Source organism: Zootoca vivipara, chromosome 2 (genome assembly GCF_963506605.1).
Source record: "Zootoca vivipara chromosome 2, rZooViv1.1, whole genome shotgun sequence".
Classification (NCBI taxonomy): domain Eukaryota; kingdom Metazoa; phylum Chordata; class Lepidosauria; order Squamata; family Lacertidae; genus Zootoca; species Zootoca vivipara.
Genome location: NC_083277.1, coordinates 16,435,580 through 16,576,838, shown reverse-complemented (window position 1 = coordinate 16,576,838; position 141,259 = coordinate 16,435,580). Strand labels below are relative to the sequence as shown.

General features: G+C 46.1%; 5 protein-coding genes across 10 annotated transcripts; 3 read left to right on the top strand and 2 right to left on the bottom strand.

Moving 5' to 3' along the window:
- Positions 1-2,384: 2,384 nt before the first annotated feature.
- Positions 2,385-10,596, bottom strand: MRPS18B (mitochondrial ribosomal protein S18B). 2 transcript variants are annotated; one of them, XM_035107248.2, is made up of 7 exons: positions 10,283-10,596; positions 7,802-7,896; positions 4,974-5,071; positions 4,680-4,748; positions 3,916-3,982; positions 3,002-3,061; positions 2,385-2,753 (listed from the first exon to the last, which is right to left on the bottom strand). In XM_035107248.2, exons 1-7 carry the CDS (start codon positions 10,408-10,410, stop codon positions 2,536-2,538), a joined length of 735 nt encoding a protein of 244 aa, XP_034963139.1. In that variant the 5' UTR covers positions 10,411-10,596; the 3' UTR covers positions 2,385-2,535. The 2 variants fall into 2 exon arrangements, with proteins under 2 accessions (XP_034963139.1, XP_034963138.1); XM_035107247.2 differs by having other exon boundaries at positions 7,802-7,952; positions 10,283-10,584.
- Positions 10,597-11,157: 561 nt separating this feature from the next.
- Positions 11,158-33,236, top strand: PPP1R10 (protein phosphatase 1 regulatory subunit 10). 4 transcript variants are annotated; one of them, XM_035107243.2, is made up of 19 exons: positions 11,158-11,978; positions 22,657-22,774; positions 23,323-23,409; positions 23,872-24,007; positions 24,249-24,300; positions 24,423-24,500; positions 24,793-24,963; positions 25,363-25,468; positions 25,955-26,064; positions 26,372-26,472; positions 26,937-27,084; positions 27,392-27,553; positions 27,967-28,213; positions 28,768-28,843; positions 29,280-29,477; positions 29,884-29,998; positions 30,576-30,683; positions 30,981-31,619; positions 32,034-33,235. In XM_035107243.2, the coding sequence occupies exons 2-19, from the start codon at positions 22,668-22,670 to the stop codon at positions 32,141-32,143; spliced, it is 2,751 nt and encodes a 916-aa protein (XP_034963134.2). In that variant the 5' UTR covers positions 11,158-11,978; positions 22,657-22,667; the 3' UTR covers positions 32,144-33,235. The 4 variants fall into 4 exon arrangements, with proteins under 4 accessions (XP_034963134.2, XP_034963136.2, XP_034963135.2 ...); XM_035107245.2 differs by having other exon boundaries at positions 30,981-31,256; positions 32,034-33,233; XM_035107244.2 differs by lacking the exon at positions 29,280-29,477.
- Positions 33,237-37,807: 4,571 nt separating this feature from the next.
- On the bottom strand, positions 37,808-75,363 carry ABCF1 (ATP binding cassette subfamily F member 1). Its single transcript, XM_035107242.2, has 28 exons — positions 75,100-75,363; positions 70,151-70,197; positions 69,599-69,682; positions 68,892-69,027; positions 67,126-67,163; positions 66,711-66,818; positions 65,359-65,421; positions 62,946-63,008; positions 61,374-61,460; positions 61,084-61,128; positions 59,386-59,502; positions 57,742-57,834; positions 57,361-57,483; positions 56,409-56,509; positions 55,133-55,218; positions 53,965-54,104; positions 52,422-52,570; positions 51,437-51,520; positions 49,177-49,301; positions 46,596-46,708; positions 45,522-45,693; positions 44,545-44,619; positions 44,087-44,157; positions 42,216-42,248; positions 41,183-41,351; positions 40,112-40,176; positions 39,301-39,373; positions 37,808-38,340 (listed from the first exon to the last, which is right to left on the bottom strand). The coding sequence occupies exons 1-28, from the start codon at positions 75,191-75,193 to the stop codon at positions 38,174-38,176; spliced, it is 2,721 nt and encodes a 906-aa protein (XP_034963133.2). The 5' UTR covers positions 75,194-75,363; the 3' UTR covers positions 37,808-38,173.
- A 2,599-nt stretch (positions 75,364-77,962) lies between these two features.
- GNL1 (G protein nucleolar 1 (putative)) lies at positions 77,963-109,304 on the top strand. Its single transcript, XM_060271217.1, has 12 exons — positions 77,963-78,133; positions 87,333-87,501; positions 96,501-96,637; positions 97,744-97,895; positions 100,082-100,153; positions 101,234-101,432; positions 102,573-102,668; positions 103,880-104,077; positions 105,181-105,359; positions 106,440-106,602; positions 107,004-107,144; positions 108,861-109,304. Exons 1-12 carry the CDS (start codon positions 78,058-78,060, stop codon positions 109,160-109,162), a joined length of 1,884 nt encoding a protein of 627 aa, XP_060127200.1. The 5' UTR covers positions 77,963-78,057; the 3' UTR covers positions 109,163-109,304.
- Positions 109,305-119,976: 10,672 nt separating this feature from the next.
- On the top strand, positions 119,977-140,644 carry LOC118081077 (oocyte zinc finger protein XlCOF6). Of its 2 annotated transcripts, XM_060271216.1 has the most exons (3): positions 119,977-120,195; positions 135,264-135,450; positions 136,527-140,644. In XM_060271216.1, exons 2-3 carry the CDS (start codon positions 135,351-135,353, stop codon positions 138,224-138,226), a joined length of 1,800 nt encoding a protein of 599 aa, XP_060127199.1. In that variant the 5' UTR covers positions 119,977-120,195; positions 135,264-135,350; the 3' UTR covers positions 138,227-140,644. The 2 variants fall into 2 exon arrangements, with proteins under 2 accessions (XP_060127199.1, XP_060127198.1); XM_060271215.1 differs by lacking the exon at positions 119,977-120,195 and having other exon boundaries at positions 133,190-135,450.
- Positions 140,645-141,259: the final 615 nt, after the last annotated feature.

Here is a 141,259-nt window from a genome sequence, read left to right as displayed (position 1 = left end):
CAACTCCACATCTTTAAAAAATATGCTCAGTAACAACAGTTTATAAAGTTCAACTCACACAGTCTTTTGCTTCTCTTTCACTCCAAACAAGCCAGGACATCGCGTCTGGGAAGGTACGAAGTAACTCATATGAAGAAAAATAAAACTCCATTCCCTTATCGCTCCGTCCCCATCAATCCTTCTTCCAGATGATATACAGCCTTTAACTCCTCTCCCTCAGCAGCATAGATTTCTCAGCAGTAAACAGCGCTTCTTCCCCTCCTTCTGAAGTATGTCCATAGATTTAAGCCTAATTATCTTCTTTAACCATGGAAATCCCCGCCATGCAGATTAGCGTCCGGGAGTCCTGGCCCTCGTAAGTGCTTTTCAGCCCAAGCTCCCCCCACTCCATAAACAGTCGGAGTGGGTCTGGGGGCATCGCGGGCCAGCGGCCCCTCTCCGTAACCCCCGGAGGGGGTAGGGGGTTGCCATTTACTCCCCTAGCAACCGCCAAATTCCTTACGAAGGTCAGAGGGATGGAAAACAGGTCCGCCATTCCTGCCGGCGGAAACCGGAACCTGCATAATGCAAATGTTATTGATGCGCCCTTCATAGTATTTTTCAAAACCTCTTAGGACTGGTTAGGGCTAAGAAATTTAAACAAGAGTTAAAGCATTTGCATGTTAGATTTTAACAAAACTGCATGTCTTCAAGGCTCTGTTCCTCTTATGTTGCTTTTAAGAAAAGGGTGACACTTGTTCTCCAACAAGACTCATCCCAGTGTCGGGAACAGCATGGCTGTAGCTGAATGTATATTATGCAGTCATAAGTTACGTACTGTTGGCTGTCCTGGACCATTATTACATGATTATTACATGATGCCTTGTAATTCAGGCATTCAAAATTCTTTGCATCTTCTCTGGCAGTTTCTTTAGAGATAATTGCTGGCACGACAGGAAGTGTGATGCACTAATTTACAAGGCCATTTACAGTCATGCTCAAATACAAAGCATCAGCAGAGATCATAAGCAGAAACAAAACACTGCTTTATGTATTTATTCTCACACACAAAGTCACACATCTGAAGTTATTATGCACTATAAGGAATAGAAACAGAAAAAACTAGATTCTCAAAAGGCACAGCCTTCAAATGCTTGTAGGGACGTGCTAGTGGGCTGCAACAGGAGCACTACTATCATGTAAATATATGGTAAAAGGTTAGGGATGCAGGTGGCGCTGTGGTCTAAACCACTGAGCCTCTTGGACTTGCCGATCAGAAAGTCAGTAGTTCAAATCCCTGCAATGGGATGAGCTCCTGTTGTGCTGTCCCAGCTCCTGCCAACCTAGCAGTTTAAAAGCATGCCAGTGCAGGTAAATAGGTACCACTGTGGTGGGAAGGTAAACGGCGTTTCCGTACACTCTGGTTTCCGTCACGATGTCCCGTTGCACCAGAAGTTTATTCATGCTGGCCACATGACCCAGAAAGCTGTCTGTGTACCAATACCGGCTCCCTCTGCCTGAAAGCGAAATGAGCGCTGCAACCCCAGTCGCCTTTCACTGGATTTAACCATCCAGGGGTCCTTTACCTTTACCTATGATAAAAGGTTAAGAAATGGGTCCCCCAGATGTGTGATTGGGTTAAAAGTGGGTCCGAAATTATGAATGGGTTAAAAGTGGGTCACAAAATTAAAAGACGCCTGCTTCTTGGGTGAAAAGCAATGACAAACCTAGACAGCATCTTAAAAAGCAGAGACATCACCTTGCCTACAAAGGTCCGTATAGTTAAAGCTATGGTTTTCCCAGTAGTGATGTATGGAAGTGAGAGTTGGACCATAAAGAAGGCTGATCGCCGAAGAATTGATGCTTTTGAATTATGGTGCTGGAGGAGACTCTTGAGAGTCCCATAGACTGCAAGAAGATCAAACCTATCCATTCTGAAGGAAATCAGCCCTGAGTGCTCACTGGAAGGACAGATCGTGAAGCTGAGGCTCCAATACTTTGGCCACTTCATGAGAAGAGAAGAATCCTTGGAAAAGACCCTGATGTTGGGAAAGATGGAGGGCACTAGGAGAAGGGGACGACAGAGGACGAGATGGTTGGACAGTGTTCTCGAAGCTACGAACATGAGTTTGACCAAACTGCGGGAGGCAGTGCAAGACAGGAGTGCCTGGCGTGCTATGGTCCATGGGGTCACGAAGAGTCGGACACGACTAAACGACTAAACAACAACAACAACAACAACAAACTTCTGCTTGTGTATAAACACAATACCTGCTCACTGGAAGGGTGAATCTGGAGTTAATGGTTGCCCAGTACCCAACCTTTACTTTTCCTTCTCTCCTACCTCACAACAGGGCCAGATATTGACCGGGGGGGGGGGGGGGGAAATAAACCACCAGAGTCACTGATAAAGTATTTGACTTTATTGACACATGAAGCATGGGTAGATGAGCAAACAGAAGGCAGCCAAGATCCATCCATACAAGCTGGATGTTCAGAATATTTTCTAGGACCAATTCCACAACCACCAGGGAGTGTTTCACCAGAGCCACCTTCCTAACTCACGGGGGGGCTGCTCTCCTCTTTCAGGTAGTCCTTGTAAATCCTCCTCATCCGCTGAATCTCCTTCTCCGGGGGCTGCTGCCAGTCGTACCACTCATACCACGCTGCCTTGTTCTGCAGAGCTGGGGACGGAGGGGTCTTGGTGACAGCTGGATGCCGGTTGCTGTAGTCCTCATGGAAAGTGACAAAGGGGACGCTAGAGGATAAAAGGCCTGAGGGAGGGGGCGGAGGAGTAAACATGTCAGAAAGACAACTTCTTGCGATCTCCAAAGATGGAACTACACCCCCTCCCACACTCACAATATCTCCCTGTTGCTGGGCTGCAGCAGAATATCCCCACTGCTGATATGGAGTACGGGTGGGGCTGCATTACCCCACACGCAGCCCTGCAGGTGCCCTCCCTCCCTCCAGCTTCAACCCAACTCTCTTCCCCTCCTTTGCTCAGCTTCATGCCACTCACCATTGTCCCGAGCCATCTGAATAGCTTTGGTCAGTTGCTGATACTTCTTCATACAGATACCTGTGACGGAAGGAGGCAAACGTTTCAAAGTGCAGCAGAAACTGCAGTCGCATGCAAATAAAAACTTGTTTGCACTCAAGGATGGAGAGTCTATCGCGCCTCTTATACCTTGGAAGCCGGACTGGCCAACTTCTCTACTCATGGAGTCGATTCTCCAAATCAAATGGTCTGGTAGTGTATCTTTTCATGAGTAGTCATGAAGCTGATGTCACAAAAGAGCTTGAAAGTTATGGAGTTTAGGCATGAGCAGGCCTTTCCACAGGAAAATGAGAAGGCTCATACACACCCAGGGCCAGCCCTATGGCCAGGCTGGGTGGCGCAGGGCGCCACGGTACCGGCCTGCCAGGGGGGGGGGCGCCGACCGCGCAGCAGCGCCCTCGGCAACAGCACTGCGCGCTAAGCCCGCCCGCCGTGCAGCAGCGCCCTCGGCAGCCGCACTGCGCGCTGACCCAGCAGCCCTCCCGCCCGTCGCGCTGGAAAACGGGGCAGCGGGGGGCGACGAGGGATCCGTCGCACCACAGCACCAGGGCGCCAGAGGTGCTTAAGACAGCCCTGTATACACCTTTTAAAATGGGTCAGGATTCTAGGAAACTGCCTTATTCAGAGTCAAACTACATGACAGTCGTGAAACAGGTTTGTTTTAGGGGGTCTGCCCTGAATCCACTGTTGATCAGTTTTAGTGAGTGACCACAAGTTCTAGTACAATGGGAAAGAATTTGGAGGCTGAGAAGAGCCTCTCTATACCAGAGTTCTCACTTCCTTCCAGTTCCAGAAACCTCAACAAGGTAGAAAACAACAGGGATGTAGAATTAAGTGGAATTGGGGGGGGGGATGACGGGCAAAGGGTGGCTTACCTGTGTGCGTTGGGTGGTAGGTGATGCCTGTGTGGGGGCTGATGAACTGCTCCAGAAGCCTCACATTCTGTGGGAATAATCAGACTTTACATGTTACAATTCAAAAAAGGGATCATGGGCACTAAAGCTATTTCCGCCAGTTCCCTGTGAAGCTGCCTTATATTGTTAGTTAGACCATTGGTCCATCTTAAGCTCAGTCCTGTTGACACTGACTGCCGGCTGCTCCACAGGACATCAGATGTATCCCTACCGGCCCTACCTGGAAATGCTGAGAATTGAACCAAGAACCTTCTAAATGCTAAGTAGATGCTTGACCACAGAGCTCTTCCATTTGGGGCCATCTGACATGGTATGGTGGCGACGTGAGCCAGGGCGTTCTCTGCAGCCACAGAGTGTCCTCTCTAGGGAAGGTCACATCATTCCTCCCTTATTGGCTCTTAAGATGTCAAGGCAAGGAAGGCTGGAGGGCCTTGAAGTTTGTACTTTTACCTCTCTTACCAGTCCCTGCCATAGCTGCCAAGTTATCCCTTTTTTTAAAGGGATTTTCCCTTATGCTGAACAGGCTTCCTCGCGAGAAAAGGGAAAACTTGGCAGCTATGGTCCCTGCTGTTCTGATTAACATGGTGACCAATCCACCACCACCCGCCTTTTCAAAATGTAGCAAATTTGTATACTATTTCTAAGAAGTCTTGTTATCTGCTTTGGAGACCTTAAGTTGAAAAGCAGGTTATTTCAATTCAGAAACAAATTTTGGTTCCTCTTACCCTATAATCCAAGAAGAGGTTTTGGTCTCTGCAGATAGGGCAGGGATTCCCACAGACGTTCTTTCCTCTCTGCAGGAACAAACGTATCAAATGAATGTCATTACATATAAAAAAAGAAGTGGTGCCGGTATTGATAAAAGTATCATGGGTGCCACCACAAAATGGCTACTATAGGCACCCCAAAAAGTAGTGATGGTATTGTCACTCTCACACACAGAGAGATGTAAAGTATCCATTTGGAAGTTAAGTTTTCCTGGCACACATCACAAAAAAGGGGGAAAGAAATGCACTCACAATGCAAGTCTTCCGGGTCTTTTGTGGTGGAATCTGGCCCTTGTGATTACGCCGGTAGCCGAACCAGACAGGATTGCTGCCATATCTTTCTATGTATTCTAAAGGGGAGAGAGAGAAAACGATGCCAGTCAATCACAGCAGCATTTTGTCAAGGCTCTCCAAAAGGACAACACAGCAAAAGCTTTCAGCTTCCTGATCCCAACTATTACAGATTCAAGTACACATCCACTTCACACCGGATGCCCCGGATGAAACAACAGGCTTACTGTCTTGTGAAGGAAAAGGTGGTGGTAGTTTAAGAAACTTGGGCTGCAGCTCTATCGACTTGTGAGTGAGCCCCACTAAGCCACGTGATTTACCCCAGAGAAAGTCATGCCTTCGACTGCACCGTCCATCAAAATCACAGATGGTGGTTAAAGGAATGTTAGTGTTGTGATGAACTGCACCCATTAAAAAAAATATTTAATACACCCTCTCCAAGACTACAAGCATCCCTTTGTCTCTTTCCTTTCGAACACAAGCCCATCCATGGCTACTCAAATGTAGGTCCCACAGGGTTCAATAGATTTTATTCCCATCTTAGTGTGCAACTGCTCTTGGAGCCTCTCTGCAGCTTTGTCTCACCCTATCCTTCAGCCTTTATTTCCCCTGTATTCCTGCCAGTGATATTTGTCCCTCCAACTTGACCACCCCCAGTTGCCCCAAAGTTTCCTGCTCCTCCTCTTCCCTGTGGCTTGAACTCCCCAAGTAGCACTTTCTTCCTTCAAAACCTACCTCTCTCATGAGGATTTTTACTTAACTGCTTAGTTCTCACTCCCAAATCAACTGGAGCTTATGTAGCTGTTAAGCGCATTGACTTCCTCTTCATCCAGTACTGCCCTTGCCTTACTCTTTCTTGCCTTGACCCCATTACCTCCCTCTGCTGTTTAAATTTATACCCTACTCTCTCTCTCACTCTCTCTCTCTCTCTCTCTCTCACACACACACACACACACACACACAGAGAGAGAGAGAGAGAGAACTCTATAAAGCACCATGAACACTGATAGTGCTATATAAATAAAAACAGCACAGAACTGCATGCTGGGAGTTCAGTGAGTTTTAAAATCTAGTAGTTACGCAACTGCTACTGCTACCGTATGTGCCCCAAGCAAACTTTATTGCTTTGCTAATCATTCTTTAATGAGAATCTGGTAAATATTCATAGATGGAAAGGAGAAACTACCGTACTTTATACTGAATCAGGCCAATGGGTCATCTGGTGTCATACTGCCAATGGCTCTCTAGAGCCTCAGGCAGAGAATGTTCCAAACCAAGCAACTGGAGGTGCCAGTGACTGAACTTGACCCAGTGAGCTTAGTGCTCAACTGTAACCGGAAGGAGGCAAACAAGATAGCCGCACGAACCCAAAGCAGAGAGCCAATGCTCACATGTTCCCAACAGATACAAGGGAAATCACACAGAGCAAGCATGCTGGTCTTGCTTTGGAATATGCCTGGAAAAAATACTTCTGAGAACCATTTGTATGCTGTCCCACGGGAGAAAGGAATGGCACACTTAAAAGAACTTCCATGTACGTAATGGTGTATGTGGGGTTAAAGAAAAGAAAATGTAAAGTCTAGCACATGGACAGGCAAACGAATGCCCAGGGGCCGGATGCAGCCCAATCGCCTTCTAAATCCGGCCCGCGGACAGTCCGGGAATCAATGTATTTTTACATGAGTGGGATGTGTGCTTTTATTTAAAATGCATCTCTGGGTTATTTGTGGGGGCATAGGAATTCATTTTCCCCAAAAAATATAGTCTGCCCCCCCCCCAAGGTCTGAGGGACAGTGGACCAGCCCCCTGCTGAAAAAGTTTGCTGACCCCGGGTCTAGCACATTTCTGTAGGAGATTCTTCCAATCCTGATAACCCTCTTGATGTTGTTGTTTGTTTGTTTATTTGATCAACAAACAACAGAAGAATTAACATAATATGTCAGTGCATGGGAGAAGAGGACATTTTTACCTGGTGCCAAAGAAATGTTAATGATGTTGCCAGGCAGACCTCAACTGGGAGAGCATTCCACAAGTGGGGAGCTACAGCTAAAAAGGCCCTTACCCCTTGTTACTAACTCCAAACCGCCATCAGGGCTGCAACGCCCATCAGCCCCAAACAGAGTGGCTAATGGTCAGCTCCTGGATGTAACTGTACTGTTACATACACGCAGGGCTCAACATTCTTGGCCATGGGGATTATCCCAGGAGTAGCCAATATGGCGACCGCAGCACCTGGAGACAGTCAGGTTGTGTATCTGCAGCAGTGACCAGAGGAGGAATAACCACTGGGAGGTGTAGAAAGAGAAGACATGCCATTGTACACCTGCAGCAGCACAACCAGACACCTTCACCTGCCCCAGCTGCAACAAAACATGTCTCCCCAGTATCAGCCCCTATGGCCACAGCAGGTGCTGTAACTCTCCAATGGTTTGACTTCACTCACAAAGGTGCACTCCTCCACTGTCTCCCGAGACAGACAGATGCCAACATGAGCCAATGTGAACCAGATGTTGTGGACTACAATTCCCTAATCCACAGGCCATCAGGCCAAGGCTGGTGGAAGTTGGGAGTCCACAACATCTGGAGAGCGCCACACTGACCAACCCAGCATTATCCACTTGTATCTATGTAAAAAGATCTGCAGTGCATGAATGTCATTGGAGTTCATGCCCACCCCACCTTCAAAGACACCCCACTCCTTTCACTTGCACTCACTCTCTCTCTCTCTCTCTCTCTCTCTCTCACACACACACACACACACTGCCGCTGTCCTTATATTCCCCAGATACCTTCAGACTCAAAGTACTCCCACGGCTTCTCTTTAAAACGTGATTCTGTGTCAGAAGCTGCTTGCTCTGTGGGTTCAGCTTCGCCAGCCTCTGTGCTGTAAATACGGAAAGTTAATTGCTTGGCCTGCAGGACGGAAATGCTGGATACATTCTAAAGGGCAGAAGCAAAGCAAGGCATGTGTAAAAAGGCAGGTATCGATATGAATGGTGATAGTGTTGTTGTTGTTAAAAAAGCAGAAACCATGTATAGGGAAGTTTTTAATATTTGAGGTTTTACAATTTGTTGAAAGCCACCCAGAGTAGCTGGGGCAACCCGGTCAGGTGGGTGGCATAGAAATTAATAATAATAATAATAATAATAATAATAATACAGTAATAATAATTATTATTATTACATCACAGCAAGTTCAAAAAGCTATATTCCTCAAATGAAGTGTTCAGAAATTAAGGGCCCCATTTGCCATCTCCACTGCCAATTCAGCACACAATAGAATACAATAAAACTATTCTCATTCTTTCTCGAAACTATACAAAATAAGTAGCAGTCATATTTTCACTTTTCCTATAGGGAACTTAAGATGCAGCCAGTATGGGGGTAAGGAATTCTGTGGTTATGATGGAATTCAAAGAATTATGAGATCCTGGCTTCACACAATATGCGTTTATGGGACAGCGAAGACATAGTTCTCCTGTCTGTTAACCATAGTTAAAAGAATGAAAGTGAGTTTGCATGCTCTCTCCTCCATCAAGCAGTGTACACAATACCTGAGCTGTACAAATCACCAAGTGTATCACACTTGTATGTGTGCAGCTGATATAGGCAAAAATCTGCCCTTATTCCCTTATTGGGTTCTCCATCGGTTGGAGAATATAACAGAGGCCAACCAGAGAAGTTTGAGAAGCAAAGCCTTTATTTCGCTGTTGCAACAGGGTCCTTCCTCTCACGCAGGAGAACAAGGAAGGAACCCCAAACAAAGGTGTTCTGTCCTTAAATAGAAATTTGAAATTGGTTTCAGCCCACCCATATGTCACAGAAGGGGTGTAGCCCAAGACCGCCCTCCCTAGATTCATCATAGGTACATCATGAAAGGGGAGGTCTGGTGGCAGTAATCTGTACATCCTGGACCCTGCCCCCTGCCCCCAAAACCTAATCAACAAAAGAGAGAGAAATTTACATTTCCCTGTTTCCCAGCCAAGTTAATCACACCCTTTTGTCTGGCACTCAGGTATCAGGATGCCAGGGATTATCACTTTAATTCCTGAGACAATGAGAAGGTTCCCCCCACCCCCCTTCTTCCTTGCAGAGGAACACCTGGTCAGAGAGAGTGAGTCAAAATGGTGTCAGTCAGGCCTGTCTTCCTGTGCTACTTCAGACATGTGCCTGTACTGTACATTCATGTACATGTTTTATGAACAATTATTATTATTATGACCTCAAAATTCTTATAACACAGCGATTGCTTGCAACTGTTTCCACCGTAATGTATGAACAAGAAATAGCTATTGTTACACTTTAAGAATTGGTGTCTTTTGCTTTCTCCCCCACCCTTCTCCTTTTTAGACTGAAAGCCTATGGGAGGGAATGTCTTGTTTTGATTGGCTGTAGGAAGGATGGGGGGGGGGCTTTTCAGATGAAGATCAGCAGGTTAAGCTTTCTCTGTGGAAATAAAATGAAGAAACATGGGAGGGGCTAATATAGATTTAGCTTATTTATCCTCTAATAAATTTAATAAATAATTTGTCCTCTATTAAAGCTATATTAAAAATACTAGAACAGGCTGCAATTCTTACCCTGCCTTACTTGGGAGTAAGCCCCATTGACTTCAGCAAGGCTTTCATTTGAGTAGACATAGATAGGATTGTGCTGTTTGTTATTAACTGGCTCATGCTTTTAGCAAAGGATAAAGGGGAATTAACACACTAACATACGGGAACCACCAATTACCGGTAATTATTTATATACTCAGCACTGGGCATGGTACTTCACACTGTTCCGGTCCCTGCCCGGATGAGATTATAATTTAAAGTAAGCACTACAGCCTGTAATACAGAATTTACACCCAGGCTTCCCAAGTCCAAAAGCGCATTCCATTTCAGTTACTAAACCGTAACGAACATTTAATACAGAAAATGTAGTTTAAGATTTTTTTCCTGAATAGATAAATGGATGGTTTACAATCCCTATTTAAACACAGCGATGTAACCATGGATACAGACATCCCGCTTTCCGCAGCGGGAAGAAGAGGAAGAGCCCCGTCATTTAAAGCCGTAAAAACACGCAAGGTTTCTTGTCAGGTAAAAGAAGCAACGATGCAGAATTAGAGAAGGGCAACAAAGGAGAAGGAAACAGAATTAGCCGAATTTAGTACGAGCACAAAGAGAAACCATTTTGTTTCCGCGGAAGCCTCTAACCCCCGCATAATAAAACGAATACTTCGAGTTGTAGGCGAGCTCCCCGGTGAAACACAAAAGGCTCCTCACCTGCGCCCAAAGAGGCCTCCTAAGCACAGTGCGAGCCACCATGCGGCCCAAGCTCCTGCTGAGCAGCATGGCACAACTGGACAGCGCCATCTTGGAGTCCGGATAAGGTGTCGCTGCGCATGCGCCATAGCGCTCCTTCCTCAAGGTGACCTTGTACGTGGTGCCATTGGGGCATCGACAGGTTTGGGCTCATAGTTAATTTTTTTGTTCCCCACCAGCCGCCGGTATTTATTCACATATAAACGTCTACGACAAAAAAGTTGGAAAATTATTTAAATTCGCGTTTTGCTATGTTACGGCCTTTTCCCCGTTCAGCCCAGTCTCGCGCACGCGCACAGCGCTCCCCACAATAAAACAGTGCGCCACAAGCAGCCGAACGAACGCGGGGCCCCCCGAGAGAGCTTCTTCACTGCGCATGACCATAATGGTTGACCATTGTGCCGAGTTCGGTACTCGCCGTCAACCACCGAATTAGGCGCATGCTCGGTTTGTGACGCCATCTCGCATTCACCTTCCCTGCCCCCCCACGGAAGATAGGGCGGAGGGCGCGCGCGAGCGGGCGCGCACACGTCACCGGTCTGGCAACGGATCGCGCATGCGTACTCGTGTTCTACTAACTGCGCCACAGCCTTCACGGGCGGAATTTTTTATTTCGGCTCAAATAGCCCGATTGGATTTCAAAATGCGATTCAGGTGATGTGCTTTGAAGTAAATTTTGATTCGGATTTGGCCGGGCAACTGTGTCGGCATGGGGCGGCGACGCGCGCTCTGGCCTTTGTTCTTTACTGCAGCGCGCGACGATGGGAGGGGGGAGTTGGGGAGAGGGAGTGGCCTCATATAAAAGCCTCCGCGCGCGCCCTGGTCGGCCATTCTGGGGTCTGTTAAAAGGTAAGTACGGTGTATCTCGGAACGTTATTGTGGGGAACTGCTAGAGTGGGGACAAAGGGGCAGTACGTTAGGGTTATTTTTATTTTTCGCCTTCCCAGAATGCGTCCTAATTGGCGATTTTTAGTAAATTATTTGACTGGCTGTAGTGGAGGTAAATTGTCCTTTCAAGACGGTTCTTAGCTGAATTCTCCCTAAAGGAAATATTACCCATTTTAAACCGAGCAACTTAATTTTAAAGGGACGTCCTCCCTTAAAAAGAAAAGAAAAAAAATACTTTCAAGCCCCCGCCCTGCTGATGATCGTCGCGGCTTACTCTAGTTAACAAAGGCTTGTTATTGCGTAACAGTTCGGTTTTATTGCTTGCTTTTTTCCCCTCTGAGTTTAAATTCTTAAGCTTAACTTTGTGATTTTTTTTCTCTTTTCTTGTTATAGGTTTGGTTTGGCTTGAGATACCACCGTCGAACTTGCTCCGCGAAACAAAGAGAAAAATACCCCCACAATCTTGAGCCTCTGAGACGACACTAAAAAAGCCAGCTACATTTCAGATCGTCTGTATTGGGAAGCTGATAAAATTCTTTGTGACCTTGAAGGAGAACCGCCACTAAAAAACATAAAAAACAAAATTAATATTTAGCAACAACTTTCCCTGATTTTTAATAGGCAACTTTTTGTTATTTATTGACCGCCCAAAAAGTTGCTATTTTTTTTAAAGAAATGAAAACCAAATATATATTTTTCTTTAAAAACACAGCTTAATCCAAAAAAAGCTAAACCTTGAGGCGCTGTCGACGAGAAAATTAATTGGATAGTAAGTGTCGCATTTTCAACCAACTGACCAAAAGAAAATTGGTCCGTGTCGAAGTGAGCTAATGGCACGAAGAAAAGACAAAAAATGGAGGGGAAGTGGGTTTTGTTTGAGGTGTTAACCCTTAAGACTCGGGCATTTTGTCACCTAAAATGCATATTTATAAGGAGCATGATGGTCTCTTAGATAATCCATCATCTCCAGGACTTGTCAAGGGTTAATGAGCTCCCACATAATAGATGGTGGTGACTGAGCCATAAAGTACTACTTCTTTGTGTGGGAGACGTAGAAATGGAGCTAAATAAGCAATCTGTACATAAAGATTGCAGGGTAAGAGGCGAAGGGATGAAGAAAGCAATAACTTGGTTCTAGCCAGTAGTTAGACAGTTTAAAATACAGGGTGATATGTCAGTGTCTTCTATTTCTAAATTTGTCAATGTTAAAATGGGGGTTGTTTTTTATAAAAAAAAAGTAAGCTTGGAAGGTTTTATAATGTATGTGTAAGTATGTAATGCTGCAACAAATAACTAGCAATCTAAAAATAAAGATTGCAACATGATGGGAAAATTGTTCTAAACCACTCAATATTTTTTTATAAAAAAGCCAATTGAGAGTTTTCTCGGACTCAAATGAGGTCTAATGTTTTTAAAATGTTCATCCTATTTATTTCCCCTTGCTGCAATATGGCGGTGCTATTTTATCTTTTGTCCCTGAGAAGCAGCATTGTATATTTCCTTTACAGGACCTTTCCATTCTAATGCCATTTTCTACCTCCCCCCAAGTGGAGGGTAAAAGAAGGGGGGGAGTGGAGTTTACCCTATAGTAGTGAATAATGGGAGGTTCTTTGAATCTCCGGCACTCGCGGACAAATTCCTTTCTCTCCCCCTCCCAACTGTGTATGTTAAATAGGTTCTAGTCTATAGAACTGATATAATATGCTACAAATTGTGTATATGGTGGGGATTGTATTGCTATAGTTTCCTCTTAATAGATTCTAAAGCCTCTTGCTTTTTTTCCTAATTGCCTGTGCTTCTAAAATGGCGTCGCTGCCTCTTTCCTTCCTCATGTACAAGAACCCACAAGGCTTGCTGGGCAGGGAGCTGATGTAAGCAGCTTGTAGTAAACTCCTCCCCCTGAATAGCTTGTGTTTGGCGCCCCAAGCAAGCAGTCATGAAATGGAGGGAAGGAGAGATGATGGGGGAGGGGAGAACGCCTTTACCTTTCTCAAAAAAAGATTAATGAAATTCCACTCCCACTTCATATATAGGAGATCTTTAGATACAGCTTGATAAGTGCAAAGTATTATCATAAATCCACAATCTGTTTTTTTAGGTTTCAACATCACATGAGCTTTGGATTTCAGTTATTTCTCCCGTGTTTGTCTGCTCTACTTGTATTAGGAAATTTTTGTCAAGTGCTTATGTTTAGTATCAGGCAGGCAAACTGTTTTGTTTCTTTTCCTTCTCTTTTCCCCTTCCCTTTTTTCATCTCTAGGTTTCTTTGAGGGCGGGCTTGGTTGGGAAAGCATGTTCAGTCAAATTAATTGCTAAGAGATGAAATGCTACCACTGGACCCCAAATCTTTTGTGAGTGTCAATGACACTTGCTGAAAAAGTTAGAAAAGGGGGGTGTCGGCATTTTCTCTGGCCATATGCACACAGCTGGGGGAGGGGGTAAGTTTTGTCTTAATTTGCCACATTCCACAGTTCCTGTACAATGTACTAGGAAAGAAGTTATCATTAGGAAAAATGGGAATCCAGCACTTGTATTACCTCATCAAAGGGAGGGGAACAGCCACAATTCCACCTGGTAAGCAAAATCTTTCTGGTATTAATTACATTTCACAACCTTCATTTCTGTTCCAAACCACTTTGTTTTATTTTTATTTTTTTGCTGCTGTTCTCTTCCATCGTCAGCGCCATGAAGTGACACCTACTGATGCATGCAGGCGGTTAAGGGTGTTAAATGTTTGCCAATCTGCTTAGGACACTAATGTTTAAGTTGGTTAATTCCTTAAAACAGGAGGAATCTGGATTTTTAAAATTGGTGTGCATGAACATCAAATAGCATTTTAGAGATGCTGCCCTTGTGACTTCCCCAATTAAGCACTGGATCCTTTACAGAATTTAAATGTCTCCATCTACACCTCCGGTGGTAGCATTTCATATTGTAACACTCCTCCCCCCCCCCCAAAAAAAAGAACAAATGACACACTTCTGGCTAGACTTTATAGCACTGAGGCACTTGTCATTTCACATTGAAGAACTTTTCAAAGTGCCTTATTAAGAAAGACACCTATTGTCAGGTTAACTTGTGTTTGGGAGTGGGGAATAGAATGAGGTAAGCTATATAATACAAACTTATTAACAAAAGAAAACTTTGCAGAAGACAGTTTCATCTCAAAATGCAGGTATTGGGTGGTCAGATCGTGCACTGATTAAGTGGGCATTTAAATTTCAAAATTGATATGCTCCATTAGAGGTGAAATGATCTTAGGAGAATAAAACATACTGTCCACAACAGTTATGGGATAACTTGCAGCATTGGTGCATCAAGAATAGTTCCTAATAGGCTTTAGATTCTTAAAGCACAACAGCAAATGTTCATATTGGTTCAGTAAAGACACATCAGAGTGATAATTCTAGTTCAGTGTGAGCTTGAAAGGTATAAATAAAAACTCGCAGTGTCGTTGAATGCTACAATTCTATTTTAAAAGTTAAGGAATTTAATTTTAAGATAAGCAGAGTGTTGGTGTGAGTAGCAGCCTTTCTGGAAGCACAACGGCTTAACTAGGAAGTTACCCAAACTAGTAAAAGTAAGGCAAGTAGTGTGGTGTAAGACTCCCCTTAAATCCATTGTTTGAAAGATTCCCTCTTAAGGAAAAACAATGCTTTGGAATCTTTGTTGGCTTGGTATTCTGAAATTTCAATTCTGGAAGCCTGGCAAAAGAGCTGCAGCCCAGTTAAGCATTATAAAGACTAGTGGTGCCACGGGCTTCAGAAGTCTTGACCTGTTTCCTTATGGCTTAGCTTCTCTGCCAAATGTTATACCTACATTATTAGGTCAGCCAGTGAGCTGGTGAGGCAATGAAATGTCACAAGACTTTGGGACAAGCTGGTTTAGATCCTGTGTGTGCATAGTGTAAAAACAACAGTCTGAAAAGCTGGCTCTTAGTGCCTTTCCCACAAGTCTGGCATTCTTTTTCTTCATCTCTTAACCGCTGCCAAAGGAAACATGGACTAAGTTAGAACCTTGATTTAAATTTGATGGACAATAGTACATGTAGTCTGGCCCCCTGCTTCCTGCACACTTTGTGAGGGAAAAGGTATTCCCTTTTGAGAAAATCAATCTTAACTGGAAATTTCAGTGGGGCCAATTTCCATGTAAGTGTAATTAAGCTTGGTGCAAACTAGAAACCTGAGTGACTAACCTTTCCCGTAGTAGTTTTGGCAATTTGTCCATTTTTAGGAAATTTATTGGCATTTAACATAATGCCGTAAATTTGTCTGAAAGGTGTCGCAGGACTGCTGTCTCTGCAACAGCAGCCATGCAGCTTGAATTTAACAAGACCTATTTGGAAAAAAATCCTCTCAACAGATTTACTTTCAAGTCTATCCGGGATTGCAGCATTTAATGTTCCTCTCAAATCTTGGCTCCATCTAAAAACCTGTGACATTAATTCAGGAGCTAACAAAAAAGAAAGATCAGTTGGATGCCATGAACTCCGTTGCCTAGAAAAGTCAGTATGAGCATCAAGCTAGGTGGTTTTGCTACTTCTAAGTTAAAATGAAAACTGGCTTTTTGAATTTCGCACTTTTGAAATGCTGACCTCAAGTGGAATTGCTTGTCTGCTACAGATCAGTTTCCCCATACTTGCTGGAGTGGAAATTCAGCACACAACCGTAGTGAACAAAGTACCTTTAATAGAAAATGAAGCAGACATACTTGTATGTGGGAGTGGGGGTGATCTGGAAGCTTGCAATAAGCAATTATCACTTCAGTAATTCCCCTGGGAACACATTTATTTAAGACACTTTGCTAACATATATTGATAGAATTGTAGGATATGAAGATGTCTTAATTGGATTAAAATCTCGAGTCCATTCTCTAAAACTGTAAGTATCAAATGACTCTTCCCCATGGAGTCCAATCCTGGAGAACTTATTTTCAGGACAATTGGAGCATTTGGGAGAGGATAATGCTGAATAGATGAGTAGACATGCTTAGCTTGTGGTTCCAGTATCACCTGTATCTTCCTAGTTTGTTCTCCATCCAGTTTCTGACTTTCTATGGTACAGCCTACATGTTACTTAGGCTTCAGCAAGCCCAAATTCTGTAGTGTTTTGTAAAAAGATTGACAAGAGTCTGTGCAAGAAAGCAAATACAATGGGAGCAAGTAGCTGTGAGTGATCTTGCTTGCTTCTGCTTGTATGGCAGCAGTTGACACAAGGCATTCTTACAGGAGTGTCTTGATGGGGAGCTGCTTCAGGTTTCTTGCATAATTTATTTCCCAAATCCATGCTTTTGGTTTATAAGTAGGGTGGAAGTTGATAATTTTTAACTTTACACAATTTATGAACATGGATGAAACATTTAAGTATTGATTCGCAGTTGTCCTAATAAAAATATGTTCTCTTTAGCAAAGGTACAACATGCTACAGTGTTTTTATTGCAAGTTGAGTTTTTGCTGACACCTTAAATTACAGAGGTGTCAGATATTTGTATTTTTAAAAAAGCAAATTACCTTGCAAATTTTTTTGCCGCCCTTGACCTTTGATAAACGCTATGAAAGTGGCATAATGTTTAATTTCATTAAGTTTTGTATATGATCAAGGAAGCAGTACATTTAACTGCCTAGTGTTATATCTGCATCTGGAAGCATTTATAAGAGTGTGAAAAGTAGTTGTGTTGACTTTTAAGGAATGAATGCTGAGACATCCCTTTTTTATGTTCATCTGGCATTTTACTATTTTGCCATTTTTTTGTGTTTTTTAAATAGGAGTGGCATGACTGAGTGCAGATTTATTTAGAATTTGTTCCGAATGGTGTTCTAAGTCTAAAATAAGACAGAGTTTGATTGAATTCCTATGTTTTCAGTCTGCTCTTGAAAAATACTGCTTACCCTTTCAAGGTTTTTTTTAAACCAAATGAAAGCTTTGATCCTAAATGGCCCTTTATTTTATTAATATTTATTTTGGAGGGGGGTATTTTTGTGGTTAGTAGTTGGAATACTGTATGTTTCCTCTAGTTTGGAAGAAAAATACTTAAAATGCCAGCTGTGATTCACACTGGATTTGTTTGCTTTGGTGCTACATAGTAGCTCTTGTGCCAAGTTGTAGTAAAATTGTGTCTCTATTTACAAATACTGGAATTGTATAGACTGGAGACAAACATAATTGCCATTTCTGGTAAGATTACTGAGGGTTGGATTTATATGCATGTTAATAAGTACAGGCCCCAAAATCTTCCCCTGTGTGCCGTATTGGGAAGCATAGCATATATTTGAGGTTTGGTCAGCTACAGGAAGATTATCCGAGTATGCTGTTGTAGACTTGCCAGGATCTCACTTGGCCCTTATTTTTCTGAATTGCATGTCACATTTAAATATGTGAGAAAATATTAGCATGGTCAGTTAACTAGTTTCTCTAATGGAGGATGAATGTTGACCATTTATTGGCTTAATAGCAAAACCAGCTCTGTATAAGTGACACAGTCAAACAGTTAACAGTACTACTACTAATTGGGGGGGGGTGGAGATGCTGTTTCATTTGTGAATGTGGATACAGCAATACCCATTCTTTTCTTAGCACATTAGGATTTTTTAAGCTTTTGTGTGGCTTTGTGCAGCCTGATTGCTTGGGAACAAGTTCTGCAGAGTTGAAGCTACTGTATAGTATAGTTACTGTATAGGAAATGGAAACTTCGTGATGAGCATGGATTTTGAATGTATCTTTACTAATCCTGAATGACTGAGAAACTCTTAACCCTTCAGTTCGTTGATGTTATAGCAATGTCTTGGTCAAATGGTTCTAGTTACATGTAGGTAGCCGTGTTGGTCTGACGTAGTCGAAACAAAATAAAAAAAATTCCGTCCAGTAACACCTTAGAGACCAACTAAGTTTGTCATTGGTGTGAGCTTTCATGTGCATGCACACTTCTTCAGATTTGAAGAAGTATCTGAAGAAGTGTGCATGCACACGAAAGCTCATACCAATGACAAACTTAGTTGGTCTCTAAGGTGCTACTGGACGGAATTTTTTATTTATTTTGTTTGGTCAAATGGGTATATTGTTTTACAGCTATGTAGTAGAGGAGAGGGTCAGAGTTGCAGAGAAAAGCTGACTATGAGATTGAGAGCTGTGAGTCATAATTAGAAATAAGAATTATATCTAGAAATCAAACACATTGCCATTTTCATAGCATTCTTTTTCAGAATCTCATTATGTACCTTGGAGCATATGATGGGTTTCAACTGGTTTCTAAGCTGTTAAAGTAGTTTGCTGCCATCATATTCCCTACTCTAGGTTTTTTAATTTACAGCAAATACACGTACCCTAGCTTTTGGTAAATTGCCTCTCTAAACACCCCTCATTAGTAAATTGCCCATAATCCTTGTAGGATTCTATTACAGGATGTGTTGCTTTGAAAACTTATTTCAAGTCATCATCTAACACTGATTACTTTTCAGGGATTGACTCTTAATCTGTCACCAGTATTTTGTGGGGCAGCTTCTGTACAAAAATAATTACAGTGGTGCCTCGCTAGACGAAATTAATTCTTTCCACGGGTCTTTTCTTATAGTGAAAAATTCGTCTAGCGAATCCCATAGGAATGCACTGAATTTTTTAAAAAATTTCTTTTTGCCCATAGGAACGCATTAATTGAATTTCAATGCATTCCTATGGGAAACTGTGATTCGCTAGACGAATTTTTCATAAAACGCATTCGTCTAGCGAGGCAACCTCCGCTCAAAATCCTTTCGTTAAGCGGAAATTTCGTTAAGCAGGGCATTTGTTAAGTGAGCCACCACTGTAATCCTAATACTGTAGCTTTGTGCATATGCAGGGAAATGGCATCTTTTTTGAAGGGGGAAACTCAGATTAATGTTCTGTATATAGGGAAAAATGTAATTCATAGCAGCTGGAAGCTCAGCAAACAGGTCCTGTGATATCTTCAAAGTGTCATGGCATAAACTTAAGAACCTAGGGTCAAATTTATCAGAAATAAGGAGGTGCTAGCTCATGAAAGCTTGTGCCATAATACATATGTGCTATTTTTTCTGAGGTGTCTCATAAATGTGGCGCTTTATCCTGGAGCCCAGTAAACCCTGATTAAGGTCAGTGTCATACTGCTCCTTAGGGGACTTAAAATTACTTGCATTACTTAAAATATAGAACAGAGTACTTTACTAATATACCTTAATTCATGCATGAAATGGATGTGGGGAACATAGTCACAAACCCATAACTATGGAGCCTGGAAAGTTGAGAATGGACTGTTCTATAGAATTACCAGTCTCACAAGGTTTGTAGTGCACATTGATACTTTAAGAAGATTTTAAACAATGTGGTTTTCTGTTGGGCTGCAACTTTATAGTCCATCTTTGTAGCGGATCGAATGGCAACAAAAGGAGAGACACTCAAACACAGGCATGGAACACCAACTAGTTAAACTTACTACGGTACCTCAGTTCTCCACATCGCAGAAGTAGGTGTTCTCAGGGTGCCATAGTACTGCTTGCAAGGCCAGGGAGGTTGGGCGGGCTGAAGTTGCTGAAATTGTACATAAGTAACATGCATATTTTTTGAATTTCTCCTGGGAATGTAGTGCTGGAAATTGCCAGATTGACAGCTCTGGAGACTGAAGTCCTCTCTCTTCACCGCCACAGCAGGCTGAGCCCAAGCATCATCAGTGCAAGTCTTCGTCACCAGTCTATTGCTGCCTTGCATGTGAAAGGCCATATTGTGGGGTGAAAGGGGGAGTTCAGTCTCCAAAGCCCACTTGGTCATTTGGCCTATCCACTACAGGGTGAATTCACAAACATGGACCTTGAATGCAAATGCTTCAGAACTGGACTGAAGCCACGCAAAAAGATCTTCAAGCAACCACAAGCTGGTAACACCTTCCAATCTCCCGCTCAGTTGCCCAGCTGTCCTTGGATTTAATTTTCCATCATATGAGTGCACAATAGCCTATTGATTATCACTAACAATGGACTCACTTCTTAAAATAACCAAATTCAAGGATTTAGAAGAATCTAGGACCTCTCCTGGACCCTATTGGTTTAGGGGGAAATCTCAGTCATTGGAAAAAAGCAGGGCTATGAGAAGATCTGGGTTTTGTAGTCTAATCCTGTATTTAAAAAAACAAACTTGAAATCACACTTGCTGGGAGATAATGCCTCCACAGAAGGCAACTCAAGTCACCAATTTCACATTAAGAGTGAACACAAAGGTAGTTTTAGTCTTTCAGGCAGCTACATTTATTAATATGCTTCAGACTTCTTGAATTTGTACATTTTTCAACGCAGACAGTTGCTACTGCATCAAACTTGCAAGGATTTAAGGTGCTTCAGAATGCATACCGTATTGCTATGAGGTAACTGACATTTACATAGATGCAACCCTGTTGCTGATTGGCATCTGAGCCTGATCCAGTAGAAAGATGCTTAGCGGGTTGATACAGGCTACCTCTTTGAACAATTTCAATAGCTAGCACACCTCTTGATGCAACTAGCTGTCCTTGCAAAGAAGATAGAAAAACGGGAAGCCCCAAATCTTAACGTGAAATTGGCATCTCACTGCCTCTCAAAGTAAGATTTGTGTTGGTCAAGCGTACATGGTATTCTTTCAGAGACTAATAAACCATGATGTGAAGAAGAGACGGTCTTGACTCGGGCATGATTTTGTACCTGCAAGTTCCTACGTTGGCTACCAGAAGGTAGCTGTTAAAAACATCAGCTGCTCTTGGTTTAATTGCAGGGGGCACAGCTGGTGCCCTGCACAGTCTCAAACCAGCTGCCACCCATAATGTGTGCGCGTGAGAAAGACCGACAACCATGCACTGGATCAGATTTAAATTAAATTGGCATCCCTTGCAACAGTTTAGCTCAATTGTTACCCATGGTCAGGTACTGCCCTATGCTTTGGGGCCTTGACAGTTAGCAGCTATATAGTATAACTTGACTGGCCATGAAAGTTGAGAAGCACATTAAACGTTAGCATGACTCATGAACATCTTCAGGTAGCTTTTACCATAAAGCTTGCACATCCACTGACCGCCCCCTTTGAGTGTTGGCAGCGTAGAAATGCATACGGCCATGGGCTTTTTTAACCACACAGCTTCCGCTCTTGACTTGCACAGAATATACCATTGGAACTCTGCTTTCTGATCATAGCAACTTCAAACCCTTTCCTCAAAAAAGGGCTTGTGCACTTGGCTGTGAAGTAACTGATGACCCCCACTGACCTCCATGGGATGTAGTACCTTTCCAAAAACTTGGAAAAACGCCTATGAGTGCCTGATTTTGCTACTTGTGGCAATATAAGTGCTGTGGGTTAATGAGAGAGTTGAATGTACACCTGAAGGTGCTAGTGTAATAATAAAAGGAGGTTGCTACTCCTTTTCCAATAATGGCAGTGGAGGAACAAAAGAGATGGGCCTTGGATCTTACTTTGCTGTTTCCTGATATGTGAGACAATGGACAATCTAAGCTGCTAGGTCCAAGAAGCCTTTATGTGACCCAGTGAAATAATTGCATCAAAGCAACTGTTGTAAATGCTCATTCAGTGCACTTGCCCATTTTAAATGTGTGCTGTATTCCTGCAAAAGCAGTGAGAGTGGATGTCAGAAATGTTAGCACCTATAAAACTTGATTCTGGTATATTGGCCCTCACACTTCTCGTGAAGTTTTATATTTTAGCCTGGATTATTTACAGTGTTTCTAGAGTCAGGCCTACATATTCCAGTATGAATAATCCTGCCTTTAAGATAGGAGAAACTTGAGTTGTGCTCCTGTGTGCCTGAGAGTATGCCCCACTGAAATGTAAACTTGTGTAGGATTGTGCTGTGAAATTTGTAGAAGTTTTAAAAAATCTTAACTTGAAATTAAATGATATTAGTAGGGAAGAGCACTCAGAACATTAGGTAGAGAGACATTTGTTGTGACTGAAATATATAAGACTTGGACTGCATGTGGCAAAACACTAAATTTTTATTTTAAAAAAAGGCTTGTTCCAGTTTGAAACAAAGTATCTTGTAATGGCCTGCATATTTCACCAACACTCGTTCAAAGGTCATGGTGATCAACAAAAGGGCAAAAAAATTATCAGTGGAGAGGATAGCATTTCTTCACTGTTTCTCATTGTCTTTCACCATCTCTCTGCTTACCGCTCCTTTTTATTTTCCAAAGTTTATATGATTGAGGAAGCTGCTTGTTGGCTCAAAGGACAGGATAACTCTTCAATGCAAATCTTGATCCTTTCTCTGTACTGTACATTGACTTCTGAGAACTTTCTCTAAACAGGAAACATGATAATACTTTGCACTTACTAGAATTGAAAGCTACCCCCTGAAATTTTCTCAACACTTTTTTTTTTTTGCAAAGGAAAGGTGTAGTTTTTAACTGTTTTGAGGAGTTAGAACTAACTGTAGAACGCTCCTTTTCTCATGTATTTTATCAGAATTTCCAACCATGGGTTCCAGACCGATAGACCCAAAGGAACTCCTGAAAGGACTGGACTGTTTCCTTGGCAAAGATGGAGAAGTCAAAACAAACGAAGGAATCACTAAAATTTTCAAGTAGGTTTTTAGTGTAAAGGGTATAATTGAAAGGCTTGTTGTGACTCCAAAAAGTGATGGCTTACTAAAACCTTAGGTTGTACATGCTATGTAAGAACCCTCCAGCATAGTTTATAGCTGTTTATATCCCCAAACTCAGCCCTCCAGATGTTTTGTGACTACAACTCACATCATCCCTAGCTAACAGGACCAGTGGTCAGGGATGATGGGAATTGTAGTTCCAAAACATCTGGAGGGCCAAGTTTGGGGATTCCTGAGCTATGGGATAATTTAATGGCCCATCAAGAGAGGGTTGTTTAAGCTGGCACCCCAGTGGCAATCTTATGTCCTTGCATATAATTCTGAAAACTATGTCAACTTGGTGAGCCAGAGTTGACAGAATTTGAATTCCCTTCTCTCAACAAATGTATCTGCGTGTGTGTCACCCCACCCCACTGAGAAAACTCCCTTTTCCTTACAAATATTAAGCGGTGACTTTATACACAGTCTCATCTTATGGGTGGCCTGCTTGCAGTAGTAGCTAATATTTCCCTTTTCTCCAATTTTAGCTTGATGAAAGATGCACAGAAGATGGTCAGTCGCTGCATCTATCTGAATATCTTGTTGCAGACCAGAACACAAGACATACTCGCAAAGTAAGGGCTTTTGAATGCTTCTAGTGAGTAGAATTTGGTCTGCTAGTTCCAGAGGCAGAGGGAAGTTCTGTGGATTAAGTCTAGGAAAGGGGCTGGGGTGGACTTCTGACTTGTGTCGCCACCTCCAGCAAAATGAATATGGTTTCTATAATTACGGGTGCCACTGAATTGTCCAGGTCACTCACTTTGCTTTGTGTATTTTGCGTTTTATGTTTTAACCCACCTTGTGGTCTCTCAATGATACATAAATAATAACATAAATAAGTAACTAATGTTTAAATAAATAATAATAGTTAGCAGGGTGAGCCTACCTGCATTCAGGATATTCATATCCCTGCTTTGCTCTTGCCTGTCTGTCCGCCTTCCAGTTAGTCTTACAAATCCTAGGCACTCACTGCAACCATCTAGGAGGAACGGTGAGCAAAACACTTATCTCAACAGTGTGTTCCCCTCTTTCTGCAGATTCATCAAGGTTGGTGGCTACAAGCTTCTCAACACATGGCTGACTAGCTCAAAAGCAGCGAATAACGTGCCCCTCCTGCAACAGATCCTGCTCACCCTTCAGCATTTACCCCTTACTGTGGATCATCTGAAACAAGTTAGTCAATGAAACAGCTTTGCTCTTCAGACTTGCCCTTCTGTAGTCTCAGGGCAGCAGAAATGCTCTGCGGCAAGGTGGGTGGGCCAGGAGGGGTTGGCCTTTTTCTCGGGATGACACACGTCTCCCAAAGCCAAGACCCCCTGGGTGCAGTAGTACAGCAACCTGACATGCATTGTTTCTGCCTGGTGTTTTGCTTGATGTGATAACCTATTTTTTCCTCCCACCCTTTCTATTTCAGAACAATACTGCCAAACTGGTCAAGCAGCTCAGCAAGACAAGTGAGGATGAAGGTAAAAACCTGTTCTCTGGACACTTGTAGAATTCTGACACATGCCCTCTTAGGGGCTGCACCCTTACATTGATTATCATTGTATTCCAGCTCATTCAGTGCTTATGTCTCTCTCCTTTCCAGAGCTTCGCAGACTGGCTTCAATACTGGTCAGCGACTGGATGGGTGTCATCCGCTCCCAGAGTAGCTCCCAACCTACAGGTGAGTGAATCTGGCTGTTAACCGGCCTCATCCTCCAGAACTAAGAACAAGGACTACAACTCCCATCATACCTAACTAGCAAGACCAGTGGTCAGGGATGATGGGAATTGTAGTCTGAAAACAGATGGAGATTCAAGTTTGGGAAACACTGGATTAGACCAAAGAGATTGGTATATGCACACATTGTTTAAAGCAGGTACAAACAGTCATGAAAATCTCCCTTAGCTACATCCCGAAAGGGCCAGAAAGTATTCCGACTTGTAACCCTTCTAACCTTCATTCTTCCTTGCAGAGCGAGAGAAGAAAAAGCGGAAGGAGGAGAATAAAGGCAAAACACCCGTTCAGGAGAAGCCTCAGGAGGCCAAATCAGAAACCAAGCCTGAAGAGACCCCTGAGAAGAAGAAAGAAAAGCCAAAATCTCTCCGCACTACAGCGCCCAGCCATGCAAAGTTCCGTTCCACTGGTAAGTGCAGGCATAGTCATGCTTAATGAGCCAGTATGGTGTAGCATTTAAGAGTGTTGGACTAGGACCCTGGGAGAGCAGAGTTCGAATCCCAACTCAACTGTGGAGCTCACGAGGTCACCTTGGACCAGTCACAGCCTCTCAGCTTAGCCCCACCCCACAGAGTTGTTGTGAGGGTAAAATGAGGGTGGTAGTGGGGAGAACTGTGTCTGCCACTCTGAGCTCCTTGGAAGGAAAGGTGGGATATAAATGTAGTGAACAAAATATGACTTTTTTGAGCAAAAATACATTCTGGAAACAGCTGGCTTACAGTCTTGGATAGGTGGGCAGTCTATTCTGGGATTATTGCAGTTGTTGTTGGAAACAGTTATGACACTGAATGTTGCCGTTAACTTGCAGGGCTGGAAATGGAGACTCCATCCCTCCTTCCCGTAAAGAAAACTGTCAGTGCTGCAGTAACCTCAGATAAATACAACTTGAAGCCAATACCACTGAAGAGACAGAAGTAAGTCTTTGGATCCTAATGATGACTTCATCTCACTTCATCTCATTGCTCTTAACTACTTGTCAATTGGAGGGTCTCAACCCAGCGTTGGGAAAGCTTCAGTTATTATTCCAGTTGAGCCAGCACTTTCCTAAGTTGTAACACCAACTCTTTCAGGAGGCAGGAGTTGATGGTGACAGGAGGCCTCTTGTTTGTTATCTGTAGTGAATGAGGTGTAATAGTTGGAGAAAGTGGCTCAAGCCGTTCTGTTCACCAGTTTTTTAGATATGCTGGAGCAAGGAGGTTTGGAATAGTGATAGGGCAGAATCTGGGTTCACACCACCCTGGGTTCTTCTGATAAAAGGGCGGGCTATAAATTGGATAAATAACAACAAGTATGCAATTTGTGTCGAGTGAACTACAAGAGATATAAACTCCTGAAACTGTTCGGGACCTTCCTAGTGCCCCCTCCTCTTTTAACTGACTGTGTCCCTTTTCCTCCTGCAGCACATCTACTCCCATTGCAGAAAACCCACCTGCTGAGAAGAAATACAAGCCCCTCAATACCACCCCTAACACTACCAAAGAGATTAAAGTCAAGATCATCCCCGCACAACGTAAGCTTCTCTAAAAAATTTTTTGATGGCTGTTCACACCATTGTGTCTTACCCAGAAGGCTTGTCCCAGGTAGAATATGACCTATGGAGTAACATGCACTATAGAGGCAGCTAGAATGCCAGCGCTCTGACCTTTCTCATGAGTGAGGCTGTTGTGGCTGCTGAATGTTTCCGAGGCTGCAGACTTTGCTGTAGCTCCCACTGAGCACAGTGGGGCATTTTATGACTAAATACGCTCAGGATTGCACTGATGAGGGACTTTGATTACAGAATTGCTTTCAACTTGTTTTTCTCCATTCATCCCCAGCTATGGAAGGCTTAGGCTTTTTGGATGCCCTAAACTCTGCCCCTGTCCCAGGGATCAAGATCAAGAAGAAAAAGAAAGTTTTGTCTCCAACTGCAGCAAAGGTGAGAGGATCCTGTTAATAATAATAATAATAATAATAATAATAATAATAATAATAATAATAATAATAATAAATTTATACTTTGCCCCTCCGACTGGGTTTCCCCAGCCACTCTGGGCAGCTCCCAACAGAATGTTAAAAACGTGATCAAACATTAAAAACTTCTCTAAACAGGGCTAACTTCAGATGTCTTCTAAAAGTCAGATAGTTGTTTATCTCCTTGACATCTAATGGGAGGGCGTTCCATAGGCCAGGTGCCACTACCGAGAAGGCCCTCTGCCTGGTTCCCTGTAACCTCACTTCTTGCAGTGAGGGAACCGCCAGAAGGCCCTCGGTGTTAGACCTGAGTGTCCGGGCATGGGGGTGGATGTATATTGATGGCCAAAGCCCCAGCTTCCCCTACTGTTAACACCGTATCTGCCAATTAACTAAATAGAGGTTTGGGTTGTGTTTCTCAATCTTCAGTCGAGCCCCTTTGAAGGGAAGCCAGTGCAAGAAATGAGTACCACCAAGCCAGCTTCACCAGAGCTTACCCCTGCATCAGAGCCAATGGATGTGGATAGACCTGGCACCCCTGTACCAGCTGTGGAGGTTCCTGAGCCAATGGAGACAAGTAAGGAATAGCAGGGGGGAAGGCACATCCAGTGTATCTCTGTGGGTGGGTGTGTGTATGGAGCAGAGCTTTTTACCCAATGCAGTGCTGAGCTTGTCCAGGAAGCCTTCACCATCTTGAAATTGCTGTCTCAAAGCGAGATCCTGAGCAGCTAGTGCATGGTGTCTAAAAGGCAACTGGCCTAAGGGGTATACATGGCATCTGAAACAGGTTAGGGGTTTCCCTGCCTCTTCCGGCCCTGGTATTTGAAGCATAGGATGTCTCTGCAGCTCTGTTGCTGAGCTTGCATGTGGTTGTGCTTTTGCAGACTCCTCTGAGCAGGGTGGATTGCTGGATTCCAAACCAGCCGATAGCCCGGTGGACTCAACCCAGCTGACAAAGAAGGGCAAGAAGAAGAAGACTGTGAGCTGGCCTGAGGAAAGCAAGCTACGGGAGTATTTCTACTTCGAATTGGATGAGACAGAGCGAGGTGAGTGCCCTGTTATGGAGAGAAGGTCTGTGCAAATAAAAGAAATTGGAATGCAAAAAACACATGCCCAGCCCAGGGATTCCTTCTGCAATGGCTAAGTCACAAGGCCACGTGGCAGTGTAAACAATTATTTTGGGCACTCTTTGTTTTCCACCAAGGGTTTCTTTGCAAGCAGTAATGTCCAGGGTTTATTTATTTGTTTAATTAAAACTTTGATATTCAGGAACTGAGAGTCCTCTAGGCAAACATATATTGTTTGGTGTAGGAAAATTTGGAGTTTCTCTGTTGTGCTGATCAACAAAAAGGATTGGTTTTCCCTTTCAAGAAGTTGGTGTAGGAAGGCAATAAGCTGCATTGTTAAAAAGAGTTGCCAGATCTTAGTTTGGGCTGACCTGTCTGCTCTGTCCTTGCAGTCAATGTGAACAAAATCAAAGACTTTGGCGAGGCTGCCAAGCGAGAGATGCTGAAGGATCGCGAGGCCTTTGAGACAGCACGTCGGCTCAGTCATGATGCCATGGAGGAGAAGATCCCCTGGGTCTATCCGAAACCCATTGACTTGCCTTCTCCACTGGTTCATCCAGGAAGCGGGAGCCAGGAGAAGTTCACCCAGGCTGAGCGTGAGAAAGGCATTTTGCAGGAAATCTTTCTCTCCAAAGAGAGGTAGGTAAACTCCAGCAAACATGCTGACGTGTGCATTTTGAGCACTTGATACCCTGGGTTAGATCCCCGGCATCTTCAGCAGATGACTTCCAAACTGAATATAGGACACAGAAACTAGATTGAATACAGAACTGTCTCTATAGGCGATGCTCTAATTTTAACAAGGATTCAGTCATGTATCCTGGAAGACAGCAGTGGAGAAACAGTACCACTACTGAGAATTTAGAAAAACTAGTGACATGGTTGGGAGAGGCATTTCCATGGCTAGTCCCATTTTGGGGAGGACCTGGGCAATTATTGCTCTATCTTCCCATTTCTTCTGCAGTATCTGGGCTCTCTCAACAGGTCTCACCATGCTTGTCCTCTCAGTGTTCCCACATGGCAGGAGAAGGACCTTTATTACGTAGGGAACTAGGTGAACTGTCCAGACTTGGCCAGGGATTTCAAGTCTCTTGGCTTCCCTAGTTTCAGGCTTAGCAATTTTAACTTAGGCAAGGCTTTATCCGTCTCTTCTCTCCCTGTATTAAATCCAGACCAATGTTCTCTCTCCCTAGTGTTCCTGACAGTCCTCATGAACCTGACCCAGAGTCCTATGAGCCAGTGCCGCCCAAGCTCATTCCTCTGGATGAGGTAAGTGCTTTCCCACTTTGTTGGTTTCCAATCCCCTGCTTTGAGCAGAGGAAAGTTAAAAAAAAATAGTGGCTACAACAGGAGTAGGAGTGTTAGCCAGGGCTAGTCTTGCAACTGTGCACAAGGGCAATATTTTATTTTATTATTTTTATAAAGCAGGACACTTGATAGACAAAGACTCCTAGGTTCCCTGTGCTAAGAAAGCATATTTTAGAAAGGGACCCCCAGAAACCCCTTGCTCTATGCCTATTCCCCCCCCTCTCTGTGTTGGTTTCCCTTCTGTGTAGTGGAAACAAGCTGGAGAAGGGGAATATTTTGGATCAGAAGCACAGCCGGCTCTCCCACCCACCCGCCCCGTCTCCCTGGGTTTGAGCAGCCAGCTCCCCAGCAGCCAGCCTCTGCTGACTCCTTCTGTCTCCTCTGTCACCTCTCTCAGGAATGCTCCATGGATGAGGCTACCTACGAGGAAAGACTCGACCCAACCACCGCCTCGCAGTCTCCGGACGGAGCTGGGGGCTCGAAGCTGCCCCCGGTCCTGGCCAACCTCATGGGCAGCATGGGGGCAGGCAAGAACCCGCAGGGCCCCAACCCCAACTCCTCCATCAACGTGCAAGAGATCCTCACCTCCATCATGGTAACTAGAACTGCCACATTGCAGTCTTTTGAACAGCAGAAAACCAACCACAGCTGACCTGGCCTGCCATGCCTCCTTTGTAGTTGAGAAGCCGAATTTCTGCTGAACCCATTTTACCGACACCTTCAAATAGGTGCAGAGTCCAGAATCATCCTCCTCCTCTTCCCCTCCTGAAATAAAAAGAGCAGGAGACTATCCCACGCTGCGCCAGGAAGAGAAGCTGATAAATGGGATTCTGTCCTGAAACCCATTTTCTGGTGCCTTCCTTTGCGCAAAACCGGAGTAGCTCACCTGCCCTAGCTAAGCAGAGGTGTACGCAGGACCAGTGTAGCCAGTGGGGACAGGGTAGGCCAAGGCTGCAGACCTCCTTTCTAATCCCATGGCTTATTTTCCCCATTTATTCCAGGGTGGCGCCAACAATCACAAAACAGAAGAGCTGCTGAAGCAGCCAGATTACTCCGACAAGATTAAGCACCTGTTGGGCAACTTGCAGGGTCAGCCTGGACCGGGTCCTTCAGGAGGTGAGTTGGTTTCATTTGGCACCTTAATCCCTCTCCCCCCCCCCCGTTGAATAGGCCTTGCTGTTTCCATCAGCTGCCCTCCCAGGTATGCGACACAGTTCCTCCCCATGAGTCTGTTGCATAAGGCGCCATAGGGCTGCTCCCCCCCCCACTTCAAAATGTAGGCCTAAGTCGTGGGTGGGCAAACTAAGGCCCGGGGGCCATATCCGGCCCAATCGCCTTCTAAATTCGACCCATGTGTTTTTACATGAGTAGAATGTGTCCTTTTATTTAAAATACACCTCTGGGTTATTTGTAGGGCATAGGAATTTATTCATTTCCCTACAAAAAATATAGTCCACGCCCCCCCCCCCCACAAGGTCTAAGGGACAGTGGACTGGGCTGGCCCATCCAAGGGAGGACGTCCCAAAGCTTTGTGTTCGAATTACAGTGGCCAACGGGTTGGGTTTATCCTGGTGGTTATGTAGAGCTGTTTCTCCTTTCTTTTTTTCTTTCATATAAAGCTGTTTTTCTCTGTTTCGCGTTCATTCTCCTTTGCGTTGGGACTCCATTAACAGTTCCTTTGTTCTCCTTATAGTTCCTCACGGACTGCTTGGAACAGGTCCTGGTCCAGTTCCCAACGGATTTCCCCCGGGGCCCAAAAACATGCAGCTCTTCCCTCCTGTAGTTCCAGGACCTATGCCTGGTAAGTAGAGATGGGTTCTTCCTAAAAATAAAAGGCCAGCATGGAATCATAGAATCGTAGAGCTGGAAGAGGAAGCATGAGAATCATCTAGCCCAACCCCCTGCAATGCAGGAATCTTTCACCCTATGCAGGGCTTGAAACCACAACCCTGAGGTCTTAGCTCTTACCACCTGATCTATCCCAGGAATTGAGGGGTGCGGGGTGGGCATGGCGTATTCCTGGGAAACCATTGTCGGTTGTGTTTCTTTGGCTAAACCCAAAGCCATGCTCATTGTGCTCCTATTCTGTCTTCCCCAGGACCCCACGGGGGCCCAGTTGGTCCTAACATGCCTCCTGGCCCTGGCGTGCCCAGCGGGCCTCGAATGATGGGCCCACCCCCTCCACAGTGTAACGATGGCTACTGGGACCCTCCCGACAGTGGCATGCGTGGTGGGCCCCACGGAGGAGGCATGAGAGGCGGCAGCCCTGGTCCGGGCCCTGGCCCCGCCCCTTTTCACCGTGGGCGAGGTGGCAGAGGCGGAGAGCCCCCTTTCCGTGGACGAGGCAGCAGGCGGAACAGCGGCCCCCCTAATGGTAGGGGTGGCCCTCCCAACAACAGCATGGGCGGTGGCCACGGAGGGGGACATGGCGGTGGCGGCCACGGAGGGGGACACGGCGGTGGCCACGGAGGTCACGGAGGAGGGGGCCACCCCGGGGACCATGGCAGGGGCCACCCCGGGGACCACGGCCGGGGACATCCTGGCGGTCATCCAGGAGACCACGGCCGGGGATATCCAGGGGACCACGGCCGGGGACATCCGGGGGACCACGGCAGGGGACATCCAGGGGACCACGGCAGGGGACATCCAGGGGACCACGGCAGGGGACATCCAGGGGACCACGGCAGAGGTCACCCAGGGGACCACGGCTGGGGGCACGGAGGCGGCCATGGTGGAGGTAAATACTGAAAGTTTTCAGTGCTCTTCCCTTGATGGGGTGGGATTTGCGAGGGTGTCAGCCCAGCATGCAGAGTTTCATGGGGAGGCAAGCAGCTGCAAAAAGAAAAACAAAGGGGAACAGAAATGTTTGAATACAGATTGTCTGTCCGCTTTGTCTTTGGCCCCTAAAACAGATCCTTCAAATGTAACAATGCTGCCCTGGGCATACGATAGTCTCTTCCCATTTATTTTTAATAGCATGCTTTCTTTTGAAACTTGTTCTGCCATCATCGGTTCTTTGTGATGCATCACGTTCTGGGTCTGCGGGTGGCTGGGATGTAACAGCATGTTGAGGGAAGGTATGCATGCAAACTTGCCCGAACTTCCTTCCTGCTGTGGCTGACTGCCTTGTCCCTTCCCTTTTGCCTCACAGACAGGTCAGAGCGTCCCGTTTGCCGTCACTTCACGATGAAAGGCAGCTGCAGGTACGAGAACAAGTGTGCCTTCTACCACCCTGGCGTCAACGGGCCGCCCTTGCCCTAGTCGCAGGGCCCCGGCCCCCTCTCCCCAGCTCTTCTTAACTGTGGTATCAGCACACATTCCCATGTCACGGACTCTGGGACTTGAACCCCAACTCTCGAGACTCATGCTGCATCCACCTTTTTATGGCTTCTGTGAGGCCCTTTAAACGTTTGGGGCAAGGGGGAGCCGACCACTCTCCCCTCCGCTGCTACTGATATGAACTGCCACATCCCCCAAAAGAGGAAACCACTGGGAGACACCACCTCCGTCTGGTCTGTGGAGTGATGAGGCCACCCATGGCTGTGAAAGCACAAGAGACGTCAGGGCAGGATTTTTGGAAAAGCCGACTGACCTGTGTAAATATCCCTGTCTGTGAGAACCAGCAAAGGAAGAGGAGGCACTGCAGCTCTGAAAGGCCTGCCTGGGCTGGGCTGTATTCCACCACAGGCTCCCAGGAACCAGGCCTGCACTGAGGACTTTGCTTTTCGTCCAGTAGAACAGCTGGCCTCGGGCAGGCAAACGCTGCCCAAATTTTAGGAACATGCATGTGAGGCAGGGCGAGAAGCAGCTGCTTATGGATTATTCTGCTGTTGACGAATCTACAGCCCTGGTTGAAGGCCCACTAGGAGATGGGGGAATTCCAGTAGTTGCCACTTGCACAATACCTTACTGGTTCCCCATCCTCTCCCCTTTATCAAACCCTCCCCACTGGCTGCAGAGATGCGGTTTCCTTTGGTGCTATGTTCTGTCATTAGGGGAAACCTACAAACTGTTTTCTATGAAAACTCAACCTTGACTCTAATGATTTAGGGGGGTAATTTTTGTTTTCCTGATTTATGTTGTTGGTTGTGGGTTTCTTTTTTTCCTTTTTTTTAAGTGTCTCACAAGGTGTGGGCTTGTCATTACATCTTATGTCTCCCCTTCTCCTTGAAGTGGGTGCAGCCGCCCCTCTCCTGCGGGGAAGGAAATGTCTCTTCTCTCTCTAAGTTTTGTATATTTTGTACATTAGTAATAAACATGGTGGGAAAATGAGTTATCTAATTTAACCCTTGTCGTCTGGGCTGGCTGTTCTTTTCCCTGGCAAATAAATTATGTTGTATGCATTGATCAGGGCTTGAGGGGGGGAAAGGGGGGAGTGGTTTTGAACTATTACCTAGCCAATTCTCCAGCATAGGCTGCCCAGGGGTGTATCTTTTGCAAAAGAAAACTGTAAAAAAAGTCTTGCTGTAGCAGACCAAGGGCACATCTCCAACCTTCAGTTCCTGCAAGCCCACATGCAGCAGATGAATGTGATTACTTTCTCCTACTTTAGTTCCCCAGCAAAATATTCTGAACCTTCTGTTTGTCCCAAATCTACTACCAATGAGCCTAGTTTCTAGTATTACCAGAGAAGAAAAACTTAACCTCAATCCACTTTCTTCATACAATGCATTTTATACAACTCTCGCAAGTGTCCCTGCTTGCTTTCTCCTGCTTTTGGTGAACTCCAGCCATTATTTTTCCACACAGAGTTGCTTCATTTAGGCTGCCCCCCTTTTTGCACATTTGCTAAACAAGTTTGTTGTAGAGTGCTGAGGATTTTTAAAGCTTCCTCTGAAGTTGAGCCAGGCAAGTTGGGGTTGACTCCCCTCTGCCACATAGGTCAGGCACCATTATGCAATTTGGCATCCGTCATCCCTGGCTGTTGTTGGGAGTCTCAACAACGTGTAGAGAGGCCCGCAGGTTTGCAGGCCTGCCGTAGTTCAAAGAGACCCACTGTCTTGGCCTGCGTGTCATCTTCGCTAAACATGTTTCTCTGAAGCCTTTCTAATCTGATAATTTCCACATTCATTTCTTAATGTGCTGGCATTATCTTCCATAATACCAATGTCAAGGATGTGATTTGGGCATCGTTAGCTTGATTTCTGAAAGGGGTTTTCCCATTTCGCACTGTACATGAAATTGCAGAGCTACAAGAGCAATACCTATGGAGGGCAACCATGACATGATAAAGCCAGTGACATTAACATCACCCTTGATGGAAGCAATTTAACTCTGGTATCTGTACAGAGGTGGTGGCTTTTCGTCCTCCAAAGTTCTGCAGGATAGGTTGAATGCAACAAATAATGTGTAGTTTAAACAGTGATGGGTATGTGGCAGTCGGTCCTTTGGCTCCTAAGCTACTTACAGCAGACTTTCAGAATATACAGTATATGTGAACTTAAGGTGGCAATACTTCTCTACCACTGGCAAAAAGCATGGCTGGCTCTACCCTTAAGCAGAGTGTAGAGTATGAGTACCTGGCTCAGGTATGAGTTTTGACAGCTGATCATCCCGGAAGCTAGCCTACTGCCCACCACTGCGGTGGTGATGCTGTTCCATTGCCAGTGCTGAAATAGGATTCAGGTGCTAGCCTTAGTTGGCTTCGGTACTTAAAATAGGGAGGGAATTGTCCACTGCCTCAGGCAGCAAAATGTCTTAACCTGGGCAAAATGGGTGAGCTGTTCTCAACAGGCAGGTAGCACCATGATGGCTCAGAAGAAGTAAACCTAGGCCTGGTACAACTGGAAGGCCTACAGTGCTGCTCTACTAAAGCAGAGCCAGTCTGGCCCTGTAAATTTACCAGTCCGAGACCCTGTACGAGTTCTGGAGAAAGATGTTAATGACAAAGGAGTAATTTGTTTTAGGACCATGAATGGTTCATAGCGCCTTCCCTACATGTTACAGTTGCCAGCTGGAGGCTGCTAGGAATAGTTTTAGTGAGGCAGCTGCAATTGGCATGGATGGGGAAATTTGGGGCTTTAGAGGTATTGAGACTCCCATCAGCTGGGGCAACAAGGTCCATGTTCAGGGGTGGTGAGATGTAGTCCAACAACATCTGAAGGGCTTCAGGTTGCTCTTGGCTCATCATGGATGGAGCAATCTTTTTTTAAAAAAAACAAAAAAACCACCACTTGTATTGCTTATCATCTATGGTAGAACCTACAGGAAAATCCTACATGATGCCCTCCTTATATTAGGTAAAGGTAAAGGGACCCCTGACCATTAGGTCCAGTCGTGACCGACTCTGGGGTTGCGGCGCTCAGCTTGCATTATTGGCTGAGGGAGCCAGCGTACAGCTTCCTGGTCATGTGGCCAGCATGCAAGGGCGTACCCACCATGGGGCAAGTTAGGGCAGCTGCCCTACTCTAGAAGCAGGGCTGGTGGGCAGAGGCGGAGCACAGCCTGGCGGAGCGCGAGTTCGCCATTCCCGCCGCGCCGCACCCTCCCTCCAGCTCCCCGGCGCGCCCTCAGGCAAGGCCAAGCACGGCGGGGAACCAGAGAGCGCGGCGCGGCGGGCGGGAACACTGAACTCGCGCTCCGCTGGGCTGGGCTCCGCCTCCGCCCACCAGCCCTGCTTCTAGGGAGGGGCACAACCCGGCGGAGCGCGAGTTCGCCGTTCCCGCCCACTTTGTGGCCCCTCCCCTTCCGTGCCTTGGCCCCTCCCCTTGCCCCCCCTAGTTTTGATCCTGGGTACGCCCATGCCAGCATGACAGCCGCTTCTGGCGAACCAGAGCAGCGCACGGAAACGCCGTTTACCTTCCCCCTGTATCTACTTGCACTTTGACATGCTTTCGAACTGCTATGTTGGCAGGAGCTGGGACCGAGCAATGGGAGCTCACCCCGTCGTGGGGAAACGAACTGCCGACCTTCGTATCAGCAAGCCCTAGGCTCTGTGGATTAACCTTACATTGTTGGAACCCAATTTCTGTTTTCCTTTTCCAGGCTCACTTTCCATAAGCAGGAGAAGACACCCAAGTTGTGTAAAAGTTCGGTTAGAAATAAAGCTTTTGAATTTTTATTTTTGGCCTGGTTATTTCTCCCTTTGCAAGGAAAGGACCCCCCAGATCGTGTGTCTCAGGCTTGATCACCTTGGCACACACAGCAAGGCTGTTGTTTTAAAGTTCACAGTCCGAGTTCCAATCCCCAGAACTGGCTTGTAAAGAATGCAGCTTTCATTTCTGGCAAAGGCAGCACTTCCAGTCCATGTTGTGGGCAGAAATATCAGAGCAGCCCTCATTCCCCCTGGCACTGCAGACCAAGTCCTACAAATACTAGGGCGGCCAGAATAACACTTGGAACTTCCAGCAAATTTAGATAAAATATCCCAATGCCACTGAAGAAAAATGAACACTTAATATGGCAAGACTAGATTTCAGCAGTAGAGCTAACAAATATAAGGACTTGTCCTCAATGATCCACTTCACTACAGCCATAGTATTTTGAAGAATCCTGAGATCCAATTAAACAAGTTTCTAGATCTCATGGATCTGGAGACAAGCTAAACAAGGAAAAGGCTCCACACGTACCTAATTCCTTGCTCATTCTTAATTCTCTTCTGCATTACTGTTCCACACTTTACCCTACTTTGTCCCAGGTGAGCTGTTACTGCCTATCATGGGATCTGAGACTGAATGAGCCTATTTGCCTTAATTTGAATTTAGAACTATTTACTGCACCCCACTGTCTTCACTTACTACCCACTTAGAACACTCTTTAGCTCAGCTCAGCTACATGTTGTCTAGGCGAGTGGACGGTAGATCGGGATCTGCTGGTAGATCTAGGGGTGTGTTGCAATAGATTCGTAAGTGTATGACTCCCCAAAGATTTAACAATAGCAGCCAATGAGAGTCCCTTCCCCCACGCTGCTAAATTAGGCTGCTGAAGCAAAGGCGGGGTAGGATCAGAAGTGGATTTGTGTGTGGAAGGGCGGAAGATTCTGTTCTGGAAACAAAACTGACTGGCTCAGCATGTCCTCAGCAGCACCCTAGTTTTCAGTTCAACATGCTGAGATGCCCATTTTGTGCAATCATAGATGCATGAAGACGATTTGCAAACTGGGCTAGGGGTCGCCATCTGGCAGATATCATGGCATGCACTAATGTCACCAAGATTTTTTTTTTGGGGGGGGGGGGAGAGACACATTGCAGAGGAACGAGAGGAAGCTGTCATGGGTACCCCACACATTGCAACCAGTTAGCTACTGGCTACAATAGAACGCTTGCTTCAAGCCAAAAAAAATTAGGGGGGGGGGCGCCCTGTGGGCATATCGGCACCACATTGGCAACTCTGGTGCTAGGAAGCAGAACTTTAAAACTGCTTAGAGGCCATCCCCTCAAAGGAGGGAGTGATGGTGGGGAAACAATTTCCCCACTGGCCTGCATCCTTCCCCTTGCTCAACCAACTTGTTCCCACCTTCTCGCTCCTTATTCTCCAGAATTAAAAAAAACTAAACTTGTTTGCAATCGCATAGATAACTCAGTTGACTACTGCATGGTGCTGATAACACCAAGATTTCAGGTTTGATTCCCATACGGGACAGCTGCATATTCTCGCACTACAGGGGGTTGGACTAGATGACCTCTAGGGTCCCTTCCAACTCTATGAATCTAAGATGAATATGATTCTCCTTAAACAAAAGATTTTAAGTATATAAACAGGGGAATGATACTGAGTAGGCTCTTCTATTAACTGTATTAAATGTATGAAGTATGTTGCTTTTCTTCCTTGTTTATTCAGAGATATTGATAATCTGGATTATAATCTTAGCAACTCATTATCTGACGCATTGTTGTAAACTGTGCAATTATGTTTCCACCTCAGCACTTGTTTTTCGATGTGCTGACATATATACACATCTATATAAATAAATACAAAGGCAGCCCATCAAGCAAAAGCATCCTTCACATTTTAATTTATTAAGTGTACGGTGGGAGGAAAAAGAGAGAGGGGAGATCTGTAAAAATGACACCAAAATGCCAGCCGGGGGGGGGGGGGGGGGGACAACAAGCCACTGGGAGGCACACCCACACTTTTCCAACCCCCCGCCCAAACACTTTTAACTTTCCTGCTGGTGGTGGAGGAGGGGAGAGGAAGAGGAAAATGAAGCTGTTAGCTCCTCCCCAATGCTCACTCTTTCCTCCCTCAGCTGTCAGATAAATAGAGTCCTGCTTCTTGAGGAAAGGGCGGAGCTTATGCTAGAAAACTCAGAGAGGCGGGGCCTATACCGAAAAGGCCCTGCCTCTGTCATCCTCACTCCCGGGGCCGATTGACCAGGACTTCACCCAAGGCCTCCAGCACTTCACGCTTGTAGTCTTCGAAGTCGCCGTCTATCTGGTTGACAGAGCGGTCTTCCACCACCCAAAGGTGGCAGTTGGTCTCTGTGATAAGACGGGCATCGTGGCTCACAACGATCACGGCTGGAAGGGGGAAAGAGGCGGGACAGTTAGCACATCTTGCTCTGAGAAAATCCCACTTGCTGCAACCCCCCCCCAAAAAAAACCACACACACTTCCACAGGACAATATACCACACTTTTCCACGTATAAGACAAAGGTTTTTTCCCTCTATAACAGGCATAGGCAACCTCGGCCCTCCAGCTGTTTTGGGACTACAACTCCCATGATCCCTAGCTAGCAGAACCAGTGGCCAGGGATGATGGGAATTGTAGTCCCAAAACATCTGGAGGGCCGAGGTTGCCTATGCCTGCTCTAAAATAATGCTAAAAAACAGGGGCCGTCTTATACACGGATAGTGCACAGGGGGGACTGGTGATCGGTTGCAGCCGCAAGCAGGAGCTTGTCAGCGGCGATTTGGTGGGTGACTGGGGGCTGTGGCAAGGGCTGCTGCAGTAATTGGGCGGGTGTTTGGCTGCCCCTGTGTCAATTGGGCATGCAATTGCCGGCTGCTGTTGGCTTCTGCGATGCGAGGGATTGTCAGCGTTTGTCAGTTAGTGATTTTCGGGATTCCCCCCAAAACAGTTTAATTTTGAGTCCCCAAGAATTTATACACGGGGGCGCCTTATACACGGGAAAATCGGCAGTCCGGTTCTGCTGCATGTATGGTGTCTTCAGTCACATCCACACCATGCATTCAAAGCACACATCTACCATTTTAGCAGTCACGGCTTCCCCCAAAGAATCCTGGGAACTGTAGTCCACCCCTCACAGAACTACGATTCCCATCACCCTCCACAAACGACAGCTCCCAGGATTCACGGGAGGAAGCTGTGTGTGTAAATATGCTTGAAATGGGCTTCAAATGAAGGGTCTGGAAGTGACCCCAGCTGCAAACTGATCATTCCGAATGTAGGAAACATAATCCACATGCTCTTTAGAACGGCCTTCCCCAACCCAGTGCTCTCCAGATATTTCACTCACCTCCTTTATACTCGTTGATGGCATCGCCCAAGGCATCGATTGACTCAATATCCAGGTTATTCGTCGGTTCATCCTGGGGGGGTCAAGAAAAGTCACAAATAGAGGATGAAGTGCATGGGGGTGGGGGTGGGAACAGTCTCTTGGCTTCTCATTGCTCTACAGTGGTGGGTAGTGGGGGGGGGGTGAGGGTGGAGAAGGATGCTTTCAGCTCCCAGGATCTCTGTAGTACTGGGCAGAATTCAGAAAGCAGTCTTGCTGGGTTTCCAAGCATTAGCAACCGGAAGCCAGTGCAGACTCAGGAAAGTGCTTTTAAGGACCTTAAAGATTAACTCAGGATCTGAATCAGAGGGTAGCTGAATGGGGTTGTGAAGAAAAGAGCAACAGAATTGGAGGAAGGTGCACCAAGGATTACCATCCTTTCATTAAGAGACAGGGAAGGAAGGAAGGAAGGAAGGAAGGAAGGAAGGAAGGAGAGGGAGGGAGGGAGGGAGGGAGGGAGGGAGGGAGGGAGGAAAGAGAGAAAGAAAGAAAGAAAGAAAGAAAGAAAGAAAGAAAGAAAGAAAGAAAGAAAGAAAGAAGGTAGGTCTTATTGTGGCCTCTCTGTTTAACAGATCCAACAGTCTGGGACTGCTCCAATATACTCTGCTGGCGGTAAGGTAAAGGCAATTCCTTGGGGAACAATCCCAGTGCGCCAAGATTGATTAGTTTCAAATTTATTGTTATTTGGTAGTAATGAGATAACTAGTACAATCTTACAAGATATATCCCATACGCCGCCCCTCCTCTTCAAGGAGTTGTGCGTGCGACTCACCAAAATGAGGACATCTGGTTCCCTACAAGCCAACTCGGCAAAGACCACACGGGCTTTCTGTCCCCCTAGAAGGAAGTACAAAACAGAAGAGAGACAACGAGGTGAGATGCCCCCTCTATGCAAAGGAACCTAAGAGCCCATCTAGTCCAGTACCCTGTTCTCACAGGAGCCAGGGAAGCGAGCAAGCAGGACCCGAGCACAGGAGCAATCTCCCCACTTGCGGCTGGTTTTCAGAGGCATGCCACCTTTGACGGTGGAGGTAGGGAAACAGCTTTGCCAAAGCTGGGGCAGGTAAGCTCTTTCATCCAGCTAAATAAGGACAAGGGGTGGGTTCACAGCTGTTTAGCTCTGTAAGGATGACCATTGGTTATATGCATGGTTTACCTGAGATTCCTGCATTGCAGGGGGTTGGACTAGATGACCCTCAGGGTCCCTATGATTCCACGAGCCCCAGTCTTTTTCTAAAAGCTGTTAAATATCAGCCCCTGAAAGCCGCCCGCTTCCCATTTCTCCAGCCCAAGGTGGAGCACAATCATCAATGGCCAAGCAGGGACACTCTTCTTGGCAACCAACCCTTCGTTCTCCAGCCCACCCTGCCCTAAGGCTCCTCCTTTTCTTCCTCCTACTCCCCACTTCCAAGAGAGTACGTTTCCGAGCACGATTCAAAGTGTTGGTGCTGATCTTTAAAGCCCTAAATGGCCTCGGCCCAGTATACCTGAATAAGCGTCTCCACCCCCATCATTCAGCCCGGACACTGAGGTCCAGCTCCGAGGGCCTTCTGGCGGTTCCCTCCCTGCAAGAAGTGAAGTTACAGGGAACCAGGCAGAGGGCCTCCCCGGTAGTGGCACCCGCCCTGTGGAACGCCCTCCCATCAGATGTCAAGGAAATAAACAACTATCTGACTTTTAGAAGACATCTGAAGACATCCCTATTTAGGGAAGCTTTTAATGTTTGATGTTTTATTGTGTTTTTGATATTCTGTTGGGAGCTGCCCAGAGTGGCTGGGGAAACCCAGTCAGATGGGCGGGGTATAAATAATAAATTTATGATCATGATGATTATTTTATATACCAGAGAGCTTGCAGATCTGGATGGTATGGGCGTGGCTCTCCAGGCCAAACCGCCCCAGGCATTTGCGGGCATCCTGGTAGGGCAGGTTGAAGTTGCGCTGCAGGTACTCTGTCGCCGTTTCCTGCATATTCAGCTGGTCGGCATACTGCTGGTTGAAGAACCCGATTTTCTGCCAGGAGAGAAAAGGACAGGTCTTTCATCCTGCAAAGGGAAATGTCACCCTGCCCAACTATGGCGCCTGCCCTGTGGAACGCCCTCCCATCAGATGTCAAGGAAATAAACAACTATCTGATCTTTTGAAGACACCTGAAGACAGCCCTGTTTAGGGAAGTGTTTTTTTTAAAAAAAAAACATACATTTTTACGTGTTTTTGATATTCTGTTGGGAGCCACCCAGATGGGTGGGGTATAAATAAGATCTGGCAAATCTGGACAGGGAAGAGGAACTTGACATCTTTCCGCAGGGCCTGCAAGACGGAGCTGTTTCACCAGGCTTTTGGCCAAGGCACAGTCTGACCCCCCCTCTCTCCTTCTGTAATCCTTATACAATTCTAGCCCAATGGTTGCCATTAATTTGATTCTGAATGTATTTCAATTAATTGACTTTGTGATTTTATGTACCGGTACACTGTGCTATTTTTACTTGTTGTTAGCCGTTCTGAGCCCAGCTTTGGCCGGGATATATATATATATATATATATATATATATATATATATATATATATATTAGAGATCCCATTGCTCTGCACTGATTTTTCAGCAGACCATACTTAGAGACATGCATCCATTATGCGTACATCCCCTGTACGGAGGAGAACTGCAACCCACATCCAGTGGACCTGTGGGCACGCTACAGCAGCGTTTCAGCAAGAAGTGAGGCTGCGTAGGGTATGCGGCATCACGAAAGTTTCTTTATTTACAGGAAATCAAAACAACAAAGATGGCTAGTGTGAGCAGCTCCAGATGTGAATCCCTCCCTCCCCCCGCTCAAAATGTCATTCCACATTCCTTGCTGTATTGTCACGGGTACTTACCAGCCTGTGGTTTTTTCTCATTTCCCCTCTTGTCTGGAAGGATGAAAACAGAAACAAAAACAAGTTAAGAGTGTAGTCCAATGGTCTAATGACCTTCCTTGATTAAAGAAGAAGTGCTCGAAAAGATCAGATTCAGCAGGGCCAAAATGCCAGCTTCAAAGATGTTGCTTGCCCAGAGCTGGAAAGATGATACCTATGAGGGCGGACTGGCAGATTAAACTATTGGACTATGCAGAGATGGCAAGATTAACTGGGAAAATCAGAAATCGGGAGGATCAAAACTTCAACAGAGAATGGGACAAATACAGATTGTACTTGAAAGACCACTGTAAATGTTCAGTTTCTGTTAATTGGTTAATTGGTTCTCATGGGAAACTTACAGATTCTGGCTTCACACAATTAACTCAAGGCAGTGTCAATTTACTCTTGGCAGAAAGCCAAGGTCTGCCTGACCTAGAAACTACTCTCTTCTGATTGGTTAACGACCAGCACTGAACTCTGTTATCAAGGAATGCTAGCACAGTTGGTTTTTGTTAGGTGTTAGGAGTAGAAGTGCTGTGTATATGGTTGGAGAGAGAGAGAGAGAAAGGATTTATTTTGCTTTGCTTTGTATGCAGAAACTCTGCTGCTTTTATTTTCTTTTAATAAATCCTGTAAATAGTTATTCTGCGTCTAGCCGACTAGTCATTTCCACCTCAACTAGCTTCTGCGCTGTGCAGGAAAACTCTGCTACGTTTGGGCTAAAGCCACTAGAGCTATGCCTGACACTTCAAAATTCTAAGAGTAAACACTTGAACTCTTTGGCAGGCTTTAAATAACTCTTGCAATGATACACAGACTTTGGATATAATTGTGGGCTGTAAACTGGATGGATTTACAGTATAATCTGCAGTTGGAAAAGTTTTTTAATGAACCCACAGAGGGGAGGAGGGAAGTCCTAGGATTCGAAAGAATACTGTGTTAAATTTTAATATTTGCAAGAATATTTTTCTGTGAATTAACTTGTAAAAACAAAACAAAAAACCAACACACAAAAACAAAATGCAGCCTATTTTGGGATCGTGCAAAATGAAAAGGAATGATTTTGTGCCTGGTTAAGGTGCAAGAGGGACATTTGAGCAGCAGTGATAAGAGTTTGCCTGGATTTCACCAACACCTACTGTTCTTTTGGTCCCCGTATGGCCTCCCCCCCCAAAAAAAACCACCCTTCTTTTTTTAGATAAAATTTTGGGTTGGACAGCTCTTGGGGTAGGTGTTTGCTCAGCAGTTAAACCCCTCAGGTCCAGGCTTACAAACCTGGGTAGGAGAATACGTGTTGGCTGCAAAGCAGAGCCTAAGGTTAAATGCTCTTGCAGAAGGCCCCAGATTCACAGGAGGTGGGCAGGCATAGACAACAGCTGGGCCTGCTCCAGCCCTGTTCCCACCACAGGGCCAAGAAACACCACTTGCCCTGCAGGAAGGAACCCCTGATGCCAGCTCCCGTTTCAGCAGGGACGGTTGTTTTGTGAGCACGTGGCCGCTGGTGTACCTGTAGCGCTTTCATAAATGTCGCTTAAAGGACTCTATAGTCAAAAAGTGGTACATGAATATACTAAATGAACACATGTGGCCATCCACAGGTGGGTTCTGCAGCTCACCCCCTTGCCCCCCAGCAATGGCGTGGCCCAATTCATGCACCAAGGGGGCTTAATTTGAGGACACACCTAGAGCAGCTCTTCTCGCTGCCTCAGCAGAAATGGGGCACACATTCCTGGCGGGATCAGAAGAGGCATGTGGTGGAGGGAAGACAAGCAGAAAAGAGGAACAAAGAGGGATGAGAAAAAACAAACGAGGAAGACAAAAACGGGGAAAGTGGGGCAGGGCTCACTTACCGGCGTCAATTTGCCCGTTAACAGCAACAGCAGCGTACTTTTCCCGACGCCATTGGGACCCACGATACAGACTGAGAGGAGAGAGAACAGCAGAGTCAACTTTGAGATCCCTGCGTGGCAGGCGATGCTATCAGGAGATCCTCCCCGTGGCCTGCTCTCAAGAGGTGAGGCAGACAGACTTGAGAAGGGAACTCTCAGGCAAAAATAAAACACTGCAAGAGGTTGAAATGGGGATAAGCCAGTGTGGCTCCAGATGTTGCTAGACTCCCAACCTTTAGCTGTGACGGCCTGGGCTGATGGGAGATGGAGTCCAACAACATCTGGAAGGAACTAGGATGGTTTCAAAGGACACGCTGAGGTGGATTTCTCGTTCAGTAAACAAGAGGCAAACATGAAGTGCTGGCAGACAAGTTTCTTAGAAGGATTTATTCACCACGCCTGACCCCAAAACCACTTACTTCGAGATTCCATGTCAATCCCAAAGTCCAAATTTTTGAAAAGAGGCTTCTGCCCCTCATAACAGAAGTCCACACCTACAGGAGGGAAAAAGGAGGAGAGAGATTGGGCAACAGGGAAGGAAATATCTCCAATTGTAGCCACTGTGTTGTAGGAAACGGTGGAAATAAATGTTGTGTGTGTGCTATTCTCAAGAAATATATTAATCTATTATTATTTCTAAGTTAGTTTTGAAGAAGCAATGGAACAAAATAGAATCTGGAGATCTCAACAACAGTGCTTCTTTTTAGACCCAGCTTCACAATTAAATGTATGTTTTTGGTCTTAGTGGCTCATTCTAGCTACACAAGCCTGTTTTGCTTCCATTATAGTACAAGTCCATTTAATGTATGTTCTTATATGCTATTGCTGTAATATATTGTTGCAGCTATCAGTTACAATGAGTGCCTCTTAAAACTACAGTGGTACCTTGGTTCTCAAATGGCTTAGTTGTCGAACAAATCGGCTCCCAAACGCCACAAACCCAGAAGTGTTCCGGTTTGTGAACGGTTTTTGGAAGCTGAACGTCGGACGCAGCTTCCGATTGAGTGCAGGAAGCTCCTGCAGCCAAGCAGAAGCCGCACCTTGGTTTTTGAATGGTTTCGGGAGTCAAACGTACGCCAGGAACCGATTAAGTTCAAGAACCGAGGTACCACTGTATCTGGAAGCAAAACAGTCTTGTTATGAGAAATTAGCTGTTTTCATAGTATGTTGAGACACATGTAAAAAGTAATTCATAAATGTTGTAGTAATAATCATATATTAATATCTATCTATCTATCTATCTATCTATCTATCTATCTATCTATCTATCTATCTATCTATCTATCTATCTAATAGATGCCATTGATTTCTTTTATTTGTGATTTTCTGAAGTCGCCCAGACAACTGCCTGCCCCTGCTTCCCAATGGACTCTCCCTTGCTAAGGCAGACTCGTACCATGCAAGCCCAGAATGGGTGGGCTGAGGGGCGGTGGGTTTGGAAAGGTGAATTTAACAGTGTACTCCTTTGGCCGCTTCAGCAGCTCGGGCACCTCGCTCGCCTCTTCATCCGGGTTCTTCTTACGGCACTTCTGCTGCTTTCGGGTCAGGGCCTCCTTGGTCTGCTTTTCCTGGGGACGGCCAGAGGGAGACAGGTTAACAGGGACCTGTTTGCAAGCATTCTTGACAGGCCCAATCTAGGCCCCTATGTTCTTTTAATCTCACCAAACGGAAACCCTTAATTAAAAAGTGCAATACAGTCATACCTCGGTTTAAGTACGCTTTGGTTTGAGTACTTTCAGTTTAAGTACTCCGCAGACCCGTCTGGAATGCATAAATCCACTTTCCATTACTTTCAATAGGAAAGTTCGCTTCAGGTTAAGTACGCTTCAGGTAAAGTATGGACTTCCAGAACCAATTACACTCATACGTCGGCTTAAGTATGCTTCAGGTTGAGTACTCCATGGACCCGTCTGGAACGGATTAATCCACTTTCCATGACTTTCAATGGGAAAGTTCGCTTCAGGTTAAGTACGCTTCAGGTTAAGTACTCCATGGACCGTCTGGAACGCATTAATCCAGTTTCCATTACTTTCAATGGGAAAGTTCGCTTCAGGTTAAGTACGCTTCAGGTTAAGTACAGACTTCCAGAACCAATTGTGTACTTAAACCGAGGTACCACTGTACTGTGTACATTTTTTTTCAGACACAAGGGCCACTGAGAACAGAACCAACCCCCTTCCTGTCAACTTCCCCCACTGAAGCAAATGTCCTTCCCTAATATCTGAGGCCACGCAGAAGGCTAACGGTGCCAGGTGATCTTAGTCCAATAGTTGTGCTTATTTAATCGCTGTAAAGAACACTGCAGCGTGTAGTCCCACAGATTAACTCAGGGAAAAGCTCTGTCGCCTTGGACCACCCTGCTCCCAGGAAGCCCACAGAGAAGAACCTAACCGCGCAACCTTTTTTTTTGGGGGGGGGGTGTCCTCCCGAGTCTGCGGGTCCCATGACAGAATACAAACCGGAAACCTACTGCCTGCTTTGTTGACTTCCCTCCGGCCTTGAGGTCTTTCAGTTTCTTCTCTTGCTTCTCGTACTGTTTCAGAAGCTCCTTCTGTTTCTGCTGATACATCTTCTTGAAAGTCACTGGGGTGGGGGGTGGGGTGAAGAGAGATGCAGAGGGGTGAAGAGAACTCTTAAGAACTGCATTGGTTGAATCAATCAGCCTGGATCTGCCTTCTCCAATCTGGTGCATGTTGTTGGACACCAACTATCATCAAACCCGGTCAGAACCCAATAGGCAGGGATGATGGGAGTTGTAGTTCAACATCTGAACTATCTTGTCTTGAATTGGGAGTCTAGCTGTGGCCAGCAAAGACCTTGAGGCAATAGCTCTCCACCATGTTGTGAAGCACTCCTTGGAGCCCAGCCTTTTGCTATCGCAGATAGCACCTGAGCCAGGAAGTTCTATTTTGGCCCTGAAAAAGCCTCCATGGCCGGAACCCAGGCGTGCGTGTTTAAGCAGGCTTAGTTGCAACATCTCCTGGTTAAAAAAAAAGGGTGTCAGGATTGCAAGTGAGAACTTCAGGCTGGCATGCACACACTTCATAACATCCAATACTTGCAAGCACCGGTATTTGCTAATCAGAAGTATATTGCTGCCAGATGAGGAAGTTGCCCTCTTAGCTGTTATAGGCGATAAGGACGCATGGACTAAATCTTCCAAGAAGAGGTTTGTGAATGACAGGTAACTGAGATTCAAATCTCCCTGGAAATGCACCCTGGGAAAGTCAGGCATGGGGAAATCTAGTTTTGCAGATACCCCTAGACCAGGCATAGGCAACCTTGGTTCTTCGGATGTTTTGGAACTACAACTCCCATGATCCCTGACCACTGGCCCTGTTAGCTAGGGATCATGGGAGCTGTAGTTCCATAACATCTGGAGAGCCAAGGTTGCCTATGCCTGCCCTAGACTATAGGAAGTGGATTCCAATGTGATCCATTTCCACCACCCTTCTGAGTGATCCCCCCTCCCCATCCCCACCCCTTCTCTACATAAGTGCCTGGAAACTTCCATTTCACTGTATCTGAAGAAGTGTGCATGCACACGAAAGCTCATACCAAAATAAAAACTTAGTTGGTCTTTAAGGTGCTACTGAAGGAATTTTTTTTTTATTTTGCTTTAATGTGATCCAAGTCACTGCTTGCCGCTGAGCAGGGACTTGTTTTGCCCCAGGGCTCAAAAGCAGAAGCAACCTGGTTTCAGTTGCTCAATCCTAGAAAATACATTTGCACATTTGATAAAACTGTCTTGCTATCTCAGCACTTGCATATTGGCAAAAAAAAAAAGGCTGAAGACACGTTAGGCTGAAACGCCCCGGAATTTTAAGATCCCACCCAATCTACTGAATCACTAATCTTGAGACCTCATGCTTCCAGAGGGGTGCCCCCCAATTTATCCCCCCCATATTTTAAAGGGGGGGGAGAATGGAGCCACCTCTGCTTAGAGTTGGGCAGGGAGTTCAAATTCTGCCACCTCATTACTGGACAAGCATATCTGCACACATTTATTTAGTTATTCTGTTGGCAAAACGGAAGTTTTCTGTCCCGCTATTCCCCCATTCTCCCCCTTCCTTGAATTTAAATTGATTTGATCAGGAGCCGGAGCAAAGGGAGGAAGAGAAAAGGGTAGGAAATTGCCAGTGAGTCGTTTCTGAACATTGCAGCAAATGGTCGTACGTTGGCCGAGTTAAGTGGTGAGGTAAAATATATTGAACAGAGAGAGAATGAGTTTTGCCAAACATCAGCATTCCACAGTCTGGGTGAAAACGTCTATCTCCCTTGCCCTGGCAGAAGGCATGGGAATGGAAAGGCAGCCGTGAAATCTCTTGCCACAGTCATGCGACTCCACTCCAAGTCACAAAATCTGTGTCCTTGCTCCGGTTTGAACAAAGGAAGGAGCTGATGTTGTATCTGCAGCGAAAGGAGGCCTCTGGAGACGCTGCTCTGGGGCAAGGAGATTTCACAGTCTAACTACATTCCACCTAAGTTTCTGAAGTACCGCACTCTGAACTGGAAGTAGACCTCAATCCCAGAGACTCACACAGGGCTTAAATGTACAAAAGTAACAGCAGCCTGGGCACTTGGTAAAAATCCATTGAGAGCACCCCTTGAGCTCAGTTCAAATCACACGACTTCTAGATTCAACCCTCTGATTCTAACTTTACTTGAAAGCTGGCCGTTTAGTTCATTCGATACTTTACGCCCTTTAAAACAACAACAACCCACACGAAAGAAAAAAACACAGTCAAAAGATTCCCCTGACAAGTCTAAAACCCTTCAAATTCCAAGGAATTTTGAAATTGAAACGTCCGAAGTCAAAATCCAATTTCTCTAACTTGACAGATTTCTAGATTTCTTGGGGATTTTTTTAAAAAATGCTTCAGTTCTACAAAGTTACCTTATGACCGATATTGAATGAGTTTTCCTTCACGTTTCACTTCCTTAACTCCCCCCACAAAGAAACCCAACAGCACCCTAGCAACGGCATTGCCCCCCCCCTACAAAAAAACCTGCCTAGCCCTTCCAATGTGGAGGCTTCTGTGGGCTCTTACTATAGTTTCCTCGGTAGTAGAAAAGCTTCTGCATGTCCAGATGGATGATATCCGTACAGACGTCGTCCAGGAAACCCTGGTCGTGAGAGACAATGAGGAGGGTCTTCTTCCATGTTTGGAGGTAGCTGTAAGAGGGTGTTGAGCAATTGTTAGGACAATGAAGGAGAGAGGACTGGTTTTCACAATTTTAACCCATTACCAGATGCTTTTTTAAAAAGGATTATAGGAGTACATTTTCCTTGTAATGGAGCCACCCTGCTTCAGAAGCAGTGGCCCGGAGCGCCTTCCATCAGCTGGTGGCCCAGCTACGCCCCTATCTGGACAGGGATAGCCTAACTACTGTTGTCCATGCTATGCTAACCCCAAGGTTAGATTACTGCAACGCGTTATATGTAGAGCTGCCTCTGAAGACGGTTCGGAAACTTCAGCCGGTGCAGAATTCAGCAGCCAGGTTGCTCAGCGGAGCAAGACGGTAATATTACATATTGCCAATTAGTTTCCAGGCCCAATTCAAAGTGCTGGCTTTGACCTATAAAGCCTTAAGCAGTTCAGGACTGGAATACCTCAAGGACCCCCTTTTTCCATATGAACCTACCCGGACCCTGAGATCATCTTCTGGGGCCCTCCTTTGTGTGCCTCTTCCTCGAGAGGTCCAGAGGGTGGCAACTCTGGAGTGGCTCCCCATCTGTGGAATGCTCTCCCCAGGGAAGTTCACCTGGCGCCTTCATTATACACCTTTAGGCACCAGGCAAAAATATTCAAAATATTCCTTTTTAACTAGGCCTTTGGTTGATCTGATTGGCATCCTATGCACTTTTAAAATGTGGCTCTTTTTTTAGGGTGTGTGTGTTATTGGGTTGTTTTTATTTTGATTATATATATTGTGGTTTTTATGCCGATCTTTTCTGTGAACTGCCCTGAGACTTCCGGGTGTAGGGTGGTATATAAATTCAAACAACAACAACAACAGTTTCTATGTACAGATGTTCAAGGTTAGGCCTTCTTTTGAAATCAGGAACAGAGGCAAAAGGAGAAGTATGTAGGTAAGTTGGCAATTAGGAGGGGCTGAGAAATTAACAGAGAGGGAAGGATTCTGCCCCAAGGAAAGCCTGTGACCTGTGTAAAATAAAACAGGGCCCTTTCAGTGGTGGCTCCCTGGTTGTTGAATGCCCTCATAAGAACGGCCTGCTGGATCAGGCCAATGGCCCATCTAGTCCAGCATCTCCCAGTGGACACCCAGATGCCTATGGGAAACCAGCGAGCCTAAAAGGAGCATAAGGACACTCTCCCCTCCTGTTGTTTCCAGCAACTGGTATTCAGAAGCAATGATGCCTTCCCTAGTGAAGTGTGTCCATCTCCATCACTAACTTTGAGGGATTCAAAAATATTCCTGTTGGCCCAGGCATTTGGTGGTTGAAGAATACTGTTCCTGGCAGCCCCGAGATCAACACATAGACACGTGTTTTAATCGCAAGTGCTTTTAGATTTTTTTTTTCATCGCAACTGGTTTTTAGAACATTTTAATCCATTTAAAAATGTTTTTACAGAGAACAAACATGGCAAAATGTGTGTCTGTTTGCAGCCCAGGGCTCTTTGGGGAAGAAGGGTGAGATACAAGTTCAATAAATCAATAACTAAAGCTCGTGTGCATCTTATTATTTCCTGCCAGGGCCTGCATTTGCATGCCATAAACAATGCAAGGCGTGGTTGGTTTTCCTTGGTTGGTGGATTTTAAACTTTTATTGCAAATCGTCCAGAGGGTGGCATCCATCGGGCAAGTAAAGGTAAAGGGACCCCTGACCATTAGGTCCAGTTGTGACCGACTCGGGTTGCGGCGCTCATCTTGCTTTACTGGCCAAGGGAGCTGGCGTACAGCTTCCGGGTCATGTGGTCATGTGTGAACCAGAGCAGCACACGGAAACGCCGTTTACCTTCCTGCCGGAGCGGTACCTATTTATCTACTTGCACTTTGACGTGCTTTTGAACTGCTAGGTTGGCAGGAACAACAGGGACTCACCCCGTTGCAGGGATTCGAACCGCTGACCTTGCGATCGGCAAGCCCTAGGCTCTGTGGTTTAACCCACAGCGCCAGTAGGATGATGGAAATAAATGATATTAAGTAAAGAAAAAAGGCTAGCACCAAAATTGCTTCGCCCACTCTTCACTGGAAACTGGGCACGTTGACCTGCACAGGTGCCCCCCCCCAAGCTGCAGAAGCCGAGCTGTTATGCCCCCAAAATGCATGGAGTCAGCAACTTACTTGTTAAGCCAGATGACGGCGTTGAGATCCAAGTGGTTGGTGGGCTCATCGAGCATCAGCAGTGTGGGCTCCATAAACAGCGCTCTGAAAGGAAGAGAGCGGTTAGCAATAGCAAAGGGCCATTGCTCGGTGGTAGAGCATCTGCTTTGCAGGCCAAAGATCCTGGGTTCGACCCCCAGCATCTCCAAGTGGGGCAGGGAGAAAACTGTGCCTGAAACTCTGGAGAGCTGCTGCCAGTCAGAGTAGACAATACTGAACTAGATGGTTTGACTGTTCCTACACAAGCAACAGAGGCCATTTGCTCTTCATGCTCAGTTCCTGTTTGCATAAATTGGCTCGGCCTCTCCTTAAACAGGCCCACATTTCACTGGCGACTAGGAGTGGACATCGGCCGCCTGATCAGTTCTGAACAGAGGAGAGGTGCAAATAAAACATCTCTTTGTGGGTGAGAGTGGTGGGGGCTGATATAGGTGTCTATCGTCCTACTGACAGGAAGGGCAGCCATTTTGTGTTACACCACACTGCCAAGGCAGCCATCTTGTGACCACCACGGCACTTTCTCAAAATTCCAAAATGTAACCAATTGGCTGCCGAGACAATCCCTGATCTGCATTGTGCGGTGCAAGACAGTGCGTGTTTTGAGGCAGAACGTGGCAGCGGCGGACTTCCTTATCCTAAAGCAACTTGTGACAGGAGAAAATGAGTGGTATACCATCGATGACTGGGTTAGGTCCATTAACGTCTACTCTGAGGAAAACTTAGTTGACGACCACTCATCACAAGCTAGCCCCTGTGACCTTTCACCCTTTGCTTTATTGGACTCCTGTGCTGAAATCTGAACGATGCTGTATTGGATTTCTGATTAAAACTGTTACGTTATACCCAGAGAATATTGGCCACGGGGCAACAAATGAAAATTAATTAACTTCAAGGATACGTCATGCTGATGCTCCCATTTCTCCACCTCTCCCCACCTGGCAATTACCTGGCCAGGGACACCCTCATCCGCCAGCCTCCGGAGAACTTCTTGGTCTGCCGGTTCTGCATCTCAGGGTTGAAGCCCAAACCTGCCAGGATTCTCCGGGCTTTTGCCTCAGCTGCTGCGGCTCCTGTAGCTCGCAATTCCTCATAGACCTGGGGGAAGGGGAAGAAAAATATGGCGTGAGCGGAGATCAACAAAAGCCTACCGACCAGAAGTTGAGTGTGAACACGTCCCTTCTTCTTTTTTTCTCACCCCACAAGAGAAGTGTTGTCTATGCTCTGGTAACCTCAAGGTTAGATGGCTGCAACACATTGTATGTAGGGCTGCCTCTGAAGATGGTTCGGAAACTTCAGCCGGTGCAGAATTCAGTGGCCAGGTTGCTCAGCGGAGCAAGACGGTTTGAGCATATTACACCTGGTCCGACTGCACTGGCTACCAATTAGTTTCCGGGCCCAATTCAAAGTGCTGGTTTTGACCTACAAAGCCTTAAATGGCTCAGGACCGCAACACCTCAAGGACCGCCTCTTTCCATATGAACCTACCCAGACCCTGAGATCATCTTCTGAGGCCTTCCTTCGTGTGCCTCCTCTTCGAGAGGTCCGGAGGGTGGCAACACGAGAACAGGGCCTTCTCTGCAGGGGCTCCCCGTCTGTGGAATGCTCTCCCCAGGTAAGTCCGCCTGGCGCCTTCATTATACACCTTCAGGCGCCAGGCGAAAACGTTCTTCTTTAACCAGGCCTTTGGTTGATCTGATTTACGTCCTACGCACTGAAAAAAATTTTTTTGTGGGGTGAGCCCTATTGGGTGGTTGTTTTTATTTTGATTATGTATTTTGTGGTTTTATATTTTGATTTTATTCTGTGAACCCCTGGGTATAGGGCAGTACATGAATTCAATAAATAATATTAATAGTATTTGCTTTGCTTTGCTGGCCTTTGTAAGAGCAAAAGAAATGCCACTCTTCAAACGTCCAATTATTGGATCAGTGGGCTGTGACCCATTTAGTCCAGCATCCTGTTCTCACAGCGGCCAACCAGATGCCCATGGAATCCCGCAAACAGAACCTGAGCACAAGATCTTTCTATCCACCTGTGATTCGCAGCAACTGGTATAACTCAGGGGTAGGCAACCTAAGTCCCGGAGGCCGGATGTGGTCCAATCGCCTTCTCAATCCAGCCCGCGGAATGTCCGGGAATCAGCGTGATTTTACATGAGTAGAATGTGTCCTTTTATTTAAAATGCATCTCGGAGTTATTTGTGGGGCACAGGAATTTGTTCATATTTTTTTTCAAAACATAGTCCGGTCTACCACATGGCCTGAGGGACGGAGGACCGGCCCATGGCTGAAAAAGGTTGCTGACCCCTGGTATAACTAGATGTGCCTGTAGTTGCATTTTTGCAGTTCTGCGAATATGTATCTAGGGGCACATTTTGGACGATGCCAGCCGTTCCAGATCAGAGAGCTCCTTGTGCAAAATACTGCTGCCTGGGTAACCCAGTTTTGTACTGCCCCTCAGTCACAGGACACAGAACGCTCTACAAGTACCTTCTCCAGCTGCTCTGCAGCTCCATCGTCCCCTTTCTCCAGCAGCGTCTGCAGACGCTTCTCCTCCTCCAGCAACTTCAGCCGCTTGGTGTCGGCCTTTAGCACAGCCTGCACTGCGGGGGTCTCATCCGCAACCACCTCTGTGAAGATGAAGGAGGAGGACACCACCGTGAAGACTCCGCCGCTTAAGCCCAACGGCCAGGGATTGATCAAAGCCTGCGCCAAACTTTTTTTATTATTTTAAAGAAAACCTCTGCAGCCAAAACACTCATATTGTGCTACTGAATGGAGAGGGCAGGGCTCTAAGATCAGTGGCTGAGTATCTGGTTTGCATGCGGATGTTATGGACTGGGGAAAACCCCAAAGGAACGCACAGGGGAAGAAGGTTCAGAGCCCAGGGACTGGTGGTGGGACAAAGCTAAGCGATCAGAGGGAGAAGAAGGAGCAGACTGGGAGGAGGTGGTGTCGGAAGCTGGAGAGGCAACAGGGTTTAGCGAGCGGGAAGAGGCTGTGGCAGAGAGCAGTCTAGAATCAGAGGCAGAAGCAGAGCAGGGGTCAAGAGGCAGAGATTCAGCTGCTGAAGAAGCAGAGACTCTCCCCCTCCTGCTGCAACCAACTCCACTCCCCTCTGGTTTCCCAGAACATGCAGAGAAATGAAGAGGGTGCAGCAGACAGACAAACTGAAGGAGCCTTTGGCTGCTGGGGAAGGAACCAGAGGAGGACCCTTAGAGAATGGTGGGAAGGCAGGGGCCTTCAGTCTTTGCAACTGCCTCATTGGGGCAAGACCCTGCTGGGATCACTAGGGCTGAACTCTTTTGGTTTCTTCACTGACACTGGGTGTTTTATGGCTGACCTATTCCTGACTCTGGCTCCTGACAGCAGAAGGCCCCAAGAATATCTAGCTGGGGCTAAGAAAGACACTCTATTGAACCCCTGGAGAGCTTCTCCCCATCGGCGCAGGCAGTACTGAAATGAGCCAGTGGTTCCGTGAACCATCCTGAGACCTGTGGGTGAAGGGCGGTATATAAATCCAATCTATCTATCTATCAATAAAATAAAATAATAACAGACAGCAGCTTCCTCTGTTCTTAAAAAGAGGCAACACAGGGCTAGGCGGGACAATGATAGGGCTGCCTCTGCAGAGGGGAGGAAGGCTTCTCCCTTTTACCTTGTTCACAGAGCAGGACATCAATATTAGGCGGAATGCTCAAGGCCCGGTTGGCAATATGTTTCAGCAAGGTGGTTTTGCCTTTCCTGGAGAGAGAGAGAGAGAGAGAGAGAGAGAGAGAAAGAAAGAAAGAAAGAAAGAAAGAGAAGGAAGGATTGGAATATTGGTGCTCTCCTTAACCAAAAGCAACCATAGACAAAACAAGAGCTACAGATAAAGTGCTCAAAAGGAAAGTTGCAAACTAATAATAATAGTAATAATAATAATTTATTATTTATACCCCGTCCATCTGGCTGGGTTTCCCCAGCCACTCTGGGCAGCTTCCAACAGAAAAATAAAACACAATAATCTATTAAACATTAAAAGCCTCCCTGAACAGGGCTGCCTTCAGATGTCTTCTAAAAGTCTGGTAGTTGTTTTCCTCTTTGACATCTGTTGGGAGGGCGTTCCACAGGGCAGGCGCCACCACTGAGATACCAACAGATATTTAATATTCCATAAAACACTACTGTACAAGGACTCCTATACTGTACTAAAGCACTCCTATACTGTACTAAATTTATAAAGGCACATGTCGATTAAAAATGGGAGCAGCCATTTTTTAATTGGCATGTGCCCGAGGGATTGAGGACAGGTGTGCTTCCTTAATATGTTTTTGCACGTGTAAATGGGACCAAGACCATTGAAATAATTCCCCCCGTGTGGTCCGGAGAGGAGGGAAGGCCAATAAGGACGCTGCTGGACTGGGGAAGGAACTTTAGACAAAGCTTTGTTACATTCCTACCTCAGCCCCAGCCCCACACAAATAAAATCACTCCCTCCAGCGCCATGCCTTTGGTCAGTGGAGATTTATTTCAAATATTTGCAGACCACACTTCCATGTAAAATATCACACTGCGACACACAACCTAAACAAACGCATGGCAAAACAATTTTTAAACATCATTTAGGTTCAACAGGCCTGTCTAACTAATATGGTTTTTGAAAGGCCTCTAAAAACAAGCAGGGGTGACTCCTGCCAAACCTCCACTGGCAAGGAGTTCCACAGGGCAGGACCTGCCACAGTAAAGGCCTGGCGAACCTTAGGGGATACAGGGGCACTAAAGACCTCACAGCAACCGAGGTGGAGCATATGGAATCAGGCGAGCGAGCTCATAAGGTACTTTGGGGCCCAAGCTGCTTACAGCTTTGTGAATTAAAGAGACAACATGTGTTCCATCATCCACTGGGGTAAGCAAACAAAATGGTGGGGATTCACCTCACAACAGACACATACCCATTAGGCCCCACCAGGCCGTATCGGCGCCCGGCGACAATATATAGATCTGCGTTGACAAACAACTCTTTGCCGTGAGCCGAGATGCTAAATTTCTCCAGCTGAAATAGAAGGTGAAGGAGATCAGAGAGGTCCTTTTTATTACAATTCATTTAGAAGACCACTATAAGCAGATAAAAAACATTAGCAGGATTTTAATAACATTTGTAATGTAGGAAATAGCATGGATAATATGGACAGATACGAATTATGGATTAAGAGATAATATGCAGTTGAAAAGGCTAATAGTAGAACCCAGGGAGGGGGTGGTGGGAAGTCTTGAAGTTCAGAGAAATCTCTTAAATGTGGATATGCATTCTGTATTGTTATAACTTTGCACATGTAAAATTAAATAATAGTAATTTCAGGTGGGAAAGAGAAGTCCTTCTTAATGTCTTTTTCCACCTGCTGATTCTGAACGTTTAGACAACCTTACCCAGGATGCGGGTTTTAATCTACTTTTATTCTACTCTTGTTCTAACTTTTTGAAAGTCTTAAATTATTGCCATAATTTTTTATTCGTGATAATTTTGTTGCTTTAGCTTTTTTGTAAACTGCTTTGAGGCTACCTCCCTTCATTCTCCTAAAACCTCTTTCCTGGACCCTCCACCCAAGATCTTTTAACTGGAGATGCTGCAAATTTGGACCGAGGCCTTCAAGCCTTGGCCCAACCTGTTTCCCTCCATACAGATGTTTCTGGTGGGAGCTGAAGTCCAAAACATCTGGGCCAAGGCTGACCCTCCTTGCAATCTCCTTGTTCTGCCAAAAGTGACTCGGCTTCCTCTTAAGCTTACATATCCGTCAAGAAAATAAAATTAGATGTCCACTCTAGAGACACAATGGAAGAAGAGACTGGAGGAATGATCCAGACTGGAGGGGCAAGGCGGAGGGCAGTGGATCGAGAAAGCCATACCTTGATGTCAGAGGCGTTCTCCAGCATGGCCTGCCGTGAGGACATCTCCGCTTGGGACACCGAAAAGTCATTCTCTGCTGCGCTGGCTGCTTTTAAGGTTGCCACCTGCCGCTCGAACTCCAGCTGTTGGGAGGAGAAAAAAAGGTCTGTCCGTGAAACAGCAGCAAAAAAGAGACTCTTCCCCATCTACCATTTGCCAGGTGCCGGTCAGTCCACCAACACACTCTCCACAGACTTACTTCTATTCAGGGCATGCATTACCAGGATTTGACCTTACAACGAGCAGGCAGAGAAAGCCATGAGTCCTCCCCCCCCCCCAGCCAGCCACAAACAGGAATAACCTTTTGGGCCTTTTCCTTTGGTCCCCAGCAAAGATCTAACCTGCTTCTTGAGCTTCTTCTTCTCCTTTTTACTGAGATGGGCGTAAGGATCGTCTTCCTTCTTCTCCCCTTCCTCTCCCTCCTCTTCCGACTGCTACAAAAATCACAAGGTGGTGTGGTTTGTGTTAACAAACGGGGCCAGGAAAGGAAAGCAAAAATGTCCTAATATGAAACCTTTGGAGAGACCCTGTGCTGCTCTCCCCTCCAAGTCAGTTCAGACTCCTCTCCTGCCCTCTCTCGCTTCTGGTATGGCTCTGCAGGGCTCAAGAGTCCTTTCTGCAGGGAATGAACCCCAGGAGACAGAAGAGGTGCTTCCATAGACCTCTTTAGTCTCTCCAGAGAGCTTGCCGGAGTTCTGGATCAGTCATAGGGTTGAGAAGCGGCATGCTCCTATAGCTCTCCCTTTCATTTCTTGCCCACATGAAGTAGAAAGGAAGAGGTAGGAAGGAGTTTTTTGGGGGGGTGGGGTAAGCTGCAGTGGCACCTACGTCTATTTGCCCCAGGCACTAGGAACAGCCTTGCCTAACTTGGGGTCCTTCACATGTTTTGGACTACAACTCCCATCAGCCCCATGCTAGCTGGGGCTGATGGGAATTGTAGTCCAAGCCATCTCCAGGTTGGAGAAGGGTGCACCTGAATGTGTTTGAAGGAATATGGTTTGCACTCCACCCCGTGGGCGACTTGTGGAAGTCAGTCGGTAGTTCACCGCAGCTCAACCAGTGTGATGTATCAGCAGAGATTCCCTGCTCCCAGCAGAACAGCTTTTTCCACAATCCCCCGTTAAGGGAGGGAAACTCCTCACCCACACAGTTCAAAGTAATGAAGTGAATGCCCTAGAGACTATTATACTTTCTCTAAGCATATTTTCTGAACCAATGGGAGGGTGAATGGCTCAGCAAGGCATATACTCAACCTCCCTGCTGTTGCTATGGTAACCCAGTGCGCTTGGCACCCTTTTCTCAGAACATCCAGACGTGGGAAATATACTCCAATTAACCAATTGTTAAAAATTATACTTATTGTCTATTTTTAGATACTCTTGTTTTCTTTTATTGTTTTTATGTACAGTATTGCATATTTATGTGTGCTGGTCAAGAACAGTAACAATAAATCAAAAATACTGCAAGCACTGTGCCATTTTACCCATTGTTAACATGACACCAACACACACACCCTGTTGTTTTTTGCCAGAACCCTCACCAATACGTGAGTTTGCCTTGCCCAGCGTTTTTTGTTCCTAGAAGACAAGAAGAGCAGAGATCTAAGCTATGCACACAGGCACTGGTAAATACAAGAGACAGTCAGCGTGGTGTAGTGGTTAGAGAGTTTGACTGACACCTGGGCGATGTGTGTTCTAGTCCTCACTCAGCCACGAAACTCACCACCCGATCTCAGCCCAAACCACCTTGCAGGATTTTTGTGAGACTAAAATGAGGGGGACCCATGCTCTCTGTCTTGAGAACCTTGGATGAACGAAGATGGGATGCAAGCGCAATTAATAGAATACTAATAAATACCGAACAGCCTATGTGCATCAAAAGGAGAGAGCAGGAGCCTTAAAGCTCTCTCCTCCTCCTTCCTGCATAAGGTGGAATGCAGTGTGGACAAAGCCCAACTGACGCAGCGAAGTCACAAGCTCCCTTACCGGCTGGCTGCCCTGTTTGGGCTTCTCTTTGCCCTTTGTGGCCTCTTCCTCTTGGTCATCCTCACCCCACTCTTCCTCGTCGTCTATCTCCTCCGCCTCCAGAGCGGCAAACATGTTCTGAGGAACCAAAGAAACAAAAACTTGCACAAGAACATGATTTAAGAAGAGGCCCGCTGGGCCAGGCCAATGGGTCTTCTAGTAAAAAATAAAAGGTATAGGACTGCTGGACAGTTAAGTCCAAAGGCGACTATGGGGAGCGGCGCACATCTCACTTTCAGGCCGAGGGAACAAGCATTTGTCCACAGGCAGCTTTCCGGGTCATGTGGCCAGCATGACTAAACCGCTTCTGGAGCAACGGGACACTGTGACAGAAACCGGAGCGCATGGAAATGCCGTTTACCTTCCCGTCGCAGTGGTACCTATTTATCTACTTGCACTGGTGTGATTTCGAACTGCTAGGTTGGCAGAAGCTGGGACAGAGCAACGGGAGCTCACTCCATCACGGGGTTTTGAACCGCCGACCTTATGGCCTGCAACCCCAAGAGGCTCAGTGGTCCCTGGGTCTTCTAGTACAGCATCTTGTTCTCCCGTGGCCAATCAGATGCCTGCAGGGAATCTCATAAGCAGGACCTGAGCCCAAGAACACTCTCCCCTCCTGTGGTTTCCAGCAAGTGCTTTTCAGCATTCCTGTCTCTGACTGTGGAGACAGAGCATAGCTATCCTCAGGAAAAGGAAACAGTGACTGCACTCGTGCATCATGGCAGGCCAAGGGTGGGGAACCTGAGCCAACCCCTCCATCCCACAGTTGATGGACTACAAGTCCCATTATACCTGACCGTGGCCATGCAGGAGAGCGAGTATGGTGCAGCTGCTATGAGCTTAGGGCCTGGGAGCAGGCTTCAGCTGCGAAGATCACTGGGCAAACTTTGGCCAGTCATTGTCTCCTAGACTAATCTACCTCACAGGGTTGTGCGAGAATAAAATGGGGAGCAGGAGAACACCATGTACACCACCTCAAGCTTCTCAAGAGGCGTTGTAATGTCACCACAAATAAAATAAACGCCATCTGCAGGGCCACAGATACCCCACTCCTGCAGTAAGCCATTCGTTTACTGCAAATGCACAGGTGGATCTTCCTTCAATTTCCTCCCTGCTAGCAAGTGGGAGAAACAAACCATGATGCTCAAGCTTAGGGTTTCCATCTGAACCATGGGCTGTTTTTCTCTCGAAGAAACCGTGGATTGGTAAAACCAAGGTTTGCTCTTGGCTGACAAACACTGGTTTGTTGGGATAGCAGTGGCACAGCACTACTACTACAGGCCTCGTTCCTGTATACCTGAAGGAGCGTCTCCACCCCCATCATTCAGCCTGGACACTGAGATCCAGCACCGAGGGCCTTCCGGCAGTTCCCTCATTGCGAGAAGTGAGGTTGCAGGGAACCAGACAGAGGGCCTTCTCAGTAGTGGCACCCGCCCTGTGGAATGCCTTCCCAGCAGATGTCAAGGCAATAAGCAATTATTTTACTTTTAGAAGACAACTGAAGGCGGCCCTGTTTAGGGAAGTTTTTAATGTTTGATGCTGTACTGTTTTTAATATTCGGTTGGAAGCCACCCAGAGTGGCTGGGGTATAAATAAATTATTATTAAGCCTTGAGGGTTGGATTTTGGCCACCAGGAATCGCCTTGAGGTGTCCCTTACCTTGGTCGGCTGATTCTTCTTCCCTGCAGCCTGTTTGGTCGCAGCCTAAAAGAAGTATGAAAAGAGATGAGAGAGGCAGAAGAGAGCGTGAAAGGCAGCTGTTGCAGCAAACCTTTTCTCCTCCACATGCCCAGATCTTTCCCCTCTGCTTTAAGGCGAGTTAAGCAACTTGAGAATCACCTATTTTAACTGTCAGGCACATAATCCTGGGATTCTCCTGTTTGTCTAACCACCCACCCACCCAACCAACCAACTCTTCACATGACTCTCCCATTCCTCTTGTGCTGTACCTTTGCTTTCTCCTTGGGTTTCTTTAACTCTTCACTGTCTTCCTCCTCATCACTCTGAGCCAGGATAGCAATGGCTGAACCCCCTCTCTAGGAGTGCAGGAGAAAAACAGACAAAATGTACAGGTAATGCATACCAAGTCAAAAGGGGGTTCAGCACCCTGGGTAAATGAGTACTATTATCACTATTATTATGGTCATCATCACAACCAATTTACAGTGGTACCTCGGTTTTCGAACATCTCAGAAGCCGAAGGTTTCAGTTTTCGAACGCCAAAAACCCGGAAGTAAATGCTTCCGTTTTTGAACGCACCTCGGAAGTTGAACGGCTTCCGCTGAGTTCCCCCCCCCCCAATTTTCTCCATTGAATTTGCAGACCGTCCTTTGCGCCTTGGTTTTCGAATGTTTTGGAAGTCGGATGGTCTTCCTGAACAGATTACGTTTGAAAACTGAGGTAACACTGTGTTATTATTATTTTCATCATCATCATAATCAGTTAGTCATCATCACTCCCACCAATTTATCAATCAGCTTCTACACAGTTATCTGAAGGCAACGTTCAATAAGAAACAGCTAAAAATTCAAAGCAAAAAACCCAGCCAATATATTTCAAACAATATGAAAACAAAACAAATTAGATGCTTGTAGGAAAGAAAAGCTTAAATCTGCTGCTCTTTGACTTTTCCTTCACTCTGATCAAAGCAGAAATGAAATCTCACACAAGTATAAACTTCAGATGAGTTTCAAGACCTGAAGCTGAAATTTTGACAGCCTGGAATTTTCAAGCTCCATGGGTTTCTGTTCCTCTGCGGCACTGGATTGTTTCCAGTTTCTCCCAGGTGACAAGTGGAAAATTATGTTTTGCCTCCAGGGCATCTACCGACTACCCACTATTCCTGATCAACAATCTACAATTTGCCATGCTGTATGAAAATGATTTTTCCTCCCTCTACCACCTCAAATCCTTCTGAAATGCTCCAATTCATTTTCCCATTTAATGCGCTACAATTAAAATAAAATTAGGGAAATTATATGTTTTAGCGTGATCTGCACAGTTAACAAAAAGCAAAAAACTGGGAGAGCATATGGGTTTTCAAAATGGTCTACGTCAGGCATCCCCAAACTTTGACCCTCCAGATGTTTTTGACTACGATTCCCATCTTCCCCAACCACTGGTCCTGTTAGCTAGGGATCATGGGAGTTGTAGGCCAAAACATCTGGAGGGCCGCAGTATGGGGATGCCTGGTCTACGTACTACCAACGGCATATTTTGCATCGAATACACAGTTTCAAAGCATCTCCCAAGCCCCAGCCTCAATTGGCCATCTGTAAAATGGGAATAATATCAAGCTGCTTTATAGCGCAAGGGTGATGGAAGAGAGAAATAAAAAGGTTCATAAGGCAATTTGAACAGCTTGGACTGCTCAGGCCATTCCAGGAACATTTTATGCTCAAAAGTGGGATACAAATTTACAAAGAAATAATTTAAGAATAGTAACTAAAAACATTTAATTTAATGTTTTGATAAAAAGGTTAAAAAACAGTGTCTTCATGATCAATGATGAAACACCAAACCTCCTGTTTTCCTTTGTTCTTCTCATTTTTCCTACTCTTCCTCTTTTTGTCTTCCTCCTCTTCCTGGGAAATAAAAGACAAGAAATTCTGATTATTATTTCCTACCACAACCAATGCAAACTAGCACTGGGAAGCCCACCTATCTAGAGTGGTTCAGCCATTGAGGATTTGCATTATTATTTTAAAAATTAAATTACGTGTGTTACAGCATAATAGTTACGATCATGAAGAATTAGGAAAGCCCGTGAACACAATTAATTCCAGCCTATGACACATCCTTGAGGGCAATATTGTATTGTTTTTATCCCAACTATTAGATTTGTTGCGTTTTCTAAGTCCCAATGGAGGAATATAAGAAATATAAGGAGGGCTCTGCAGAATCTCCTTCCTGTTGAGCTTTCCAGGAAAACCTGGGAGCAAATATCGGTGTGGTATCAAAGGCATCCCTAACTGCCCAGTTTGGTTTTTGAAGCCCAGGCATCTGGTTCCAATGCCAGTATTCTTAGTGTTTTTAAGTGTCAGGAATAACTTTAGCCTGAACACAGCAGAGTCTGCGCAGGTTTTCCGGAAGCTTCTGGTGGTAACTTAAATGACTAGACATCTGGACGCAGAATAACTATATACAGGATTTATTGGATGAATGATATCCAGAATTACTATGTAGAAACTTTAGAACACAAAAGAAATAAAACAAACCCTTTCCTTTCTGTTTCTCTCTCTCACCCAACCACCTGTTACAAACGCCACAGTCTTTCTACTTTTTCCTCTGTCTTAACATCACACAATCCTTATCTTTTAGGAACTTGTCATCCAATCAGAGAGTAGTTGCTAGGCTCCTGTTACCATGCTGAGAGAGAGCAGATATTGGCTTTCTGCCCAGCGTTAATTGCCTGAAGAAAGAAGCTGATCCTTTTTGCACGTATGCATTTTGCAAAACCCGAACAAGTATTCCATCCCTAGAACATACGTAGTAAGTACAGAAGTGCCCCTGAGCCAGTGCAGAGTGCATTTTCCTCACCCTTGTGTAGCAACAGAGAGCTCCAATGGTGAGGCTTTTAAGGGGAAGAGTTTAATAAAGGTTATTGGGGTTTTTTTAACCAATCAGATGTGAACCCAAACTCTTTCCCACAGCAGTGCCACCCGGAAGCATGCACTGCCCAAAACAATTTGGTCCCGACATTTTTAAAGGACCACTTCTTTCTACATATCCTGTTTGCAAGATCAAGAGGGTGATCCCAGGAGACATGGAAGCACTGGTTTAAACATGCACAGAAAGGCACCCTCCGTGGTTATCGAGGATTCCCTTGACCCCGTCATCTTTTAAAAACATAGGAGACTTTAACAATTTAGGCAGGAGTTTGACAGCTGCTGCTCAAATATGATTTACTTGCCCACTTCTACACAGAGCCAGACCAATGGCCTATGTGGTACAGTCCAGTCCACCCCGATACTCACCTGCCCACACCTAGTTTGATATGATGTCAGGGGTGCAGCAGGTAAAGCCATGTCAGGAAAGCAACAACTGGGGGCTTTAAAGTGTGCTCCCCCAATTAGCTTTTCTCTGCAAGAGGGGCTTGCATTCGGTGCTTTTCGAATTTGGAACCCAATACAAACCACGCTTGTTTTATTGTATTTTAAATATTTGTTGGAAGCCAAAAACCCAGCCAGATAGGTGGGGTATAAATAGTAATAATAGTACTAGTTGTTATTAAAAAGGTAAAGGACCCCTGACAGTTAAGTCCAGTCGCAAACAACTCATCTCGCTTTACTGGCCGAGGGAACCAGCATACAGCTTCCGGGACATGTGGCCAGCATGATTAAGCCGCTTCTGGCGAAACCAGAGCAGAGCATGGAAACGCCATTTACCTTCCCACCGGAGCGGAACCTATTTATCTACTTGCACTTTGACGTGCTTTCGAACTGCTAGGTTGGCAGCAGCTGGGACATAACAATGGGAGCTCACCCCATTACGGGGATTCAAACCGCCGATCTTCCGATCAGCAAGCCCTCGGCTCAGTGGTTTAGACCACAGCGCCACCCGCATCCCTTATAGTAGTAGTAGTAGTAGTTGTTGTTGTTAAAATCAGCTCCACTAAGAAGCTACCAGCTGGCACTCCTAAGTGCATCCGACCCCTGCAAGTAGCAGGGCTTGCTTTCACCGAGTTCAAATTTGAGTCCGAATTTGGCATGCAATGTAAGTCCTGCTTTCGGGAGGAATCTTTGCAGCTACAGCTGCGAAGGAAGCATTGGGGAGCGCTTCCCCGATTTTTCCGTTTGATCCTGAATCACCTGACATTATATGCCATCAGGCGACCGGATTGTGGCTGGATGCAGTCCCCCACCCGAATGAAGACGATCCACCGTCTTCCAGCCCTCTCTTTATTTTGGCCCACCCAGCGCAGCCCATACTGACCTTCTGCTTGGCTTTTGGCCCTTTCTGGCCTGGTTTCTTCTCCTTTTCATCATCTGAAGAAGCCTAAAGAAGCAGAGACGGATTGTTTATCTGCACTAGGGAAAAGGCCAGAAAGGCATCCCTGTTGACTCTGGTTCTGTACTTTGCCACAATGCCACCTCCCAAGAGCAAATGCATACAGGAGAGAGGACTGTCCTGCAGGGCTAGAAAAACCCCAGCAGTCTGATCACTCAGTTATCTATCTGCCTATCTGCAGCTCCTGTGCTTAGGAGTCCGAGGCCTTTTTCCAGTGCTGGGAAGGCCGAGTGCCAAAGGGTTTGAAGATCAGTGCCAAAGAATTTGAGATCTTCAGTCCTGCTGACAGTCGTTCTCTGGCTGTTCGCATGCTGGAAAATCCCCATGTTCTGTATGTCCTTGGCTTTGCATAAATTCACCCTTCTGCTTATATAAGGAAGGTGGAAGGAACTACACAGAATGCTGAAGACCCACCTCCAAACCACCAAGAGCCCTGGCAACCCTGCATCTCAACCTTCACTTGACCAGGCCTTTCCCAAGTGTTTCAAACCCTTCTGTCTGCAGACATAGTGGCTAGAAGCAACTTCTTTTTAATGGGAGTAAATGTTTTGCATTCCGCTCACTTGCGCTACAGAGCCCAAATACGCAAGTGAAGAAGCGCACAAAATTCCTCTTCTGACACTGTGTCCTGGCCTACCTAATACTCTACAAATTCCCATCTTGATCCAGGGGCATACCTAGCCCAGCTGGTACCGGGGGCGGCACCTGTGCGGCACCCCTACGGATTGCGCACGTGTGGCATCCTGCATGGGGCGTGGCACATGCGCAGTCCGTATGGGTCACCTGTGTGTGGGGTGCTGCTGGCGCATGGCAGCCCATAACGGGGTGCTGCGTGAGAGCGGCAGCCCGCAAGGCCACCATACGGCAGCAGCAGCCTGTACGAACTGCACATGTGCACCAGCCCCGTATGAAGTGTGCATGCGCGGGATGCTGCACATGTGCAGTCCGTGCGGGGTGCCACTTGCGCACGGCAGTCCCATGGGCCGCCACTCGCGCACAGTGGACCATAATGGGGTGCTGTGCGAGAGTGGCACCCTGTAACAGGGTCCCGCTCGTGCGGTGGCCCGCAAGGCCACCACACGTCAGCAGCAGCCCGTACGGACCGCGTATGACTGTATGGTGCGCGCGGGTAGAGGCGAGGGGCAGGGAGGGGTGTGCCAAGTGTCACCGCCCCCCCCCCAGGCTGGAACCCGGGGTCCACTGCTCCCATCGCCCCCCCTTGCTACGCCCCTGTCTTGATCCAAATCACTTCCTGTCGGATCCAGAGAGAGGCTAACCTTGTTGATCTTATTCTTGTCAGGTCTGGTTGGTTTCAGAGGTTCCTCTTCGTCGTCTTCTTCCTCCTCACTCTGATCCTGGCTCAAGGCGGCAAAGACATTTCCCCCCTAAAGAGAGAAAACAAGCGCCAGTGAAGAAACTGCAGAGACAAGTACCATGTAGCAAGCTCCCCTTTGCTTGGTCACCAAAAGTGAAAGGCAGCTTCTCCTGGGGGATTTGCTGGTGGCGGCTCAAATTTTACCATGCAATGGTCTGGCCACAGAAAGGGAGTCCATTGCACACAAAGTCTTTGTTAGTCTGGGGTTCCAATCATCCACAGGGCCCCAGGTTGACTCCGGGGCATTATTATTATTATTATTTATTTGTCCCACCCTTCCCTAACCAAAGGAAACGTCAAAATGCCCAGAAACCCACCTTCTTTCTCTTGCCAGCTTTGCTGATGGGGAGAGGCGCTGGAAAAGAAACAAAAAACTGTGAATACCTGCTGGGCAAGAACAGGACGTTTGGGCAAGGTGGGCCGTTGGCCGGATCCAGCAGGCTCTTCTTGGGTTCCAAGGAGCTTATTCAGCCCCAAACTCTGTCTCCAACAGTGGCTAGCCAGATGCCGAGGAAAGCTCACAGGTAAGCCACGATGTAAGCCTCACACTCTGTTTGCAACCAGCAGCCCACAGCCCCTGCTACTGAAAGCAACACCACTGCTAACACAGATCTGCTCAAACTGCTAGCCTGGATATAAATCAGCAGCGGGGAAGGTGCAGTTCTGCAGATGGTAGCTATGCTCCCATCAGGTCCAGCTAGCATGGCCAATGGTCAGGGATGATAGGTGTTGTAGTCCCTGGCAACATTGGATGGGCCACAGGAACCCCGTCTCTGACATTGTGAGAGTAGTGGGCGCTCTCTGCAAGAAATGGTGCTGATCACTCAAAGCTATACATATTTCAGTCTTTATTTACATATGTACAAAGCAGCAGACATCATTCAGCCATCTGTACTGTCGGACTCAGAACCAGGAAGTAACTTTTGGCGGCTTTGTCTTCAACACAAAAACTTAGGCAGCCCTAACCTCCGCCTCTGCCCTTTAAGTTTCCACTCCCACCTCCCCCTGGCTGACGGGACCTGTGTAATCTCCCTCTCTGTTCCCGAGCTGGTGGGAACAGCATCCTCAAGCCCTTTCACGCCCTGGCTGCTTATTGCCACACCACACCCCTTCTCCTACTGCTATTTCCTGTCCTTCTTCTCCCAGCTGTCGCTGCCCAGCCTCCTCCTCCCTCTCTACCCTCAAGGGCTTGCTAGGCAGTGCCCTGACAGACATGAACCTGTTCCGTGAGGCCGGGAACACTAATGCAGGGGGGCCCCTCTGTCCAAAATGATTTGGCCCTCGGCTCATTTCACATAGGTGGGGGAAGGGCCGGGAGAAGAGGAAAAGCTAAAGTGGATGAAGCAAAGGGGAAACAGGGGTGGTAGCCCACTCCAACCAATAGTTTGGGCATCAGGGAAGAAGCCTGTTTTTATGAGGGAGGGGAGGTGGCAGAAAGAGAAGGTGAGAGGAGAAGTGGCCCTGCCCACTAGCCACCACAAGCACCATTTCCACCCACCACCTACATCAGGCATCCCCAAACTGCGGCCCTCCAGATGTTTTGGCCTACAACTCCCATGATCCCTAGCTAACAGGACCAGTGGTCGGGGAAGATGGGAATTGTAGTCCAAAACATCTGGAGGGCCGAAGTTTGGGGATGCCTGACCTACATGCACCTTCCAACAGATAACCCCTGAGGAAAAGGTGGTCCCCAGTCCCTCCCCTAAGGACCAATGGGTGTGTGAGAGAGGAAAGAAATGTCTTGGAACTCACACAGAGTGAAGGGTGACCAGCTTGTGGCTTTCCATATGGCTGTTGGACCACAACTCCCAGCAGCCCCAGGCAGCATAGCCAAAGAGTCAGAGCTGATGGGAGCTGTAGTCCCCAGCAAGATCCTAGAGCAGGAGTGGGGAACATGGGCCTTCCCAATGTTGACTGCAACTTGGCCTTGGCCATACCAGTTGTGGCCAATGGGAGATGTCGTTCAGCAACATCGGGAGGGAGAGGGGGCACCAGTTTCCTGTCTCTGGTCTAGGGGGTTGGAAAGGTTCCTCAGCCCCAATGTAGAGAATCTCCCTCCCCCCACAAGATCGCAGCCTCCAACCTTCCTCTTCCTCATCACTGGCTTGGGCCGACAGCTTCTTCAGCCGCTCAATTAGCTGGTTCTCGTCGTCATCGTCTTCCGTCTCTTTTTTCTTTCGGTCTTTTTTCTTGTCTCGTCGCTTCTTTTGCTGCGACTGCTGCAGCCATGAAAACAGACAGACAAACAAACAAACAAACAAACAAACATGAAGAGGGTGGGCAACCTGCCTTTCTTAGCAAATTATCTCCCTGTGGCACTGTGACATCCTCAGCCCCATTGCAGAGGTGGACTTTGGTAATATGGCACCCTAAACCAGGGCAAAATTTGGCACCCTCCCTGGCCAAAAATTTCTTATTTTAAGAATAATTCATTTTGGTACATTTCCTTTTTATGGCTCTTCTGAGTAGGTACCTGTATAAATATATTATTATTATTATTATTATTATTATTATTATTATTATTATTATTTTGTGTTCCCCTCAGCTTGGCATACCATATGGAGAAATGGCCCACACTACCCTAAATCCAGTGAGGTCAACTAGCATGCCCTCTGGTGACAAGACCCACAATATATATTCCTCCCAGGTTCATGGGTTCAAGCCCCACACTGGGCAAAGGATTTCTGCATTGCAGGGGGTTGGACTGGATGACCCTCATGGTCCCTTCCAACTTCACCATTCTATGATTCTGTGATCCTGCTTGGCACTCCTAGTTCCAAAGTTATTTACCTGTTGTTGCTGCTGCTGTTCCTCTTTCTCAGCTGCTTGCTCCTCACTGGCATGTTTCTCCTCCACAGCCAGTTCCTCAAAGAACTTGGGAGACAGAAGGAAAAAAGTTTAGGATAGTGGCAGGGAGGTAGTAGCCCCCTCCCTCCGAACCACTACCCCCTACTGGAAGGAGGGCAAAAGGCTTCTCCATCCCTTCCAAAAACCAAAAATAAATCCCCAGTAAGCCAAAAATATTAAACAACCCCCCAAATTCCTGGATTAGCTTTACATATAAATGGAGCTACTACCTCTCAGCTGAATTATGGAGGTGAGTAAACAGGAAAGGGGTGGCAAAGCATTCTGGGACATCAAAAAGTGCTACAGGTGCAGTTAACAACCACCGGTGCACATTCCCCAAAATGCTGAAGTGTCTGGAGGAGGAAACAGAGCATTTGTGGAAGGTGGCAAAGTTCTCATGAAGGTCAACAGAACTACAGAGCACGTCCAGATTCATGGATGTCACACAGAGACCAAATGGGGGTGACGTCAACAGAGGACGAGACTGAATCTTACCGACTTTTTGGTCTTCTTATCCTTCTTCCCCTTCTTTACCACTTTGTCTGAAAGAAAGAATCGGGAAGTATTTGAGATACAGATACATTGAGCGCCAAGAACTTATTGCGGCAGCAGGCAAAAACATGTTCCCCCCTTCTTTTCCACCTCCCGTGGGCTCATGAAACAAAACCTAATTATCTTGACTTTCTACTGAACCCTCAAGAAAGGGCATTTTCGTTGGCCAGGTTCAACGCAAACCCATCGAACCTCCTGTGGGGAAGGTTCTTGGGCAGGGCGGAGGCTGAAAGGATCTGTCCGTGTCATGACCCCCAGGTGGAAAGCCTGGTTCTTCATTGTAAAGCACATGGTTCTTCATTGTAAACTTTACGACGACCTTCGTCAACAATTCCTGGACCGGCTCTGCATCCCCAGAAGGAGACCAGAGCGGGAAATCTTACAATTCCTATTGTTGGGGAAGGATCAGGAGCTCACCAAGATGGTGGCTCATTATCTTCATTTGCTATTTTCTCGTCGTTATAATCTGTAGATGTCTGAATTATTAGAAGCCCCAATGTCGTGAAAGCGGATAGCGGAATACTCCCTTCTCTCTCTTAACACAGCGTTTGCCACAGTGATAATTTTAATCTGCTATTATTTTGTTTGCGTGTTTGTTTGATGCCAATAAAGGTTTTACCGTACAGATCCAAGAGTATTTGTCCTCAGCCACAGAAAAAAAGTATATATATCTCTCTCTGTCTCCCCCCACAGAGACCAGGAATCAAGAAGAGTGCGGGTACACAAAAGCACGCACCATATTCCACACTCAAGTGCACTATTTACTATACTGAAAGGGTGGAGCAGAGGCAGTCAGGTTGCTGCCCTCCACATGTTACTGGACTGCAATTTGCATCATCCTTGACCAATGGGCTACGCCAGCCGAGGCTCATGGGAGTTGTAGTGCAACGACATGGAGGGCAGGATGTTGGCCATCTCTCAGTTGAACTAGGAACGGGGGAGAACTGGGCTCAAATCCCCAACTCAGCCACTAAGCTCACCAAGTGATCTTGGGTTAAGTCACTCTTTTTCGGCATAACCTACTGGGCTGTTGTGGGGAGAAAACAGGGAAGGGGGAGAGAAGCACGTGCTTCACCCTGATAAACTGAGGATTTTAAAGAAAGGCAGGGGGAAAGTATCAGAAATAAAAGCAAGCTGAATTACAACATGGTGCAATTACACAATGTGCTGCAGGTTAGACTACAGTATACAAATACATATATGTGGGTACATGTGTATTCATATAGAGAGGGAGGAAAGCAAATATAAAAGCAAATGGAAAATATAAACGTATTAGCCCAAGAACAATAGTAAACCATCTCAATTGCAATTTCAGAATGCCTGGCAAAATAGGAATGCCTCAATTTGTTTCCAGAAATTGGCCAGGGAAAAAGACTTGACATGTTTCACCAGGAAAATTCTTCCACTTCTTCTTCTTCTTCTTCTTCTTCTTCTTCTTCTTCTTCTTCTTCTTCTTCTTCTTCTTCTTCTTCTTCTTCTTCTTCTTCTTAATTATTATTATTAAATATACCACCCCAAAATATTTCAGGGTGATTCACAAGCAAAATATACAAGATAAAAGCACAAATAAATAGTTAAAATAGAAGCAACAAAACATTAATGCCCCCCTACCACAAACACATTTAAAAGGCTGTGGGATATTAATCAGTCAAAGGCTTAGTTGAAGAGGAGTGTTTTCACCTGGCACCTATTTCTTACCATGATGTCCGATCCATTAGAGGTCCACATTAGTTTAAAATAAAGTCATACAGCTAAGGAAAAAATCTATTCCAGTCCTACCTGGAGACACCAGGTATTGAACCTTGGAGCTTTTGGGTGTAAATCATATACTCTACCACTGAGCTATGGCAAGCTGTAAATAGGCAGCATAGTTTTCTTCTTTCAATCATGACACATCCTATTTCACAGCAGTCTAAGCCTGCTGGGCTTCTTCCAAACCTAGCATCCTTTCCCTCCCAGCTCCAATTACCCCGGCTTGTCAAGCTTGTGTGTCTCACTCTGCCCACACCTCTCCTGCCACTTTCACTCCAGCCAACTTCCTGCACAGCTAATTGAAAATGGCCTCTCTCCCTTGTCCATATCCCCAGTTCATACATTAGAACCTGCAATCTGCAGGTGCTTGATGGACTCCAACGCCCTCCAGTCCCAGCCATCATGGTCAATGGATGATGGATACATCTGGAGGTCCACGAGGTCCCCACTCCTGCCATACAGGATTACAGTACTGAGCCTTTTGTTTGTGGGGCTCCTGGATCTTCCCACAACTACATACACACGGAAAATCAATGGCCATTCTACCGGCAGCGGAAAAGCAGTAATAGGAAAAAGATTCAGCTACTGCAGTTAAGAACATAGGAGGAGCTTGCTGGGTCAGGTCAATGGCCCATCTAGTGCTAGATCCTTTTTCTTTCAGTGGCTAGCCAGGGGAAAACCTGCAAGCAGGACCCAGACATAATAGCACTCTCTTGCAACTAGCACTGCTGCTTACAACCAGTGTTCAAAATTTGCCAGGCACCAGGTTGGCGACTGCAGAAAGCAAAGTGTCACTTAGAGAAGGAATGGAAATATTTTCCTTGACGGCGGCCTGTGTTTCGATAGCCCCAAAATGGAAAACGAGCGAGGTCCCAACTAAAGAAGAATAGCAAACTTAAAACTGATGGAATACACACAGCTTGCAGATCTAACATATAGAATAAGAGAACAAGAAGAATGCACGTTTGAAGAAGACGGGAAAATGTTAACTGAGTATATGGGTGAAAACTGTGTTCATTTAAAAACACTGGTAGCATTAATTTAAATTCAACAGTGTAGATAAGATTTGATGGATGTAACATCGGATTACTGAATGGTTTAGTCCATGTTATGCAGGGATGTATGGTATGCAAATTGAACCATGGAAAGAGAAGAAGGGAAGTCGCTGATTTAAGGTTGTTTAAGTGAATATCTTGAAATGTGATTTCGAAAATTTAATAAAAATATGAGAAATATTTTCCTTGAGGCTTGAAGTAGTTTCATTTTCGAATGTTTTATTTGATGTTTTAATGTGTTGTGAACGGCTTTGTTCTTTAAAATATAAAGCGGTACAGAAATTTAATTATAATAATAATAATTCCCATTGGGATGGGGGACACCAGCGCCTAGACATTCCATTGTGGCGACTGCAGCCTAGGTTTAAGGGACCATTTGGCAATTAGATTATATATACTGTACTGTATATGAATTTCTAACACTGCTTACGACTGTAGCTTCCGCAACTGCAGTTCTGCCTCTTTGTTAGAAGCTCAGGAGCCCCACAAGGAAAGTAATTATACTATATATAATTGGCAACTCACATATTACAGCAACATGTGTTGGGACTCACCTGGTTCTCTTCATCATAGCCCAATGCCCCACCCTTCCTCTTCCAAATGCCTTGTCACTAGTGTCTGTAAAATGGGTTGAGAGGTTGAGAAACTTTTATGGGAATTGTTGGGCAGCTCCTATCGCTGGTGGAAGTTAAGACAATACAGGCTAAGGAGCAAAAGGATGCTGCCCCAGCCCCAAGTCCACATTAAATAATGCCGAACAAATATTTCTGCGCAGTTAGCATATTTTACCCAATCGGAACCTCTGCCCTTTTTCCAGCAAAGAAAATGGCAGGAAATAACTATGGTGTTGGCAGGAAGGAGGAACATATACTGCTTCCACAAGTGGCAGTAGAACCTAAAGCCATTTTTATGAAAGTTTATGTTGTTTATTTGATATTTATAAAGAAAATAAATAACCATTACTATGGCTAAGAGACTGAGTAGCTAAAAAGGAAGTCTCTGGTAGAAATCTAACCTCTGCAAACTACTCTCTCAGCCCCCTCATCTACAATACAGGGAATAATAAAACAACTAAACTAAGGATTACAACTAGATCAGATCATGGATGCGAGACTCAAGCACTACTCAAATATCAAAGAGTTGTTAAAAGCAGACACATGCCTTGTTTTTATATACATTAGCAGCTAGGATTAGCTGGGACTTTGATTTACTTAGTACAGGTTGGGTTTATCAGTTCAACCTAGCATATTTTAAATTTATTTTTAAATCACTGTTTCTTTTCCTAGGGAATTCCTTGGTCGAATTATCTCTAGTTATATAAATGAAGACACATATGGAGGCTCACATGTATGGGGCCTTTTAGTCTGGTTCCTTGTCCAAGCCACAAAGTTTCATCCCCAATATTCCTCCTCTATCTAGCCAGCCGCTTGAACGTTCCTTTAACACACAAATCAAGGGGAGCACATCAAAAATACTAAGAATAGCAATGAAACCACCAGCACCGCATCTGGCACTTCCCAGAGCAACCAGCAACAGGGGGGGGGGGAAGAGACATCTGGGCTCCTGTCCATTTAGACAAAACATAAGCAGCAAATTAGGAGAAAGTGAGTTGGAAGAGGGGAAAGAGAGGCAGGGGCAACCGGAGATGGGGAGGGTGTGCTAAATGCTAGCAGACACATTCAGACACACCTACGACCAGTGCTTTTTTTTCTGGGGAGACGCATACCCCTAAACATTTTGTGAATCTAAGTTTGGCCTCTTTGAGGGGCAGTATTTCAACATGAGTAGGAAAATGAGAGTACCCCTAAACGTTTTTTTAAAAGAAAAAAAGTACTGCCTACGACTATGAGAGGCCCGCTGACCACGGCGGAGCTCGCTTCTGAGCAGACAGGCACGTGTATGGACAGAGGTGTGTGAATGGTGGCTGCTTGTTTTGGGTTGTTTTAAAGGGGAAAGACTTTTACAATTGTGTATGTTAGCCCCCCCCCATATTATCCCCACTTCCCCCTCCCCCTTGAAGGTCCTCCTCCCAACCTTCATGAGGACTAGCCCCTTTCCTCCCCGCCCACCCGCCTCCGCCCTCACCTCCAGCGCCCTCTCCGGGGCAGCGCTTCTCTTCTTCGTCCCCGACCCACTCCTCCTGGGGCTGCTGCTGCGGCTGCCTCCCTCCCTTCGGCATGGCTGCTCCCTTCGCTCCGGCGCCCGCCGCCTGCTTCTTTGCGGCTCTTCCTACCGCAATCTTGGCTCACAACACATGCCCGCTTGGGCCGCACTGCGCTTGCGCGGGAGGTGACGCGACCGGGGCTTCTCCAGGCCAGAAAGAGAACAGATGCTTTCGTCAGCGATCCCCGAGCGCAGGCCGAGTTGCAGCATAGAGATCAGGAAGCGCCTCTCCTAGAAGGGCACGGGAGAGACCCGGGATGCAACAAAGAGATGAGGAAGCGCCTATCCTAGAGGGGCACGGGAGAGACCGGGTTGCCGCAAAGAGATGAGGCAGGGCCTCTCCTAGAAGGGCACCGGAGAGACCTAGGTTGCGACATCAAGATCAGGAAGCGCCTCTCCTAGAGCGGACCAGCAAAAACCCGGAAGATTAGTCGCAGGCTGCAGGAGAGCAAATGGAGACGTGCAGTTTCTAGGACATGCACAAGTTTACTTTTCCGCTTATTTTAGCCAAGAGTGGGAAGGGGGTCGTTGCCTCCGAGAAAGACCTGCAGCGCTTTTTATTGAGAGGAATGCAGGTGCATGCCCAGAATGAAACAGATGTCCAGATCTAAACAGCAACTCTGTATATACTTAAGAATGTAGGGTTGCTTGGTTTAAGTACACACCTCGCGTTTGAAGCACATCAGCCTATTTCTCTCCTACCCACCCCTGGATAGGAATCCTGGGAACTGTAGTTTTTTAAAGAGTGCTGCAAATTGCAACTCTCCGAGAGGGTAAAAACTACACTAACCAGGATTCTTTTGGGGAAGCCTTGTGCTTTAAAATGTAGTGCGTATACACGGCTATAATCATTATAGTTGTGATTACTGATTTTTATATAGTCCCTAAGAAGAAGAAAACTACACTGGGCAGAAGTTCCAGAGTTTACAAAACCAAATATAAAAAAGTATAAGATTAATGGAAAAGCTTACCATGGTATCGATCAAGGTTTATAATCAGCTGTGAGCAGTATCAGTTTTTTTGTGGTGGTTCTGGTCCTATCTCCAGGGTCAGTTTCCAAGAAAGGTGTTGATTGTCTCTTGGCTCCCAGGCATTTGTGCTATGGGGTGCTGAATAATATCATCCTGTCCCCAGTGCTATTTTAACATATATATGAAGCTATTGGGAGTGGCCATCAGTACACTAACACTTGAATCAGGACAGGCTGCACAAGTTATGGAATTGGTGGTGGGCTGGATGAGGGACAACAAACTGACATTGAATCATGACAAGACAGAGAGGCCCTGTGGGTAAATGGTTCCTAAGTCCAGGTAATTAGTCAATTGCCTGCTTTGGATGAAGTTATGCTCAGTCTGAAGGAGGAGGTTTGCAGTTTGTGAGTGCTTGATCCATCTCTCTTGCAAGAGGCCCAGGTGACTTCAGCAAATAGGAGTGCCTTTTACCAGCTTTGGTAAGTAAGGTAGCTATGACTGTTTGTGGGTCAAGATAGCCAAGCTTGGTATATTGTCCATGTGCTGCTATATACTCTACGTGATATGGCTCTTGTCTTGAGGCTAACCTGGAAGCTCCAGCTAGTTGAAAATCCTGTTTTTATATATGCAGTTCTTTTTTATTGCTTACCTCATGGGAAGCCATTAATAAACCCAATAAATAATGTAGCAGTCACTATTAACTTAATGAAAGAATGTAAGCTTTCAAAGAATGTCAGTTCCTTTGTTAGTGGCCAAAAATCTATATAACAAGACAGTTAATGGAGTATTTAAAATCTGGCTGCAATTCCAAACACATAGACAGCCAGCTCTAACTGCATTCTTATGAATTAAGTCCCAATATATTAGATGGGTGCTTCAGGACATAGTAAGATTATTAACCTCACTTCTTAATAAGCATTTTTGAATCAGTTGATTTCAGTGGGCCTAGACATGACACTTAGGATGTCCTGCCTACCCCCACTAAAAATATTCTTGTTGCCTTAGATGCAAATGGTTTTATTCTATACCAATATATATATATATATATATATATATATATATATATATATATATATATATATATAAACATAAGCAGCCCACATGCCCAGATAGAAAACCAAATGAGACTGATATACAGTTGAAAGAGCAGTAAGTTATTCAGACCATTGAGGGAAGGGTAGTGGGTGTTTTTCCTTCCAAGTCCATTTCCCTTTTTCATCTCTGATGCGGAAACAAACAGTATTACAGTAAATGAAACTAGTAAATTGCATGTTGCACTGCATTATTCTTGCATTGCAGGGAGTTGGACTAGATGACCCTTACAGCCCCTTCCAACTCTACGATTCTCAAGTCTTTGTAGAAGGTGGGAATTCCGTCTGCGCTTTTCCCAAACAGCACTAGGAGGCGCTCAAAGGCTCCATCAAATGGTTGAATGGAGCAGTTTAGTTCCGTCCGCTTCCTCCCCCGACTGAAATGGTACGGCCCGAGCACCCTTGCAGAATGGCAGTGCGAGGTCTTGATTTCTCTCCCCCCGCGCGCCACCCTTAATGGCACCGTCCGCAAATCCCAAATCGCGTTCCGTTTTCGTGGAAGGCGACGTTCCATCGCCTCCGTCCACCTCCCTTTTTATGAGTCCCGAATGGTTTGGCCAACCAGTCAGCTTCCCCCCCCCCCTCTCCGCACAACTTCAGCGTTTCCGTTCCCTACGTCACGGCCCCGCATTCTTTCACTCGGGAGGCCCCGCCCCCTTTTCCTTTCGGCCCCGCCTCTTGCGCGGTGCTCATTGGGCCCTCATCTCTCCGCTGAGGAGCGCTCTCCCCTTGGCCACGCCCACTCCGGTGCCGCGAGTCGGGGCTGGTGGTGGAGGAGCAGGAGGAGGAGGAGGAGGGGACGGCAGCCGGGATAGGACATGCACCGCAAGAGGCCGTTCAGCGCTAAGCAGAAGAAGAAGCAGCTGCAGGACAAACGGGAGAGAAAGCGGCAGGGTGAGCGCGGGAGGGGGCGGGGCCGTGCGGGAGGGGGCGGGGCCCCGGCCCTACCTTGAAACAACTGGAAGGATGTAACATTCCCCCACCCTCTTTGGGCTGCATGTGGGGAGGATCCCCCCTCTCTTCAACATCTGTATCCTCACCTTTCTCTTATCCCCCAAACACCTCTCCCCTTTTCATGATGCGAAGGGACCGATCATTAGCAACATCTGGTTCTTATGATCGCCCACACAAACATCTGGGTAGCATAAGGCCACACCTCCTCTTCCTCCTTGAAACATTTTAGAGGGGGCGTTGGAGGGAAGAGAAAGCGTGACCTCTACCTCTCCTCCATTAAAACAAATCGGGGGGGGGCGTTTGGATATTTATTGGCTTCTGCATGAACCGCTTACAGAGAAAGCAAATCTTCTTTCCTGAAAACGTTTAGCACCTATCTCTTCCTCTCCCTTTCCCTCCTCTCTCTCTCTCTCTCTCTCTCTCTCTCTGCAAAGCGGGGGTGGGCAGGCATAAGTGAGCCAGGCCTTTCACCTCACGACTTAGCACCCCGCTGCTCCCCTCCTGGAAACAATTTGGAAGATGAGTCTAGAGATGTTCACTTTCTCTCTCTGGCTTCTGACATGTGGGGTGCATGCTGCTAATTCATGCTAATTGACAAGACTTATCTCTCCCCCACCCCCCCTTTGCATGTACGCACACGTACATGGAATTGTCAACTCTTTTGTGGAGCAGTCGTCCAGTCTTCTCCCTAAAATGAAATAAAACTAGGCCCTTTTGGTAGAGGGAGCACTAGCCTCTTACTTCTGAACCACCTTTTAAACTGTGTTCAAAATAAAATTTTAGGTTCCCCCCTCCCATTTTTTGGATAATGGCCTCTTGATGTACACTTGAAGGATGATTCTCTCTTTGGAAGGCATTGGGGGTGCTTGCTAGATTTCTGTGTACACCCAACATCTGCAATGCAGTGGGCATTATATTGTTTTCTCTTTTTCTCCCACCTAAAACTACTTAATGGAATAAACTGCCCTTCTCCAGTGCATCGGGAATGCTGTGTCCTCACCTCCCCATAGCGGGGAGACAGAAACACTTTTCAAATACAGAACACAACTCTTTCCTTCAGTTATTTTGGCTTTGGGCTGTAACCATTGAATCTGTTCTACTATTCATATTCAATTTTGTCCCTTTCCAGATATACACAGCCAGATCTTACACATGGTTTCTCTCAGTAGGACTTACTTCCAAGTAACTGTGTATAAAAGTACAATTTATGGGAGGAGGGGAACCAATGTGGTATTAGCAGTTGGAGCGTTGAACTAGGAGAGCTGGGTTCAAATCTCCACTCTGACAACAAATAACACTGGGTGAACTTGGGTCTCTCAGCCTGATCTACCTCACAGGGTTATTGTTAGGACAAGAGGGGAGAGACTTGCAAATAACATACTGAAAGCATGGAATACAAATTTACAGGTAACTCCCCATTTATGGGCACGCACATTGCTGCGAACATGGAAGTGGCACGAAGAGGCGCAAAAACAGCTCTAAAAGTGAGCAGGGAAACTGCGAAAATGGTGTGGTTTGTTAAGAAACATGTTAGAGGGGATGGAATTAAGTAAGACGAAACCTTAAAATGCAATTGTATGTAATTTGGGTTATAAATATCAGTGTTGGGTGAGCAGGAAATCACTAGCTTTGTTCAATTGTTCAGTAACAAATGTAATTTTCTATATGGATTTTTTATTTATTAAAAAAAGAACGCATTAGTAAAAGGTTGCATTAAAGTAGGAATGTGGAAGCTGTGGTCATCAAGATGTTAATGCTGGCTGGGACTGACAAGAGCTTCGGAGTCAGATCATAGGCCCTCCTAGGTCAATATTGTCTACTAGTATCATGAAGCCCGTTAAATTAACGGGTGCTAGAATTAATTAGCGGGGTCCCCCCCCATGACTCACCAATCGCCGCCACCTCAGCCCCTCACTCAGTCCCTTCCCCGCCCCCCCCCGCCCCAGCCAGCTGCCTCCTCAGCTTCCTCTCTCCCTCCCCATTTCCCACCCTCTTTTTTCTACTCCTCTTTTTTTTCTCTCTCTCTCTCTCTCTCCCTCTCCCCTCGCTGGTCCCAGTTGCAGCAGCCCTTCCAACCCCCCAAAACATATCCACACACACTTCCAGGGACTAATTCCCCCTTCCCCCGCAGGTGCACCCGCCCACTCGCTCTCCTGCTCTCGCCCCTCAGTAACGGCTAAACGATCCTTCAGCCCAGCAGCCGCATCACTCGCGGCTCGCGCTCGCGCTCTCTATCCACACCCACCTACCCTCCCTTTCCCTTTCGCCGGCACACGCCTGCCTCCTCTCCTTCCCCTCTAACAGAGAAGAAACCAGGAGGAAAGAGAGAGATCCTTCCATAGCGCAGCAGAGGCAAGGGGAAGCCACACACTTTTTTTTTTGTATGGTTGTGTATATGAAAGCATGTAATCTCTCTCACGGTCCTGGTTTATCCCATCCGAAGTCTCTGCGCTCCAAGTCCCAACGGCTGCCCGTGGGGCACATGCGCAGTAGCGCTATCCCACGGACACAGAGACTGGACGCAGAGACACTTGCACTTTATTATATAGGATATCGGGGTGCCCAAACTTTTTTCAAAGAGGGCCAGATTTTACGATTTTAAACCCACAATTGCTGAGCTTTTTTTTTTTTTAGGGTTAAAGTTCTTGAGCTTTTTCTTGGGTTTTACCCCAGGAAATAAACTTCCACAGGGGGGGCGGATTTAATTGACTGGAGGAACTGAACATGGAACTTTCTGCATGCAAAACAGATCCCCTGCAGCTAAGCCATGTCTCTTCTCCTGGAGTCCCAACAACATCTGGAGGGCCACAAGGTTCCACCTTGGCCTTAACTTGCCCTGAAATCAATAGGGCTGTATCTGTGTTTAGCATTACATTGTAATGTTTGCATCAGGCCTGCATATCTTGCAACCCACCAAGCTGAAGGCAGCCTGCCTGGTGGTTAGCAGCCCTTTTCACTTCTGCAGGCCCAGGCAGGGTCTGCAGTATCAAGAGGTTCGTCGAGCGCCTGTCAGATGTGATGTGAACTCCATTCAGCATGGTGGACCACAAATTGCTCAGGCCTGCGCCATGTCCCATTCCACTTCCTTTATGCATAGCTTGCTTTATAGCTAATAATAATAATAATTTATTATTTATACCCCGCCCATCTGGCTGGGTTTCCCCAGCCACTCTGGGTGGCTTCCAACAGAAAAATGAAATAAAATAATCTATTAAACATTAAAAGCCTCCCTAAACAGGGCTGCCTTCAGATGTCTTCTAAAAATCTGGTAGCTGTTTTTCTCTTCGACATCTGATGGGAGGGCGTTCCACAGGGCGGGCGCCGCTACCGAGAAGGCCCTCTGCCTGGTTCCCTGCAACTTGGCTTCTTGCAATGAGGGAACCGCCAGAAGGCCCTCGGCGCTGGACCTCAGTTATTATAATCAGCTATTATTGTTATTGTTGTCTTTTGATATAACTATTATTTTTGTTGTTGCTTATGCCCCAGCCACTCTGGACGGCTTCCAACAGATATTAAAGCAAAATAAGACGTCAGACATTGACTTGGGTGCATTAAGGGGGGGGGGAGCCCATCCTACTGTCCCTGGATCAGATCCTTGTATTAACAATTTCGGCAGTCGGAAAGCTACGGGGCTTTTGAGACCGTGATAGGTGCATGTGGTATAAATGGAAGCTTTGCTCAGAAACAAGGGGTAGTAGTACCGACCGGTGTGCCATTATAGCTGGATCTACGCTAAGCCGTTCATTCCAGTGCAATACGATCGTTTTCAATGCGGTCTTATTTAAAAATAGCCAGCGTGGTCCAGGCTATTTAGCTGTACTCCTGCGCCCTGCAAGGTTTTTGTTGACTGTAGCATCTTTGTCGGGCAGAGCTAACAGAGGGAGGTGACGTATCCTCTTGTGTTGCTGCGTAATGGTGTGTGTGTGGGGGGGATTCATATGAAGGAGGGGAGGGGAGGAAACCCCACCTCTTGTGACAGAGAGAGAGATGCACTGTGCTCAAACTGCTACTGTGCCAACTCAACTAGAAACAATTGGAAAGAAAAGTGCTGAGCTTCAGTGACAGGCAGTGGGATGAAAACGCTTTATGGGGGTTATGAATTATGTGCTAATGGGACTGAAATAACTCTGTAGGGCATTAAATGGGCAGCTGGCGCTTTTTTTTTTGCACTGGTTTCTCAGATAAGAGAGCACCGGTTGACACAGAACAGGAAGGTGGGCATGTGTTATGAGTGTGTCATTGTCCTTTAGATAGTGAAGATAATGCCTTGCGCTTAATGTAGTGGAATCTGGATCTTTGAAGTGCCTTTGCATATATTGTCTTTAGTAATCCTTGCAGCAGCCCTGTAACGTTTGTTGGTGAAAATGGTCCAAGTTTTGGATGAGACAGTCATTGTTTACCTGATGGCACTTAGATGAGTTAATGGGTGAAGCAGCCATTCTATATCTCAGGGGACTGTGCTTCTGTTTGCGGGGGGGGGGGGCGGGGGGCTGAGTGAATGAAAGCAGTCCCACTTCACTTCTGGGCCAGAACTATGGAAGAAACTGCTTCTGGGATTGTATTGCTGCACTGGGTGAAGAGGGCCCTTCCTAGATAGAATACTGTTGCACAGTGTATAGTTAAACTACGGAACTCCCTGCCACAGGAGGCAGTGATGGCCACCAATTTGGATGGCTTTAAAAGAGGATTGGATAGCCATTTCTGATAATTATTATTTTATATTAATACACGTTTGTACTGAACTGCATTAGTTGTTGAATTGCTTTACACAACATTCCTTTTGTGTGTGCTTTTATTTGAATACGCTGACGGGAATGTTGCTTGCTAATATTTTCAATAGCTTTGCGGATTTGTTGTTGGTGTCGAATCAAAAACTGAATACTTTAGAGGCGACTGTGGGATATTGCTGTCGCACGGCAGATTCGACCTTTTCAAACCTGACTAGATTAGAGGAGTATGACCGTTTCACCAGCCACCCTGCCTGCATGCATCAAGATGTCAAAGCTCAGCTTAAATGGTGGATCGGGCAAAGTTTTGGGGAAGTAAATATATAACTGCAAAGCGCTTGAAATCGTAGATGGAAAGCTGTGGAGCTGTTAGTGAAATCCGTATGTCCCACTCCCTGACTTCTGGCCAAAACGTTTAGGCTCCACACACATAATTGGGACATTATGGTAGTACCTTTGCTCACATGAACATACAGTATAAGCAAATTGGGAGTCCTGCGGTGGTTCTTCAGGTGAGATAGATTTACTTCTTTGTTCTTTGTTTGCAGTTTTTAAGGCAGGGCCACATCACAGTCTTTCTCCTTTCTCCTATTCAGTGCATGCAGGGGAGGTAGCCTGAGTTCTCCTCCCAGCAGCCTCCAAGTAGTGTGGCCAGTGGTCAGAGATGATGGGAGTTGTAGTCCTGCAACATCTGGAGGAACACAGGTTCCCCAGCCCTGATGCGGTGGATAGAGGGACTCAGGCTTCAAACTTTTAATGCACATGGATTTGTTTCTGTAATGTTGGTAACGGCAATTAAAGCCACTGGGACCAGGATACCGGTATCTGAAGGGTGACCTTCTTCGCGATGAGTTTCTTGCTTCACTAAACCACCAAAAGAACGTAGGGAACTTCCTTATACCACGTCAGACCATCGTTTCATGTAGCTTACTATTGTCTACACCAGTGCTTCCCAAATTTGGGTCTCTATAATAATAATAATATAATAATATATTATTTATACCCCGCCCATCTGGCCGGGTTCCCCCAGCCACTCTGGGTGGCTTCCAACAAAACATTAAAATACAGAAATCAAACATTAAAAGCTTCCCTAAACAGGGCTGCCTTGAGATGCCTTCTAAAGGTCTAGTAATTGTTGTTCTCTTTGACCTCTGGTGGGAGGGCATTCCACAGGGCGGGTGCCACTACCGAGAAGGCCCTCTGCCTGGTTCCCTGTAACTTGGCTTCTCATAGCGAGGGAACCTCCAGAAGGCCCTCGGCGCTGGACCTCAGTGTCCGGGCAGAACAATGGGGGTGGAGACGCTCCTTCAGGTATACTGGACCGAGGCTGTTTTGGGACTACAGTTCCCATCACCCCTGACCGCTGGCCTTGCTAACTAGCTAGGAATGATGGGAGTTGTAGTCTGAAAACAGTTGGAGCTCCAAGTTTGGGAAACACTGGTTTACACTGACCGGCAGTGTCTTTCCAGCTTGTTGGACTGAGATGTCTACCTTCCACACTGGGATATGCTGCGGATTGAACTGTGGGGACCGTTTGCATGCCAATCATGTGCTCTTCTGCTGAGCCTCAGATCTTGCCTGACATCTGCCTACTGCTGGCTGGTGTAGGGGCTCTGGATTGCCGGGTTATCAATCAGCCTATCCTTGGAAGCAAACAGGAAAAACAGGAACGTGTTGCAAGGATCAAAGACCTTCATCCTGAGGGCCAGTTTAAAACCTTAAGACTGAGAACAGGAAATTTGGGGAGAGGCAAACTCACAGGTGTGGCTGCTGCAAGAGAAGGCAGTGGCACTGTTGCATTGGCACGACCGTTAACAGCCAGTAAGCCCAGTTGGGCACTGGGAAAGTTGTACTTCAGAATCTAGTCCGATGGGTGGTCCGCGGTCCGCCCACCCATCCCATGCAAGCGTATGTGCAAAGCAAAATATGTCTTTGTATGTAAATGATCGGTGCTGAGGAGAGAGCTCTGTGTCAGTAGAGTTCTCCGCTCCATGAATTAGGGGCTGGGTCTCCTGTTTCATGATTTGGAAAAATGGCTGGCTCTTTATCCTCCCCACCCACCAACACCACAGCCCGGCTTTGCAGATGTGAGCTGGGAGCAGTCGATAACAAGACTACACCCTGGGGTGAGTCATCTGTTTCCTGTCTTTTGAGCCCATTCTCAGCCTCAAAAGCCCCTCAGAAACAACCAGCAAGACTGTTGCAGCTCTTTCAGGCAAATCCCCTTTCTACTCCTCCTGCCAAGGTCAGGCGGCTGAGTTGTTGCAGAGTCGACAACAGACGCCCAGGCGGCCTGTCCTTTCTCCTTCCTTCGGCCTCCACCTTTGGCCGTAGAACTGGATTGCTCCCTCGCCCTCATAGGAACAAGCCCTGGAATCCCTTTAGTTCTACCTCCCTCTGTTAAGTCTGCAAACGCCCGTCCCTGCTTTTAGTTACGGTGCACACCCTGGCCAAAAATGTGGGTAGAGTCTAAGGTGCTGTTGTGTTCTTGTCTACTTTAAACCCCTACACAGAAATCTGGCTGGGAGGCGTTTGCCTTCTGTATTGCAACGCGACCCTCAAATCCCACTCCCTCCGCCTCTTATAATTTCGACGGGTATCTAGTGGTTTTGAACTTTCGTGTCTCTTGTCCCATCCAGCGTGGCCAGTGGTCATGGATGATGGGAGTTGTAGTCCCAGCAACATCTGGGAACCCGTTGCTTCCCACCCCTGGTGTGGTTTTCAACCAGCGTGGATAAAGAAATCAATGATTTTTAAAATAATTTTTTTTTAAAAAAATCAGATTTATTTTATTTTATCTAAATCGCATTTTTAAAATCTAAATTGGATTTTAAAATAAAATGCTTTTGGAGGAAAAATCTTGCTAAAGATAGTTTTCTATTTAAGTTACATTATAGTCCCAAGGCTATTCATCAGGAAATAAGGATTTGTTTAAAGCTTTTCATGTGTGCTAAAACTCAAACATTTTTTTAAAAAAAATTTAGACTAACCACAGCAGTTAACAAACATGGATACATATGCTATAATGTTATTGTTTTAGTTAATAACAATTTAAACAATTTATTTAAGGAAATGGTTGTTTTCCCCTTACAATAAAGTACAGCAGAAAAGTTTTCCAAATATAAACAGTTAACTTATTAAACCTCACAATAATTTCATAATTATCTATGTATTTCTAATAGTATAACCAAATCAGTCATTTTTTATATAACTGTAAAAACTACTCTGAAAATTTATTATTCCAAAAATGAAACCTGGTTGTAAATATTAAGATGGTACCAGCAAGAATGAGCCTTTTTTTGGGGGGGGGGGGGTTAAATCAAGTCTTACTGACTGGTGCAGGGATCAGCAAACTTTTTCAGCAGGGGGCCGGTACACTGTCCCTCAGACCTTGTGGGGGGCCGGACTATTTTTTTTTGGCGGGGGGGGGGGGGGGGAGAATGAACAAATTCCTATGCCACACAAATAACCCAGAGATGCATTTTAAATAAAAGGACACATTCTACTCATGTAAAAACATGCTGATTTCCGAACCGTCCGTGGGTTGAATTTAGAAGGCAATTGGACCGCATCAGGCCCCCGGGCCTTAGTTTGGGGACCCCTGGACTAGTGATTTAAATCATGATATGCCGTATTTTTCCATGTATAAGACTAGGTTGGTTTTTTTTTAAAAAAAATGATGTCGGAAATTAGGGGGCGTCTTATACATGGGGCCATCAAACCCCCCCCCCAATTTTCTTAAATCTGAGTCCCCCAAAATAGGGGGGATCTTATACATGGGGGCGTCTTATAGACGGAAAAATACTGTAATTCCCCCTGTGCCTCCCAGAAATTGTGAGGGGGCCGGGAGAACCCCCAGAACAGCAATGGAAGGGGAGATGGTTCCATCATCAGGCGAACAGAAGCTTTTGTACAGGCAGAGTGGTCTACTTAGTGCCACAGTGGAACCTCGGTTTATGAACACCTCGGTTTACGAATTTTCGGTTTACGAACGCCGCAGACCCATCTGGAACGGATTGATTCACTTTCCATTACTTTCAATGGGAAAGTTCGCTTCAGTTTATGAACGCTTCAGTTTATGAACAGACTTCCAGAACCAATTACACCCATGCTTCAGTTTATGAACGCTTCAGTTTATGAACAGACTTCCAGAACCAATTACACCCATGCTTCGGGTTAAGTACGCTTCAGGTTGAGTACTGCGCGGACCCGTCTGGAACGGATTAATCCACTTTCCATTACTTTCAATGGGAAAGTTCGCTTCAGTTTATGAACGCTTCAGTTTATGAACAGACTTCCGGAACCAATTGTGTTCATAAACCGAGGTACCACTGTACTTTGAATTCCTTCCCTGGAGTTTCAGAGTTAGGACTCGGCCTCTCTGCTCACTTCCCCTTTGCTTGTCCCTCCAGGCTTTCAAGATGGCGTGAGGTCCAGCTCCAACAGCCGGAGTGGCAGCCACGACAGGCACGAGGACCATACGGACACGTCGGACAGCGAGTCGTTCTCTCTGCAGGTGCGCAAGCTGAACTTGCAGCCCCAAGTCCGCAAGCCGGGAGAACATGGCTACGATCCCAACAGGTAATGTGGGGGATTTTGCTGCGCTTGATTTGAAGAGGCATCCGGGGAGGGGCTGAAGCTGCCCAACAACTTTTAATAATAATAATAATAATAAATTTTTATTTATACCCCACCCTCCCCAGTGAGAGTCGGGCTCAGGGCGGCTGACATCAACAAAATCACAATAAAACTTAAAAGAAAGAAAAACAATTGATTAAAATGCAGGTTAAAATACAATTTAGATTTTAAAATTGTTTTAAAATGCAGCCTCATTTTAAAATGGCCCAAATCAAAACCCAAAACCCAGGCAGAACAGCTCCATCTTGCAGGCCCTGCGGAAAGATGTCAAATCCCGCAGGGCCCTGGTCTCCTGTGAGAGAGCGTTCCACCAAGTCGGGGTCAATACTGACAAGGCCCTGGCCCTAGCTGAGGCCAATCTATCCACCTTATGGCTCGGGATCTCCAAAATATTGTTATTTGTGGACCTTAAGGTCCTCCGCGGGGCATACCAGGAGAGGCGGTCCCGTAGGTACGAGGGTCCCAAGCCGCATAGGGTTTTAAAGGTAAAAAACAAGCACCTTAAATCTGATCCTGATTTAAGATACATTCTTCATCAGGGACATATTCTCGCATGAGCTCCCCAGACCCCATTCCATTGCTTGAGCCCAATTCACTGTGCTTGTTCCCAGCTTTCAGGGACCTACATGGGTTGAGACCCAGTTTGCTGAAACCTGCTTCCATCCCACCCTGCTAATGCCCTGTGTTCCTCTTCAGAGGCCTCTCTTTGGGTGCCCTTCCTGCTGGAGAAAGCTCCTGCTTCAGGGATTGAGAACTTGTGGCCCTCCAGATGTTGCTTAACTCAGCTGATGTGGCTCCTGGTCTGAGAAGAGGGCAACATCTTGGGCAGCTGCTAGGATCCGATTGCTACTAAAACCACTCCCTTGGACCCTGCTCTTCCTGCTCTCCAATGAATGCCAAGCAGCCACCTTTGTATTTACCACAATGCCCCCCATAGCAGCACTATTGCTGCAAGGCATTCTGGGCAATTACAATGGAGTCCACCTGATGCTCATTGGAGGAGCCCCTTTCTCCTGGTAAACCCTCCCGCCCATACGTGTGCCCAGCGTAACCATAACATGCATTTTTAATTATACTAATGAGACTGAACAGCCATAATATAGATCTGACTTCCCAGCTACTTGCAGTGGTGGAAAGGCCTCTGGTTCTAAAAGGCGAAAGATTTATACGATCTGAAGAGAAACCAGAGTATGATGCGTTAACAAGAAATGAGAAAGTAGTGGAGAAAGCCCAAAAAGTATTGAAAGATTATTTTGAGATAAATTTAAGGACTACAACGGAGAAAAAAATTGTATGGGATGCCAGCAAAGCTGTGATGAGAGGATTTCTAATTCAACAAAATGCTATAAAGAAAAAAGAAGCCAATGCAAATAAAGAAAAGATTCTAAATCAAATGAAAGAAAAAGAAAAGAAATTGAGGGAAAATCCTAAAAATCAACAGGTGCAGAAAGAAATTAAGGCATTGCAAGTTCAATTTTCTAAATTGATGAATCAAGAAATTGAATCTAAAATTAAATGGATGAAACAGAAATCCTTTGAGTCAGCAAATAAATGTGGAAAGTTACTGGCATGGCAATTGAAGAAGAGGCAGAAATTGAACACTATTGTAAGTTTAGTGCAAGATGGAAAGCATCTGGAGCACCCGACAGAGATACAAAAAGCTTTTCAGAAGTATTTTAAACAATTGTATAAACAGGAAAATCAAAATAAAGAGGAAGTGGAGCAATTCTTGGACAAATTTGGGCTGCATAAGATCCCAGAAGAGAACAAATCCCTACTGTCTCAACAGATATCAACGCAAGAAGTGGAATATGCTATACAACAAATGCAGTCGGGCAAGACCCCAGGACCGGATGGTTTGACAGATGCATATTATAAGACAATGAAAGATTGGTTAGTTCAACCTTTGAAGGATTTATGCAATGAAATTTTGAATGGAGGAGAGGCCCCTGAATCTTGGAAAGAGGCTTACATCACTCTGATACCAAAACCGGACACAGATAGAACGCAAGTTAAGAATTATCGCCCAATATCCCTACTTAATGTGGATTATAAAATATTTGCTAACATTTTAGCCTCCAGATTGAAAAAGGTTTTGAAAGACTTTATACATCAAGATCAAGCTGGCTTCCTTCCGGGGAGGCATTTGAAAGATAATATTAGGAATATAGTTGACATTTTGGAAATGCTGGAGCAGAAGATAAACAAAAAAGCCATTCTTATGTTTATAGATGCGGAAAAGGCGTTTGACAATATTTCTTGGCTATTTCTAAAAAGAAATTTAGAAAAAATGGGAACGGGCAATGGTTTTCTGAATGGAGTAAAAGCAATCTATTCAGAGCAAAAAGCTAAGATAATCGTGAATAATATGGTGCCAGATGAGATTAGAATTGAGAAAGGTACAAGACAAGGGTGCCCTCTCTCTCCTTTGCTTTTTATATCGGTCCTGGAAGTCCTGCTTGACAGGATTAGAAAAGATGATGAAATAAAAGGTGTAACTGTAGGGAAGAGACAATATAAACTTAAAGCCTTTGCGGATGATTTGGTGTTAACTTTACAAGATCCAGAGTCCAGTGTTCAGAGGGCTCTGGAAGTTATTCAAGAGTTTGGAAGGGTAGCAGGTTTCAAATTGAATAAATCCAAAACTAAAGTACTAGATAAAAATTTGAATAAGGAAGAGAGAGAGAAATTGCAAGAAACAACTGGTTTATCTTTTGTTAAAAAAGTGAAATACCTTGGAGTGTATATGACTGCAAAAAATTTAAATTTGTTTAAAGATAATTATGTGAAATTATGGAATGAAGTTAAGAAGGATTTAGAAACGTGGACCAACCTGAAATTGTCTTTATTGGGCCGTATAGCAACGATTAAGATGAATGTATTGCCAAAGATGTTGTTTTTATTTCAATCATTACCAATAATTGAAAAGCTGAGTTGTTTTAAAGAATGGCAAAAGGTGCTATCAAAATTTATATGGCAAGGGAAGAAGCCAAGAATCAAATATAAGATATTGACTGATGATAAACAAAGAGGAGGCTTCTCTCTACCTGATTTTAAAATTTATTATGAAGCAGCTGCCTTTTGCTGGTTGAAAGAGTGGTTTACATTGGAAAACGCTGATATTTTGGACTTAGAAGGTTATGATAATGTTCATGGTTGGCATGCATATGTGTGGTACGATAAGGTTAAGGCCCATGGAAGTTTTAAAAGGCACATTGTTAGAAATTCACTGTTCAAGGTTTGGTCCAGATATAAAGATTTATTAGAAAGAAAAACGCCAAATTGGCTCTCGCCTTTGGAGGCCAAGGTTCGCAAAAGATTAAATATGGAGACCGGTTGGTTAAAATATAGAGATTTGTTGATTCAAGATGGAGACCAATTTAAATTAAAAACATATGAGGAGTTGAAAGGTAAATTGGATGATTGGCTCCAATACCATCAGATAAATGAAGCGTTTAAAATGGATAGAGTAATTGGCTTTCAAATTGAGAGGTCAAAGGTGGAAACAGAATTGTTAGAACCTAAGACGAAAATACTCTCGAGAATGTATAAATTGCTGCTAGAATGGCATACAAAAGATGAACAAACTAAAAATGCTATGATTTTGTGGGCAAAGGATGTGGGACATAATATTATGATAGAGGATTGGGAAAAGTTGTGGAAGGAAAATATTAGATTTACTGCGTGTAGTTTATTAAAGGAGAATATAATGAAAATGATGTACAGATGGTACCTTACACCAGAAAAGCTAGCAAAGATTTACCACAACAATGACAATAAATGTTGGAAATGTAAGAAAGAAATAGGTTCATTTTACCACATGTGGTGGACATGTCCACTGGTGAATGACTTCTGGAATAAGATTTATAATGAACTTAAGAAAGTGCTAAAAGGCACATTGGTGAAGAGACCAGAGGCATTCCTAGTGGGCATTGTAGGGAAGGAGATTCCCAAGAGAAAGGTATCCTTTTTCATGTATGCCACTGCAGCTGCGAGACTGTTGATCGCTAAATACTGGAAGCAGCAAACGTTACCAACGATTGATGAATGGCAGATGAAGATGATGGAATTTATGGAATTGGCAGAGATGACCGGACGAATCCGCAACCAGGGAGAACAAGCAATTGAAGAAGAGTGGAAAGATTTTAAATTGTATTTTAAAAAATATGCTAAAGTAATATTTTAAGAATAGAAATTAAGCGGTAAATAAATCTGTGGATTAGGTAAAAGAGGTTATTTTAGAATAGAAAATAAGAATTTAGTATTAAAAGTGAATATTTAGAGGTAGAATTTGCTAAATTGGAAGTGTGTTTGAGAAACACAGGGACGGGAACCCGAGGAGGTCCCAATATACACTGTGATAAAGATAAGTTATATAGTTTTCTATTTTTTCTTTTTTATTTTTTGGTTTTTTCTGTTTTTCCTGACTTTTGTATTTTTGCTTTTTTGTATATCCCCCATCCCTTCTAAACCTTTGTAAATCCCTTTTCTATTGTGAAAATCAATAAATATCTATTCAAAAAAAAAAAAAAAAAGGAAAGGCCTCTGGTTCTCTGGGTGGCATTGGACTACAAATCCCCTCACCCTTGACCATTGGCCATGTTGCTAGGACTGAAGGGAGCCGGAGTCCCACAATATCTGCATGGCCATAAATTACCCATCCCTGAATTAGAGTGGCTCAGGGCCAGAAAACCTATTAACCTGCGGATGTGGTTGGACTTCCATTCCCATCCATCTCATCCAGGGGTGATGGGATTTGTAGTCCACTGATATTTGGAGCGCCATAAGCTCCCCATGCCTCCTCTAACCCATTTATTTCCTTATTTGGCAAATTCTTTTTTTCATGGACATTGGTTAATGGCCTGGCCCTACTCAATGTAAAGTGCAACTTTTGTGGCCAGAATGTGTTGGTTGTTCTTAGCTTAGGTGTGATAATTTTGCTGCATGTGAGACAGTGAGTCCTCCATTCTTATCCTTCCTTTGAATTCCCCTCAGCTGAGCAGGCCGCCCTGATGTGCTCCATTTTGAAATAGAACCAGGGACTTCCTTTCAAAATTGTGATTCTGCTGCTCTGACATCTTCAGGGCAGAAATCCCTTTCGCTCACGCGTGCACACGAACATTTACAAGTACTTAAGAAGTCAGCAACGTGCTTTTGACACCTGTACTCTTCTCAGTAAGAGACTTGCACGTGAGGAGGATGTAGGAAAAGTTTCTCCCGACTTGTGAACGTTAGCAGAATAGGCCATGCTCCACCATTTCCTGTTGTGCCTCTGAGTGCAACATAGAGTAAATGACAAGCTCTCCTTTAGAAGGCAGAACAGGGGAGAGCTGTCAGTCTCACCACATAACCCTCCTCCTGTGGGGTGAATGTATGTTAAAGCATGCATGCGAAAGTAAGTCACAACGTTCATGTGCGCATGCAACACTATTCTCATGAACACTAGCCTTCCTCCTGGAGCAGAGAGTTCTGTCTACAGTTTCCCACCACCAGACTTGGATTTTCTCTCTCTTTTTTGTATTTATTCCTTGGAAATGAAACCCAGGCACTCAGAGGAATCTTGTTGAAAGAATGTGTGTCTTCCGTGGCGAAAGTCTCAGGTTTAACCCCTGACATTGCCCCACTTGTGATTTCCAGCATCTGGCATTCAGAGGGAGAACGTAGCCATTGTGGTCCTTGATCACAGCCACCCATGTTCCTTGCTAGAGAACTTGACAGGCTGCTCCAGTCAGAGGAGACCTCATGGATCAGTGATCCAACTTGATTTGAGGCAGGCTCTTGTATAGTTTTCTGCAGCACTTTTATTGCACTCTTATTTCATAACCCCTATCTCTTTTCCACCTGGCCCTATGAGGTAGGCTGAGAGAGAACTCTTAAGGCATGTGGTGTAATTTCATCCCTGAAGATAAACATCCCTGCAAAAGCTTGGCCAGTACAAGGACGGAGTGAGACTTTAGAAGCCCGCGAAATCCCTTCTCAACTAACTGGGGGAAAGGGACAAATATGAATGAATGGAACAGGCCGCCAGTAGCAAGGGCATCCATGTTGCCAGTATTGTTTGTTATTGTTTTGTTTCATTTAAGGTAAGAGGCGGATCCAGCCAGCAGGCCAGATCCTTATCTCCCCTACCAGTTGTGACTGGTGGGAAAGGCTGTCCCAGTCAATCATCTGATGCAATGGTGACATGGCATTTGTAAGCCCTGACCATAGCTGCCAAGTACCCTGTTTTCCCCGGGAAACCCCCTTTTTTACTTACCTTTTCCTGGTGGTCCCCCGTATCACTTCGTCTCCCGTTTTCTCCGTTATTTTCTCCTGCCGGCGGCCTTTTTTTCCCTTTCTGATTTGCCCTTCTATGGGCACCAAAAATGGCCGCCGCTGACTTCAAAAGTCGCATCTACACATGTCCGGAAGTGCATGGAGGCAACCTCCGGTGTCAGCGGCGGCCATTTTTGGTGCCCATAGATGGGCAGAGTGACACCGAAAGTTGCGTCGACGCACTTCCTGGCATGCGTAGAAGCGACTTTTGAAGCCGGCGGCAGCCATTTTTTGTGCCCATAGAAGGGCAAAACGACACCGGAAGTTACGTTGACGCAACTTCCAGTGTCACACGGCTGCCGGTCCCGGATTCTGCAGTCCGGGACTTGGAAGGTAAGGCCCTGACAGCTGAATGTTGGGAACTTTGAAATAATAATAATAATAATAATAATAATTGTTATTTATTATTTATACCCTGCCCATCTGGCTGGGTTTCCCCAGCCACTCTGGGCGGCTTCCAACATAAAATAAAATACAGTAATCTATTAAACATTAAAAGCCTTCCTAAACAGGGCTGCCTTCAGATGTCTTCTAAAAGTCTGGTAGTTGTTGTTCTCTTTGACATCAGATGGGAGGGTGTTCCACAGGGCGGGTGCCACTACCGAGAAGGCCCTCTGCCTGGTTCCCTGCAACTTGGCTTCTCGCAACGAGGGAACCGCCAGAAGGCCCTCGGTGCTGGACCTCAGTGCTGCACAGGGCTCTTCATAAGACCCTCGCAAACAGCCTTGCTCGACGCTGCCTGTCCGCTATAGTTGGGGCTTCAAAGCATCATGCAGGGGCTTTCAAAGAGCTCTGCACTGTGCTCTGAAGTCTTTAAGTTTTGAGACTTCAGAAACACTGTGTGTGTGTTGCTTCAGAAGGCCCCTTTTGTCTCATCCCGGTTGCCTTCTTAACTGCCCACACTTGATACCAGGTGATTGGCAAGTGGGGTGTGGTTTGGCAAAGTGGCCTGGCAGGCCAAATGGACTGGGGAGGCCCTGCCTCTGATTTCAGGAATTTGTGTTACCACCCTTTGTAATAAATTTGCCCCAGGGTAGTTTACAATATCATTTAAATAAAAAACATTAATGCAATAGACATGAAAGCTGTTAAACATAGTGGGAAAATAATAACGTACTTTGCACAATACACAAATTAAAGAGTTATTGAAACAGCAATAACTTTCCTTCCCAATGTCTCAACAAATGAAACTGATCTGTAAAAATGTTACGAGAGACAAGAAAATCCTTAAAAAACAAAAAACAAAAACAGCAAAATGAAAAGGTTCCAGGTTTGTTTGTTTTTAATATGTAGCATCCTCCGGTGCTGTTTTAAACTACAAAGTATTAAAATACCTGTCTTAACCAAAGGGACAATAACATTTGATGCCAGGCAATCCCCATAGTGCGAGTCTGTGTCACAGACTGAGACAGAGGCTATAGATATATATACTGGCCTTTGTGGAAGTAGACAAGAAGATGCTTGCTGGATCAGGCCAATGGCTGCTTCTAGTCCAGCATCCCGTGAGGCCAACCAAATGCCTATGGGGTGCCCACAAGCAGAATCTGAGCACAAGAGGCTCGCCACATTTGTGCAGTTTCCAGAAAACTGGGATTCAGAAACATGACCACTTCTGGTTTGTAGCCATTAATCACTTTATCTTCCATGAATCGGTCTAATCTTTTAAAGCTGTCCGAGTTGCTGGCCGTCATTACTGCTGGCCTTTCCTGAAACAGGGAGAGAATGTCGGGGTCACATCCTTTGCTGCAGCTTTTTTTGATGTAAATATTTTTAATTAAGTTTTACATAACAAATTTTCATTTAAACATATCAATCGCCTTTACATTTAGGATTTTCAGAATCCCTTGACTTCCCTCCGCCCTTCTCTGGTTTCCATTGTCCATCCCTTTTTATTCCACTTATCCTAACCCCCCCCCCCCAAATTTGTTGTATCTATTTTTAACTTTTCCATTCTATTTTGTCTTTTACAAGTCTTTTAATCCTGCGAAAGTTTTTAACTGTTTACAATGTTCTTTTAGGTAACCTATAATTTTTTCCCATTCTCTCCTAAACTTCTGGTCATCCTGGTCTCTGATTCTCCCGGTCAGTTTCGCCATTTTGGCATAGTCCGTCATCTTCATCAGCCATTCTTCTCCAGTTAGAACTTCATCTTCTTTCCATTTCTGGGCCAGTAGTATTTTTGCGGCTGTCGTCGCATACATAAATAGTCTTTTCTGCTCTTTTTGAATTTCTGTACCTATAATGCCTAACAAAAAAGGCTCTGATTTTTCCACAAATGTTATTTGAAACATTTTTTCCCCAACTCATTATATATCATTTCCCAGAATGCTTTTGTTACTTTGCACATCCACCACATGTAGTAGAACGTGCCTTCTTTTTCTTTGCATTTCCAACATACTTTGCTGCAGCTTTTTCACGTGGCAGGTAACCTGGGCCTCCTTTCAGATGTAATGTATTGTGTTGTGTTGTGTTGTAGTGGCTGCTTAAATCACTGTAATCCTGAAACTGAGCAAGACGTGCCCGGTTCTGGGCCTCGGGTGGGAAGCTGGGCAACGAATTTCAGCCAACGATGGCCCCTCCCTTGTAGCCCCTGCCTGATCTTCCGCTGCTTTCCCCCTGCCTGACAGATACCGGCTGCACTTTGACCGGGAGAGTAAAGAGGAGGTGGAGCGGAGGAAAAAGATTGCCCGAGAGAAGATCTTGGAGCCGGCTCCAGAAGTTGAGACGGAGGTGGACATAGAAGACGTTTATAAGACTGGTTCAGGTGAGCAAAGGGGATCTGGCTAAGGCATTTGTGGGGAGTCTCGGCTGATAGGGGAAAATGCTGAAGAAGAGTTCCTCCCTCTGCCTGTAAAGCACTACCCCTCCTGGCCTCTGGAGGCAGCAGACAGTTTTGCCCTATGGAAGTACCATATGCAGGTGGTCTAAAAATGGCCCCAATAGGAAAAAATGGGGATTGAGTATGAAAGTTCCCTGTTATTACTAAGCAGTAGGTGGATAAACAGTTGCCATATTTCAAAAAGTGAAAATCCGGAGCTTTTTTTTTGGCCAAAGTTGTTCAGCTTTATTTGCAAAATCCCCCAAAATTAAGTTATTGAGCTTTTTTTTTAATGGAATTAGAAAAAAAAAATATCAACACTACTGATATGGGCTGCAATACATCCTGGATTTTCCCGGGCATTTAAATCAATTTCTGAAAATTCTGCCCGGACGCTATTGTTGGTGGATGAATCCCGGATATGTCCAGGAAATTCCGGACTTTTGGCAGCCCTGGTTTGATATATATATATAACATTAATTACAGGTAGGTAGCCGTGTTGGTCTGACGCAGTCAAAATAAAAAATAAATAAATCCTTCCAGTAGCACCTTAGAGACCAACTAAGTTTGTCATAGGTATGGAGTTTCGTGTGCATGCACACTTCTTCAGATACCAGATACTTCGTATCTAAAGAAGTGTGCATGCACACGAAAGCTCATACCTATGACAAACTTAGTTGGTCTCTAAGGTGCTACTGGAAGGATTTTTTTATATAACATTAATGTGACTGCATGCAAGTTTAAAACCCCTTAAAGGCCTGCCATGTTGCCCACATTCCATCAGTTCAGTAAGCCTCTGCTCAATTCAGTTTTTATGCTCCCTTTCTTATCATAATGTCAGCCTTGTCCTGGCTTTCAGAAAGGCTTTATATTTCTCGGATTCTCCAAATGGTAGCCAGAGAGAGAAGTGGCATCGGTGAAAAGCATTGATGGGAGTTGGAGTGATCAGGGAAGTTTATTAATGCAAGATGTAGCTTTTCCCCTTAGAACTTCTCTCCTGCTTCTTGCAAGACCTTGGCTATATCTTCCAACTGATCCTTAACCTTTCTTAGCACTGGATTTTCCAAAACGTCCGCCCTGGAATTATCAGATGACCAAGGACCAGCTCCTAGCCCGAGAGGAGAAGTGTTTTCGGGAATATCTCGAGAATATCTACAGTACATTCCCACCAAGCCAGCTGAGCTACTTTGAGCACAATTTGGAGGTGAGCCTTTAAAAGCCTGAAGAGGAAACTCAGGCTGAATGGTTCAGCTGCATGGGAGCTGAGTGGGGTGATCTTTTCCACCAGTCCGTTCATTTCATGCAGCCAGAGTCAAGTGTCAAAAACGGATTTGTAACTGGTTATCTTGCGTTGGTTAACTTTGCTTTTATGGTTCAGGGTTTCAGCTATTTTGGGGCAAGAGCTGGGGCGACAAAGAGTTGTGTTTCTTTAGCCACATTCACTCCATGCCTTTAAAGCACAACGATACCACTTTAAGTTGCCATGGCTTCTCCCCAAGGAATTCTGGGGGCTGCCGTTTGTTAAGGGTACTGAGAGTTGTTGAGATACCCCAATATATTCCCCTTGTTGGGAGATTCATTCCCCGTGTGCAGTCATAGGTTTATTGTGTATCATATGACTGGTGCTGGAGGAGACTCTTGAGAGTCCCATGGACTGCAAGAAGATCAAACCTATCCATTCTGAAGGAAATCAGCCCTGAGTGCTCACTGGAAGGACAGATCGTGAAGCTGAGGCTCCAATACTTTGGCCACCTCATGAGAAGAGAAGACCCCCTGGAAAAGACCCTGATGTTGGGAAAGATTGAGGGCACTAGGAGAAGGGGACGACAGAGGACGAGATGGTTGGACAGTGTTCTCGAAGCTACGAACATGAGTTTGACCAAACTGCGGGAGGCAGTGGAAGACAGGAGTGCCTGGCGTGCTCTGGTCCATGGGGTCACGAAGACTAAACAACTAAACCACAACAATGGCTGTATATGTTTTTGTTCCCACAGAGTGGAAGTGACGTAGACAGGATGTTTGTCTTCCTGTCTTCCTAAGTGGGACTGTTGTTCCTTTGTTCTTTCTCTTTGCTGTGTGATGCTAGAGAGAGAGGGAGCCATGATGAAGAGCTCCGTGTGTTTATATGTAAATAAAGTAGTTTAGCCAAATGCTGTGCTACTGAGTCTGTTACGCAACTGCGCAAACCTCTGCGTATCTGTGAAGGGTGCTGGTGTTCGCCTGGCACCAGTCGCTGTGATGTTCGGGCTGGAGAATGCTTATGAAGCTCCTGAACGATCACCCAGGAGGGGGAAGAACATGCCAGCCAGGCATGTGTCTCTGCCAGGGTCCTACTCGGGATAAGTAGGCCTTATCCTGACACCCCTCACAGAGCTACAATTCCCAGAGTTCCCTTCGAAGAGGGAACCACTCTGGGAATTGCAACTCTTATGTGAGGAGAATAGTGGGGTCTCCTACCAACTCCCAGCAACCTTAGCAAACTGCGGCTCCCAGAATTCTTTGGCAGAAGTCAAGATTGTAGTGCTGTAAATGTATGGTGTGAATGTGGCCTTTGTCTCTGCAGCCCTCGGTGTAACTTGAGACCTGATCCAGCCTAATCCAATTTGGTATGCTGTCTCCTACACACTATCGAAAAGCTGTGACTAAATGCAGGTTGTAGCTAGACCATCAAGCTAGTTCCTTTCTCTCTCTCTCTCTCTCTCTCTCCCCCCATCCCTTTTTTGCTTAATGTTCAGTTCAACAAACAGAGTCCTGGAGAATGTGAAAGTTTGCTCAATATTTTATGACATTTACATTGGCCCTTATAAAGGTATCGCCCAACTACAGATTTTGGATTCCCCCCGCCTTATGAACCAGCACTGTTTCCTTTGCCTCCAGTCCTTTAACAAACTATTAACGCCTAATTCTGTTTCCATGGATATTCGCTTCACATATTATGCCGTTTCTAAACAGGAAATGCTATTGTGCAGAAAATAGCATAAGAATCATGTGGCAATTGCACATGTGCATATTTCACTGGGTGTGCAAGCAATGAAAAGGACACAGTTGGCAGCAGCTCCCTAGGATTCATCCACCCAGTGAGACAAATGTGTGTGAGTTTCACACATGACAATCTAACATGTGGCTTTCATGCTTTTTCCTATGTGCTTTCATTTTTTTCATTTTCAATTTTTTTCTTCTTCTTGGGTTTTTGGTGCAGTGTAAACACAATGACGTTTGCGGATTCTGCTCCAAAATGCCAATTAAGCCCTTGGGGAGTTGTGATTGCTGGGACTCCAGTTTGATTTCGAGCATTGTGACAGTACCCAGGTTCAAAGTGGTCCTTTTAATCCCCTTAGGCCTAATGTAATCTTACACAGGCCTTTTCTAATCTCCTGATTTCTCTTGTAGACATGGAGGCAGCTGTGGCGTGTACTGGAGATGTCCGACATTGTGTTACTCATTACAGACATCCGGCACCCAGTAAGGACACTTTGCGGTTCTGTTGATGACTGGTGGCTTGTTCTCCATAGACCTTGTTTGCGCAGACCTTTGACTTGGTTTCTCAGATCTTTTAATGTGATTTAACTAGCTAAGTGTGAGGAGAATTTCTAGGGCTGACTCTATGGGGTGCAGCCTCCCCCCCCAAATCTTTTACTACACGCCCCAAGGGTGGTCCTGAGGTAGCAGTTTAATGTGAATTCCTAGCTGAACGTCTCCACCCCCATCATTCAGCCCGGACACTGAGGTCCAGCAACGAGGGCCTTCTGGCGGTTCCCTCCCTGCAAGAAAATTTTAAAAAAAGAAGCGAGGCTACAGGGAACCAGGCAGAGGGCCTTCTTGGTAGTGGCGCCTGCCCTGTGGAACGCCCTCCCGTCAGATGTCAAGGAAATAAACAACTATCTGACTTTTAGAAGTCATCTGAAGGCAGCCCTGTTTAGGGAAGTTTTTAATGTTTGATGTTTTATTGTGTTTTTAATATTCTGTTGGGAACCGCCCAGAGTGTCTGGGGAGACCCAGCCAGATGGGTGGGGTATAAACAATTTTTTATTATCATTATTATTATTAAAAGCTGCTTAAGAAGAAAATGGGAAGATCCTACAGGAGCCACATACTCTGTGGCCCGGGGGCAGTGTCTCCCATGACAATGTGGAATGGCATTTTGTATAAAGAAGAGTTTGGACCCGAGAGCCAGTGTGGTGTAGTGGTCAAGAGCGGTGGACTCATAATCCGGTGAACGTCTCCGCTCCTCCACATGCAGCTGCTGGGTGACCTTGGGCTAGTCACACTTCTCTGAAGTCTCTCAGCCTCACTCACCTCACAGAGTGTTTGTTGTGGGGGAGGAAGGGAAAGAAGATTGTGAGCCACTTTGAGACTCCCTAGGGTAGTGATAAAGCGGGATATCAAATCCAAACTCTTCTGTAAAGCCGCCCCAACCCGCCACTATATTCTCTAATCACATCTATATCACAGAGAAGAAGTAAGAAATACGTATTCTTAGCCCTCACTGTTTGGGACCACTCACTTAATTTGGCTCTCCCTTCCCCAACCCTTCCTGCCCAGGTCATCAACTTCTCCCCAGCCCTCTATGACTTCGTGACTAAGCAGATGAAGAGGAACCTCATCCTGGTACTGAACAAGATTGACCTGGCTCCCCCATCCCTGGTGGTGGCCTGGAAGCACTACTTCAAGAGCCGCTTCCCCGAAATCCACGTGATCTGCTTCACATCCTACCCGCAACAGGACCAAGATCCCAGCACCGGTATTTCCCCCCCCCATTCTTAAAAATACATTTTATTAGCGTTTATAAAGAGAGGTACTGTACAAAACCTATACCAAATATCCAGCGTTAATCTAATTGAAATAAAAAGCAACATAGAGAAAAAGAGCAGGAGAAAAAGGAAAAGAGGAGAAAAGAAGAGGAGAGGAGAGAGAGAGAAAATGAGAGAAAACAATCAGAAGAGATAGAAAAGAACTCAAAAGAGAAAACACAGAAATTAAATATCTGTTTTTTTGAAGCTTCGTAATGCAGCGTTGCTTTGTTCCAGGCATTGCAGGTCCCCGTTGTTGTAACACGATGGGACTTAGGGCCTAATTGGGATAACGGAAACCTGAATTCGTTTATTTTGTTTTGCGTTATTGGCAAAATTATGCTTGGCGTGGAGAAAATCAGTCGGCCAAATATTTTCTCGCTCTCTCGTAACTCTAGAACTCATAGAAATCCGAGTGGGAAGCTGAATGTTGGAAGATTCGGGGCAGATGAAAGAAAGTACTTATCCATGCAGCTCAAACTTTGGAACTCTCTCCCACAGGAGGCAGGGATGGCCACCAACTTGAACGGCTTTGAAAAGAGAATTGGACAAATTCATGGAGGATAATGCTATCAGTAGTAGCCACTAGGGATGTTGGCTATGCTCTGCCTCCATTGTTAGAAGCGGTAATTGTTCTGAATGCTGGTTTCTGAAAATGGCAAGTGACAAAAGTGCTCTTGTGTTTGGTTCCTGCTTTTAAGTTTCCCCCCAGGCAACTGGTTGGCCCTTGTGAGAACAGGATGGTGGACTAGATGGACCATTGGCCTGATCCAGCAGGCTTGTGTTAGGTTCTTGTGTTTACAAATGGGAAAGTCAGGGCTGAAGCAGGTGGGAAAAGGTCTTAACTACTGGCAAACTCAAAGGGGCAATAAGTCAACATGTAAACACCCCCTTTGACTTCTATGCCTTCCTAAACTGCATGAAAGTCAAAGATGGTGCTTTGGTTGCCAACTTGCCTGCCTCCCTTTTTCTGAATCTTTAGATCCAGCTGCTTTTTTAGGAAGAGGTACATTGGCTCATACCCTTTACTTCCCTGCTGGGTGAAATCTTGGCTCCCAAGACTTGATTTTCTGGGTTTTCTCTCTCGTCAGTGTTTAAGAAGCGTCGGAAGCGTCGGAAGGGCTGGAGCAGAGCCATGGGGCCCGATCAGCTGCTGAGCGCTTGCGAGAGCATCGTGGCTGGAAGAGGTGAGTTTGCATGCGTCACTCTGAGCTCTTGGCTTACCCCTACGGAGTTGGTTTAACTCCAGGGCTAAAATTCCTCTTGGTGGTCAGCACCTGTTTGTTCTTTAAACAAGGGAAGCTCCCAGAACTCGATCCTGCTTATAAGCCACATTTTCTGATCCTGAAGCCTCTTTTGCCCAGATGAATGGAACCTCAGAAATAAAGGAGAGGCACACTGTGGCTCAGTTTGTATGTAGCACTGAGCCAAAGCATGGCTTGGCATGAAGGTGAAGGCTCCTGGAGAGATTGTGGCTGCTTTGTTCCACCTCCACCACTGCTGTTGCTGTGCTACCATGAGTTAAGCCACGGTTTGGTTTACTGTGACATCTGAACCTCTGCTCATGGTTTGTTTCTTTGAGACAAACCACAGGCCTGTAAACCAAGAGTAAACCTTGGTTACCAAACCATAACCATGGCTTAGCTTACAGCAATGCAGCAGAGTCAGGACTAGAGCAGGAGCAAAGTGGTCATGATCTTCCCTCTGGGAAGGTAAAAGGGTAAAGGACCCCTGGACGGTTAAGTCCAGTCAAAGGCGACTGGGGTTGCAGCACTCATCTCGCTTTCAGGCCGAGGGAGCCGGCGTTTGTCCACAGGCAGCTTTCTGGGTCATGTAGCCAGCATGACTAAACTGCTTCTTGCGCAACGGGATACCGTGATGGAAACCAGAGCGCATAGAAATGCTATTTACCTTCCCGTCACAGCGGTACCTATTTATCTATTTGCACTGGTGTGCTTTTGAACTGCTAGGTTGGCAGAAGCTGGGACAGAACAACAGGAGCTCACTCCATCACGGGGATTCGAACCGTCGACCTTATGGCCTGCAACCCCAAGAGGCTCAGTGGTTTAGACCACAGCACCACCCATGTACTTATGTGTTCACACTAACCCATGATTTGCTTAACATAGCACATGAACCAGGCCTGTGTCTGCTCTAAGGTTCCCTCCAACTAATCTAGGCATTCAGAGTAACACAGTCCCAACAAAGTTTTGATACAATATTTGTGCAGCCCAGTTTTCCTTCTCTTTCAAGCAGAAGTAAGCCCCACATAATTTCACCTGCACTTGAATTTGTGCATTGGATTTCAGCATTAGATTCCGAAACGGGTTGTGTGGCGCTGTTTGCATCACTGCTTGTTGTGGGTCTTTTTTTGGCATCTCTTTCCTCTTTTCTCCAGTGGATTTGAGCAGCTGGAAGGAGAAAATCGAGCGGGACGCAGCTAGCTCTCGCCTGCCGCTTGAGGACTCGGAGGAAGAGGACGACGACGACGAAAGCGCAGCGGTACTGGTGGAGCACCAAACGGATGTGGCCATGGAAGTCGGGGGCTTCTCCCAGGAAATCTATAAAGATGGAATCCTGACAGTGGGCTGTGTAGGTGAGTGTGCCCTCTGGTGGTGGACAAAGACATCCAGCTAGAAACGGTTGAGTGTTGACTCTTAAGTTGGGTTGGGATGTTTATACAGTGGTACCTCGGTTTGTGAACACAATCTGTTCTGCGGAGGCGTTCGCTCGCCAAGGTATTCGCTCGCCGAAGGCACGCTTCTGCACGTGCGCAAAGCGCCAATAGAGCGCTTCTGCGCGCACGCTGCACAGATCGCATCTGCGCATCCGACACCTCAGAACCAGGATGTAAACACTTCCGGGTCCGTGGCGTTCGTAAACAGAGGTTTTCGTAAACCGAGGTAGTCGTAAACCGTATCAGTACTTGCTTAAGAAATAAGCAAGTACTTGCTTAAGAAATAAGCTTTATTAAATGATTGCCTCATTTGCTGCTCTTTACGGATCTGCCTTCCTGAATGGGTACATGAGGAAACAGTTCTTCCGCCCTTCAAATCCCTCCTCTAAACCCTCCTTTAAGGTTACCAGATGTCCCCGTTTCCCGGGGACAGTCCCCGGATTTACCAATCAGTCCCCATACAAAATCCATTGAAGTTGAAAAGTGTCCCCGGATTCTGGTAACCTTACTTTAATTTATCCTCATAATCCTCATTTGTCACTGCAGCCAACCTTTAGGCAAATGCAGTGGCATCTGCCCACATTCCTTCCATCCTTCCCTTAACTCTCCTACCCCCCCCCCTCTGTTTCCCCACTTGCCTGTTTTGGATTTTAAAGCTCATTGGGAGTGAGGACCCACCTGCATTGCCTTTCTTGAGCCCCCATAAGCAGCAAGGGTGCAGCATAAATAAACCGGTAGATCTTGTAGGGTATCTAATGCAGGACATGCAGGGCTAGAGCACCCCCAACTAATGACTTTCCAGGCTCAGCTTGAAGACGTTTAGATTTTAAAGCTCATTGGGAGTGATTTTAAAGCTGATTGCCTCACTGAGGCCCCGCATGCACCAGTGGTGCAGCATAAATACAGTTGGAGGTAGACCTCAAAGGGCATCTACTGCAGGACATCCATGACTAGAGCATCCACGACATACAATTGCCCAGCCTCTGCTTGAAGACCTCCAATACCTCTTCCTCCCCCCACAGGCTTTCCCAACGTGGGCAAGTCCTCGCTCATAAATGGCTTGGTGGGCCACAAGGTGGTGAGCGTCTCCCGCACTCCAGGCCACACCAAGTACTTCCAGACCTACTTCCTGACGCCCACAGTCAAGCTGTGTGACTGCCCTGGGCTCATCTTCCCCTCCCTGGTGGACAGGAAACAGCAGGTAAGTGTTTGTGAAGTAGGAGAGGAGTGGAGGAGACGAATGATCTGGGAGGGATTTATTACTGGGACTTTGGGGGAGAGGGCGTGAGGTTGAACAAGCTGGGAGGTGGTATAATAATAATAATAATAATTTATTATTTATACCCCGCCCATCTGGCTGGGTTCCCCCAGCCACTCTGGGTGGCTTCCAACAAAATATTAAAATACAGAAATCCACCAGACATTAAAAGCTTCCCTAAACAGGGCTGCCTTAAGATGCCTTCTAAAGGTCTAGTAATTGTTGTTCTCTTTGACCTCTGGTGGGAGGGCATTCCACAGGGCGGGTGCCACTACCGAGAAGGCCCTCTGCCTGGTTCCCTGTAACTTGGCTTCTCATAGCGAGGGAACCTCCAGAAGGCCCTCGGCGCTGGACCTCAGTGTCCAGGCAGAACGATGGGGGTGGAGACGCTCCTTCAGGTATACTGGACCGAGGCCGTTTAGGGCTTTAAAGGTCAGCACCAACACTTTGAATTGTGCTCGGAAACTTACTGGGAGCCAATGTAGGTCTTTCAGAACCGGTGTTATGTGGTCTTGGCGGCCGCTCCCAGTCACCAGTCTAGCTGCCGCATTCTGGATTAATTGCAGTTCCCGGGTCACCTTCAAAGGTAGCCCCACATAGAGCGCATTGCAGTAGTCCAAGCGAGAGATAACCACTCTGGCGAGACAGTCCGCAGGCAGGTAGGGTCTCAGCCTGCGTACCAGATGGAACTGATAAACAGCTGCCCTGGACACAGAATTGACCTGCGCCTCCATGGACAGCTGTGAGTCCAAAATGACTCCTGGTCCTTCAGGGGTACAGTTACCCCATTCAGGACCAGGGAGTCCTCCACACCTGCCCGCCTCCTGTCCCCCACAAACAGTACTTCTGTCTTGTCAGGATTCAATCGTGTTGTTTCTTCAGCAGGGGGAGTAGAACTCAAAAGTCTGGTTGGTCTCACATTGGTTGAAAGAAAATCCCTTGTGTCTTCTCAGTCTGCTTCCTCAGAGTAATAGATGGGATCTGCAGGCCCTGTAACAAGTGTGCCCTTCCTCTCATTTTTAGATCCTGGCTGGCATCTACCCTATTTCCCAGATCCAGGAGCCCTACACTTCTGTGGGGTTCCTGGCCAGCCGAATTCCAGTCCAAGCCTTGCTCAAGCTGAAACATCCTGAGGCCGAACATGGGAAACCTGAGCCCCCGTGGTGCGCCTGGGATGTCTGCGAAGGTAAAAGGGTGAACAAGGGTGCAGCGAAGGCATGGCGCTGCAGTTTAGCACAGGATAGCCAGTCTGGTGTCCTCCAGGTGTCATAGACCGGGGTTTCCCAAACTTGGGTTTCCAGCTTTTTTTTGGACTACAACTCCCAACATCCCTGACCACTGCTCCTGCTAGCTAGGGATGATGGGAGTTGTAGTCCAAAAAAACCCCAAAGCAGCAGAAGACCCAGTTTGGAAAACCCCTGCCATAGACAGTCTCAGTCAGCACAGCCAATGGTCTGGGATAATGCAGGTGGGTGGGGTCCATGACGTCTGGATGCATCATGCTGGCAACCCTTGATTTAGCAGGAAGGCTGAGCAATGTCAGTATGTCTGTGAACTCTGACGCCATCTCTACCCTCTTTTTTTTAGCCTGGGCTGAGAAGCGAGGCTACAAGACCGCCAAGGGAGCCCGCAATGATGTCTACCGAGCAGCCAATAGCCTCCTACGTCTGGCGGTGGACGGGCGCCTCTGTGTCTGCATGAGGCCTCCGGGCTACTCTGCAAGGAAAGGTACCCGTGGTTAAGGATAAAATAACCAAGACCCAGGTGGCGCTGTGGGTTAAACCACAGAGTCTAGGGCTTGCTGATCAGAAGGTCGGCGGTTCGAATCCCTGCAACGGGGTGAGCTCCTGTTGCTCGGTCCCAGCTCCTGGCCACGTAGCAGTTCGAAAGTACATCAAAGTGCAAGTAGATAAATAGGGACTGCTCCGGCGGGAAGGTAAACGGCGTTTCCGTGTGCTGCTCTGGTTCGCCAGAAGCAGTTTTGTCATGCTGGCCACATAACCCGGAAGCTGTCTGCGGACAAACGCCGGCTCCCTCGGCCTATAGAGCGAGATGAGCGCCGCAACCCCAGAGTCGGACACGACTGGACCTGATGGTCAGGGGCCCCTTTACCTTTACCTTAACCAAGCTTATATAAAGCCTCACTTGAAGCAGAGTCAGCAGGGGCTATGCAAGGAAAAGTCCTGTCTCACAAACCTATTAGAATTCTATGTCAACCAGCACATAGAGAGAGGTGATCTGGTTGACATAGTGTACTCGGACTTTCAAAAAGGTTTTGACAAAGGCGCCTCAGCAAAGACTCCCAAGTAAGTTTAGCAGTCATGGGATAAGAGAATAGGTTTTGTGGTGGATCAGGAATGGTTATCATAAATTTACAGTTATCTGAATGAAGAGGTAGAGAAACTGGAGCCACCAAGGTTCAACATTGGGAGGGTGCACAACCTCCCGAGTGAGTCCATTCCACTGTCAAACAGTTCTTAGTGTCAGAAAGTCCTTCCTTATGTTTAGTTAGAATCTCCTTTCTTGCAACTTGAATCCATTGGTTTTGGGTCTTCTTCATAATAATAATTATAATTCTACCCCGCCCATATGGCTGGGTTTCCCCGACAACTCTGGGCGGCTCCCAACAGAATGTTGTTGTTGTCGTCGTTTAGTCGTGTCCGATTCTTCGTGACCCCATGGACCAGAGCACGCCAGGCACTCCTGTCTTCCACTGCCTCCCGCAGTTTGGTCAAACTCATGTTCGTAGCTTCGAGAACACTGTCCAACCACCTCGTCCTCTGTCGTCCCCTTCTCCTTGTGCCCTCCATCTTTCCCAACATCATCAGGGTCTTTTCCAGGGAGTCTTCTCTTCTCATGAGGTGGCCAAAGTATTGGAGCCTCAGCATCACGATCTGTCCTTCCAGTGAGCACTCAGGGCTGATTTCCTTCAGAACATAATATTAAAAACACTGTAAATCATCAAACATTAACAACTTCCCTAAAGAGGATTGCCTTCAGATATCTTACTGTCCAGAGCAAGAGAAAACAAGCTTGCGCCATCTTCCACATGGCAGCCCTTTTGAATTTGTTCGTAAATGATCTATAGTTAGAAGTGAGCAGTGAGGTAGTCAGGTTTGCTGACATTGCTAAATTGTTCAGGATCATTTAAACAAAAGGAGATTTATGAAGTGCTCCAAAAGGACCTCTCCAAACTGTGTGCATGGGTGGTAAAATGGCAAATGCCGTTCAGTGTAAACAAGTGTAAAGTGATGTGTGATGGGACAAAACATCTTAATTTCGTATATACAATCATGGAATTTGAACTTGAGACTTTCGGGAGACAGTCCCCCACCCCGTTTTACTAGAACTATGAAATTTGCCACCTTAGTGGCTTTCACCAGGTGACCTTTGACCCTTGGCAATTCCTGTGATTCTGACAGTTCCCTCCCCCTCTCTCTCCAGCAATGTGGGAACACCACCCTGAAACGGCTGAGATTGCCGCTTTGCAAGAGGCCCACCGCCATGAAGGCAAGTGCAGCTCCGGGGAGGAGGTGGAAGAAGAGGAAGAGGAGGAGGAAGATGAAATCTCCAGCTCGGGAGAAGAAGAGGATGATGAGAAAGATCGGGATGCAGACGAAGAAGGTGAGGAGGAAGAAGAACCACACTCGGCGCCCAAGAGCGGGCCTAGCCAGCTTGGCCCTTCTAGGAAAGGAAAGTTTGATGGCCGGAACTTGTTTGCTTTGCTTGGGGAGGATGAATGTTAGCAGCTCCCCCTGCTGGACAGACTGAGAGGAGATGGATGGCCCTCTCCTCTCCCCCATTCTGCTCCCGCCTCCCCACACACCCCATGTTCATTTTCAAGCTCCAGAGCCACTGTATATCAATAAAGGTGATGTTTATTTCCTGGCCCACCTCCCATCACTGTGGGGAGGGCATGGGGCAAGGGATAAGAATACATTCGTTCTTTGGCTCCGACCGTGGCCATCCAGGCATTCCTGCAAAACTCACAAACGGCATGAAGGCAAAAGAGCCACCCTCTCTTTGTGACCCCACCCCATCTGAGGAGATCTCGTACACAAATAGCAAATTCAATTTCCTAGCTGCCAGCCTTTATGTGGCCAAAATGGAACCCTTCCTCCAAGGAAGAGAGGGAGGTATCAGAAACCTTGGGGCAGCTCTGTTGGTTACGTATATCCAAGAATTTTTTTTTGGGGGGGGGGAATAGATAAAGCCACGCAATGAGAACTGGATATGCTCAGTGAGTACAGAAAACTGGCTGGGGGGGGGGCTGGTGGACTGCAGGAATGGCAAACTGGAGAGGGATGGGTAGCAATGGAGTGTGCTGGGAAAGGGTAACGTTTTGGATCAGAAGCACTCAATGCCCTGACATTTTCTTCCAAGTCTTTACTGGACAGACTTCCGTGGCTACGGTACTGCTGCTCTGGTGCTTATCACTGGAGAGAGAGAGTACCTTGCCTTCAGCTTCTTCTCCCATCATCCACAGCCATATGTGACGATTGCTGAGCCTGATGGGGGTTGTAGTTCAGCAACATGTGGAGGGCCAGAGGTTTCCACACTTACATGTAGGCTCCAGCCTAAGACAGAGTTGGGTCCTTGTTGGCTAAGAGCACCGGGGATGATGGGAGTTGTAGTCCAACAACATCTAGGGACCCAAGATTGAATGACACCAGCTTGTAGGACATATTGTTGCCTAGGCTAAGTAGTCCTAGGTCTTGATAGGCGGCCACACGTATACCACCTTGAATTTCATAATGGAAGAAAGGAAGGATACGGCAGCAGGAAATTGAAAGTAATGTTTCTTAAATAAATCAAGGCCCTGCTATATAGGCCTGCAGGATGCTTCCTCATGTTGGATTTTGGGCAGGGGGGAGGTATGTTGCCAGGATACTGTTTTGAACATAAGTAATTTCAACTGATTTTAATAGCATTTTAATATTGCTTTAAACTGCCCAGGGTGGGGCCTTATAGACAAAGGTGGCAAAAAAATACTAATTTGATAGAATGCTCTGCATTGGGATACAGAAGGGGCAAGCTGAAAAAAGTTTCATTTGCCCAATCGGGCTCCCAAAATTGCTTCCTATGGTAATGACACAAGGCATGAGCCTCACAGAAGTGATTGAAAAGCAAAATGAAAGCTATTATGGAAGAATCCAGTCAGTTAGCTAACCTTGCCCGTGGCAGATATGCATTTTCCCACCTTCCCCTGAAACAACCATGCTCTACAACGCTGTGTCACAAGCTGTCCTTGGGAACGGTCCCAGATCTCAGAAGGCAGGCAGTGGGGACAAGTGCTGTGTTGCCCTTTGAGGAACACAAAACAGCACTGGAGGCTGCTGAGCAAAATGGCCCCAGTGGGCTCCATTGTGTTCATCAGGCACCCCGAAACTTCGGCCCTCCAGATGTTTTGGACTACAATTCCCATCTTCCCCGACCACTGGTCCTGCTAGCTAGGGATCATGGGAGTTGTAGGCCAAAACATCTGGAGGGCCGCAGTTTGGGGATGCCTGGTGTTCACTGTCACCTCCTGATTGCTTGCCTTTTCCCTCGAGGGCCACATCCACACCACATTTAAATCACCCTAGTACCACTTCAAGTCAGTCCAGTGGCGTAGCAAGGTCAGGTGGTACCCGGTGCGGATTTTTTTTTTTGTCACCCCAACACACATTGAAATTATTTTTAAAAGAAACAAATAAGATACAGTTGCAAGTGTTATTTACTGGTTTAATTACTTAACATTGGGACCATAAGCACTTAAAACCTGACTTTGTACTCTGCAAATTTTGAAATCACATCATCAAAATCAATTCCTTTTGCTTTTGGCAGAAAGAAACACCCCCTCTCCTTCCTTATCCATATGCTCTCCACTACACAGCGTCGAGTTCAGCCGCATTTTGTTGCGTTTGTTGACTGAACTAAAAAGTTTCAATACGTATTTTGTTGACTTGTTGAGGTTAATTGTCAGACGAAGTTGTTAAACTCGTTTTAATATTATTATTTTTAAAAATGTGAGCCCAATTTTTTTTTACTTTTAAAACATATTTTGCCATTTTGTCACCCCCCTCAATGATGACACCCAGGGATGCCTGCACTGCCCCCCTTCCTATGCCACTGGTGAGAGTATGAGAGAAACTGCTTTGGTATAGAATCGCTGGGGGGGGGGGGGACTTCTCGTCTGGTCCAGCATAGAATCATAGAGTTGGAAGAGACCACAAGGGCCATCCAGTCCAACCCCCTGCCAAGCAGGAAACACCATCAAAGCATTCCTGACAGATGGCTGTCAAGCCTCCGCTTAAAGACCTCCAAAAAGGAGACTCCACCACACTCCTTGGCAGCAAATTCCACTGTCGAACAGCACTTACTGTCAGGAAGTTCTTCCTAATGTTTAGGTGGAATCTTCTTTCTTGCAGTTTGAATCCATTGCTCCGTGTCCGCTTCTCTGGAGCAGCAGAAAACAACCTTTCTCCCTCCTCTATATTACATACTTTTATATATTTGAAATATATAAAAAGAAAGAGGTATGATTACCTCTGTTGAGAAAGAAACAAGGGGAACATGTCGGGGGGGTGGGTGAGTAGACCTGAAAGAGATTGACTTCCCTAAAATTACCGTAGTTTTTCAGCTAGTTCATTGCTTCCCCCCCCATTCTCTATAAAAGTCATCAAAATAAATTCAATCAGCCTTTATTTATAACAGCTAGTGTCTCTGTCTTTAGATCTGTCTGCATGTGGACCATCCCATAAGCAGGGAATCCGGTAATGTGTTGGCACCCCTGAACCTGACCATAAGCAAATAAGCCTTTTTCAACTTAACACAGGTAAAGCCCTACTCTTATGCGCACTTACTAATAGGTGTAAATCCATTAAAATTTAGGGATTCCTAAATGAATAGGTCCAGGCTGCACAAAAACTGGTATTTGGTACTTCAGCCCACATCTCAGAATAACAGATAGACACCATACTGAGATTTTTGTAACTGCTCCATACAGGGCATGTTATAAGGTGATAGGTAATATCGGCTTCCAACCGAATATTAAAAACAGTACAGCATCAAACATTAAAAACTTCCCTAAACAGGACCGCCTTCAGTTGTCTTCTAAAAGTAAAATAGTTGCTTCAGCAACCACCCACTCAATCACCTTGCCCAAGAATGGAAGATTTGAGACTGGGCAATAGTTGGCCATACTGGCCTGTTCTAAAGATGTTTTTTAAAGAAGCGGTTTAATGACCGCCTCTTTCAGGAGGTCTGGGAATGCTCCCTCACAGAGGGAAGCATTCACCACCCCACAGAGCCCATCGCCCAGCCCTTCCCGGCTTGCTTTTATCAGACAGGATGCACAAGGATCAAGAAGACAGGTGGTTGGTTTCATGCATCCAAGCAGCCTGTCCACATCCTCGGTGGTAACAGATTGAAACTGATTCCATGCAACTCGCCCAGACAGGGCTCCGGCACTTTCCCGCCCCTGCTTTGCTCCCACAGTGGTGTCTACCTCCTTCCGAATCTGAGCAACTTCATCTGCAAAAAAACTGCAAAAGATATTGGGGTCTTCACAAGGCCCCGATGGTGAAGGTGGTTCTGTTAAATTGTGAACCACCTGAAAGAGTTTCCTGCTACTATTTTCTGCAGATGCAATAGAGGCGGTGAAGAAAGTCTTCTTCGCCGTCGCCGTCGCCACTTGCTAGGCTCGATGTTGAGCTCTAACCCGTGTCTGGCCCGATTCAGAATGAGTTTTTCACCACCGGTGTTCTAGCCGTCTCAGCGATTGTTTCATCACCCTCAGCTCCAGGGAAAACCACGGGGCGGCCAGCCTCCATGCAATCGGAGAGGACGCTTTGGAGCCAGACAGTCAATAGCCTGGGTTAACTCCATATTCCAATGGGTCACCAGGGAATCAGCTGAAAGGCCATCAACATGGAATAAAGCATTCCCTACCACTCTCTGGAAACCATTTGGATCCATTAAGTGGTGAGGGTGGACCATCTCAATTGGTCCCACCTTCCTGCAGAGGCGAAGGGTCGCGGAGAAGTCCAGTTGCACCAGGAAGTGATCTGACCATGGCACTTCTTTTGTTTCACTTTTACTTAGTGTCAGATCACCCACGTCACTAGAGGTGAACACCAGGTCCAAGGCATGTCCACAGACTTATTCAGGGACAGCCCCATGGAGGCCATTCTTTCCACGAAGTTCCGAGCAGCCCCTTGTAAGGTCGTATCGGCATGGGTGTTAAAATCCCCTAAGACAACCAAACTAGGTGTCTCCAGGAGAACATCCGCCATCTGCCTGAAGCAGCTCGGGCAGGGAATCTTTGGTGCAGCGGGGAGGTCGGTACACCAAAAGGAATCCTGTACTGCCCCTATTGCCCAACTTCCAGAACATGCACTCAGAGAACTGGGTCTTCCCAGTAGGATGCCTGATGCAAGCTAGTGACTTCCTAAAAATCACTGCAACCCCCCCGCCGCCGCCCACATGACCTGGGTTGCTGTGCGTAAGAGAAACCTGGTGGACAAGCAGCAGCTAGGACAGGCCCACCTGCTTCATCCAACCAAGTCTCTGTTACACATGTCAGGTCAAGTCCTCCATCCACGATCAAGTCATGGATGGCAGTGGTCTTATGAATCATTGACCTAGCATTGCACAGCAACACCTTCAGGTCATGTGGGTTTCCCTTGCTGATTCCAGTATCTATCCGGTCAAGACCAGACCCGGAGGCACGGATAGTCTTCAAACAATGACTAAGCCTCCCTGCGAGGCCCCTCCTAGCCCCACAGCGGGGGTCTTGCAAGTTCCCATCAAGCAAGATGATGGAGCAAAGTATTTTCCTTCTCATCTTACTTTACAAGCTCATATATTGTTCATGTGAGAGACGTGGTCTGCGAGCCCCGAGAAATGTAGCCTGACAAGCATTCCTTTCTTATCTTACTACAGGCTCGTATACTTTAAGGAATGCCTTATGAGGAACGGCTTAGGGGGCTGGGTATGTTTAGCCTGGAGAAGAGAAGGTTGAGGGGTGATATGATGAAAGGATGCCATATAGAGGAGGGTGAAAGGTTGTCTGCCTGCCTGCCTGTGTCTGCCTGCCTGTGTCTATGCTGATAAAACAACCCTTGTGTTGCAAATTAAAGTCAAAATGCTGAGAAAAGGAGGCAACACGTCGACCAGTTCTTGGGCAAAAAATAACTATTTTAATCTGTAGTTAACCATAAATCAGACAATGACCCAGGGTAATCATCTGTTTCGGTTAATGCTTCTTCAGTTTTATAACTAAAATAAATCAAATAAATATAAGTTAATAATCATGTCATACATACTATAAATCATACATTATAATCAGGTCAATAGCCGGCATGGACACGAATATATACAGTCCATATTATTATCACAATGCAAAAATACAGGAAGATACAGCAATAAGACAATGAAACAAACATACAACATACCTAGTACTTGCGTGTACTCTGCGGAACAGGGGTCATACTCATACGTAACCCCTGCTGCCTGATGCAAGGAATAAAGAGCTTAATATACAGTAGCACCACAGGTCACACCCTAGTCAACCAAGGCTAATTAAATTTTAAAGTAACATGCACCTCAAGATCCTGAAAGTAATCTAATTAAATAAAACAACTCAAATCACACTCAGAGTTCAATCCCTCTGGATGGAGCGTTTTAAACATGAAAATAAACTGTGATTCTTTCTGTCTTAATAATCTGACATAATCTCGTTATACTATAAGGAATGCCTTATGAGGAACGGCTTAGGGGGCTGGGTATGTTTAGCCTGGAGAAGAGAAGGTTGAGGGGTGATATGATGAAAGGATGCCATATAGAGGAAGGTGTAAGGTTGCCTGCCTGCCTGCCTGTGTCTGCCTGCCTGCCTGTGCCTGCCTGCCTGTGCCTGCCTGCCCGTGTCTGCCTGTGCCTGCCTGCCCGTGTCTGCCTGTGCCTGTCTGCCTGCCTGGAATTTGGAACTCCTGTCGGATCAAGAGTCGTGAAGGAAGGGGAAAAGGTTCCAAGAGGAACTACCCTCGGAGCTGGGGATGACTGTTAATGACTGCAATTGGACTTACAGGAAAAAGCAAGGGGTGAGATGGCTAAAAATAGCTTTATCGTGTAGAATGAGATAAGAATCCGGTGTCCTTGTTCAGACCAGGTCTCTCCGTGGTTTTAAGCTTCGTAATGAGTTGCAATTCAGCAACTTCTCTTTCCAGTCTGTTTCTGAAATTTTTCTGTAATAAAACAGCTACTTTGAGATCTTGTATAGAATGTCCTGGGAGATTGAAGTGTTCTCCTACTGGTTTCTCTGTCTTGTGATTCCTGATGTCAGATTTATGTCCATTTATCCTTTGGCGTAGGGTTTGGCCTGTTTGTCCAATATAGAGAGCTGAAGGGCACTGTTGGCATTTGATGGCATACACAATGTTAGAGGATGAGCAATTAAATAGTCCTGAGATGGTATGTTGGATGTTGTTGGGGCCAGTAATGGTGTTGTCTGGGTGTATGTGGCAGCAAAGTTGGCATCTAGGTTTATTGCAGGCTCTGGTACCAGTGTCCATGTTAAGTCTGGTGGTTGTATTATTGTGGGTGAGGAGTTGTTTAAGATTGGGTTGGAGTGTGTGGAGTGTGTTTTACTTTGAGGGGTGTTTTGGGGACACCAAATTGGGAGGGGTGGCTAATACCCCAGAGGACAGGATCACACTTCAAAATGACCTTAACAGATTAGACAACTGGGCCAAAGCAAACAAGATGAATTTTAACAGGGAGAAATGTAAAGTACTACACTTCGGCAAAAAAAATAAAAATGAAAGCCACAAATAAAGGATGGGTGACACCTGGCTTGAGAGCAGTACATGTGAAAAGGAACTAGGAGTCTTGGTAGACCACAAACTTGACATGAGTCAACAGTGTAATGCAGCAGCTAAAAAAGCCAATGCAATTCTGGGCTGCATCAATAGGAGTATAGCATCTAGATCAAGGGAAGTAATAGTACCACTGTATTCTGCTCTGGTCAGACCTCACCTGGAGTACTGTGTCCAGTTCTGGGAACCACAGTTCAAGGAGGATACTGACAAGCTGGAATGTGTCCAGAGGAGGGCAACCAAAATGGTCAAAGGCCTGGAAATGATGCCTTATGAGGAACGGCTTAGGGAGCTGGGTAAGTTTAGCCTGGAGAAGAGAAGGTTGAGGGGTAATAGGATAGCCATGTTCAAATGTATTAAAGGATGCCATATAGAGGAGGGAGAAAGGTTGTTTTCTGCTGCTCCAGAGAAGCGGACACAGAGCAATGGATTCAAACTTCAAGAAAGAAGATTACACCTAAACATTAGGAAGAACTTCCTGACAGTAAGAGCTGTTCGGCAGTGGAATTTGCTACCAAGGAGTGTGGTGGACTCTCCTTCTTTGGAGGTCTTTAAGCAGAGGCTTGACAGCCATCTGTCAGGAATGCTTTGATGGTGTTTCCTGCTTGGCAGGGGGTTGGACTGGATGACCCTTGTGGTCTCTTCCAACTCTATGATTCTATGCTGGACCAGACGAGAAGTCCCCCCCCCCCAGCGAACGCAACACCATTGAGGCATAGTTTGCCGAGCTATAGAAAACAGTAGGGAAGGTAGAAAAAAATAATGAATGAATAAAAATGATGGTGGCACTCGTTATATAGCACTTGAGGTGGAATTTGTTACAAATATGCACCTTTTGCACATTTTCTACACAATAAAAAGAATAAAAGAAAATTATGTTTTGAATAAGGCAGACCATTGATTGGACTGAGCATAAGGTAGCTCCTCCTCATTTCTTCTTACGAATACAAGGGATTTGGGGGAGGGAGACAGAGTAGGAAAGGAAGGCTAAGAATTAACCAGTGTCATTTGCTTACTTGCTTTCACATGTGTTTGAAATATGATTGGCCGGGGGGGGGGGGGTGCCAGAAGGTGATCTCGCCTAGGGCGCAAAAAACCCTAGCACCGGCCCTGCTCTAATCCTGTTTCCTGCTTGGCCGGTTGGACTGGATGGCCCCTGTGGTCTCCTCCAACTCTATGATTCTCTGATTCTATGTTATCAGCTTATGTCTGGTATGTCCTGAGGCTTGTGATCCTGGCCCTTTGTAAGGAATGTTGTCCCTGCAAGGATGAGTATGTAGTGTCCTTGCCCACTGTAGCTGCTCATCCTGTTTGGCAGCTGTTCTTGCAAGGGTAGGTATGTGATGATCTTATCCAGGGGTCAGCAAACCTTTTCCGCAGGGGGCCGGTCCACTGTCCCTCAGACCTTGTGGGGGGCCGGTCTATATTTTTTTTTGGGGGGGGGAATCAAACGAATTCCTATGCCCCACAAATAACCCAGAGATGCATTTTAAATAAAAGGACACATTCTACTCATGTAAAAACATGCTGATTTCCAGACCGTCCGCGGGCATGATTTAGAAGGCGATTGGGCCGCATCCGGCCCCCGGGCCTTGGTTTGGGAACCCCTGATCTTATCTATAGCCGAAGGCTATCTACTTCCTTCAAAACAAAGCAATGGGGGGGGGGAGAGAAAAAACTTAAAATGCCACCAACTGCTTAAGGACATTTTAAAACACATTAGACACTCATTTCTATAGCATGTGAGCCTTTGTGTCAGTGTCAGGTGAACAGGTATTTTATTTTTATTGGCGGTGGGAGAGATCAGAGGGCCCAGGAGGTGGTTGGTTGCAGAATATTCCTCGAAGCAATGCCCAAAATCTCTGGTGTTTTAAGGTAACCCCCAATGGCTGTTCACACATGCGAGGGAGTCATTGCCTGCTGCACTCAACATGCGGCGACTGTGTGTGTGCGTTTCTAAACTCCTGGGAGGCAGAGACCCAAATCTGGACCGAGACAAGGGGATGGCAGATCTCTAGCTAGGGATTGATCCAAGCTCCTTCTGCCCGTTGACCAGAAAAGTCATGTCCCCCACAAAGAAAGCCCACCCTGAGATTCTTTTTCCTTTCGCTCTCCAATTTTACAAAGGCAAACTCCTATTAGGCAAAGGTGGGTTGCAGAACTTCTAAAAGAGTTTTGCTTAAACAAAATGTGGTGGTTCTCTCTTTGCGAATAAGTGAGGTTCATAGACCACAGAATCATAGAGTTTGAAGGGACCAATAAGGTAATCTAGTTGAACACCCTGCAATGCAGGAATATTTTTGACAAGGTGGGGCTTGAACCCACAACCCCAAGAAACTCATGCTCTACCAACTGAAGTATCCCAGGACTCAGATCAAATTCAGCTGGTAGGATTGTAAGATGAATCAGGAGCAAAGGTTTTGTATGAATATATAACCTCAAGTTATGATGATGCTTCCAAATGCACTGGTACAAATAAATTTTCAGATTGAACAAGTGGTATCATACTACTACTACTACTAATAATAATAATAATCAGGGGCGTAGGAAGACGGGGGCGATGAGGGCGCTGCACTCCGGGCAGCACGATCCCGAGGGCGCCCCGGCCCCAGAACGTGTGCCACGCCCCCGCAGGTGGCATGCCCCACCCCCAAAATGCCCGCCCGGCCCAAAATGTGATTCGCCCCAAAACGCACGCCCCGCCCCCGGTACCAGAGCATGAAGCTCCGCCACTGATAATAATTCCCCAGCCACTTTGGGCGGCTTCCAGAAAAATATAAAATCATAATAAGACATCAAACATTAAGAACTTCTTGATCCTGCTTCTTTGAGAGAAGCTGACAAATTTAGGATAGATGCTCTATCACTAAGTGACAGGGAACAGGCAGAGGGCCTTCTCGGTAGTGGTGCCGCCCTGTGAAATGCCCTCTCGTCAGATGTCAAGAAAATAAACATCTATCTGACTTTTATAAGACATCTGAAGGCAGTCCTGTATGGAGAAGCTTTTAATGTTTGATGCTTCATTGGTTTTAAAAAAATATTATGTTGGGAGCCTCCCAAGTGGCTGGGGAAACCCAGCCAGATGAGTGGGTATAAATAATGTTGTTGTATTATTATTATTATTATTAATATTATTACGCCTAATTGAATAGCAGTTGCCGGAAGCTGCTGGAAGGGAGAGATGCTCTTGGGCTCCAATCCTCCTTGCAGGCTTGGCCACCATGAGGAGACAGTGCTGAGATTCCTGCATTGCAGGGGGTTGGACTAGATGACTCTCAGGGTCCCCTTCCATCTCTACGATTCTAGGATTCTAAAAGGGTAAGGGACTAGATGGGCTTGATCAAACCAGAGGGGTCTTCGTGTGATCTGTTTGTCCATGCAGACGTGTGTGTGTGTGTGTGTGTGTGAGAGAGAGAGAGAGAGAGAGAGAGAGAGAGAGAGAGAAAACACCTTCAGGAGAGCCCACTGTCTCTTCTTTGCAACGAGGATGAATCAGCTGCAACAACCTCACACTTGACCCGCCGCTTCCCTGCCTGCTCTCTCTCCATCCCGAACCCCAATTCGATGGGTATTGCATTGTATTGCACAACCCCCCCCACTCCACCCCAAAAGCTTGCTGCACCCCTAGGCGCTTTGCACTCACCCGATTCCTTGCAGAACAAGGGCAATGCACGACGGCAGAGGGGGCGGGTCAGCTGTTCTGCTTAAGCCGCGCCCCCTTTCCCAAGTCAGTATCGAGAAGCCCCGCCTCCACAGGGAGGGAAGGGGGCGGGCAGCGGGGCTGCTTCGTGCAGATGCAGAGGAGGCGGCTGCTTCCGAATTCAGCCTCCTAATTAAGCGGGGTCCCTGCCTACCTCCCACGCGGTGGCTCCCATTCCCGCCCCCGCTGCCCAGGGTCGCTGCCACCGTCGCCAGGATTTCGGGTGAGTGCAAAGCCAGTGGCGGGGAAGGAGGGAAGGAGTTTTGCAGGGCTTTGGGGGTCCAGGACGGGCAGGGCCGTCTTAAGCATATCCAGCGCCCCCCCCCCCAATTCCCAAGAATTGACAGCCTTTTTAGACGGGGGACCCCCAAAGTTGTTGACCATTTTTAGGAAAGGTTCCCCAGAGAAGAAGCTGACAAGAAGCAGCGGGTGGAAATTAGCAAATGCTAAGGAAAGAAGGGGTGAAAGAGAGAGTGAGGAAGAGAGAGGGAAGGAAGGAGGGAGGGAGGGAAGAGAGGGAGGGAGGAAGGAGTCAGAGAGAGAGAAAGAAAGAAAGAAAGAAAGAAAGAAAGAAAGAAAGAAAGAAAGAAAGAAAGAAAGAAAGAAAGAAAGAAAGAAAGAAAGAAAGAAAGAAAGAAAGAAAGAAAGAAAGAAAGAAAGAAAGAGAAAGAAAGGGAAGGAAGGAAGGAAGGAAGGAGCCGCGCACAGCGCCCAAGCGGCTCCTGCTTTTCTTGCTGGTACAGCGAGCTGGGAGAAGGGACGGACTGACAGGAGCTCCCCGTCCACCACCACCCCTCCCAGCTCGCAGCAAAGCAAGCGGAGCAGGCTTGGTAACTGGCAGCAGGGGGGGAACGGGGCATCCCAAAAGTGCTCCTCCTGCCTCCCGTGTCTGCGTTCCAACGGAAGGCAGGCAGGGAAGGCAGGCGGCTCAGCCCGGGAGAGGCTGTTGATTTTGCAAGCAAGGTGACAGCCTCTTCGGGGCTAGAGCGCCTGCGTCCCGTGGGCTTCTCCCACCCAGCCACCCTTCTGTGCAAAGGGGGCTGATTTGTAAGGCGCCCGCACTGCTCCCTCACTGACAGAAGGGGTAAGACCACCACCACCACCCAAAAAAGGGGCCCCCCTCTCTCTCTGGGGTGGGCGGTGGAAGGGAGGGGGAGGCGCAGCTGCCGAGGCGAAGAGGCGCCTCGCGCCCGCTTCAAAGCCTCCCACCGGGTCCTGAGTTGAGGGAGCAGGGGCGCCCAGCATCGAGTCCGCCGCCCTCCGCCGACTCGGGAGTCTCATTGGGTCTCCTCGGAGGAGGCGGAGCCACGCCAAAAACTCCACAGAACAGCGTCTGGCGCTGCTGGCCACAGGCAGGGAGAGGGCGGGAAGGAGGCAGGCGAGCTCTGTGGGGCTTTCGGCGTAGCGCCTCCCCCTCTGAGGAGACCCAAGGAGACTCCCGAGTCGGCGGAGCCGATTGCGCCGGATTCGCTGAGGGGCGGTGCATGGGGCCACTCAGCCAAATGGGAAGGAGGCCTCTGGGCGCAGCAGCAACCCCTAGAGCACCCAAGCCTCCCGCAGACTCAAATGAGCGGCGCAAGGGCAGAAGTGGGAATAAAAACGGCTTAATTACGATCGGGAGGACTCAGATGAGCAGCGAGAGGGCAGAAGCGGGAAGAAAAAAGGCTCGGAACTCTCTCCCAAGCCTCTACGGGAGGAGAGTAATCCCCGCAGAGGCTTGGGAGGGAAGCTGCGTATGGCTGGCGGGCCCGCAACTCTCCCTCGCAGCTTCAGGAAACGCCATGAGGATCCCCTTGTCTGCTGCCGGACAACGGAAGTGTGGCACTCAAAACAGAAGTGCACCCGCGAACGGAGTACGTTCACAATCCAAAAAAAACCCGCAACCCGAAGCACTCATTTCCGGGTTTGAGTTGGTCATAATCCCAAATGGTCATAAACTAGGGTGTTCGTAAACCAAGGCACCGTTGTAATTCTCTTTCAGCAATATACAATCCGTAAATTTTAAATTACTTTCCCATAGATTTTCCCAATCTTCCACATGTATGTTATGTCCTATATCTTGTGCCCTATATCTCTTTGGAATCTAGATATGGTATAACTAAATCCATTCTTATTATTAGAATCATAGAGTTGGAAGAGACCACAAGGGCCATCCAGTCCAACCCCCTGCCAAGCAGGAAACTCCATCAAAGCATTCCTGACAGATGGCTGTCAAGCCTCCGCTTAAATAATAATAATTTATTATTTATACCCTGCCCATCTGGCTGGGCTTCCCCAGCCACTCTGCGCGGCTTCCAACCGAATATTAAAAACAGTACAGCATCAAACATTAAAAACTTCCCTAAACAGGGCCGCCTTCAGTTGTCTTCTAAAAGTAAAATAGTTGCTTATTGCCTTGACATCTTCTGGGAGGGCATTCCACAGGACGGGTGCCACTACCGAGAAGGCCCTCTGTCTGGTTCCCTGTAACCTCACTTCTCGCAATGAGGGAACCGCCAGAAGGCCCTCGGTGCTGGATCTCAGTGTCCGGGCTGAATGATGGGGGTGGAGATGCTCCTTCAGGTATACAGGACTGAGGCTGTTTAGGGCTTTAAAGGTCAGCACCAACACTTTGAATTGTGCTCGGAAACGTATTGGGAGCCAGTGTAGATCTCTCAGGACCGGTCTCCTTAAAGAAGGAGACTCCTCCACACTCCTAGGCAGCAAATTCCACTGTCGAACAGCTCTTACTGTCAGGAAGTTCTTCCTAATGTTATGTGGAATCTTCTTTCTTGTAGCTTGAATCGATTGCTCCGTGTCCGCTTCTCTGGAGCAGCAGAAAACAACCTTTCACCCTCTTCTATATGACATCCTTTTATATATTTGAACATGGCTATCATATCACCCCTTAACCTTCTCTTCTCCAGGCTAAACATACCCAGCTCCCTAAGCCGTTCCTCATAAGGTATTGTTTCCAGGCCTTTGACCATTTAGGTTGCCCTCCTCTGGACACGTTTCAGCTTGTCAGGATCCTTCTTGAACTGTGGTGCCCAGAACTGGACACAGTATTCCAGGTGAGGTCTGACCAGAGAGGAATACAGTGGTACTATTACTTCCCTTGATCTAGATGCTATACTCCTATTGATGCAGCCCAGAATTGCATTGGCTTTTTTAGCTGCTGCATCACACTGTTGACTCATGTCAAGTTTGTGGTCTACCAAGACTCCTAGATCCTTTTCACATGTACTGCTCTCAAGCCAGGTATCACCCATCCTGTATTTGTGCCTTTCTTTGGCCCAATTGTCTAATCTGTTAAGGTCATTTTGAAGTGTGATCCGGTCCTCTGGGGTATTAGTCACCCCTCCCAATTTGGTGTCATCTGCAAACTTGCTCAGGATGCCCTCAAGCCCATCATCCAAGTCATTGATGTTGAATAAGACTGGGCCGAAGACAGAACCCTGTGGCACCCCACTAGTCACTTCTCTCCAGTTTGAAGAAGAGCCATTGATGAGCACCCTTTGGGTTCGGTCAGTAAGCCACTTACAAATCCACTGAATGGTAGCATTGTCTAGCCCGCATTTTACCAGCTTCTTTACAAGAATATCATGGGGCACTGTTATGTACTGAGCTGAATCCTAGAACAATAGGATTCAGAATCAGCGGGAGCTACCCAATCCAACTCCAGGTGGAAGTGAATCCGCAATCTGATTGGCCTGCGGGAGCGGCCAATCAGGCGGCTGGCAGAAGTGAATCTGCTACCTGATTGGCCTGTAGGAGCAGCCAATCAGGCTGCAGGCAGAAGTCAATCCACAATATAATTGGCCCACAGGTGTAGCCCTGAAGTAGCCAATCACGCAAGGCCCATTGTGTAAATAATGTATATAAGCAGATGGTTTTGGGAAAAGAGCCATTCGTCTTCTCTTCTTCTCCCTGATGAATATGAGCTGAATAAAGAGCATGAAATTCACTCTCGACTCCGAGTATATTTCACTGGCGACGAAGGTGGGATCCTGCTGAGCTGACCGCCACCACGCACTGCACCGCAGCACCGCCACCTGCTGCACCGCTGCATCGCACCGTGCATCCAGGCTTCAGCTCCAGGACCCAAGGAACCCAGAATGGCAACCGACAGCAGCTTCTTGCCATTCAAACCAGCATCAGGAGACTGGGAAGGGTACGCCGCCCGTTTCAACTTCCTCCTGCAAGCGAAAGAAGTCACCAACGATGCCATGTCTCGGACAATGGAACCGCATTCACGTCAGAGGAGTTCCAGACCTTCACAGCGCAGAACGCCATCCGCCACATCCGCTCAGCACCATTCCACCCTGCCACCAATGGCCAAGCGGAGCGCATGGTGCGGACCACCAAGGACAGCCTCCGCCGCATAACACAAGGGGACTGGGAATACCGCCTTGCCGCATTTCTTCTAGCACAGCACAGCACCCCAAGCACAACGACGGGCCGGAGCCCAGCTGAACTACTCATGGGCCGGCGCCTTGCAACTAGACTGGACCGACTTCACCCCGACAGAGCTCAGGATGAGGTAGTGGTGGGGAAAGGCAGGAACCCCCGGACATTTGTGGCCCAGGACCCAGTGTATGCAAAGAATTTTGGGGCAGGCCCAGCATGGGTACCCGCCACAGTCACCAAGGTGACCGGTCCCGTGTCGTACGAGGTACTAACGGAAGGGGGGCAATGTTGGCGCCGCCACTGCGACCAGCTACGGCGACGATTCCCAGGAGGAACCCGGGAGGAGAGCGGGACAGAGGGGTCCCAAGGGGACAGCAGGGCAGTGAGGCCTGTAGAGCGAGAGGGGTGGGCAGGGGAAGCAGAAGCAGTAGGCACAGAGGGGCGCCCCGAGGCTGGAAGGACACCGGAACCAGAGTCACAACCTAGTGGTTCAGTGGCGCCAGACCAGACAGCCCCGGCACAGCCAGCAGCCTCGGAACACGAGCCAGAACCAGAACCCCTGACCAAGGAACACCCCAGGCCACAACGCACACGGAGGCGGCCAGCAGACCTTGGGGACTACGAATGCAACTTCCCGGGCAGGACTGGAACTTAGAGGGGAGGGGTGTTATGTACTGAGCTGAATCCTAGAACAATAGGATTCAGAATCAGCGGGAGCTACCCAATCCAACTCCAGGTGGAAGTGAATCCGCAACCTGATTGGCCTGCGGGAGCAGCCAATCAGGCGGCTGGCAGAAGTGAATCTGCTACCTGATTGGCCTGTAGGAGCAGCCAATCAGGCTGCAGGCAGAAGTCAATCCACAATATAATTGGCCCACAGGTGTAGCCCTGAAGTAGCCAATCACGCAAGGCCCATTGTGTTAATAATGTATATAAGCAGATGGTTTTGGGAAAAGAGCCATTCGTCTTCTCTTCTTCTCCCTGATGAATATGAGCTGAATAAAGAGCATGAAATTCACTCTCGACTCCGAGTATATTTCAGGCACCTTGTCAAAGGCCTTGCTGAAATCACGATAGGCTATATCCACAGTGTTCCCTTCATCTACCAGGCTTGTAATTCTGTCAAAAAATGAGATCAGATTAGTCTGACATGACTTATTTTTCAGAAACCCATGCTGACTTTTAGTGATCACAGCGTTCCTTTTTAGGTGCTCACAGACCGTTTCCTTAATGATATGCTCTAGATTATAATCTTTCCTGTTATTGATGCCAGGCTGACTGGGTGGTAATTGTTTGGATCCTCTCTTTCCCCCTTTTTGAAAATAGGGACAACATTTGCCCTCCTCCAGTCTGCTGGGACTTCGCCTGTTCTCCAGAAATTCTCAAAGATTACTGCCAGTGGTTCGAAAATCACCTCTGCCAGTTCTTTTAATACGCTTGGATGTAGTTCATCTGGCCCTGGAGACTTGAATACATCTAAACTAGCCAAGTATTCTTATACTACCTCCTTACCGGTACTTGTTCGGGTCTGTGTTTTCCCTGCTGAATCATCTGCTCCATATTCTTCAGGTCGGGCATTGTTTTCTTTTTTGGAGAAGACTGAGGCAAATAAGGTATTGAGGAGTTCTGCCCTTTCTCTGTCCCCTGTTCGCATTTCACCATCTCCTCTAAGTGACCCCATTGTTTCTTCAGAAAAGCCCTTTTTGTTGCTTTTAACCTCTCTAGCAAGCCTGAGTTCATTCTGTGCTTTAGCTTTTCTGAAGATCTCATTTAGTTGTCGATGTTGCAGCTAGTCATGAACCAAATCTTTTATTTCATCATAATCTTAAAGTCTTAATTTTCCTTCTCTTTCTATCAATAAATCTCTATATGTTGGCCATTTTGCCTCCATATTTATTCTTTTGATTGAGATTGCCTCTCTTGGGGTCACCCACCAGGATGTTTTTTGCCCTAACAAATCTTTATATTTTCCCAATGCTTTCCTAATTACAGTGGAACCTCGGTTTACGCCTACCTACGTTTATGAACGACTCTGTTTACCAACGGCACGGACCCGGAAGTGTTTGCATCCGGGTTCTGCGGTGTCGGATGCGCAGAAGCGATCTGCGCAGGTCGCGCATACGCAGAAGCGATCTGCGCACGTGTGCACTGAAGCGCTCTATTGGCGCTTCGCGCAATTGCAGAAGTGTGCCTTCGGCAACCAAACACCTCAGCGAGCGAACGCATCCGCAGAATGGATTGGTTCATTTGGACTTCATTTGGTTTGATTTTGTTGTATTTTTTTTTTGCTCAGTTTTATTTGTTCGCAGGTTCGAAATGCTTTTGTTTCATTCTTTTTATTTTCCACTCTATTTCTTGATTGATAATAATTGAATATTGTGTTTGTAATAGTTTTATTGCTTGCTTTAGGGACTCTTTATTTGGTTTATCAATTAACTCTTTTTCATTTTTTCATTAATGCCTCTAATATCTCTCTTTTCTTTCACTCTCTCTCTGTTTCCTTCTATACTGTACGTTTTGCTGAATAAATAGACCCCTCATAACTGCTTTACTCCCGTACTACCTCTGTTTTAGTACCTTTATTAAGATTGAATTTCATTTTGCATTTCTAAGAATACAGGGTTATGATCTGATACTGTTCTCGGCATTATTTGTGTTTTCCTTACCTTCAATTCTAATTCTTTAGACACCCAGACAACATCAGTTCATGCACTGCTTCCATGTACATTTGAATGGAAAGTGAATTCCCTATCTAACAAATGTTTATTTCTCCAAATATCTATCAGATTTAAATTTTCAACCAATTCACAAACAGTTTTTGGAAGTCTGTCCTCTTTGGTATCCTTTTTCCTAATTGTTCTATCCATTTCCAATGACATAACTCCATTCAAATCACCCATCAAAATCATTTTCTGATCTGCAAAATCCTTTAGGTCAGTCTCTAATTTCTTATGAAATTCCGATTTTTTCCCCCCATTGGGGCATAAATTCCTATTGATAAGTTTTCCCCGCCTTGCACCATGATCTGTACCATTATAACACACCGTTGATCATCCTTTAATAATTCTTTGGGCTCAAATTTTGATTTTATTTAAAAGACTATTCCACGCTTTTTGGATTTGTCTGCTATTATGAATTACATTCCTAACTTTTTATTGCTTTTTATTCTAAGGACATTGGATTTTTGTCTCATCTCAAGCAGAGCAAGCTGTAACTTGCCGAAGCCTCTCATATTGGCCTTGGTGACATCCTGTTCTTCCTGTAAATCCAGGGTAACGTTTTCTGTTTTTTTGAGCTCTAGATTCTAAGTTATTTACCATTATTTCCATAGTATCCAATTTATCTGTAACTGGTTTTGCATTTTTTTCAAAATGCCCCTTTATCTCTTGCTTAAAACTATTCAATTGTGATTGCATTTGAGCCAGCATCTCCTTTTTAAAGTCTCTCAGTAGTGATGACATTTCTGAGGCAACACTGCTCTCCAGGACTGAGTCCCTTCGGCCTGTAAGGCCTTTTCTTCTGGTTGATGATGCCATTGCTTTGTCCATCTCTTATTTACTTCCAGTTTCCTATCTATTCTCAAAACACTGGCTATATATAAACTTCTCAGCACCCCTTATCAGTCATTCAAGGCCACCTCTAGGATTTGTTTCAATTCTCAGGCTAGTACTGTATATTCCTGCGTATAAGACTACTTTTTAACCCAGGAAAATCTTCTCAAAGGTCAGGGGTCGTCTTATACGCCGGGTCGTATTTTTTATACGGCGAGTATATCCCAAACTCTATATTTTAACTGGAAAAGTTGGGAGTCGTCTTATACGCCGGAATATACGGTACCAATAGCAAACCTAATGACAGAGTATTCACCAAAACAAGGAGTCAGCATTTAAATTGAAATACTTTATTGTCACTTGTACAACTTGTATATAGTGAGATTGCACGAGCACCCCCCACTCAGATCTCTTAGTCTTAATTCCCCTCATTTACTGACGCACAACCACCAAACAACCACCAAATCCGAAAGTCAGTTGCCCTGTTGCTTTTCATTCAGCAGCCCAACAGCCCACGGTCTATACAGTCTACACAGTCTTTTCCTTCTCTTCTTATTAATGATTCTGTCAACTCGCTGGTCTGTCAGGGCTGACGGTGCCCAGGCTAGAGCAGACCTTTCCCGAATTGAGTCCTCTTTATTTTGCAGGGAATTTTAGTCACGACTGTTCCTCTCCCCTTTTACCCTGCTTCGAGGGGAGAATATTTTTTCTGGTCTTTGGAGTTGTCTTTATACGAAATTACTTCTTATCACGGTATCGGATTCTTAAGTCACTGTTTCCCCATTCAACCGATGGGAGGAGATGGCTTCCGTATTTTCTATCTCTCTCGTTTCTGAATTATATTCCAATAGGTCCGATCAATAAATTTTTACTTACTTAGTCCGAATCTTTACTTTGACAGGAAGAGTCCGCCGCTTGCAGGCTGCAGGCTCGGGGCTTCGCTCCTTGGAGGTGACGATGGTGCCCAAGATGGCTCCCGCGACTGCCACTCCGCCGGCTCTCGGGAGGCTCTACTGAGCTTCCCGGGCAGCAAAGGAGTCGCGTTCGGAGCTCTGCCGGGCTAACTATGCCCCCGGGACGCTCGACCCGGGGTTTTTCGGGGATCCGCGTGCCCCTGCGGATTCTCCCCCCCTCCGCGATGCCAGAGACCTCGGAGCTCGACGTCTCTGCGCGTTCTTGCCAGCGCGACGGACTGGGTAAGAAGATTCTTATCTCATTATACATGATAAAGCGATCTTCAGCCATCTCAACTCTTGCTTTTTCATGCAAGACCATTTGCAGTCGTTTACAGTCAACAGCTATCAGTCAGTCAATCACCCATTTCCACCACCCTTCTGAGTGATACCCCCTCCCCACCCTTTCTCTACATAAGTGTCTGGGGACTTCTATTTCAGTGTATCTGAAGAAGTGTGCATGCACACGAAAGCTCATACCAAAATAAAAACTTAGTTGGTCTTTAAGGTGCTGCTGGAAGGAATTTTTTATTTTGTTTCAACTATGTCAGACCAACACGGCTACCTACCTGTAACTTCCCAAGTGATGTGTAAAAAATTTTGGAGACACCGTTGATGGAATCTTTCGAGGAGTTGGAGAAGGCGTTTATAATTGGTCCATGTTTCACAAGCATATAGTAGCGTTGGTACTACAATAGCTTTGTAAACAAGCATTTTTGTTTCCCTGCGAATATCCCGATCCTCAAATATTCTGCACATCAATCAGGAGAAAGCTGCACTCACAGAGCTCAGGTGATGCTGGATTTTGGCATCAATGTTGGCCCTTGTGGAAAGGTAACTGCCTAGGTAGGAGAAGTGATCAACATTTTCCAACGTTACACCACTGAGTTGGATTTGTGGCTCTGCAGAGGGGTTGTTTTGTACTTGTTGGTGCAGCACTTTGGTTTTTTGGATGTTGAGTGATAGGCCAAGCTTTTTGTAAGCTTCTGCAAAGATATTTAGGATGATTTGGAGGTCATCCTCTGAGCGTGCACACACTACGTTGTTATCAGCATACTGAAGCTCTATGACGGAAGTTACGGTAACCTTACTTTTTGCTTTCAGCCTGCTCAGATTGAAGAGCTTTCCATCTGTTCGATATATGATTTCTACTCTGGTGGGGAGTTTTCCATTGACAAAGTGTAGGATCATGGCAATGAAAATAATGAATAGAGTTGGGGCAATAACAACCCCTGTTTAACACCTGCTCCCATTGGGAATAGTTCACTTTGAGAGCCATTGTTTTCTGTGATTGTTGCTGTCATATTATCATGGAGGAGCTGAATGATCTTTACAAATTTATCTGGGCGGTCAATTTTCAGAAGGACAGTCCACAGGGCATTACGATTTACAGTGTCGAAAGCCTTAGTCAGGTCAATAAACACCATATACAGGGGTTGGTTTTGCTCTCTGCATTTTTATTGAAGCTGTCGAGCGGTGAAAATCATGTCCACTGTCCCCCTAGAAGGCCCGAAAACCATTTTGGGATTCAGGAAGGGTCACCTCGGATATTGTTACCAGACGGTTTGCTAAGATCCTTGCAAGAATTTTGCCGGCTGCAGCTAATAGAGAGATGCCTTGATAGTTTCCACAATCAGTTCTGTCACCTTTTTTAAAGAGATTGGTAATTTTGGCATCCCTAAAGTCTGCTGGGATTTCTTCTCTTTCCCAGATTTTTTCGATGAGCTTGTGAAGTTGTTGTGTAAGTTCAATTCCGCCCACTTTGAAGATTTCGGCAGGTATCCCATCAGGTCCACTGGCTTTGTTGTTTTTCATTTGGTTAATAGCTTTACACAACTCTCCCAGATTTTGAGATACTGCAAGCTCATCTCTAACTTGTTTTTGCGGAATTTGTGAGAGGACCTCAGCAGCTACGGGAAAGTTGCGGTTAAGGAGATGTTGGTAATGTTCTTTCCCGCGCAGTGCAATAGCTTATTTATCTTTTAGAAGTGTGATTACTGTCTGCTGAGCGTAGGGGGCATATGCCATGATTTATTGGCCCATAAATGGTCTTTTTGGCTTTAAAGAAACTATGTGCATCATGAGTGTCGGCTAATTGCTAACCCAATATGCCAGCAAGTTTGGAAAACTCAGCAATGACCAGAGGATTGGAGAAGATCAGTCTACATCCCAATTCCAAAGAAGGGCAGTGCCAAAGAATGCTCCAACTACCGCACAATTGCGCTCATTTCACACGCTAGCAAGGTTATGCTTAAAATTCTACAAGGCAGGCTTAGGCAGTATGTGGACCGAGAACTCCCAGAAGTGCAAGCTGGATTTTGAAGGGGCAGAGGAACCAGAGATAAATAGCAAACATGCGCTGGATTTTGGAGAAAGCTAGAGAGTTCCAGAAAAACGTCTACAGACTATGCAAAAGCCTTTGACTGTGTCGACCACAGCAAACTATGGCAAGTGGGCCAGCCAGCCGGCCACCGCCAGCGCGCCTCAGAGCCTCTGCGCCGATTCGAGGGGCTGCTTCGCTGCAGCTGCTCACACAAGCCAGAGGCGCTAAGCGATGTGCTTGCCTTCCTTCACCTCAGTAGCGCCCATATGCCCTCATGCATAAAACATGGCATGGGAGGAGGGGGAGGCGGTGGCGGGCGCCCAGCAGAGCCACTTGCCCCGCGTCGTCGGGCTTCCCCAGAGCCGCCGCCGCCGTTGCTGCTGCTGGTGGCCACACACCCCACCGGCCAGAGAGGAAACTGGGTGTCCTCGCTTCCTGCTGGGCCCGCGTCATTTCGAGCTGCAGCCTCTCATGGCCATGGAGCTCCCTCCGCGCTTGAACTGCCGCTGCCTGCTGAGGAACCAGCCTTGGAGGCGCAGGACCAAGCGCAGGCATTTCAGGAGTAAGTGCGCCTGCGAGGCGGACACTCTGGGTTTGGCCCCTAAGAAAGAGCGTGTGCCCAATTTCTCCTTTCATTTCTGCTGGCCCTTTGCATCTATTTTCCGGTATTGTAGCTTTGTACGATGCAAGCTGCACCGAGAACAAATTTTTCTTATCAGATCCTGCCTGTCGCAGGGCTCTTGTTGTTTTCTTTATGTTAAATAAAGCTGTTGGAAAATTCAAAGTTTGATAACTATTAGGAACATAACCAGGGCTCCTCACCCGTAGCGTGCGACAGCAACCACACCCCGGGAACGGCTTCAACTGGCCAGCTAAACCAGGTGAGGGTAGCCAATGGGTCTCAAACCCTCTGCCTCCCTCTCTACCAGAGACCTGTAAACCACTGTTACTTTCTTAAGTGGGTTTGCTCCAAGAAAGATCACATTTATTTATTTAAAAATAGCTGCTACACCTTAGATTTTGCTTAAAATTTCTGTACAGTACTGGAAAGTCACTGGCGTGAATGAACATTTCCAATGCCCTATAGTTTTTGAGTTATAGCTTGGTTGGTAGCGCAAGAGACTCTTAATCTCAGGGTCATGGGTTCAAGTCCCATGTGGGGTGAAATATTTGATGATCCTTGTGGTCCCTTCAGACTATTCTGTGATGAAAATTAGAGAAATGTCATATACATGCATAATGCACTTTTTAAAGCAATTTTTTAAAAAGCAATGTGGGATAAAGTTGCTTGTGACTGGGCCCCTTCTGGGGTTAGGGGCCCTGAAACTTCAACTTAATTAGTTTCATAGCAGATCCGTCCTGATCAACCCCCATGATTGACTTCCTTTTTGTCTGCACAATGGAATTTAATTCCATTCGCTAACTTGATGAAGTGACTCAGCTTCTTTACAGCATGATCATTAAGCAAACGGTCTGTGAGCACCTAGAAAGGAACGCTGTGATCACTAAAAGTCAGCATGGGTTTCTGAAAAATAAGTCATGTCAGACTAATCTGATCTATTTTTTTGACAGAATTACAAGCCTGGTAGATGAAGGGAATGCTGTAGATATAGCCCATCTTGATTTCAGCAAGGCCTTTGACAAGGTGCCCCATGATATTCTTGTAAAGAAGCTGGTAAAATGCGGGCTAGACAATGCTACCATTCAGTGGATTTGTAACTGGCTGACTGACCGAACCCAAAGGGTGCTCATCAATGGCTCCTCTTCATCCTGGAGAGAAGTGACTAGTGGGGTGCCACAGGGTTCTGTCTTGGGCTCAGTCTTATTCAACATCTTCATCAATGACTTGGATGATGGGCTTGAGGGCATCCTGATCAAGTTTGCAGATGACACCAAATTGGAAGGGGTGACTAATACCCCAGAGGACAGGATCACACTTCAAAATGACCTTAACAGATTAGACAATTGGGCCAAAGAAAGGCACAAATACAGGATGGGTGATACCTGGCTTGAGAGCAGTACATGTGAAAAGGATCTAGGAGTCTTGGTAGACCACAAACTTGACATGAGTCAACAGTGTGATGCAGCAGCTAAAAAAGCCAATGCAATTCTGGGCTGCATCAATAGGAGTATAGCATCTAGATCAAGGGAAGTAACAGATTAGACAACTGGGCCAAAGCAAACAAGATGAATTTTAACAAGGAGAAATGTAAAGTACTACACTTGGGCAAAAAAAAAAATGAAAGGCACAAATACAGGATGGGTGATACCTGGCTTGAGAGCAGTACATGTGAAAAGGATCTAGGAGTCCTGGTAGACCACAAACTTGACATGAGTCAGCAGTGTGATGCAGCAGCTAAAAAAGCCAATGCAATTCTGGGCTGCATCAATAGGAGTATAGCGTCTAGATCAAGGGAAGTAATAGTACCACAGTTCTGGGCACCACAGTTCAAGAATGGGTGATGCAGGAAGTCTTTTAGTTTGCATAATGACATATGTTTCTATCCTATCTGTTGGTCTCCCAGTGCAGTGATTCCACCCATCTTTTAGGGGCCAGTGGTGGTAAGGGTTTGCATAATGACATATGTCATTATACATGTGCTTAGGGGGTAAGGGTTTCTTTAACTAATCTAGTGGAAGAGACTCGAGTGCTGAAATCCACGGGTTAGGGGGCGCAAATTACTTGCCTTGCCCCGGGTGCTGACAACCCACGCTACGCCACTGGAATGGAGGGAAACATTTCAGAGATACAGTGTCCAAGAATCGGGACAAAAATGCATACAGTTTATAACCCAAGCGTAACAAGTTTTCCTTGAGGTTCAGAGTTTTATTTATTTGCAGATCCATACGTTTGTATCCCCTTTCAGGCAAGATTTGACAGCTCAACGCTTTACCCTACTGTTCTTCAGCGGGAGTGTTATCAGTTGTTAATGAGGCATGCAGCGATCAAATTAGGAGTTCTATTGGCGGTTTAATGAGGCGTGCAGAGGGTTCCATTTGGCTGAGGTGGCTCTGCAAGGCTACAAGGAAGTGAATAAGGAAAATGGGGGGGCTGTAGCTTTGATAGGCACACTGATTTTTCAAAAAGCAGTGGTGTTCCCGTCCACCCCTCTCCTGCCTCTCTGTAAAGCAAGCATAGAACGAGCCACTTACACGACTCCTGTACCAGCGTCTCCTCCTCCTCCTCTTGCTCAAATGTGACCTCTCCCTCCCTCTTCCAACTTGAATAAAATATTGGGGGGGGCAGTTAAGCCCCACCTCACATACTATGTCCGCCTTTCTCAACTTCTGGGTCCCCCGATGTTGTTGAAATACAACTCCCATTGCCCCTACCTAGCAATATTTTATTCTTATTCTCCTCCTCTAAAAACTAGGAGCATCTTATGGTCAGGTGTGTCTTATGGAGCGAAAAATACGGTATGTGTAGATGATGAAAAGAAATTATATACATTTTTTTAACAATTCCAAAAAAGTTCATTGCATCTAGGCAACAGTTAAATGCTGCGGCAACATCTCCTGTTTCCCAAAAGGACAGGAGGGGAAGGTCTCCTCCACGTTTAACTCACCCCACTCAAACCACATGGAAGGCAGAGGTCTTGTTCATTCACAATCCCAGTAAACCATGTGTGTATCTGAAGTGAACCAGGCGCTGCAGCTCCTCCCACTCTCACTGGGCTGCTGCAAGAAAAGGCAGCGGAAGAGTAAGCGGATGGGTTTGAAGGCTCTTTCTGCCTCCCTGGTTGCAGGGCAGGAGGACAGAGGAGGAGACAGTGAGGGCAGAAGAAGCAGTGGGCGGATCCACCACCTCTCCCAGGAGGACCAGATGCAAACAATGGGCTTTCTTCTCCATTCAAGGGCCACTCCTGTATTGAGAGCACTCCTTTCTAAGTCTAAAGTTCCATGGGATCTACTCTTAGGCCACTACTATGCATATCAGGCCAGCCTTTGAAAATGGGTGGGGGTTCTTGGGAAGGGAGTCCCCAATAGGGGCTTCTGCTGGGGAATCTGAATGTCTTGGGCAGGAGAATCCCTGCAGAGGTTTCTGAGACTCCCTTGCCTTCTTCCTCCCTACCAGGAAGCTACTATTTGCTCTAGCTTCTGCACTCCTCAGGAAGTTGAACCTGCAAACCTGGCTGAGACTGAACCTGCAAATCTGGTCAGGATGGAAGGAGGAAGATGGACGGTTGACCTGGTCAGGCTGTCTCCCGCATCCCTTCCCACAACCTCTGAGCAATCCCTCCCAGGACCCTCGGAGAGATCTGGTGAGCTCCAAGGGAGAGGAGATGGGGACAGGGATGGATGGATGGATGGATGGCAGAGGGAGAAAGAGGGGAAGATGGAGAGGAGACCAAAAGCAGGGAGGTCCTGGCAGGAAGAAGGAAGGGGTCAGGCCTTCTCCAAAGCAGCTCTTTCTTCCTTGAATCCCTTTCATAAAGGAGTCGGGGCAGATTTTGCTCCTCCAGGCTTTTAAATCTCTGGTGTTAATTCCACTGCAAGATTAAGTGTTGATAATGATGTTGCACACCAATCCAGAAAAATGGGTGAAGGGGGCTATGGAAATGCTTCCTGTCATTATTTATTATTCATATATTGACATAGTTTCTATTACTTTTATTTTTTATAGCCAGGGTCAGAGTGATACATTCCACTAGCATAAAAATATAGTAGATGCATGCAGCTCCCTAGTTTGTTGGGCTTAAGGGACAAAGGACCCGTTATCGTGATACACAATTCCTGTGGCAGGAGGCTCTACACATAGGATTGGGCCAGTATTATATGCAAATTGTGTAAACCTGCCAATCTTACAGACTGGGGTTGTGGGTGAGTGGGATAAAAATTATAGAGCCCCTGTAATTCTGCCCATCCATAAGCTTACATGGAGATACTGTGGAAAACCTTGGTACAAATTTCAAAATGAGTGCACAAAGCACAAAAAAGGATTAGACTGATGTCTGTGCTCTGCCCCCATGGTCCTAGGCAAGAATGCTTCTTAATAATAGTTTCTGGAAAGCACAGGAGGGCAGAGGGCTCTTGTGCTGAAATCTTGCTTGCTGGTTTCCCCCATGCATCTGCTCGGCCACTGTGAGAACATGATGCTGGACTAGATGGGCCTTTGCCCAATCCAGCAGTCTCTTCTTAGGTTCTAATATATTGCAACATTTTTACACATACATGTGGCATAAGAACACTTCAGTTTTACTTCTTACTCATAGGAGAGACTGCTACTGGAGCCTCAGATCATTGAGAGGACAGTGGAGAATGGGAAGGGTGTTAAATTGTCTTTCTTGAAAGTCTTAACAGGATTCTGTCCTCCCCCCCCCCCCCCGCTCCCAAACAGGTGAGGAAGATGAGGATCAGGATTCTACGGAATCATCTGTGAATTCATTGGGAAGAACAAAGAAACAGTTTAAATGCAGGGAATGTGGAATGTGCTTCAGTCGTAGTGGAACACTTCGAAGACATCAACGAACTCACACAGGGGAGAAGCCGTTTAAATGTATTGAATGTGGAAAGAGCTTCAGTTATAGTGGAGGCCTTAAAACACATCAACGAACTCACACCGGGGAGAAGCCGTTTAAATGTATTGAATGTGGAAGGAACTTCAGTCAAAGTGGAAATCTTGGAATACACCAACGAACTCACACAGGGGAGAAGCCGTTTAAATGTATTGAATGTGGAAAGAGCTTCAGTCAAAGTGAAACCCTTAAAAGACATCAACGAACTCACACAGGGGAGAAGCCGTTTAAATGTATTGAATGTGGAAAGAGCTTCAGTTATAGTGAAGTCCTTAGGATACACCAACGAACTCACACAGGGGAGAAACCATTTAAATGTATTGAATGTGGAAAGAGCTTCAGTCAAAATAGAGACCTTATAATACATCAACGAACTCACACAGGGGAGAAGCCGTTTAAATGTATTGAATGTGGTAAGAGCTTCAGTTATAGTGGAGTCCTTAGGATACATCAACGAACTCACACAGGGGAGAAGCCGTTTAAATGTATTGAATGTGGAAAGAGCTTCAGTCAAAATAGAGACCTTATAATGCATCAACGAACTCACACAGGGGAGAAACCGTTTAAATGTATTGAATGTGGAAAGAGCTTCGGTCGTAGTGAAGAGCTTAGAATACACCAACGAACTCACACGGGGGATAAACCGTTTAAATGTATTGAATGTGGTAAGAGCTTCAGTTATAGTGGAGGCCTTAGGATACATCAACAAACTCACACAGGGGAGAAGCCGTTTAAATGTATTGAATGTGGAAAGAGCTTCAGTCATAGTGGAGGCCTTAGAAGTCATCAACGAACTCACACGGGGGAGAAACCGTTTAAATGTATTGAATGTGGAAAGAGCTTCGGTCGTAGTCAAGACCTTAGAATACATCAACGAACTCACACGGGGGAGAAACCGTTTAAATGTATTGAATGTGGTAAGAGCTTCAGTTACAGTGGAGGCCTTAGGATACATCAACGAACTCACACAGGGGAGAAGCTGTTTAAATGTATTGAATGTGGAAAGAGCTTCAGTCGTAGTGGAGACCTTAGAAGACATCAACGAACTCACACAGGGGAGAAGCCGTTTAAATGTATTGAATGTGGAAAGAGCTTCAGTCATAGTGCAGGCCTTAGAAGTCATCAACGAACTCACACAGGGGAGAAGCCGTTTAAATGTATTGAATGTGGAAAGAGCTTCAGTCATAGTGGAGGCCTTAGAAGTCATCAACAAACTCACACAGGGGAGAAGCTGTTTAAATGTATTGAATGTGGAAAGAGCTTCAGTCGTAGTGGAGTCCTTAGAAGACATCAACGAACTCACACAGGGGAGAAACCGTATAAATGTATTGAATGTGGAAAGAGCTTCAGTCATAGTGGAGGCCTTAGAAGACATCAACGAACTCACACAGGGGAGAAACCGTTTAAATGTATTGAATGTGGAAAGAGCTTCAGTCATAGTGGAGGCCTTAGAAGACATCAACGAACTCACATGGGGGAGAATCCATTTATAACTCCCACAGGGAAAAAGCCACGGATGTAGGGAATGTGGAAAGAGCTTCAGAGGGAGTGGAGACCTTAATATTCATGAACGTATGTTAATTGTATGGTTGAAAATATTGTTATGAATAAAATAATCGTTATTTTTTTAAAATATATATTCATGAGTGAATTTACACAGGTGAAAAGCCATGGTTCACTCTTAATTCACATTAAGAAACTCATAAAGGGGAAAGTTAATTTCAAATGCCTGGAACCCGTGTCATGTTCTGGTGTTTGTATTTAAATTTGTATACCTACATATATGTATTAAAGTAATTAAGGCCACATATACTAAATGTAGAAAATAAGTTGCAAGTTGTTACTAGATAAACAGGGGGAGAGTGAATCTGGAATGCTCAAGGTGTGCGATGAATCTGTTGAGTTTTGACCTCCGCTCTTCACTGCCAAAATGATGGGCTGCAATGGTGGGGGAACAGTAAATAACTGTCAGGGTGCTTAAAACTGCCAGGGCCAGGGCCTTTTCAACACTGGCTCCGGCCTCATGGAACGCTCTGTCTCATGAGACCAGGGCCCTGCGGGATCTGATTTCTTTCCGCAGGGTCTGTAAGACAGAGTCGTTCCGCCTGGCCTTTGGCTTGGAATCAGCCTGATCCCCACCCCCCTCTTTCCTTTTCCTTCTATCATGGATCCCCTATTTGGGGACTTCCCTGGTTTTTTTCTGGCCCACATAGGACCAGTCTGGATAGTTGGCCTTGGTGAAGATTTGACCTTTTCTCCCCTCCAAACAGTTTTTGATCTGGGCTTCTACTGAAATGAGGCTGTATTTTAAGTTGTACTTTGATCCTATTTGTAAATTGTATTTTAATCCATTGTTTTTATACCTGATGTTAGCCGCCCTGAGCCCGGTCTTCTCCGGGGAGGGCGGGGTATAAATAAAGTTTATTATTATTAAAGATTATTATTATTAGGAGGCTGTTGTTTCATGAGAGTGGGCGGGGGGAGGGGAGTCTTCGCGACCTGATTCTTGAATCAGGTATTTATCCAGTCAAAAGTTACAGCATTACACATTCTCTAATAGATACAATAGATTCTGCCTAGAGACAAGGCATAAGAATAAGAATAAGAATTTTTATTTATACCCCGCCTTCCCCAGTCAAAACCGGGCTCAGGGTGGCTAACACCAATAAAATTACAATAAAACATAAAAAGCAATTAATTAAAATGCAGATTAAAATACAATATTAAAATTTAAAATGCAGCCTCATTTTAAGTAGTCCGTAAATCCAAGCCATGAGGGAGGAAAACATAGGGGTCAGACTTAAGTCCAGCCCAAAAGCCAGGCGGAACAGCTCTGTTTTGCAGGCCCTGCGGAAAGATGACAAATCCCGCAGGGCCCTGGTCTCCTGTGAAAGAGCGTTCCACCAGGTTGGGGCCAATACTGGAAAGGCCCTGGCCCTAGTAGAGGCCAATCTAGCCACCTTATGGCTCGGGATCTCCAGAATATTGTTGTTTGTGGACCTTAAGGTCCTCCGCGGGGCATACCAGGAGAGGCGGTCCCGTAGGTACGAGGGTCGCATGAGGAGTTGGACATTACCCTTCCATGTACTTATTTGGTAATCCTTATCAGTCTATCTCTGTGTTTCTCTCTGGGTAGTGGGTATCTGAGTTCATTTACTGGATATGGGGGCTTGGCCTAGATCAACAAAAATGGCTTTCTTGCTTAACATTTTAACTCTCAGAATGGCTTCCCTGAGCACATTGGCACAGAAGAACTAGACTGATTCTTGCATAGCGAAAAAGGAAAATGAAAACTTGTTCAGATGAATGAAGTTAATCAAATGTAATACAGTGGTACCTCAATTTAAGTACACAATTGGTTCTGGAAGTCTGTACTTAACCTGAAGTGACACTTTCCCTTTGAAAGTAATGGAAAGTGGATTAATCCGTTCCAGACAGGTCCACAGAGTACTTAAACTGAAAGTACTCAAACCAAAGCGTACTTAAACTGAGGTATGACTGAGGTATAGATATAGTAAATGAGAAGAATTGGAAGTTCTATTCAAGGTTATTTTTAGAAACATTTCTAACTTTTTTCTTTTTTTCTTTTTCATCTTCAGCGAGTTTATATTTCTAGGAACATAAGTGAGAACATGATATGATAAATGTATGGGAGAAATGTATAATGCTATTGTAATAGTGCTGTTGCGGCTACTCTTGAGTAAAGACGCCAAGTCCGCTCTGTCTTTAAGAGTTTTATTGTGCATAGTATTTACAGTGCAGAGATAGCAGAAAACACGACTTTTCAGTCACTCGCAGAATCCGGGAGTGGATGTTTCTTGTTGCATGACCAGCCATAAGAGTTTGGGCAGTTATGTATTTGGTTTTTATTATGTTCTTTTTTCTTTTTCCCTCTTCTTTATTCCTATGCCTATGTATGTTGTGTATACAATTTTTAAAACCTAAATTAATAAAGATTAATAAAATAAAAATAAAAACCAAATTGCCCACGACTTTTTCTCAGTAAAAAAATAAAATATATGAAATATATTTCAAATATATGAAAGGATGTCATATGGAGGAGGGAGAAAGATTGTTTCCTGCTGCTCCAGAGAAGCGGACACGGAGCAATGGATTCAAACTTCAAGAAAGAAGATTCCACCTAAACATTAGGAAGAACTTCCTGACAGTAAGTAGCTGTTCGGCAGTGGAATTTGCTACCAAGGAGTGTGGTGGAGTCTCCTTCTTTGGAGGTCTTTAAGCAGAGGCTTGACAGGCATATGTCAAGAATGCTTTGATGGTGTTTCCTGCTTGGCAGGGGGTTGGACTGGATGGCCCTTGTGGTCTCTTCCAACTCTATGATTCTATGGTTCTATGAAAATAATAATCAAATTTGCCCACGACTTTTTCTCAGTACTTCCCACGAAGAGTATTGTTTTGACATCCGTAGCATACGCTTCGGCAGACATTTAAAGTACATGATTCTCCCCAAAAATTGATGGGAGTGGTCGTATGGGAGGTATTCTTTGACAGTGAGTCTGTCTTGCTGCTGCTTCATGTCACTCTTTACTGTTTG

Excerpts from the sequence above, each read along its gene's own strand:
- MRPS18B (XM_035107247.2), bottom strand. The coding sequence starts at position 10,372 with ATGGCGCTGTCCAGTTGTGCCATGCTGCTCAGCAGGAGCTTGGGCCGC. Across the intron at positions 7,953-10,282 it reads GGAGGCCTCTTTGGGCGCAG|AATGTATCCAGCATTTCCGT; the intron begins GTGAGGAGCCTT and ends TCTGCCCTTTAG. Across the intron at positions 5,072-7,801 it reads GGAGTACTTTGAGTCTGAAG|AATACATAGAAAGATATGGC; the intron begins GTATCTGGGGAA and ends TCTCCCCTTTAG.
- PPP1R10 (XM_035107246.2), top strand. The coding sequence starts at position 22,668 with ATGGGTTCCAGACCGATAGACCCAAAGGAACTCCTGAAAGGACTGGAC. Across the intron at positions 24,301-24,422 it reads CAAGACAAGTGAGGATGAAG|AGCTTCGCAGACTGGCTTCA; the intron begins GTAAAAACCTGT and ends TCTCCTTTCCAG. Across the intron at positions 26,473-26,936 it reads TGTCTCCAACTGCAGCAAAG|TCGAGCCCCTTTGAAGGGAA; the intron begins GTGAGAGGATCC and ends CTCAATCTTCAG.
- ABCF1 (XM_035107242.2), bottom strand. The coding sequence starts at position 75,193 with ATGCCGAAGGGAGGGAGGCAGCCGCAGCAGCAGCCCCAGGAGGAGTGG. Across the intron at positions 63,009-65,358 it reads GGCCAAAAGCCAAGCAGAAG|GAAGAGGAGGAAGACAAAAA; the intron begins GTCAGTATGGGC and ends TTTATTTCCCAG. Across the intron at positions 56,510-57,360 it reads AGAACGCCTCTGACATCAAG|CTGGAGAAATTTAGCATCTC; the intron begins GTATGGCTTTCT and ends CTTCTATTTCAG.
- GNL1 (XM_060271217.1), top strand. The coding sequence starts at position 78,058 with ATGCACCGCAAGAGGCCGTTCAGCGCTAAGCAGAAGAAGAAGCAGCTG. Across the intron at positions 96,638-97,743 it reads CGTTTATAAGACTGGTTCAG|CACTGGATTTTCCAAAACGT; the intron begins GTGAGCAAAGGG and ends AACCTTTCTTAG. Across the intron at positions 101,433-102,572 it reads GGACCAAGATCCCAGCACCG|TGTTTAAGAAGCGTCGGAAG; the intron begins GTATTTCCCCCC and ends CTCTCTCGTCAG.
- LOC118081077 (XM_060271215.1), top strand. The coding sequence starts at position 135,198 with ATGTCTTGGGCAGGAGAATCCCTGCAGAGGTTTCTGAGACTCCCTTGC. Across the intron at positions 135,451-136,526 it reads AGGACCCTCGGAGAGATCTG|GTGAGGAAGATGAGGATCAG; the intron begins GTGAGCTCCAAG and ends GCTCCCAAACAG.